This window comes from Dipodomys spectabilis, unplaced genomic scaffold, assembly GCF_019054845.1.
Source record: "Dipodomys spectabilis isolate Male_0828 unplaced genomic scaffold, ASM1905484v1 ptg000609l, whole genome shotgun sequence".
Lineage (NCBI taxonomy): Eukaryota > Metazoa > Chordata > Mammalia > Rodentia > Heteromyidae > Dipodomys > Dipodomys spectabilis.
Window position 1 is genome coordinate 246,730 of NW_024871286.1, and position 128,171 is coordinate 374,900.

General features: G+C 69.4%; 12 protein-coding genes and 1 non-coding gene across 19 annotated transcripts in view; 10 read left to right on the forward strand and 3 right to left on the reverse strand.

The window, feature by feature from the left end:
• Window positions 1–490: 490 nt before the first annotated feature.
• Map1s (microtubule associated protein 1S) lies at window positions 491–8,369 on the forward strand. Its single transcript, XM_042671298.1, has 7 exons — window positions 491–608; window positions 1,329–1,430; window positions 2,569–2,651; window positions 3,560–3,700; window positions 3,987–6,186; window positions 7,511–7,722; window positions 7,832–8,369. The coding sequence occupies exons 1-7, from the start codon at window positions 509–511 to the stop codon at window positions 7,985–7,987; spliced, it is 2,994 nt and encodes a 997-aa protein (XP_042527232.1). The 5' UTR covers window positions 491–508; the 3' UTR covers window positions 7,988–8,369.
• A 4,972-nt stretch (window positions 8,370–13,341) lies between these two features.
• Window positions 13,342–31,240, forward strand: Fcho1 (FCH and mu domain containing endocytic adaptor 1). 3 transcript variants are annotated; one of them, XM_042671275.1, is made up of 30 exons: window positions 15,778–15,863; window positions 16,573–16,665; window positions 17,003–17,061; window positions 17,206–17,408; window positions 17,562–17,651; window positions 21,333–21,424; window positions 21,987–22,061; window positions 22,404–22,545; window positions 23,062–23,214; window positions 23,333–23,437; window positions 24,123–24,221; window positions 24,341–24,437; window positions 25,172–25,216; window positions 25,328–25,406; window positions 25,727–25,751; window positions 26,270–26,327; window positions 26,577–26,755; window positions 26,839–26,863; window positions 27,086–27,137; window positions 27,524–27,618; window positions 27,693–27,959; window positions 28,448–28,536; window positions 28,607–28,691; window positions 28,774–28,882; window positions 28,994–29,149; window positions 29,222–29,354; window positions 30,044–30,243; window positions 30,324–30,379; window positions 30,664–30,828; window positions 31,069–31,240. In XM_042671275.1, the coding sequence occupies exons 5-30, from the start codon at window positions 17,625–17,627 to the stop codon at window positions 31,089–31,091; spliced, it is 2,631 nt and encodes an 876-aa protein (XP_042527209.1). In that variant the 5' UTR covers window positions 15,778–15,863; window positions 16,573–16,665; window positions 17,003–17,061; window positions 17,206–17,408; window positions 17,562–17,624; the 3' UTR covers window positions 31,092–31,240. The 3 variants fall into 3 exon arrangements, with proteins under 3 accessions (XP_042527210.1, XP_042527212.1, XP_042527209.1); XM_042671276.1 differs by lacking the exons at window positions 15,778–15,863; window positions 16,573–16,665 and adding an exon at window positions 13,342–13,423; XM_042671278.1 differs by lacking the exon at window positions 16,573–16,665 and having other exon boundaries at window positions 15,771–15,863.
• Window positions 31,241–37,225: 5,985 nt separating this feature from the next.
• On the forward strand, window positions 37,226–39,180 carry B3gnt3 (UDP-GlcNAc:betaGal beta-1,3-N-acetylglucosaminyltransferase 3). The gene is made up of 2 exons (XM_042671233.1): window positions 37,226–37,843; window positions 38,609–39,180. The coding sequence occupies exons 1-2, from the start codon at window positions 37,226–37,228 to the stop codon at window positions 39,158–39,160; spliced, it is 1,170 nt and encodes a 389-aa protein (XP_042527167.1). The 3' UTR covers window positions 39,161–39,180.
• Window positions 39,181–40,521: 1,341 nt separating this feature from the next.
• On the reverse strand, window positions 40,522–40,986 carry Insl3 (insulin like 3). Its single transcript, XM_042671234.1, has one exon. It carries the CDS (start codon window positions 40,900–40,902, stop codon window positions 40,522–40,524), a length of 381 nt encoding a protein of 126 aa, XP_042527168.1. The 5' UTR covers window positions 40,903–40,986.
• A 3,202-nt stretch (window positions 40,987–44,188) lies between these two features.
• On the reverse strand, window positions 44,189–56,275 carry Jak3 (Janus kinase 3). The gene is made up of 24 exons (XM_042671279.1): window positions 56,191–56,275; window positions 54,263–54,459; window positions 53,916–54,039; window positions 53,584–53,695; window positions 53,344–53,489; window positions 52,925–53,219; window positions 51,713–51,826; window positions 51,480–51,637; window positions 51,274–51,385; window positions 50,823–51,009; window positions 50,220–50,347; window positions 49,990–50,121; window positions 49,558–49,642; window positions 48,545–48,672; window positions 48,166–48,298; window positions 47,922–48,082; window positions 47,681–47,831; window positions 46,563–46,702; window positions 46,172–46,361; window positions 45,726–45,850; window positions 45,462–45,634; window positions 44,809–44,926; window positions 44,483–44,593; window positions 44,189–44,299 (listed from the first exon to the last, which is right to left on the reverse strand). The coding sequence occupies exons 2-24, from the start codon at window positions 54,444–54,446 to the stop codon at window positions 44,192–44,194; spliced, it is 3,315 nt and encodes a 1,104-aa protein (XP_042527213.1). The 5' UTR covers window positions 54,447–54,459; window positions 56,191–56,275; the 3' UTR covers window positions 44,189–44,191.
• Window positions 56,276–60,551: 4,276 nt separating this feature from the next.
• Window positions 60,552–62,228, forward strand: Rpl18a (ribosomal protein L18a). Its single transcript, XM_042671268.1, has 5 exons — window positions 60,552–60,658; window positions 61,247–61,426; window positions 61,505–61,634; window positions 61,890–61,999; window positions 62,104–62,228. The coding sequence occupies exons 1-5, from the start codon at window positions 60,641–60,643 to the stop codon at window positions 62,194–62,196; spliced, it is 531 nt and encodes a 176-aa protein (XP_042527202.1). The 5' UTR covers window positions 60,552–60,640; the 3' UTR covers window positions 62,197–62,228.
• On the forward strand, window positions 61,697–61,827 carry LOC122100904. The gene has a single exon (XR_006146268.1). It is a non-coding gene; the product is annotated as a small nucleolar RNA SNORA68 (small nucleolar RNA).
• Window positions 62,229–63,739: 1,511 nt separating the features above from the next.
• Window positions 63,740–70,079, forward strand: Slc5a5 (solute carrier family 5 member 5). The gene is made up of 15 exons (XM_042671237.1): window positions 63,740–64,096; window positions 64,893–64,958; window positions 65,135–65,186; window positions 65,310–65,377; window positions 65,966–66,120; window positions 66,657–66,797; window positions 66,871–67,000; window positions 67,406–67,494; window positions 67,588–67,700; window positions 67,765–67,835; window positions 67,972–68,058; window positions 68,334–68,524; window positions 68,709–68,833; window positions 69,160–69,272; window positions 69,903–70,079. The coding sequence occupies exons 1-15, from the start codon at window positions 63,740–63,742 to the stop codon at window positions 70,077–70,079; spliced, it is 1,935 nt and encodes a 644-aa protein (XP_042527171.1).
• A 5,321-nt stretch (window positions 70,080–75,400) lies between these two features.
• Ccdc124 (coiled-coil domain containing 124) lies at window positions 75,401–80,997 on the forward strand. Of its 4 annotated transcripts, none has more exons than XM_042671261.1 (5): window positions 75,401–75,462; window positions 77,439–77,607; window positions 79,309–79,504; window positions 79,603–79,717; window positions 80,573–80,997. In XM_042671261.1, the coding sequence occupies exons 2-5, from the start codon at window positions 77,449–77,451 to the stop codon at window positions 80,775–80,777; spliced, it is 675 nt and encodes a 224-aa protein (XP_042527195.1). In that variant the 5' UTR covers window positions 75,401–75,462; window positions 77,439–77,448; the 3' UTR covers window positions 80,778–80,997. The 4 variants fall into 4 exon arrangements, with proteins under 4 accessions (XP_042527195.1, XP_042527198.1, XP_042527197.1 ...); XM_042671264.1 differs by having other exon boundaries at window positions 75,432–75,454; XM_042671263.1 differs by lacking the exon at window positions 75,401–75,462 and adding an exon at window positions 75,814–75,836.
• Window positions 80,998–89,506: 8,509 nt separating this feature from the next.
• Window positions 89,507–96,907, forward strand: Kcnn1 (potassium calcium-activated channel subfamily N member 1). Its single transcript, XM_042671238.1, has 10 exons — window positions 89,507–89,822; window positions 90,160–90,255; window positions 90,972–91,390; window positions 91,632–91,640; window positions 92,427–92,568; window positions 93,637–93,747; window positions 94,288–94,415; window positions 96,026–96,034; window positions 96,272–96,341; window positions 96,683–96,907. Exons 1-10 carry the CDS (start codon window positions 89,511–89,513, stop codon window positions 96,905–96,907), a joined length of 1,521 nt encoding a protein of 506 aa, XP_042527172.1. The 5' UTR covers window positions 89,507–89,510.
• A 623-nt stretch (window positions 96,908–97,530) lies between these two features.
• On the forward strand, window positions 97,531–101,450 carry Arrdc2 (arrestin domain containing 2). 2 transcript variants are annotated; one of them, XM_042671256.1, is made up of 8 exons: window positions 97,531–97,819; window positions 99,022–99,088; window positions 99,263–99,410; window positions 99,504–99,606; window positions 99,676–99,932; window positions 100,026–100,188; window positions 100,478–100,629; window positions 100,699–101,450. In XM_042671256.1, exons 1-8 carry the CDS (start codon window positions 97,570–97,572, stop codon window positions 100,750–100,752), a joined length of 1,194 nt encoding a protein of 397 aa, XP_042527190.1. In that variant the 5' UTR covers window positions 97,531–97,569; the 3' UTR covers window positions 100,753–101,450. The 2 variants fall into 2 exon arrangements, with proteins under 2 accessions (XP_042527190.1, XP_042527189.1); XM_042671255.1 differs by having other exon boundaries at window positions 97,749–98,946.
• Window positions 101,451–103,861: 2,411 nt separating this feature from the next.
• Il12rb1 (interleukin 12 receptor subunit beta 1) lies at window positions 103,862–110,115 on the reverse strand. Its single transcript, XM_042671239.1, is given in 17 exon segments — window positions 103,862–104,490; window positions 104,680–104,761; window positions 104,893–104,989; window positions 105,223–105,357; window positions 105,438–105,590; window positions 105,667–105,848; window positions 105,932–106,149; window positions 106,151–106,342; window positions 106,619–106,701; window positions 106,819–106,947; window positions 107,033–107,066; window positions 107,357–107,499; window positions 107,747–107,931; window positions 108,765–108,891; window positions 109,264–109,329; window positions 109,493–109,560; window positions 109,847–110,115. Coding segments are annotated over 17 exon segments (2,322 nt in total). The 5' UTR covers window positions 110,005–110,115; the 3' UTR covers window positions 103,862–104,220.
• Window positions 110,116–116,732: 6,617 nt separating this feature from the next.
• Mast3 (microtubule associated serine/threonine kinase 3) overlaps window positions 116,733–128,171 on the forward strand; it is a 16,588-nt gene continuing 5,149 nt past the window's right edge. Inside the window, exons 1-15 of the mRNA XM_042671240.1 lie at window positions 116,733–116,779; window positions 116,948–117,037; window positions 122,631–122,719; window positions 122,801–122,864; window positions 123,344–123,425; window positions 123,705–123,862; window positions 123,962–124,037; window positions 124,370–124,582; window positions 124,876–124,977; window positions 125,105–125,237; window positions 126,085–126,152; window positions 126,408–126,493; window positions 127,114–127,322; window positions 127,414–127,552; window positions 127,939–128,071. Coding sequence (XP_042527174.1) covers window positions 116,733–116,779; window positions 116,948–117,037; window positions 122,631–122,719; window positions 122,801–122,864; window positions 123,344–123,425; window positions 123,705–123,862; window positions 123,962–124,037; window positions 124,370–124,582; window positions 124,876–124,977; window positions 125,105–125,237; window positions 126,085–126,152; window positions 126,408–126,493; window positions 127,114–127,322; window positions 127,414–127,552; window positions 127,939–128,071 — 1,689 coding nt within the window. The remainder of the gene's footprint in view (window positions 116,780–116,947; window positions 117,038–122,630; window positions 122,720–122,800; window positions 122,865–123,343; window positions 123,426–123,704; window positions 123,863–123,961; window positions 124,038–124,369; window positions 124,583–124,875; window positions 124,978–125,104; window positions 125,238–126,084; window positions 126,153–126,407; window positions 126,494–127,113; window positions 127,323–127,413; window positions 127,553–127,938; window positions 128,072–128,171) is intronic.

Genomic DNA, 128,171 nt, shown 5'->3' on the forward strand with positions numbered 1-128,171 from the left:
CGGGGACATTGCCCAGACCCACGGCTCCTTCCGGTCTCCCCAGCCCATGTGAAATGGCCCCCACAGTGCTCAAGGGGTCGTGAGCTGCACTGGCACATGCAGGTGCGGAGTGCCCACACCCGGCCCGGAGGGGTTGGGGCCTGCTGTGCAGGAGGTCCTCACTCTACCCCGTCTCCACCAGAAAAAGACCTTAAAACTTTAGGGCTGAAAGGGGCGCCTCATGCCTGGCAAACTCCTACACATCCCTCAATGCCCAAGCTGCCCTGCCTGGGGAAGCTGGGAGCATCCAAGGGTCCCTGGGCTGGCAGGAACCCGGTTCCAACCCGCAGGTCATGGGTGATGCAGGGGTGGATTGATGAAGGGACGGACGCGCGGACAGATGGGTGGGGAGTGGCGTGGGGGGGAAGGGCCGCAGGGAGGGGGCTTCCGGGAGGGTCCCCGCGCTTCCGGTGCGGCCCCTTAAGGGGCGGGGCCGGCGGGTGGCGCCGGGCGTCCGGGCGGCGCGAAGATGGCGGCGGCGGAGGCGCCGAGCTCGCTGCTGCTGGTGGTGGGCGGCGAGTGCGGGGGCCGGGGGCCGCTGGCCTACGTGCTGGAGGAGCTGGAGCGAGGTCGGCCGGGGCCGGGGGCCGGGCGCGGGGCCGGGCGCGGGGTCGGGGGCCGGGCGCGGGGCCGGGCGCGGGGTCGGGGGCCGGGGGCCGGGCGCGGGGCCGGGGGCCGGGCGCGGGGTCGGGGGCCGGGCGCGGGGTCGGGGGCCGGGCGCGGGGTCGGGGGCCGGGCGCGGGGTCGGGGGTCGGGCGCGGGGCCGGGGCCGGGCGCGGGGTCGGGGGTCGGGCGCGGGGCCGGGGCCGGGCGCGGGGTCGGGGGCCGGGCGCGGGGCCGGGGCCGGGCGCGGGGTCGGGGGCCGGGCGCGGGGTCGGGGGTCGGGGGCCGGGGCGCGGGGTCGGGGCGCGGGGCCGGGCGCGGGGGCGGGGGGCGGGCCGGGGTCGGGGCCCGGGGTCGGGGCCGGGGCCGGGCGCGGGGTCGGGGGCAGAGCGCGGGGTCGGGGCGCGGGGCCGGGCGCGGGGGCGGGGGGCGGGGGGCGGGCCGGGGTCGGGGCCCGGGGTCGGGGCCGGGGGCCGGGGCCGCGGGGAGGCGCAGTCCGCCGCCGGCCGCCCCCGCCGCACGCGCCGCCGCTAATTGGGCGCCCCGGGGCCTGGCAGCCCGTGAGTCACGGCACCTGCCGGCCCACCTGCTCCTTGGCACGGCGGGGCGGGCCGGCGCGGCGTCTCCAGGCCCCCGGGGCCCCGCGCTGGGCACCGGGCTGAAGCCCCGCGGCCTCTCCCGCCCAGGTGTTCGCTCCTGGGACGTGGAGCCCGGCGTCTGCAGCCTGGACGAGCAGCTCAAGGTCTTCGTGTCCCGACACTCGGCCACCTTCTCCAGCCTCGTGAAAGGTGCGCCCCGCGCCGGGCCCACCCGCGGCGCCCCACTCCGTGCGGGGCGCCAGCCCGGCGGGGCCCGCGCTCTTCTCCCGCGGTGTGGAGGAGCCGAGCCGGGGAAGGGCCGGGCGGGGCGGCTGCGGCTGGAAGCCTGCCGGGCCCCGCAGGCGGGTTGCGGGGGGAGGGCCCCGCCGGAGGTGGCCCGGCGCGGCTAGGCCGCACTCCCGCGGGTACAGCGGGCTGAGTCACTGCCGCCCCGGGGAAGGAAGTGTCGGGTCTCTGGTCGAAGCAGGGCTGTGGCTTCCTGAGGGAAGGGAAGACCTGGAAATCCGGTCCGAGTGACCTGCGGCCGCCCGCCCCGCCCTCGGTTTCCCCACTGACAGCCGGGCCGGTGCCGCCGCGCTGGCTAGCCGGCCTTTCCCGCCCCGCCCCGCCCCGGGCCTGCGCCCCGCCCAGGGCCTGCGCTCCGCCCCCCCCAGCCCCGGGCTCCGCCCCGCCCCCAGCCTGCGCCCCGCCCCGCCCCCAGCCTGCGCCCCGCCCCGCCCCCAGCCTGCGCCCCGCCCCGCCCCCAGCCTGCACTCCGCCCCCCCCAGCCCCGGGCTCCGCCCCGCCCCCAGCCTGTGCCTCGCCCCACCTGGCTGGACTGTGCCACTCACACGTAGCCCCGCCCCCGCGAGGACACCCCATCGCAGGCCACGCCCCTGTAGTTGCCCTCCCCTTGAACGCCCACCACCGCACACTGGCCACGCCCTCGTGTCAGCACCTCCGGGGTCAGGCCACACCCTCGGCCCCTTCCCCCCAGTCCAGGCTTCCCTACAGGCCCTTCCCAGGCGGGCGGCCCCACACGGCTAGCACACGCCCTCCCGGCTGTCCACCCTTGAGTGCCGTCGGCCCTTCTCGGACTCGGGTTCCTTGTCTGTAGGATGGAGGTGACAGTGGCCCCCTCAGGGCTCCTGCTGCAGATCAGGCCCAGCCTCTGCTTACTGGCGCTTCTGAGTGAGGCCTACAGGTCGTTCGGGTTTCCAGTTCTCACCCCCACCCGCTACACCTGGTGCCCAGTGACCCCTGGGTGGGTTTCCTGGGGGTGTGGTACCCAAGGGTCACACAGAAGACAGCGTGACCCTGAGCGGTGGCTTGGCCCGGTCACCCACAGGCCAGCGGAGCCTGCACCACCGTGGAGAGACTTTGGAGACCCTGGTCCTCCTAAACCCGTCGGACCGGTCCTTGTGCGATGAGGTAGGAAGCCCCCCAGAAGCCCAGGACCTGGGCCCATGGCCCCCACCATCTCAGTGGGGTGGTCTGGGAGGGAGGGGGTCGGTGTCTTGCTTAGTGGGAGGCTGGCCAGACCCTGTGATGCTATCTTGAGTTCCCTTCCTCAGAGTCTGACTTACCTGGGCCACTATAGCAGGTCTCCTAGCTTGTGCTCTTTTCTCTGAATTTCGCATCTGATGGGTGTACAGGACAGAGCCCCGGGACACCCTAATAGAGACCCTTATTTGTCAGTCAGGCTTGAGTTCAGGGCCTGACACTGTCCCTGAGGTTTTTTGCTCATGTGCTCTACCGTTTTGAGCTACAGCAACCATTTCTGATTTTCTGGTGGTTCATGGGAGGTAAGAGTCTCATGGACATTCTGGCCTGGTCTGGCTTTGAACTGTGATCTTCGTATCTCAATCTCCTGAGTAGCTAGGCATTAGCCACTGGCTTCTGGCCTGTAGAACCCTTCTTTACACATGGATTCCATAGGTCAGAGATGCTTTCTTTGGAGTGAGGCGTTGTAGTGTGATGACCTCTGTAGAGTGACCCCTTTAACCCAGCACTGGAAGGATGGAGGCAGGAGAATGGAAAGTGCCTATGAGACCGAGGAGAACCTAAACAGTGAAGTTTCTTTCCGGTGGGGTGGAGCTCTCGGGTGAGACCTGTGATGGGAGGGCTGGGCTCCAGAAAAAAGAGGACTTGGGAGGCCCGAAACCATCAAGAGGGCTTCCCGGAGAAGGAGGTGTTGGAGCAGGACAGGTAGGAGGAGAAAGACTCTGCCAAGGCACGGGGCCCTGCAGGGAGCCCAGGGCCGCCCTGCTGGCGGGGTGCAGGGGGCGTCACGGGATGGTGGGCTGGCGCCTTGTAGCAGAGGACTCTGCTGTCCCCAGCTCCGGAACCTCCTGCTGGACCCGGCTCCTCACAAGCTGCTGGTGCTGGCCGGACCCTGCCTGGAGGACACCGGGGACCTGCTGCTTCAGACGGGGGGCTTTTCCCCCCATCACTTTCTCCAGGTCCTGGGGGACAGAGAGGTAAGCTGGTGTCTTGCTGCCCTCCTCCAGTGAGTCCTGGTACCTCATGTCTGGCAGCGGGATGGGAGGCAGGTCCTTCCGACGTCACTGGGTCTGGGTGTGGGCAGCGGTGGAGGCACCGGCCTTGTCCCCTGTGGGAGCTCACAGGGGTGGAGGGAGGTGAGCCCCAAGCCCAGGGTCCTGGGGCACTGGGGGACAGAGGAGGAGGTGGGAACCTCGGCAGTGGCTTGTCCAAGGACTTCATGGCCAGGTCTGGTCAGGGTGCTGCCCACTCGCCGATCTGCAGGTCCTGGATGCCCTGGCGGCCTCCCCCACGACCTCAGGCGCGCCCTCCCTCACCATTACCTGCCCCACCTTCGGGGACTGGGCACAGCTGGCACCGGAGCTGCCGGGCCTGCGGCTCCGGCTGAACCCGCCGGCGCGGCTGCCGGCATCCGAGGGCCTGCGCGAGTTCCTGGAGTACCTGGCCGAGTCCCTGGAGCCGCCGTCCCCCTTCGACCTGCTGGAGCCCCCGTCCTTCGGGGGCTTCCTGCGGCTCACGGCGCCCTGCTGCTATGTCTTCCCTGGGGGGCTTGGGGACGCCGCCTTCTTCGCCGTCAACGGCTTCACCGTGCTGGTCAACGGCGGCTCGAACCCCAAGTCCAGCTTCTGGAAGCTGGTGAGGCACCTGGACCGAGTGGACGCCGTGCTGGTGACGCACGCGGGTGCCGACAGCCTCCCGGGGCTCAACAGCCTGCTGCGGCGCAAGGTGGCGGAGCGCGGGGAGGCGGCGGGCGCCGAGCCCGGGGAGCCCGCGGAGCCCGGGGAGCCGGGGGCCGCCTGGCGGGACCGGCTGCGCCGCCTGGTGTCGCCCGCGCTGGGCGTCGTCTTCCTCAACGCCCGGGAGGCGGCGTCGCGGCTGAAGCGCGGCCAGGACGAGGCGGCGCTGGCGCTCGGGCTGCTGGCCCAGCTGGGCATTGCGCCGCTGCCGCTGCGCCGCGGGCCACAGCCCGCCAAGCCCACCGTGCTCTTCCGCAAGATGGGCGTGGGCCGCCTGGACCTGTACGTGCTGCACCCGCCCGAGGCGGGCGACGCGGACGGCGCGGGCTCCGTGTGCGCCCTGCTCGTGTGGCTCCCCGCCGGCCCCACCGAGAAGGTGGTGCGGGTGCTGTTCCCAGGCCGCACGCCGCCCGCTCGCCTCCTGGACGGCCTGCTGGGCCTGCAGCACCTGGCCTTCCTGCGGGAGCCGGTGGTCACGCCGCGGGACCTGGAGGCCCCGGCGCGGGCCGACAGCAGGGAGAGCCTGGGCTCGCGCGACAAGCTGCGCCCTGCGGGCCCCGCACCCGCCAGGCCAGGCCCTGAGCGCCCCGCGCCCCCGCGGAAGGAGCCCGCCCGGGCCGAGGCCCCCCGCCGGACCGAGAAGGATGCCAGGCTGCTCCGGGAGGCGAAGAAGGACCCCAGGCCGAGCACGCCCCGCAGCCAGCCCCGCGCCCCCGCCGGCCCGCCCGGCCCCAAGAGGGCGGCCGCGGCCCCCAGACCCCTCCGGGCGTCAGGCGCGCCCCCGCCCCGGCCTGTGCAGAACGGGCCCCTCAGCCCCCCAGGCCCGGCGCACCAGGAGCCCGGGCTGCCCGGCGCCCGCAGTGCCTCCCCCACCTCGACCCCGCCGCCGCCGCACTCCGGCCCCGAGGGCTGCGCAGAGGCGCCGACCCCGGAGCGAGTCCCGGCCCCCGGCCCCGAGCGCCCGCGCTCGCCGCCCGGCGGCCGCCTGTCCCTGAGCCCCCTGCGCGGCGGGGACGCCTCGCCCACGGGCACCACGCCCTCGCTGCCCGCCGAGGTGGGCTCCCCGCACTCCACCGAGGTGGACGAGTCCCTGTCCGCCTCTTTCGAACAGGCGCTGCCGCCGGGTGACGCGGGCCCGGGCCTCACGCTGCGGCCCCGCGCCCGCCGCTCTGCGTCTCCGCACGATGTGGACCTGTGCCTGGTGTCGCCCTGCGAGTTCGAGCACCGCAGGGCCGCGCCAGCCGCCGCGCCCGCCTCCCCGGGCAGCTCGGATGGCAGCAGCCGCTCCCAGGAGCGCGCGGGCCCCGGGGAGACGCCGCCCACCTCGGTCAGCGAGTCGCTGCCCACGCTGTCCGACTCCGACCCGCCGCCCGCCGCGCCCGGGCCCGACTCGGACGACGACACCCGCGGCTGCGCAGGCCTGGGCCGCGACCCGCCGCCGGAGCCGCCGCGCGTGCCACTGCCGCTGGCCGGCCCCGCGGGCACCTGCATGGCTGACCCCGCGCAGCCCGCGCAGCCCCGCGCCCGCCGGGGCCAGGCGCGGCCCTCCACCGCCCCCGCCGCTCCCAGGGCCACCCCCTCCGCCGGCCCCAGAGCCAAGGCGCCCACCGGGGCCGACCGCGCCAGCCGGCCGCCCAGCGCTCGCGGCGAGCCTGGCGACAGAGCTGCGCGCGCGCCCCTGAGCAGGAAGCCCTCCGCCCCGAAGACAGCCTCCAGGGGCCCGGCGGGTGAGTACGGGCGGGCTGGGCGAGTGAGCTCCCAACGGGAGCCAAGTCCACAGCCCCGGGCTCTGGGTGTTCTTCAGGGGGACGCACGCTGGCGCGGCCTGCGCCCGCCCTGAGCCCCTCCCTCCCGGGTGTACCGGGCGCTGGGATGCAGGTGCCAACTGCCAGGCCCGGCTCTGGAGCCGAGCCTCCAACCGGACCTTCGCGCGCCCATACCTAGGAGGCAGGAAGTGGAGGATTAGCTCGGGCAGAAAGGCCCTGGGGCTCCCTCTCTAAGCAGCAAAAACGCCCACCAGAGGCATGTCTCAGGTGCACAGCACCAGCCTTGAGCTGGAGGCTTGGTGAGAGTCCAGGCCCTGAGCTCGACCTCAAGAACCTCACCTCCAGGGCTTTTCTCTGCTGGAGGAGTCTGTGTGCTGAACCTCCCTCCGCCTTCATCCCTCCTCTGCCCTGACCCCCACCCCTCCACCCCCACCCCCCTGCCCTCACCCCCCCCCTTTCTGGCCACCTCTACACGTTCATCTCTCCAGTACACGCAGGTCTGTGCATACTTCGTGTGTCTCCATGTGGCCTTAGACGTCCCTGCTCTAGAGCGTTCTTTGGCTGCAGGTCCTGGCCCTGCGCCCTCTGCTTCTGCGGCCGAGGGTGCTCGCACTGGAGCCAGGCCTCGAGCCTGGCGTTACCGGCTGGCTGGGCCAGCGTTGGTTCCCTCGTGGGCTGTGGGCGCGAGGCGACACGGCCCGCCTCCGGCTATCGGTCCGTCCGGGCCTGGCGGACTTCCTGCCTGGGCTGGCCTTCGGCTCGGGGCTGGGGTCCCATGCGTGGCCAGGGCTCCTGAAGGGAGCGGGGCCGGTGCTCTGTGCAGCCCCGCGCCGGGGTGGCCGGCAGGGGTCAAGCTGAGTTCGCGCACGGTGCGGGGCGCGCAGGACGGTGCACGCCCGGCCCGGCCCCGCCGGCAGGTGGGCAGGGTCATCGGTCTCGGATGGGCTGGGCGGGGGCTGAGGTGGTGCTGGGGTCCTCGCTCGGTTCTGCCCAGCCTCCATCAGCCCGATTCCTGCGGGACCACAGCCCGCTGACAGCTGGAACGGGTGTGTGGGGGAGGAACGGGACGCCACGCCCTCCGTTGACCACGCCCTCCACTGGCCACACCCCTGGCGGCCACGCCCTCCACTAGCCACACCCCTGGCGGCCACGCCCTCCACTGGCCACACCCCTGACGACCACGTCCCAGGGGTGGCAGCGAGCCTGGGGGGGGGTGGATTGGGATCCCCCCACGGCCCAGCCAGGCCCAGGCCCACTGGGTCTGACCCGCGCCTCCCTCCCGCAGGTGCCCCGCGGCCCGCGCCCACCCCGGTGTACCTGGACCTGGCCTACCTGCCGGGCGGTGCGGGCGCGTGCCAGGCAGACGCGGAGTTCTTCTTGCGCGTGCGCGCGCTCTGCTACGTCATCAGCGGCCAGGACCGGCGGCGCGAGGAGGGGCTGCGCGCCGTGCTGGACGCGCTGCTGGCCGGCAAGCAGCTCTGGGACCGCGACCTGCAGGTGCGCTGGGGGCGGGGCAGGGGGCGGGGCCCGGGGCGGAGGAGGGGGGAGCCCCCGCCCTGCCGGCCCTGCCGGGGCCGCTGCCCACCGCAGCCCGCTGTCTCCACAGGTGACCCTGATCCCCACCTTCGACTCCGCCACCATGCACCGGTGGTATGAGGAGACGCACGTCCGGCACCAGGCGCTGGGCGTCACGGTGCTGGGCAGCAACAGCATGGTGTCGATGCAGGACGAGGCCTTCCCCGCCTGCAAGGTGGAGTTCTAGCGGCCGCCCCAGAGCCGCAAAATAAACAGGCCCGCCCTGTGTCCCGCGTCCTCCGTGGATCTCTGCGCGGTGTGGAGCAGGTGCGGGCTGGGTGGCGGCCGCTGCCTCGCGGCCCGGCCTGTCTGGGAGCCCAGGGTCCCAGAGCCCAGACCGAGGCCCGGGCAGAGCGTCCTCCGTCAGGGCCTCTGCGCCTGCGTGGTTGGAGATGAGAATCTAAAGGACTTTTCTGTCCAGCCCGGCTTTGAACCTCAACTTCCTTAGTAGCTTCAGTCACAAGTGTGAGCCACCAGTGCCTGGCCCCAAATCCTCTTTAAGCAAGAGGCGCTCAGTGCTTTTCCAACCTAGTTTGTGGACAGATTTTCTGTAAATGCTTTACACTGTTGGTCTTTAAGTCCTTGTTTTTCTTTGGGGTCTGTCATTCCCTGTCCCCCAAGTGCTAGAATGGAGCCCAGGCTGCCCGTGCTCTGGGAAAGTTCGCCATCCAGCCTTTGATTGGTGAAAGAAAAAAACTGATAAATTCTCTGTGCCTTTCATGGGCAGATTCCCCCTTGGGGATTCCCAGGGTGAGGGCCTAGTAAGAAATGTCGCCAGTGTCAGGTCCAACTGCAGCTGGGACAGTCCTCCCGCCCTGTCCTCTGAGCGCATCTGCCTTGCTAGGGGGAGATCATCTGTCCCAGCGCAGGGCAGGGATGTGGTGGGAAAGCCTGGAGCCCCCAAGGGAACAGTCTAGACAGTGAAGTGTGGCACCTGGGGTCTGCACCATGGTGGCCAGGCTCTGCCACCTCTGGGCTGTGACAGCTGGGCTCCATGGCTGGGCTGTGACGGCCGGACTTTGTATCTGCACATGAATGGTTCTAGCCCGCAGCTGCACGAACCATGCATCCTTCAGTGGTGGATCAGATTTCTGTCAATGTGAGGACATACTTAGGGTGTGGGTGTTTTCATGGGTCAACCTGGCCTGCGTTGGGAGCTCAGCTGGCCTCGTGGCTTTGGGCCTGGGGTGAGACAGGACATTTGGCCAAGGAAGCATGAAAAAGCTGGGCACCAGTGGCTCATACCTATAATCCTCGCTACTCAGTTGAGCTCTGAGGATTGGAGTTCAAAGCCAGCCTAGACAAGAAAGTGTGAGACTCCAAGAAACTACTAAAAGCTGGAAGTGGAGCTGTGGTTCAAGTGGTCAAAATCTTGGACAGGGAAGTGGTGCTGTGGCTCAAGCAGTAGAGCGCTCGCCTTGAGCTGAAGAGCTACAGGAACAGCGCCCAGGCCCAGAGTTCAAGCCACATGACCGACAAAAAAAAAATCTTGGACAGCATCCAGGCCCTGATTTCAAGCCCCAGGACTACCAGGGCCTGCACTTTCCTCATAGCCATGCCCACAGTTATATCACTTTCCCATTGTGCCACAGGCCACTGCAAGAGCCTTCAAGCAGTCCCCAGCACCCTTGTCACTTCCAGTCACTTAAGGTGAGAGCGAGGCAGGATGGGGCAGGCTGGGTATGGTGGGCAAACCTGCAGCCGCTGCAGTGTCCGGGACCAGCTGCGACAGGAGAAGCTCACATTTGAGGCCATCCTGGGATATTTACCATGATCTTGTCTCAAAACAACCCAAAGGAAAACTAAGGGCTGAGATTTAAACACGGGATAGGTTTAACAAGGGACTTGGGAAAGCTGGACGGAAAACTGGTGCGTTACAAGATAAAGCTTCATAAGATTGCCCAAACATGGGGGGGGGGGGGAACCAGAAGAGGTAGAAAAGCATAGAAGTTCCAAGGCCAGCCTGAGTTACAGCAAGATAGCTCAGGGACAGCACAGGCCCTGAGTTCAACTGGTAAACACATGCAAAACACGCAAAGGAAATAAGGCAGTGCAGGATGGGAAATAGGAATAAAGATAGGACTACTGAAAGAAGATCGAATTGAAATTGCAGAAATGAAGAGCTCAGTGGCCCAAATTCAAACCTCTGGAAAGCCTACATCATAGAACAGGAGCAACTAAAGCCATGCACCTGTGGCTCACGCCTGTAATCCTAGCTATTCAGGAGGCTGAGATCTAAGGATCTCAGTTTAAAGCCAGCCCGGGCAGGAAAGTCCATGAAACTCATCTCCAATAAACCACCAGGAAAACTAGAAGTGGCACTGTAGCTCAAGTGGTAGAGTGCTTAGTCTTTAGCTGAAGAGCTCAGGGACAGTACCCAGGCCCAGAGTTCAAGCCTCACGACCGACAAAAAAAGAAAAGGAGCAACTGAAAGTGCATTGGAGGCTGCAGATAGATACAGCAGAGATGCAGCCTCACGGTGACACTGAAAAACACTAACGGAATTCACAAAACCTCTAGGACACCATCAAATAACTTAGTCCTGCAAACCTTGGGCTTAGAAGAAGACGGTATTGGGGCTGGGAAGGTGGCTCAGTGGTAGAGCGCTTGCCTTGCATGCCTGAGGCCCTGGGTTCGATTCCTCAGCACCACATGAGCAAAAATAAAAAAGCTGAGAGTGGTGCTGTGGCTCAAGTGGTAGAGCGCTAGCCTTGAGCTGAAGAGCTGAGGGACAGCGCCCAGGCCCAGAAGTTCAGGTCCCATGGCCGGACCCCAAAAAAAAAAAAAAAGACGCTATAAACAAAAAGAATAGGTAACTCAACAATAGAAAATGTCTCATCCCAGTGGAGGGAGCTATAACTGCACAAAACAAAATGCTCTAGGAGCTAGGAAGGTGGCTCAGTGGTAGAGTGCTTGCCTTGCATGCATGAGGCCCTGGGTTCGATTTCTCAGCACCACATACACAGAAAAAGCCAGAAGTGTCGCTGTGGCTCCAGTGGTAGAGTGCTAGCCTTGAGCTGAAGAGCTGAGGGACAGCACCCAGGCCCAGAGTTCAAACCCCAGGACTGGCAAGAAGAAATGCTCTAGTTCCATAGTGAACAGCACTACAGAATACAGAAAGAATCCTGCACACTGCACACACACACACGCCAGCAGCCTGGCGCTGCTCTCTAATGTGCTGTACTCCAGACACTGCCAGAGGCAGAGGGATTCCCGATTCCCAGGCCACCCTGGACTACACAGACCCTGTTAAAATTACATTCAAGAAGCCATGAGTGGGCCGGGCACCGGTAGCTCACGCTTGGCATCCCAGCGACTCAGGAGGCTGAGATCTGAAGATTGCGGTTCAAAGCCAGCCTGGGCAGCAAAGTCTGTGAGACTCTAATCTCCAGTAAACCACCAGAAAACCAGAAGTGGTGCTGTGGCTCAAGTGGTAGAGCTGAGGGACAGCGCCCAGGCCCAGAGTTCAAGCCCCACGACCGAAAGAAAAAAAAAAAAAAAGCCAGGAGTGGGGTTTGACCTGCCCCGATCAAGGCCATGAGCTGGGATTGCCCTGGCTCTGTCGGAGAGCTGTTTGGGTCTGCGTGCTCTGCTCTGCTTTCTCCATAGCTCCCTGCCTATCCCCCGGTTCCCAGACAAGGCTGGCCGAGGGGAGGAGCGGGACCAGCATGAGTATAAGAGACACACCGCGCCCTGGAGTCAGCACTCCTGCGTCCACTCTGGTGACGGCAGGTGGGCAGCCCTCCTTGAGCAGATCTGAGGTCAGGAGCAGCACCTGGGACTCGGCTCACACCGACCCTGCCTCCACACCTCCATGCAGGGCTGCAAATGGCCTGTGGTCCCCACTACCAGTGCCAGCCAGTGACTGGGGATTTTCAGCCTGCTTTTAAACTTATTCATATGTGCCAGGTTATGTTTTGATGTGTGTGCAAATAGTGTAATGTCTTCATATTTTCTGTGTGTGTGCATGTGTTGGCCCTGGGGCTTGAACTCAGGGCCTGGGCGCTGTCCCTGAGTTTTGGTGCTGGCTCTCCACAACTTGAGCCACAACTCAGTTTCCAAGATTTTGGTAATTCAACATTCTCAAGGGCTTTCCTGCCCAGGCCACCTTCAAACTGAGATCCTCAGTGCTTAGCCTCCTGAGTAACTGGGATTACAGGTATGAGCCACCTGATCTGTGTTTCTGTTCTTTCTGAGGCAGTGCCTGTGTGTGAGCAGGGACTGGCTCTGGGTCTTGCTGCAGCCTCCTGAGGCCTGGGCCCCAGCCAGCTTTGGTTTAACTGAGGCATCCCAGCATCTTCTCCACCAGGACCCGGGCCCTAGAAGCGACAGGACTCAGTGCTGTCCTTGCAGCAAGGAGAAGCCCGAGGTGGAGGCTGCCTCCTGCGAGGCCCTAGGACAGAGGAGAAACATGGGGGTGGGGGTGTGTGAATAAAGCGTAGGCTTCTCTTGGTGGTAAGGTCTCAATGGTGGCTCAGTAACATTGGCAAATGAGCCACACAGAGGATTTCTCCACAACTAGCAAAGAGGAAGTTGGGAGGAACAGATCTCAGGTTGGCCTGGGTAAAAAGCTAAAGAGACCCTAGCCCAACCAGCAAGTAAGGTGTGGTGAATCAGGTCTGTTATCCCAGTTAAATAGGATTTTTCTTGGCCTGAGCCAACGGTTGGACTCTAGTTAAAAGCAAAACACAGCACAAAGGGCTGGGGTCCAGCTTAGTGGTAGAGCTTACCAAGCACAAGGCCCCGAGTTCAAACCCTGGTATGCCTTCTCCCTCACATAGCCCTCTCTCCTAGGGATCCTCAGTGATTTTAAAGCTGAAGCTGGTCTAAAACACCGAAGTGTGCAGTTGTCATGGGTAACAAGGCCCCGCTGGCCTGCGGAGGCAGGAGGAAGGCAGCTGTCCAGGTGGACCGGTAGGCTAAGTCATTTAATGAGCACCTGGGAGGGGGGTCCCTCAAAACTGCCATGTAGAGTCGGGTGGAGCTCAATGATACAGCCCCAGCCCAGCGGAGCCGTCTGCAGCAACGACACCATGTCTGTGTCCATGGGACAGCAAGCCTGCTGTGTGACCCCAAAGTAGGGTCTTACCCCTCTGAGCTTCGCTCTTCCTGAGATCAATATCGTCCCCCCATAGCCCGTCGCTGGAGGATGGGGGGGAAGACCCAGTGAGCCTTCCTCAGTGACTGGGACACAGTAGGCACACAGTGAATGCTGGTTGACCCCTTCCCTGTAGGTCTCAGGTGACAGGAGCGGTGCCTGTCTCTTTAAATTATGCAAATTAATTGCAGGTGGCGGGGGGGGGGGGGGGGGGGAGGGTGGGCGATGGTGGAGTGAAAGAGCAGGATTATAAAAAGGTGGGGGGGGGCTTCTCCGGCTCAGCCAATCAGAGCACGAGATTGGTGAAGCGGCTGTCTAGATGGTCCAACGGTGGGCGGTGCCGACTCAGAGCCCGCCCTCGCAGCGTCGTCGCGGGGCGGGGCTTACTAGGCCACGCCTGGGGGCGGGCGGGCGGCGGCGGCCGAGGGAGGCGCGGGCGCGGGGCGCGGGGCGCGGGGCGCGGGCCGGGCTCGGTGTCAGCGTCGGAGCCGCAGGTGGCGGCGCGGGGCTCGGCCGGGCTTGGAGGTGAGTCGTCTCGGCGTCCCGCGGCCCCTGCGGCTCGCGCCCGCGCGGGTGCGCTCGGGGTCTGGCGGCGGGCGCGAGGCCGGGCGCGGCCTCCCCGGGGGACCGAGGGCCGCGGCGGGACCCGGCCCCCCACCCCCCGCCCGCCCGGGGCCCGCGGGGTCCGCGGCCTCCGCGCCGCTCCCGAGTCCTTCATCCTAAGGCGGAGCCGGCGGGTCGGGCCGCGGGGAAGCGCGCGACCCCCGCAGCAGGTGCACCAGGCCGGTGCGGCCGCGGAGCCCCGGTCCCTGGGCGGGGGGGGCGGGGGGGCCCGGGCGGGGGGGGGGGGAGGGGGGCGGGGGGCCCGGGCGGGAAGAGGGAGGGGAGGGGGGCGGGCGGCCCGGGCGGGGGGGGGGGAGGGGGGCGGGGGCCCGGGCGGGGGGGGGAGGGGGGCGGGGGCCCGGCGGGAAGAGGGAGGGGAGGGGGGGCGGGGGGGGAGGGCTGGGGGGGCGGGGGCCCGGGGCCGGGCCGGGGCGGCCGGGCAGCCCCCTCGGCGGAACAGAGCGCGGGTGGCATTTGCTCTTGGGATGAAAATAAACGGAGGCAAAATGGTGATCTTGGGAGGCCAGGAGTGGTGCGGAGGCCGTGGCGGGGAGGCCCCCGCCCCCTGCCCCGCCCCGCCCCCGGGGTCCCTCCCCGCCCCCCTCCCCCCGGGGTCCCTCCCCGCCCCCCCCCCGGGGCCACCCCGCCCCGCCCCCCCCTCCCCGGCCCCCCCTCCGCCCCCCCCGCCCCTCCCCGCCCCCCCCCGGGCCCCTCCCCGACCCCCGCCCCTCCCCGACCCCCGCCCCTCCCCGACCCCCGCCCCGACCCCCGCCCCTCCCCGGCCCCCCCCCCGGGGCCCCTCCCGCCCCCCCGCCCCTCCCCGCCCCCCCGCCCCCCGCCCCTCCCCGCCCCCCCCGCCCTCCTCGCCCCCCCCCCCCCCCCCCCCCGCCCCCGACCCCCGCCCGGCCTCCGGCCTCCCTGGTGACCTTGGGCCCCGATGGCCTCCGTTTCCTTGGGTGGGAACCGAGCCCTGCGTCCGGCAGCTCCTCAGCGCACGCGCGCACACTCGCTTCTTGCTGGATGGTGATCTGACTCTTGCTTCCGATGGGCATGTCTGTCTGGGGCCAAGAGGACGGTGGGCTTGGCGGCTCCTGCGTGAGCTCCCCCTGTCCGGAGCCTCAGTTTACCCAGTTGTGCTGCGGGCTCCCGGCCTCACCCGCCCTGCCGGGGTGAAACCTGGCCGGTGGCCCGGGTGGCCGGTCTCACCGGCGGGGCTGCAGGGCACACCCTGACCCGCATTCCACCACCCACGCGGGCCAGCCGGGCGCGGGGTGGGGGCCCTGGCAGGGGGGCGACACCCCTGGGTGGGGGTGGTTTTGCCCCCCCCCCCCCCCCCCGCCGGCCCCTCCCTGCTGTGGGCTGCACAGACGTGCTCATTACGGTATTAATTATAATATTGGTGCCCGTCACGGGGTCATGGCTGACCAGGGAGGGGGAGGACGGAGCCAATGCCACGTCTCCACCCCCTGGCAAGGCGGGAAGCAACTGGCCCGCCATGGGTGCTCACCGCAGAGTGCCAGGAAGACTGAGGAGCTCCCGAGGGCCCAGTCACCCTGTGACCCTGCCACGGGCCTCAGCTTCCCCACGCCAACTGGGGTGAGGGGCCTGCTCTGTTTTGTGGTAGCCTGGAGGCCCAGAGAGGTCAGAGGTCCCTCAAGGTCACCCAGCAAGACCTGGGGGCTCTGGACACCCCATTCCAGGTGGGGCCTGGGGCCCCTGCTGACTCAGTGCTGCCTGGCTCTGCGGCTCCCGGGCCCCAGGTTTTCTGGAACTGGTGCATGACCTCCTGCCCTGGGCTGACTGTTTCTGGGCTGGTCTCTGGGTGGTGGCAGGTCGCTCGCTGTGGGGTGGAAGGGAAGGGCCCACACTAATGTTCAAGGGCATCCAGGTACCAGTGTCACCTGGGAAAATTAGCATTTTGAGGTTCTCAGGGAGGGAGAACATGCAATGGTACAAAGCTGGCCCCTCTCGGCCTCAGTTTCCCCCATAGGGCGGGCATTTCTGGCCAGCTGGGGTGGGGTGGCGGGGAGGGTGGGGGCAGGGGATGTGCGTGGATGCAGGGCTGTCATTTATTTTACCACTGTAATCCTGATGATTACCTGTCTGCTGTGCCAGCCCCAGCAGGGCCTGGGGCCAGACCTCAGTTTCCCCTTGGCTTTCCTGTCAGCCTTGGCATTGCAGGAGCCGGCTGGGAGGGTGGGGAGGGAGGGGAGGTGGCGGTTGGTGGCAGCGGGCGGGGTGAGCTTCCTGTCCCCCACATACGCCGCTGTGCTCCTGGAGACGGAAGTTGCCAGGCCCAGTGGCTGTCTCTGAGCCTGCTCTCCCCAGAGCCCCAGCCCACGTGGTGTGTGCCGGCCAGCCGGTGAGTTCCAGCCCCGTCCAGGACGCCCTCCGGCCCCTCCAGGCCCTCAGACCAGAAAGCCACCCTGAGCTGGGCAGTGTGGGTTAGGACACAGAGCAGATGTGACTTCCTGGGTGGGGAGTGGCCCTGCCTGCGGCCTCAGGGCTGGCTCTCGGAGGTGGCCGCGTTAGGGACCCAGGGCCCACATGTGCTGGTGGCTCCAAATAGGTCACAGCAGCGAGGTCCTCATCCCCAGAGTCCGGGGGCTGATGGGCCTCATCTCCACCATGAGGTGGCCATGCAAGGTGGGGTGGTTGCAGCTGGTGCTCAGGGAAGGACCCTAGTGGGGACACGCAAGGGCACCCTGGCTGCTGGGATCCTGGCTCCCCGGTGGGAGGTTTTCCTATGCCACCCCCCTCCCCCGCCTTTCAGCACTGCAGCTGCCTGGCGGGGACCAGGGGCTCAGTTCCTCCATTTTACCTGGTTTAAAGTCGAGCTCTGTCCATAGTGTCCCCCCAGCGATGTGCAGAGTCCACCGCGCTGGGGCCCACCCAGGCTGTCAGCTAAGGGAACTTGAGCTCTGCTGTTCAGGCCTCACACTGGCACCCCACGGCTTCCTTGGGGGGCTTTGTGGAGGCCCCAGCATTGCCTGGCACTGGGGAATGGTTAGTTACGTTTTCCTGGTGAACTTCAATTCGTGCTTGAAAACCCCAGCTGCCACATCCTTCAGGCAGTGCTTCCGCAGCTTTTGAGTCTCCAATCTGCCCATCTCCGACTCCCCATTACCAGACAAAGGGTGGACCTCTGTCCAGCTCTCTCAAAAGTAGGTAAACTGAGGCTTGGAACCGCAGCCTGGCCCAAGCCCCCGCTCAGTCCTTTCTTCGTGGGGCCCAAGGGTGTCTTCATCCTGCGTCCCCAGCCCAGCTCCTACCCCTGCGGCTGCTGCCACCACCTCCACCGCCACCACTGCCATGGTCTATCAGGCAGCTGCTGTTGATCTGCTTAAGGCCATAAATGATGCATGAGCCGGCAGGCTCGGGTGACAGGCAGCCTCCTCCCCACGGTGGCCTGGCCCGGGGTTGCCCTCCGCCCTCCCCCCTCCCCAGGACCGCCCAGGGGGCCTGGGGACTCCAGCTCTGGGCTTCCGCCCTGTCTTGCAGATGGGGAAGGTGAAGTGCTGAGCTGAACACTGAGGCCCACCAGCTGAGCGTGGCTTAGGGTGAGGTTGGGGCCCCAGCCCAGGAAGGTACCTGTGGCAGGTCTTGGGGGGGGGTCAGGAGACAGGGGCGCCCTGGGGCATGGGACCCTCTCCCCGCACTGGCCCTGCCTGGCTAGCTTCTCTCACCAGATTGTCTGCCCACAGGAGCCATCTAGGGGGCTGGCTCAGCCGGCTCGGTGTGGTCTACACCTGTACGCTGCGGTGTGGTCAGCCAAGTAGCAGCGTCCCCCCTGAGCAGGAGACTCACCTGTGAACTGACCCGGCGCTTGTGCGGTCCTGCCCAGTAACTCCTACGTATGCCTAAGAACCCCTGTGCCAAGCCATCAGCCTAGCTGACCCCGGGAGCGGTCAGTATCCAATCCTGTCCCCTAGATGAGGACTCAGGACATGACTGGCCTCTCAGACGCTGGCGGGCCCCCAGGCAGGAACCTCTCAGCTCCTCCCACCCCGTCTGCCCAGCTGGACCGGTATAACTCATGATTCAACCTTACTCTTTCCAGACCGACACCGGGCAGGACCTGCAGGGACCCCCCACATCACCACAGACGTCAGACGTCACCAGGATGTCGTACTTTGGGGAGCATTTTTGGGTAAGACTTTCTACATTTATTTTGGCAGGGTCTTCTGACTTTTATGGAGGAGGGTGGACGGAGTGCCTGTGGGCAGGGTTCAGGCAGGGGGACAGTCTGAGGAGTGAACAGAACTCAGAGGCCTGGCGATGCTGGCAAGGGTGCCAGACGTCATGCACCTAGGACAGAAGCTGAGTGAGACTCCGTGATCTGCAGATTCCACAAAGGAAATAGAGTTAGAAGTCAAACCTGAGCCCAGCTGAGCCTTGGGGAACAGGGTCAAACCAGCTGTGGGTTTCCATCCCCACCTGGACAGCTGGGCCTTTCCTTGGTTTGACACATACAGCCCCTGTCACTCAGCAACACCCAAGCTAGGGATCCCCTGCTGCGACCCAGAGGGGCTGAGCAAGACACATGTGTTCCACCCACCTCTACCCACCTGTCCAACCAGCCACCCACCTATCCATCTGCCCACCTACCCATTCACCCAACCACCCATCCACCCACCTATCCATCTGCCCACCTACCCATTCACCCAACCACCCATCCACCCACCTATCCATCTGCCCACCTACCCATTCACCCATCCATCCACCCACCCACCCATCCATCCACTCATCTACCCATTCACCCATCCATCCACCCACCCAACCACCCATCCGCCCACCTATCCATCTGCACACTTACCCATTCACCCAACTACCGATCCACCCACCTATCCATCTGCCTACCTACCCATTCACCCATCCATCCACCCACCCAACCACTCATCCACCCCCCTATCCATCTGCCCACTCTCCCATCCATCCACTCATCCATCCACCTACCCACCTGTCCATCCATCCACCCACCCACCCACCTATCCATCCACTCACCTATCCATCCACCTACCCAACCATTCATTCACCCATCCACCTACCCACCCATCAACCCATCCACCTCTCCATCTACCCACCTATTCACTTACCCATCCATCTACCCAACCACCCATCCATCTATCCATCCTCCCATCCACCCAACCACCCATCCATCCATCTACCCATCCACCCACCTACCCATACATCCATCTATCCATCCACCCATCAATTCACCCATCCATGCATCCACCCATCCACCCAACCGTCATCCATCTGTCTACTCATCCATCCCCCCATTGGCCCTCTGACTCATTCATTCCCCGTCTTTGTCCAGTCCTCCCTGGTCACTGCCCAGCCCCTGCCCCTTTCTCTTGAAGCCCCCCCCCCCCAGCTTCTGGGCTTCTGGCCAGGGGGAGGGCCAGCCTGACCTCACCTGAGGAGCAGGTGGGCGTGAGGGTGTGGCTGGCCTCCCTGGCAGCTGTGCAGCACTGGATGTGGGGAGGGAGTTGCAGGGGAGGGCGAGGACACCTGCCCCAGGACCAGGCTGGTGAGAGTGGGTACCACATAGGGTTAGGGAAGGAGGGCTGAAAGCCCCTTCCTCAGCTGTAGGCCTGAGCGAGCACTGGAAAGAGGGAGCTCGTTGCTAGGTGACCCGTTGCCCCTAGCAACAAACCTGCTTCCCTCCCCAGCTGGAGAGAACTCCTCTCACTGGCATTTGTTTTCTTAAAGGGACCACATCCTCTTGCTACTTAGGGTGTCAGACCTCTGTTCCCATCCCGAGGGTCAGGCTCTCCAGCCCAACCTCCCAGTGGCCGTGACCCCCACCGAGGGGCTGGGTTTCTCCCAGGGGCTGCTAGCCCTGCTATGTAAGGTGTGGGCTGCTGGTGGATCAGCATCACCCCCGTGCCTACACACACTGTCAGTTATTTTTAATTGCACAAGGTACAAAAGCTGACTGTAGAAAACTGAGATGAGCAAGGAGAAAATAGAAACCACCTCTGACTCCCAGCAGAGACGCCCAGCCCAGGCGCTGAGCCCTGGCCGGGCTGCTGACGGCAGGGAGCCTTGTCTCCCTGAGCCTGGTCCCCACTGCTCTGGTCATGCCAGGGACATCCAGCCAGTGCTTTTAGCTGGCTGCTTGTTCCTGGTGCCTGTCAGACCCAGCCTGCCTGGCAGCCCTGCAGCCAGGGCAGGGGGGACTGGGGAGCCACGGAGAAGTGGACAGGGAAGCAGGTGGACCAGGCAGTGGGTAGCCTGGGGCCAGTCTGGAGTCCAGAGGCCCCTCCCATGGCCCTGGGCCGCCAATCAGCCCCAAGGAAGGCACACACACATATCAGGACTGGGAAATGGGCCAGGAGTTGACTCTGAGTCAAGCCAGATGCTGGCCTGGGCGGCCGTGCCTGGTGCGGCTCACCCGAGGATCCCCGTACCGCTGGCCCAGAGGCCGCTGTGTCCACGCTGTGCCCCAGACATCACCCTGGCGTCCGGGCACCAACGGCTGTCAGGTCCTGCCTGACACAAGGGAACTGCTCTGGAGAGGGAGTGGCACCAACCCAAGGCAGCTCTGTGGCTCTAAGGGACATTGTTGGGGTTTTGTTGTTGTTGTTGTTTGTCAGTCATGGGTCTTGAACTCTGGGTCTGGGCGATGTCCCTGAACTCTTCAGCTCAAGGCTGAAGCCACAGCACCACTTCTGGTTTTTGGGTCGTTAATTAGAAATCAGTCTCGTGGACTTTCTTTGCCCAGGCTGGCTTTGAACCACAATCCTCAGATCTCAGCCTCCTGAGTAGCTAGAATTACAGAGGTGAGCCACTGGCACCCAGCTGGGGGCAGCTTTTGAACAGAGCTTGGAGGGCGTAAGGTCCCACTAGCACTGGTAGAAATAAATGTTTGCTCATTTATTAACAAACTCAAAAGCTTTAGGATTCTGAACCCCATGCTGTGCTGGGTTTTGGTGGGTCCTGAGAGGATGTTTTCACATTGGAAAGAGCAGAAGCACACAACTCCAGTGGCTGACAGTAGTCAATGATTGTGGGGCATGTGGTTCTCAGGACACGTTTGATCCAGCAACCTGACTAAAAGTACATATCATTCAGATTTTTTTTTTTTTTGTTGGTCGTGGGGCTTGAACTCTGGGCCTGGGCGCTGTCCCTCAGCTCTTCAGCTTAAGGCGAGCGCTCTACCACTTGAGCTACAGCGCCACTTCCGGTTTTCTGGTGGTTTATTGGAGATAGGAGTCTCACGGTCTTTCCTGCCCGGGCTGGCTTTGAACCACGATCCTCAGATCTCAGCCTCCTGAGTAGCTAGGATGACAGGCGTGAGCCACCGGTGCCCTGCTTCATTCAGATTTTTGATTCAACATCTTTCCAAGCTTTGTAACTCACTCTCACAAGCATGCACACACACACACACACACACACACATGCCATGCTGGAAAGGAACCCAACGCCTGGAACATTCTAGACAAGCAGTCTGACTCACAGCTGTCACTTGGCATCTACTATCTCCACACAGTCCCTCCTCTCCGTGAAGAAGCCAGATAATCAGACAAGCAAATGGAGGCAGACACACAGACACAAAGAAAGGAGACACAGGGCAAATGAGACTTTTCTCCCTCAAGGTGGGATAAAAAAAAAACCCAAGCTTCTCTCTGATTGGACGCAGTTGAAACCCGTCAGCCAACCCGTCTTGACCACACAGGCAATGCGGCCTGTTGATTGGCTCAGGCCTGAGTCACTCCCAACAGCCAAGGAACAGACTTGTGCGGGTTGGCTCTGCCCTGGCTGTTGTTAGGCAACCTGGAGACTGTCCCTCCCCCTTCTTAGGCTGAACCCCGTTTTACTGCAGGGTGAGAAAAACCATGGCTTTGAAGTCCTGTATCACAGTGTGAAGCAGGGTCCCATCTCCACCAAAGAGCTGGCCGACTTCATCCGGGAGAGGTGAGGCCCCGAGCCCCGCCCTCCACGCGGCTCCTCCCACTCGAGACCACGCCCACAGCCTAGCCATACAAGGCCACGCATGCGCTTCGTGGCCACGCCCCAGGCCCTCGGGGCCACGCCCCCTCCGGCCCCGATTCCTGGACCTTCAGAAGTCCAAGGCGTTCTTGATCCTGCGGACACCCCTTATCCTCCCTTAAAGTCGCCTGGTTTGGGGGCCCCAGTCACGGGGGGCTCCCTGCCCCCAGCCCAAACACCTACATCTGGGGGATTTAAACCGCGCCTCCTCCGGGAGCCAGGCGCGTGGGCCGCCCCTGACCCGCAGCCCGCGGCCGAGCAGCCGGGCGGCGCGCCCAGGCCCGGCCTCAAGAACACGCAGGGATGATTGGCTTTTGTAACGGTCTCAAGAACATACACGGATTGGCTTTTGTAACGTGCAGCTGCTGCTGCGTGTACTACCTTTGTGGTAAAGCGTGTGAAGGGGAAATGGCATTGAAACCGGGAAACTGAGGCCCTGATGGCGCCTCTCACAGGGTGTCTGGAAAGTGCCCTATCCTCCCACCAGGGCCACCGTGGAGGAGGCCTACTCCAAGGCCATGGCGAAACTCTCCAAGCTGGCCAGCAATGGGACCCCCATGGGGTGAGTGCGGCCGGCCACCCAGGCGGCCGAGCCCCGGGGCCTTGGGAGTCCTCCCGGGAGGGACATGTCCTCGCCCCTCCGTGTGCCGGCCACCACCAGCCACCCCTGTGGCCTTCCCACCACGGGCTCAGACAGGAATGGAGCCCTTTCCTGGGCTGAGCCGTGCTGGAGGGGACACTAAGTGGCCAGAGGCGGCCCAGCTTCCTCGAACCCACACCTTAGGAAGAAGGAGCCCACCCTAGGGCTCCTGAGGGTTAGAAAGCTGGGCAGGGCTAGCGCAGAGTGTGTGTTTGAGGCGGAGGCTGGGGGCGGGAGTGGAGTTGGAAGAGTGACCGTCCACAGGACCTTTGCCCCACTCTGGGAGGTCTTCCGAGTCTCCTCCGACAAGCTGGCTCTGTGCCACCTGGAGCTCACGCGGAAGCTGCAGGACCTCATCAAGGATGTGCTCCGCTATGGCGAGGAGCAGCTCAAATCCCACAAGAAGGTGCGTGTCTGGGGCACCTAGCCCGCCGCCCGCTCCCCGGGCCCCAGGAAACCCTGCAGCAGGGACTCGGGTCCGGGGACCCCAGCGAAGGGGAGGCGGGGTACCCTCTGCTCCGCAGAAAAGGAGAAGCTCCAGCTGATATGCAAAGGCTTTCGCCTTTGTCTGAGCACTGCAGGAAAGCGTGGTTCTGTGAAGTGAGGCGGGGTGCTGTGATGAGGGGCTGGGCCTGAACCCCAGCCCCCTCCCACACGCCTGCACCCCAGTAGATGCAGAATCTTGGGGCGCCTTCCCAGTAGCCCCGCATTTGACCCACGTGTTTTGTATCTTTGTTTAAAACCTCCTGTTATGTTTGTTGACTTAGGTGCTTGGGTGAACTCAGGCCTGGGTGCGGGCAAGCGCCCGGCCCCGAGCTGCCCCCCGGGCCCTGAGTACTTCAGATGGGAGACATGCCCGGGGATGGGGGTAGCCGGGCACAGTGGTGTGGGGCATTCTGTGACGGCTGTGCTCGGTCTGCAGTGTAAGGAGGAGGTGCTGGGCACGCTGGACGCGGTGCATGTGCTGGCCGGCGTCAGCCAGCTGCTGCCCAAGTGCCGCGAGAACTACCTGAGCCGCTGCATGGACCAGGAGCGCCTGCGCCGGGAGAGCACCAGTCAGAAGGAGATGGACAAGGTGCTACCGCGTGCACATGCATGCAGGGGACACAGCCCGGGCCACCTGCCCGGCGGGGGCACGCAACAGAGCCGCCCAAGTGTCCTTTCCCAATGCCGCTCCTCTCGGACTCTCCCAGGCAGAAGCCAAAACCAAGAAAGCAGCCGAGGGCCTGCGGCGCTCAGTGGAGAAGTACAACTCGGCCCGGACAGACTTTGAGCACAAGATGCTGGACTCAGCCATGGTGAGAGCCAGGTTCCCTGTCCACCCACGTGTGCAAAAAGCAGATGAGGATCCATTCTGTGCGGAGGCAAGAGGTGGAAGTCTGTTTGAGCTGAGGTGTAGGGTCCATGGAAGACGGGGCAGAGGGGTGGTGGTGGGGAGGACTTCCTGCATGGTTGGATCTGGGCTTTCAGGGGGTGTGGGCAGGGGGCTGAGTCTGGGCCTCTCAAGTCTTTTCCTCCCTGGGATGCTGGAGTCCCTTTGTCTGGGACACCAGACACACCCTTGCGTGCTCACACAGAAAGTGGTCCAAGTGTCTACTTGCTTTATTTGGGGGGGGGGGCAGGGCCTCAGTCTTGATGCCCAGGGACCCTATGCCGAGCCACGCCCCCAGCCAGCTCCTCATTTGCATCCCGAACCACGCCCCCAGCCAGCTCTTCATTTGTATCCTGAGCCACGCCCCCGGCCAGCTCCTCATTTGTACCCCGAGCCACGTCCCCAGCCAGCTCCTCATTTGCATCCCGAACCACGCCCCCAGCCAGCTCCTCATTTGCATCCCGAGCCACGCCCCCAGCCAGCTTCTCATTTGCATCCCGCCCACTCTGGCTCAGGATTGAGCACATCCAAGGGCGTGCCTGGCCAGGTGTCCATCCACGTGTCCTGCTGTCTGTCCCCTTACCCCCCTCCCCACCCCCTCACCCCCACAGCGTTTCCAAGCCTTGGAAGAGACGCACCTGCGGCACATGAAGGCACTGCTGGGCTCCTACGCACACTCGGTGGAGGACACGCACGTGCAGATTGGGCAGGTGAGGACCTGGACTGGGAGCCGGCCAAGGGTGGCCACGGCTGGGAGCAGGTGAGAGCTCAGGCAGGGGCGGCCGGCGGGCCCTGCACGGTCCTCCCGACACTGGGCTGCCCCTTCCAGGTGCATGAGGAGTTCAAGCAGAACATTGAGAACGTCAGCGTGGAGATGCTGCTCCGGACGTTCGCTGAGAGCAAGGGCACCGGTCAGGAGAAGCCGGGTGAGCCCAGGGCGGCCCTGGCTGCCTGCCTCGCGTCTGTGCGGATGCTTGTGCTACTCAGACCCCGGTGGGGCCTTGATAGCCAGGCTCAGCGTGCACAGGCTCAGCGTGCACAGGCTCAGCGTGCACAGGCTCAGCGTGCACAGGTGCTGCGTGGCGGCCCCTGAGGAGTGGGGATCCTGAGCTCCCCACACGGACCCAGGGCAGGCGAGCCTTGAGCCAGGCCTGGGTCTGCCATCCCTTCCTCTCCCCCTGGATGACCTTGGACCAATCAGGGTCTTCACTTCTCCAAGCCTCCATTTTCTTGCCTGAAAAGTGGGATTGACAAAGAATAACATGCAGTAGTCAAACAATATGTGCTGGGCACTGCAGGCACTAAATGTGGGTGAATGGCCTGGACCCCAACTGTAAAAGCCAGGAAGGCCTGTCCCTCCTCTCACGGCCCTCATCGTCTGTGTCCCGGCCGCTTGGCTTGGCTCACAGGCCCAAACCCTCGCCAGCTCAGACCCAAGTCCGACCAGACCACCAAACCCTGGCCAGCTCAGACCCAAGGCCGACCAGATCGGGCCGCATGTGAGCTGTCTGGGCTTGCCACAGCTGGCCACTCATGACCCCATGGGCTTCTGCTCAGGACCTGACTGTGCTCGGATCTGTGTGCCCCGATGTGGCCTGGCCCCAGTGGCCTCGTGGCTCTGTCCAGCTTCAGGCATGTCTGTCTGTCTCTCCTATCTCAGGGCCTCTGGACTTCGAGGCGTATCGTGCAGCTGCACTACAGGAAGGCAAGTAGGCCTGGGCCGGGCGCCCAGGCGGGACTGTGGGGCGGGCGGCGGGAGGAGGCAGGCCTCACTCGGTGGAGGGGCTGGGTTCAGCCCCCGCTCATCTCCCCCCAGCAATGAAGCGGCTGCGGGGAGCCAAGGCCTTCCGCCTCCCTGGCCTCAGCCGGCGGGAGCGAGAGCTGCCTGCAGCTGTGTGAGGAGCCGCCCTGCGTCCCACCGCACCCCGGCCCCCAGGCCCCTTCCGACCCCTGCCCAGGCTGCCCCTGGACTGTGCCCTGCAGCATCTCTGCACGTGCTAATCTAGAACTGTCCCTCTGCCAGAGCTCAGCCAGGCTTCCCAGCCAGCAGAACCTGCTCACGTACCCAGCCTCCCGGGCATAGCCCCCCTCCATCCCCGCTCTGCCCCCTGCTCCATATTCAACCCCCATCCCCAAAGCCTCCCCCAGGTGACCCACTTTGAGACCCTGTGAGTCTGTGTGGCTCTGAACTGACCGATGTGCCTTCCTGTTCCAGAGACTTCCTGGAGCCCAACTCAGGGGTGAGTGCCGGGGGCGTGGCCTCTGGGTGGCACAGGGCAGGGATTTCAGATGTGGGTGTGGCCTATCATTTGGGGCATGGCCTCTGGGTGGCACAGGGTGGGACTTTCAGATGTGGGTGTGGCCCATCATTTGGGGCGGGGCATCTGGGTGGCACAGGGTGGGACTTTCAGATGTGGGTGTGGCCCATCATTTGGGGCGGGGCATCTGGGTGGCACAGGGTGGGGATTTCAGATGTGGGTGTGGCCTGTCATTTGGAGCGGGGGCACCTGAGTGCTGTGGGCGGGGCCTGATCAGAGTCAGGAGCTGGTGGGCATCAGGTAGCTGGAGCTTGGGGCTGGGTTCAAATCTCATGTTAGCTGTGGGCTTCCTGGCCCAAATGGAGGGACTGGTGATCCCTTGGAGCCTCAGTTTCCCCTGGAAGCAAGGGAAGCTGATTTCTGTTTTAAGGTCCAAACTAGGACCTGACAGTGAGGTGGAGAAGTTTTTACTGGGGAAACTGAGCCTCCATCTCCCCCAGATGTGTCCAGAGGTGGACGAAGAGGGGTTCACAGTCCGGCCTGATATGACCCAGAACAATATCCTCTGCAGGGCAGGGCCCGAGTGGGGCATCTGCCTTGTGCACATCTGGGTTGGGTCAGGGACAGGAAGAGAGGCCAGGGGAGAGGGCTGCCCCAGATGGAGAGCCAACTGCTTTCCTGAAGGACAGGCACCATGGTGGGGTTTAGCAGCTGAATAGGAGTGTGCCACGTAGCTGGGCACTGCGAGGGGGTGTGGGCCCGGGCAGGGTGCACTTGAGGTCTGCTGGCTCCTTGACCACCACCTACGCACGGCCGAGCCTTCTCGCTTCTCATCCAGCGACTCGGACTTTGATGATGAGGAGCCCCGGAAGTTCTATGTGCACATCAAGCCCGCTCCACCCCGGGCCCCGGCCTGCAGCTCTGAGGCCTCCGTGGCGCAACTCAGGGCCACAGCCGGCAGCCTCATCCTTCCTCCCGGCCCTGGGGTGAGGTGTGGGAGGGGAGCCTCGGGTGTGTGTGGGGAGCCAGCTGATGCAGCCCAGCCTGACCCTGTCTTGCCTGTCTGCAGGGCACTATGAAGCGCCACTCTTCCCGTGAGTGTCTTGCTCTGGGAAGGGCAAGGAGGGTGAACTGGGCTTGGGCAAGGGGATTAGTGGCCTTTGAACCCAGTTCAAAGGCTCCTGCTGCTCTCTGACCCTCCATCGTGGTGGGGGGGGGGTTGCTCAGTGGTCTTGGCCAGCCCAGCCTGGTCCCCACCTGAGCCGTGTGGAGTGTGGTGGGGGTGACATGGGCTCCAGGGGGGGTCTCTCCTGCAGGGGACACCGCTGGCAAGCCGCAGAGGCCTCGGTCAGCCCCGAGGGCCAGCAGGTGAGTTCCCGCTGTGCCCCTGCGCCTCACCCACCGCTCTCCCACCCTAGGCGCATTGAGACAGTGCAGGCTCTTTTTATTCAGGGCATGTAGCCTTTCTCTTGATGAGCGTTCCTTAAGTCTGGCTGTGTGCCTGTCCTGGGCTGGGCAGGGGGGTCTGGGACCAAGGCAGGTCTTCCTTCTGCTGGCTGGTGTTCAGAACTGTGGAGCCCCACAGAGCCTGATGCCGGCAGCCGGTGGAGGGGGACCCCTAGGAGGCCTCACCGAGGGGTGGCCTCCGGCTGACCCCTGAAGGGGTCAGAGGATCAGGACAGAGTGCCAGACAGGGAACAGCACTGTGGGGGCAGGGCAAGGCAGAGAGCCCATCCCTGTCCCCTGCTCCCCAGCTGCACGGAGAAGCCGCTGTCCTCCGATGAGCAGGTGTCCAAGAGCCTCTTTGGGCCACCTCTGGAGTCGGCCTTGGACCACGAAGACTTCACCGGTGACTGGGAGTAGGCTTGGGATGGGGTGGGGCGCCCTGGTCGGCATGGTCTAAGCAGGCCCCTCCCTCCCTAGGCTCCAGCAGCCTTGGCTTCACCTCCAGCCCCTCCCCATTCTCCTCCTCATCCCCCGAAAATGTGGAGGACTCTGGCCTGGACTCTCCCTCACACGCCGCACCCGGCCCCTCCCCAGAGCCCTGGGTCCCCCGCCCGGGCACCCCCCAGAGCCCACCCAGCTGCAGACCACAGCCCCCAGAACCCAGGGGGACCTGGAGTCTGCCGCGGCCAGACTCCCCACAGCCCCTCATGCCATCGCCAGGCGCCTGGGGGCTGGAGGCTGCAGGTGAGGCCTGTGGGGTGGGGGGGGGGCGGCGGGCTGGGCAGCCCCTGGGGTGTGGGCATGGGCCGGTGGTGGTTGGAGGATGAAGGGCCGCGGTGGGGCAGTGGGCAGCGGGGCAGTGGGCGGCGGGGCAGTGGGCAGCGGCAGCCCGGCAGGGGTTGGGAGTCGGGGAGGTGATTGTGTGCCTGGCCCCCTGGTGGGCTGGCGGTGGGGGGCAGGCTCGGGGCAGGTCCCACCCCCTCCAGAAGTGCAGTGGTCACGGGAGGGGCAGGGGGAAGGGAGGCAGGCAGAGGAGGAGGCCGGGCCAGGTGGAGGTCGCTGGGGGCAGTGGGAGGACACAAAGGTGGGCGCAGATGCGGGCTACAGGGGTGCAGGTGGTCCCCGGGGTCCCTGTGCCCACCCACCACCCCCGTGTGGGTAGGCAGGGCCCCAGGTCTTCTCTAGTTTGGGGTGCAGCCCTGAGCCCCAGCATCTCTGCCCCCCCCCCCCAGACCCGACGCCGGGCGACCCCACGGCCGCGCCCCGGAGAGCCCGCATGCGGAAGGTGGCCTGCCCCTTGGCCCGCAGCCACGGAGACCTGGTGGGTAGGGGGCGGCTGGGGTCCCCTCGGGCCGGGTCGCGTCACCGCCTCACCGCCGCCTCTCCCTCAGGCCCGGTCCCTCAGCCCCTCCCCAGCCCCGCTGGGCGCCGGCACCGCTCCGGAGCGGCCCTGCCTCGCCTCCCAGGCGGCACACGGTGCGTGGGGTGCGTGGGGTGCGGGGCCGACACGGTGGGGTCACTCGCGCCCTCCTGCCCTTCTGACCCCGCTCCCCCACAGGAGTCTCCCGGGGCCCCAGCCCGGTGGTGCTGGGCTCCCAGGACGCCCTGCCGGTGGCCACCGCCTTCACAGAGTACGTCCACGCCTACTTCTGCGGCCACAGCCCCAGGTGCGTGGCGCGGCGGGGGGGAGGGGGGAGGCCCGAGGCCGCGAGGGGCGGGCGGAGCCCCGGGGCCGGCCGGGCCCGCGGGACCCGGTGCCAGGCTCCGTCCCCCCCCAGCTGCCTGGCTCGCGTGACCGGGGAGCTGACCATGACCTTCCCCGCGGGCATCGTGCGAGTGTTCGGCGGGAGCCCGCCGCCGCCCGTGCTCAGCTTCCGGCTGGTGCACACGGCGCCCGTGGAGCAGTTCCAGCCCAACGCCGACCTGCTCTTCAGGTGGGCGCCGCGGCGGGCGGCGGGCGGGCGGGCGGGGTCCCGGGCTGGGGTCAGCGTCCGTGTCCCCCGCAGTGACCCCTCCCAGAGCGACCCGGAGACCAGAGACTTCTGGCTCAACATGGCGGCGCTGACCGAGGCTCTGCAGCGCCAGGCCGAGCAAAACCCGGCCGCCTCCTACTACAACGTGGTGCTGCTGCGCTACCAGGTGGGCCGCGGGGCGGGCCGGCCAATGAGGACTGAGGGGCGGGGCCGGGGCGGGGCTGGAGTGGAGTCTGACAGCCAGTGAGAGCTGGAGGAGTGCGGTGGGCGTGGCTGGAAGGGAGCCTGATAAAAAGTGAGCTCGGGTAGCAGGGTGGGCGTGGCTGGGACTGACAGCTCGAGGAACGTGGTGGGCGTGACCGGGAGCCTGATGGCCAGTGAGAGCTTGAGCAGCGGGGTGGGCGTGGCTGGGACTGACAGCTCGAGGAGTGGCCGGGAGCCTGATGGCCAGTGAGAGCTTGAGGAGCGCGGTGGGCGTGGCTGGGAGACTGCTGGCCAGAGCGCTAGAGGAGCGCGGTGGGCGTGGCTGGGAGACTGCTGGCCAGAGCGCTAGAGGAGCGCGGTGGGCGTGGCTGGGAGACTGCAGGCCGGAGGACTAGAGGAGCGCGGTGGGCGTGGCTGGGAGACTGCTGGCCGGAGGACTAGAGCGCGGTGGGCGTGGCTGGGAGACTGATGGCCGGTGCCGGTCAGTCCCGCCTCTAGTATGCAAACTGCGTTGGAGCCCCGCCCCATTGCCCGGAGGAGCGCATGACGCGCTCCTGCCCTCTGCTGGATGTGCGGGGCAGTCGGCCGCGGCCAAGGGGCTCCGTGCGGGGCGGGGGCGGGCATAGGCTGTGATAGTGTTTCCCCCTGCAGTTCTCCCGTCCCGGGCCGCAGTCGGTGCCCCTGCAGCTCAGCGCCCGCTGGCAGTGCGGGCCGGGCCTCACGCAGGTGCAGGTGGATTACGGCTACCGCGCGGGAGCCACGGCGGTGGCCACGCCGCTCACCAACGTCCAGATCCTGCTGCCCGTGGCGGAGCCCGTGACCAACGTACGCCTGCAGCCGGCCGCCACGTGGTGAGGCGGTGTGCGGGGCTCAGGTGGGGCCGGGGCGCGGGGTGCGGTTCCACCCGCCCTCACGGTCCGTCTCCCGCCAGGAGTCTGGAGGAGAAGCGTTTCGCCTGGAAGCTCCCGGACGTGTCGGAGGCGGGGGGTGAGCGGGGGGGGGGGGGCGGTGGGGAGTGGGGGGGGAGGTTGGACAGGGGGGCGGGTTGGGCAGGGGTGCGGGGGTGAGGGCTGGAGGCTTGCGGGGAAGGTGCCCTGCGCACAGACGTAGCACGGATTAAGCGCCCTGTGGCCAGGCCGCTCCGAGGCCCGGGGTGCGGAGCAGGCAGCTGATGCCACGGGCCACGCAGCCCGACGGTGGGGGCCGAGGGACGCCCGGACCCCCGCGCGGAGGCCGGTGTGCTCGCCACTGACCCCGGCCCCCTCCCCCAGGCTCCGGCCGCCTCTCTGCCAGCTGGGAGCCGCTGTCGGGGCCCAGCGCCCCCAGTCCCGTGGCCGCGCAGTTCACCAGCGAGGGTGCCACGCTGTCAGGTGTGGACGTGCAGCTGGTGGGCAGCGGCTACCGCATGTCGCTGGTGAAGAGAAGGTTCGCTACAGGTATCCGCCGTCCTCGACGGAGGGGGGGGGAAGAGGGGGGAGCATGGGGAGGGCAGCCGCAGGCTTGCTGGGGAAGGCGGGGCCCAGCGGGGAGGGCGGGGCCCAGCGGGGAGGGCGGGGCCGAGGAGGCGCTGGGCCCAGCAGGGAGGGCGGGGCCAGCGGGGAGGGCGGGGCCGAGGAGGCGCTGGGCTGGGGACTGCCTGGAGAAGAGGGTGCAGGAAACCGCCGATCCGCCCTCAGGCATGTACCTGGTGAGCTGCTGACCCCGCCGCTGCGCACCGCTGGTCCTGGTGCTCGTCCGCCGCCCGCTCCTGCCCGACCCAGGGCCTGCCGCCCGCTCTGGCCCAGCCCGGCTGAGCCGAGCCCACCCGGGGCCTGGTCTTTTTCACCCTCAATAAACCGTTCATTTTCATGCTGGGTCCGGTGGTGTTCTGTGGTGTCGACTCCGAGGGGGTCTGAGCTCCCCCTGCGCCGAGCCCCGAGCCCCACAGGTTCGGAGGACGCCGGCCGGGGCGCCAGCCCACAGGGGACTCTGGGTTTGGAAGAGCAGCTGAGGAGACGCTGGTAAAGCCAGAAGGGTTGTGAGGTTCGAGTAGGAGTTTACTAAGGGCAAGGCTTCTCCAGGCGGAGTTAGGAGCTCCGTGAAGCAGCTAGGTCTGGCTGTGCCGGAGAGAGGCCCTCCCCCCCCAGACGCCCCATCCCGGAGACCGCGACTCCCCAGTCCTGGTGCGGCTGGCGCTCCACGCCTCAGCCACGTCTCTGGGCCTTCATTTTGCTGACCCGTTGGAGGTGTCTGCTCAGACTTTTCGGCCCTGACCGGCACGAAGTCATGTCCCCAGTCTCGGCCTCTGGGTGGCCAGGGTCACGGGTAGGAGCCGGCCCGAGGCGGGAGGGGGTGGGGGGGAAACCAGAGCAAGGGGGGGGCCGGAGCCGAGGGCAGGGGGTGTAGGAGCTGGGGGGGTGTAGGAGCTGGGCGGGGGGGTGTAGGAGCTGGGCGGGGGGGGTGTAGGAGCTGGGCGGGGGGGGGGGGTGTAGGAGCTGGGGGGGGTGTAGGAGCTGGGGGGGTGTAGGAGCTGGGCGGGGGGGGGTGTAGGAGCTGGGCGGGGGGGGAGTGTAGGAGCTGGGCAGGGGGGTGTAGGAGCTGGGCGGGGGGGGTGTAGGAGCTGGGCAGGGGGGTGTAGGAGCTGGGGGGGTGTAGGAGCTGGGGGGGGTGTAGGAGCTGGGGGGGTGTAGGAGCTGGGGGGGTGTAGGAGCTGGGGGGGTGTAGGAGCTGGGGGGGTGTAGGAGCTGGGGGGGTGTAGGAGCTGGGCGGGGGGGGGTGTAGGAGCTGGGCGGGGGGGGGTGTAGGAGCTGGGCGGGGGGGTATAGGAGCTGGGGGGGTGTAGGAGCTGGGCGGGGGGGGGGTGTAGGAGCTGGGCGGGGGGGGGGTGTAGGAGCTGGGCAGGGGGGGTGTAGGAGCTGGGGGGGTGTAGGAGCTGGGGGGGTGTAGGAGCTGGGCGGGGGGGGTGTAGGAGCTGGGCGGGGGGGGTGTAGGAGCTGGGGGGGTGTAGGAGCTGGGCGGGGGGGGGGTGTAGGAGCTGGGCGGGGGGGGGTGTAGGAGCTGGGCGGGGGGGGGTATAGGAGCTGGGGGGGTGTAGGAGCTGGGCGGGGGGGGGTGTAGGAGCTGGGCGGGGGGGGGGGGTGTAGGAGCTGGGCGGGGGGGGGTGTAGGAGCTGGGCAGGGGGGTGTAGGAGCTGGGGGGGTGTAGGAGCTGGGGGGGTGTAGGAGCTGGGCAGGGGGGTGTAGGAGCTGGGGGGGTGTAGGAGCTGGGGGGAGTGTAGGAGCTGGGCGGGGGGGTGTAGGAGCTGGGCGGGGGGGTGTAGGAGCTGGGCGGGGGGGTGTAGGAGCTGGGCGGGGGGGGGGGGAGTGTAGGAGCTGGGGGGGTGTAGGAGCTGGGGGGGGGACCGGAGCCGAGGGCGGGGAGGGGGGGAGCCAGAGCCGGGTCGGGCCGCCAGAGCCCGGTTATCAGAGCCATCTTCAGAAGCTCTCCCGACTCCCTGGGGAGAGGTGGGGAGGCTCCCTCTCCCCCCGCCCTCCCCCCTCCCCCCCCCCCCCCGCAGCAGCTCTGCGGTCGCTCTGGTCCGGCTTATCGCTGCCCCGGAGCCTGGCGTCGCCCGGCGCTGCCCGGTGACGGCGGCCTCCCGAGGGCCCTCCCCTCCCCCGCCCGCCCCGGCGCGGGGCCCAGGGCGGGGTCACCTGCGGGGTCCGGGCGTTGGCGGGCGACCTCCTCTTTTAATGGTTTAATTGCAGGCAGCCCCGCCTCGGGCGGGAGTCTCCCCGCGCCTCGGCCTGCCTGGCTCGCCGCATCCTTTTCCCAGCAGCGCCTTGGCTGCCGCCCGCAGAGCTGCGGGGCGGTGGGCAGCGGGGCCGGGAGAGGCGCGGGTCCTGGCGCCTGTGAGGGGCGGGCTCCGTGGGTGGATGGGCTCCGAACAAAGTTCAAGACGCCCTGCACCGACCGAACCGGCCGCGTGCTCGGGCCCAGCGGGGCGCGGGGCAGCGAGGGGCAGCCAGCAGGTCAAGCTGGGCTGCGGGAGCGCCTGGGGCGCGGGGCGGGGCGCAGAGCCCGCACGCGCCCAGCCCGCACCCAGCGGGGCCGGGATGTAGGCAGGTTGGGGGCCGGGAATGCCTGCGGCCCTGTGGAGGAGGACCCGCCGGTCCCACCGGCCTCAGGCGCTCCGCACAGCCGGTACCTTGGGCGGGCAGGTGAGAGGCTCCGGCTCGCGCGGCAGACTGGCGAGGGAGGGGCGTGGCCGGGAGAGGGCGGGCCGAGGCTTGGATTGGGTACAGCCCCTGGGGGCGTGGCCTGGACGGCCAGTGGGCCGAGCTTACGAACCAGGGGTTGCCAGAAGATAGAGTGGGCGTGGCTGGGGGCGTGACGAGCGTGTCTAGGAGAGGGGCGGGACTTAAGGGCCAGGGCTGCGGGAAAACCACAGGGAGTGGTCGTTGTCGTGGGCGTGGCGCGGTGAGCGATTCGACCCGAGGAGCGGGGCTTATGGGCCAGGGCTGTAGGAAGACTGCATGGAGTGGGCGTGGCGCGGGGCGGGGCGCGGCGAGCAGGTCTAGGGAGATGGGCGGGGCTTATGGGCCAGGGCTGTAGGGAATCAGCAGGGAGTGGGGGTGTCCGGGGCGGGGCGCGGCGTGCGAGTCTATAAGGGGGCGGGGCGTTCAGGGCAGGGCCGTAGGGAGACAGCATGGAGTGGGTGGGCCGGGGGCGTGGCGCGGTGAGCCAGTCCGGGACTCGAGCTCCGCGGCGCGGCTGGAAGGAGGCCCGCGGGCGGCGAGGGCGGGCAGGAGGTGGGAGGGCTGCAGGAAGGAAGGAGCCGGTGGGAGGCGGGGGCTCGGTCCAGGTGAAAACTTTCTGACCGCTCCCGGGAGCCTCAGAGGCGGGACGTCGCGTGGTGAGTGGCCGCGGGTGGGAGCGGAGCCGGGGAGCGGGACTCGGGGGGCCGGCGCGGGGTTCGCCGCGCGGAGCGTCCCGGCCCGGGGCTTGGCGGGGCTCAGGGCGGGGTCTGCGGGCGGCGGTGCCGGCTTCGTCCCAACTGTGGTTGGGGGCAGGACGCGCATCTGTGCAGTCTCAGCCTCAGCTTCCCTCCAGGGCGCGCGGGCTGGTCAGTCGGGGCGCCGCCGGCGTCGCCTGTTCCCCGGGCACATCGTCCTTTCCTTCTTTTCTTCCTCGGGGCTGGGGCTCCCTGGGCTGGCCTCGAGCCCGGAACCTCCTGGCTCTGCCCCCCGGGTGGGCCGGGCCGACCTGGGGTCGCGCCCGGAGGTCAGGGCCACTTCCTGCGCCGGCTGTGACCCCGGCGCGGGCGGTGCAGTGAGGGGCAGAGGGCAGAGCTGCCCCCGCCCGGCCTCCCCCGCGCCCGTCATCCCCAGGAGGACCGGCCCCGCGACCCCGGGAGGTCGGCTCCGGCCCCGGCCCAAAGCAGCCGGGGCCCTGAGGCCCCGCGTAGGACGGGGACCTGCGGGCGCCCGGGGGTCGAGGGTCGGGGCCGAGGTCGAGTCTGGGGGCCGAGCGGGGAACCGGGGCCGGGGGCCGGGTCGGAGCCGGGGTCGTGGTCGGGGTCGGTTCCGAGGTCGGGGCCTGGGGCCGGGGCCGAGGCTGGGGGCCGGGTTGGAGCCGGGGCCGGGGCCGGGGCCGGGGCTGGGGTCGGGGCTGAGGTCGGGGCCGGGGCCGGGGCCGAGGCTGGGGTCGGGGCTGAGGTCGGGGTCGGGGCCGAGGCTGGGGGCCGGGTTGGAGCCGGGGCCGGGGCCGGGTCGGGGTCAGTTCCGAGGTCGGGGCCGGGGCCGAGGCTGGGGCCGGGTTGGAGCCGGAGCCGGGGCCGGGGCCGGGTTGGAGCCGGGGTCGGGGCCCAGGTCGGGGCCGCCCTGCGCCGCCTTCCCACCGGGAGTCTAGGGTCGCCTCTTGTGGGGAGCTCCTTACCAGGGGACAGCCTGAAGGACCCGCCGGGGGCGGTGGTGGCTGCGGCTCCTCCGCCCCCTGCAGGAGCTGGCCGCTGAGTGCCTCAGTTTCCCTCCGGGTAGAAATGGCTGGAGCCAGCTCCCGTGCTGGGTGGCGGTTGCAGGCGTGATCCGGTGTGTTTGCTCTTCCTGATTACACAGCTCGTTACATTACATTCCTGACATTAATCTTTCTTGACCGAATTTACTGGCCGCAGCGGCTGGACGGGGTGGGGACCCGGAAGTTCCGAGCCAGGGAGTGCACAGGGAAGGGCTTCGGGCGGCTGGGAAGCCCAGCTGCCTTCCCAGGCTCGGGGTCCCATCTGGCCAGGACGAGGGGTGGGGGCCCTGCTGACGGGGGGGGGGGGGGGAAGGGGGAGGTCGTGGAAGGGACGGGGAAGGAGGCCTGGGGACGCGGAGCCGGCAGAGGCCGGACCCCGCAGGCTGCGGTGGGACGTGTGGGGGCGCAGCTGTGGAGGGGGCGTGGCCCTGCCGGTGAGGGCGGGGCCTATCGACAGTCCAGCTGCCTGGGGGCGGGGCCTGTGATGGGGGCGGAGTGGGATCTGCTGACAGGCCAGGACCCTGGGGCGGGGCTTGCAGGTGGGGAGGGCGGGGCTTGCAGGTGGGGAGGGCGGGGCTTGCAGGAGGGGCGGGGCCTTGCTGGGGGCGGAGTGCGATCTGCTGACAGGCCAGGACCCTGGGCGGGGCCTTGCAGATGGGGCGGGGCTTGCAGATAGGGAGGGCGGGGCTTGCAGGAGGGGCGGAGCCGGCCCTCAGCATCCACGCGGAAATGCTGCCCAAGAACCAGGAAGCCGGTCTGCAGGGCGGGGCCGCGGCCCTCCCGTGCCTGGGCCCCTCGGCGGGTTTATGGAGCCCGCACGGCCCTCGGGCCCTCGTAAAGCGACCCACCCTGCAACCGACATGCAGCCCGCCCCGGAGCTGCCCCTCGAGGCCTGGACCCTGCCCTGTTCTCTCAAGGCTCCCGGCCGTCCGGAGACCCGGATGGGGCAGCGCCGGGTGAGCCCCTGACTTGGCAGAAGGTCGGATGGCTCCAGAATCTTCGGGGCTGAAGCCAGTGTCCCTGGGGCCCGTTGGGGCCCAGAAGGCGGCGGCCTTGGGTCATGAATATTCACAGGGTCATTAAGGGCCACCGAGGCAGGTCTAGAAGCGTGTTGCTGGCGTTCCTGTCGACGCCCGAACATCCCGTTCATCCCGCGGAGCCGCCTCGGCGCTGCCTGGGGTCCGGGCCGCAGCCCTGGGCCCGGATTTCCCCCACCGTCCTCAGCCGGCCGCAGGGGCCTCCCAACCTCAGGCCCCGCCCAGCGCCCCAGCGGGCGCGGCCCGGCGGGCTGGACAGGGGCCTGGAGCAGGGGCAGAATGGGGTGAGGGTCGGGGCCAGGGCGTCGCCACCTGCGGCCTGGGGAGGCTCCTGGGCCCCGGCCAGCAAAAGACAAGAGGCTTTTCCTGGAGGAAATCAACAGGTCGGGCAGCAGCGGACCTGAGGAAGGGTGGACAGCCCCGGGCAGCCCCGCCCGGCCGGCGGAGGGCCTGGGCCCCAGCCCGCACTGCAGCCAGGGGCCCCTGGACCCCACTGTACCCCCATTTCCCTGGGTGACCATGGGTCCACACTGGACTCACTGTCCATCCCCACAGCACGCTGGGTGCCGCGAGGGGACGGAGGACAGGCGGGACCCAGACCCCAGGTCGCCTGAGGTGAGTGGCCAGGCCGGTACCCCAACCTGACCCCCCCGGAACACCCACAGCAGTGGGACACGGCCCCTCCCCGACCTCCACTCCAGCCAGAAAATTCTGGGCCCGCCCATGCGAGGGGCATTGCAGCTGGGGCATTGAGGGTCGCGTAGGAGTTCCCTGGGGAGTGGGGATGGGCTTAGGGGGGCATAGGAGTTTGCCGAGAGACACCATGCGACAGGCACTGTTCTCCGCAGGACCCGCGGACCCAGGCCAGATGCGGTGCCCCCGGCTGCTGCGGCCCGGCGTGGGCCCGGGCCTAGCGCTGGCCCTGGCCCTGTGTGCCTGCGTGCTGCTGGCCCTGGCGCGGCTGCACACCGCGCGCCGCTGCGCCGCCCCAGAAGAGGCGCCGCCCGCACGCTCCGCGCCACCCCGCGCGCCCCGCGCGCCACCACCCGCGCCCTGCGCGCCCAACGCCTCGGTGGCGCGGCACCCGGACTTCGCGGCGCAGCCCGCGCACGTGCGCAACTTCCTGCTGTACCGGCACTGCCGCGACTTCACACTGCTGCAGGACGCGGCGCCCGGCAAGTGCGCGGGGCCCGTGTTCCTGCTGCTGGCCATCAAGTCCGCGCCCCGCAACTACGAGCGGCGCCAGCTCGTGCGGCAGACCTGGGGCCGCGAGCGCCAGGTGCGGGGCGCCGCCCTGCGCCGCCTCTTCCTCGTGGGCACCGAGCCCGACCCGCACCAGGCCCGCAAGGTGGACCGGCTGCTGGAGCTGGAGGCGCATGCGCACGGCGACGTGCTGCAGTGGGACTTCCACGACTCCTTCTTCAACCTCACGCTCAAGCAGGTGGGCGCAGCTGTGAGTGTCCCCGCGGAGGGCGGCCCTCCCTCCGGAGGCCGGCCCAGCCGGTCCCCACACTGAGGCTCGGGAGTCTGCCGCTTATTTGTTTTTGGAGAATCATGGCGCCCCAGGCTGGGATTCCTCTGGGGGCGTGGCCAGAGTTGGGCCAGGCAGGGCCAGAGCCAATAGGACAGGGATGGGGCGGAGCCAGGGGTAGGGAAGGTAGTAGCAGGGCCAGAGGCGGGGCGGGGCCAGGGGAAGGGAAGGCAGTAGCTGGGCCAGAGGCGGGGCGGGGCCAGGGGAAGGGAAGGCAGTAGCTGGGCCAGAGGCGGAGCCAATGGTTGGGCATAGTCAAATGAGTGAGAGTTGGGGCGGGGCGGAGGTGAAGCCAATCAATGGTAGGGCAGAGGAAAGCCAATGGCAAGGCAGAGCCAGATTGCGATGGGTGGGGCAAGATGTGGGGTAGGACAGAGGCAGAGGCGATGGGTGGGGTCGGAGGTGGAGCCAATGATAAGGCAAAGCAAGAGACAAGTATAAAGGGACCCGTGGTAGGGTTGAGTCAGAGGAGGAGCCCATGGTAGGGCAGACAGAGAAGATAGGCAGGGAAGGAGGTGGGCGGGGCAGAGGGGGAGCCAGACACCACGATGGGCGGGGTCGTGTGAGGGGCGGGGCCATGGGGAGCCAATCATTGCTGGGGCAGAGCCTGAGTTGGGGTGGGCGGGAACGAGGTGTGGCGGTGGGCGGGCCCGTCCTCAGCCCCGCCCTCCGCAGGTCCTGTTCCTGCGCTGGCAGGAGGCGCGGTGCACCAACGCCAGCTTCGTGCTCAACGGCGACGACGACGTGTTCGCGCACACGAACAACATGGTGGCCTACCTGCTTGGCCAGGACCCCGACCGCCACCTGTTCGTGGGCCACCTCATCCAGAACGTGGGCCCGGTCCGCGCGCCCTGGAGCAAGTACTTCGTGCCGCGGCTGCTGACGGCCGAGGAGCGCTACCCGCCCTACTGCGGCGGCGGCGGGCTGCTGCTGTCGCGGTTCACCGGCCGCGCGCTGCGCCGCGAGGCGCCCGCGCTGCCGCTCTTCCCCATCGACGACGTCTTCCTGGGCATGTGCCTGCAGCGCGCGGGGCTGCGGCCCGCGGCGCACGGCGGCGTGCGCATGGCCGGCCTGCGCGCCCCCGCCCCGCGCCTCTCCTCCTTCGACCCCTGCTTCTACCGCGAGCTGCTGCTGGTGCACCGCTTCCTGCCCTACGAGATGCTGCTCATGTGGGACGCGCTGAGCCGCCCCGACGTGGCCTGCGGCCGCCGGGCCCAAGTCTACTGAGGCCGCCCTCCCCGGCGGCGCCCCCCGCGGTGGTGCTCGTGGGGCCCCCTCCGCGTGGCAGCCCCATCCAGGCTCGCGCTGGAGGCCGGCGGGGTGAAGCCCCCGACCCCCCCCACGGCGGCCCCCGACACCCCCCCACGGCGGCCCCCGACCCCCCCCCCACGGCGGCCCCCGACCCCCCCCACGGCGGCCCCCGACCCCCCCCCACGGCGGCCCCCGACCCCCCCACGGCGGCCCCCGACCCCCCCCCCACGGCGGCCCCCGACCCCCCCACGGCGGCCCCCGACACCCCCCACGGCGGCCCCCGACCCCCCCACGGCGGCCCCCGACACCCCCCCCCCCCCACGGCAGCCTCCACACTCAGGGAGCGGCCGGGCCGGGTCCTGCATGCGCGTTCAATAAAAGCCATTGTCCTGTCTGCGTTAACAAAGGCCGTGCGGCCCACCGTCCAGAGGCGCGGGCTCGAGTCCTCCGCACACACAGCCGGAAGTGGAGCCGGGCTGCTGGGGTGGGACGCCCGCGGGGCGAAGAGGCTCCTACCGCCGGCCGCTCAGGAGGCCCAGGTTCGAAGCCAGCCTGGGCAGGAAAGGCCGTGAGACTCTCCAATGAGCCACCAGAAGCCGGAAGTGGGCCACGTGGTAGAGGCTGCCTGGAGCTGAGGAGCAGCGCCGGCCCCAAGTTCAAGACTACCACCGACAACGAAAATGAAACGGCCGCTTCCTGCACAAGTCCGGCCTGGGGGAGCCTGGGGGGAGGGCCCGGGGGGGCCGGGGCGGCCTGGGGGGGCCCGGGCGGCCTGGTGGGGGGGTCTGGGGCGCTGGCGGCTGGCTGGACCGGTGCAAGCTCCGTGGGGACCTTGGCCCCTCCCTGTGCCGCACCCCCCCCCTCCCGCCTCCCTGTGGGAGTCAGAAGCAGGCGGTGGGGGGCTGGGAAGCTGGCTCAGTGGTAGAGCGCTAGCCTTGAGCTGAAGAGCTGAGGGACAGCGCCCAGGCCCAGAGATCAGACCCCACGACCGGACCAAAAAAAAAAAAAAAAAAGCAGGCGGTGGGAAGAGAGACCAGGGCTGCGCGGCGAGGGGAGCCCGGGCAGCACAGGCAAAGGTCCTGGGGCAGGACGAGCTGGGGGTGGGAGGGCTGGGGCTCACCGGCGCTGAGGTCGCCTGCTGGCCGGCCCGGCCCGCTCCTTGCCTCAGTTTCCCCACTTGGTCTCATGGGGACTTAGCATCCAGCGGGGGGAGGGGCAGAACCATCCGGCAGAGGGGCTGCGGGTGCGGAACCTTCCAAAACACACACAGGAGCTGCTCTGCCACTTTATTTGGTGTTCGGGGCTAAGGGGCGGCGGGGGCCGGCGGGGTCGGGCGGTCAGCGCGGGCAGAACCCCGCGAGGTCCTCCGGGGCGCAGCCGAGGACGCAGCAGCGGTGCGGGAGGCCGGCGGCGGCGCGGCGGCGGCGGCGGCCGGGCTCGGGGACACCGGGCGCGCGGGGCTCCGGAAGCGGCTGCCCTGTGGATGCGGGGGTCAGCGGGGGCCGGGGACAGCCCGCCGCCCCGGCCCGCTCCTCCCCTCCCCCGCACTCACCGACGCCACCCGCCTCGGGGGACCAGCGCGGGGCCCCGCACACGCGCACGAGCTCGCGCACCAGGCGGTGCCCGCACAGCCGCTCCCGCGCCGCCGGCGCGCCCGCGCGTGCGGGTCGCGGGGCCGGGAGCAGTAGCAACAGCAGCAGCAGCAGCCCGCGGTGCATGGCGCCGGTCCGGGTGTGCGGTGCTCGGTGCCGAGTGCGGCCCGGCGCCCTTTATAGCGCCGAGGAGCGCGGGCCGCGGCCTTGGGGCGGGGAGGGCGGCGCCCGCGGCCGGGGCGGGGGTTCGGGGCCGGGCTCCGCGCGGGCAGCGGCGGGGGCGGACGGGGGCGGGGAGGGCGGCTCGCGGGTCCTTTGCCCAGCAGGGAAACTGAGGCTGCGTGGCGTGGCCCGGGATGCCCACGCGGGGATGCCCGCGCCGCCGCGCCCTCCCCTGCCTCAGTTTCCCTCTCCCTGCCGTGTCTGTTGTCCGTCTGTCCGACCCTCCCGGCCGTGTCCTCCGTCTCTCCACGTTTTCCCGGCTGGTCGCCCCGCCCCCCCCAGCCGGCTCCCCAAACCCGGCCTTGCCCTCTGACCCCCGCAGCGCGCGCTCCCTTCGCCGCCCCTGGGGCGCAGCCCGCGGCCAGGAGCCAAGGCCGGCAGCTGCGGCCCGAGAGGCCCGACCCTGACCCCCGACCCCAGCCCCGGCTCCGCCCCGCCCTCCCACGACTGCCCGGACCGCTCACGGGGAAGCCGCGCGCTCCCCCTCTCCACCCGGCTCATGGGGCCGCCCGGCCGGGAGGCCGCTCGCGGCGGAGCGCGCGCCAGGCACGCGTGAGGCCCGGGTTCGAGTCCTCCGCACCACTCACGCAGAGCGCGCGCCTCGGGCCAGCGCGGTCCCCGGCCGACAAGAAGCCCGAGAGCCCCCCGCGCCCCAGAGCCCCCCGCGCCCCAGAGCCCCCGAGTCCCAGAGCCCCCCGCGCCCCAGAGTCCCAGAGCCCCCGCGGCCCAGAGTCCCCCGCGGCCCAGAGCCCCCGCGCCCCAGAGTCCCCCGCGCCCCAGAGCCCCCCGCGCCCCAGAGCCCCCGCGCCCCAGAGCCCCCCGCGCCCCAGAGCCCCCCGCGGCCCAGAGTCCCCCGCGCCCCAGAGCCCCCGCGGCCCAGAGCCCCCCGCGCCCCAGAGCCCCCGCGGCCCAGAGCCCCCCGCGCCCCAGAGCCCCCGCGCCCCAGAGTCCCCCGCGCCCCAGAGCCCCCCCGCCCCAGAGCCCCCGCGCCCCAGAGTCCCCCGCGCCCCAGAGCCCCCCGCGCCCCAGAGCCCCCGCGGCCCAGAGTCCCCGCGGCCCAGAGTCCCCCGCGCCCCAGAGCCCCCCGCGCCCCAGAGCCCCCCGCGCCCCAGAGCCCCCGCGCCCCAGAGCTCCCGTGGCCCCAGAGTCCCAGAGCCCCCGAGTCCCCCGCGCCCCAGAGCCCCCGCGCCCCAGAGCCCCCGCGCCCCAGAGCCCCCGTGGCCCCAGAGCCCCCGCGCCCCCGAGTCCCCCGCGCCCCAGAGCCCCCGTGGCCCCAGAGCCCCCGTGGCCCCAGAGTCCCAGAGCCCCCGTGGCCCCAGAGCCCCCGCGCCCCCGAGTCCCCCGCGCCCCAGAGCCCCCGTGGCCCCAGAGCCCCCGCGGCCCGAGTCCCAGAGCCCCCCCCCCGCCCCAGAGCCCCCCCGCCCCACAGCCCCCGCGCCCCAGAGCCCCCCCCCCGCCCCAGAGCCCCCGCGCCCCAGAGCCCCCGCGCCCCAGAGCCCCCCCCCCCCCCCGCCCCAGAGCCCCCGCGCCCCAGAGCCCCCGCGGCCCCAGAGTCCCAGAGCGCCCGCGTCCCAGAGCCCCCGCGCCCCAGAGGCCCCCCCTGCATCTCCAGAGTCCCAGAGCCCACGTGCCCCCCCCCACCAGGCAGCAGCTCGCGCAGGCCCCGCCCCACGCGTCCCCGCAATCTGTCCACAGGTGCGGTCTTGTTTAGTGACCTCCTTGTTCCCGGTGACGCAGACCGGTGACCTCCCGCGGCTCGTGCCGCGCGTCTCCCCCGCCCCTCCGGCTCCCGCCCCGCATCTCCGCCCGCGAGTTCGCCGCCCTCCGTGTCCAGCCGGGCTCGGCGCCGAGCCCGCACGCTATCAGGGTTCTGCCCCGCCCCCCAGCAGCCTTCCCGCAGACGAGCGCGGGGTCGGGGTGACGATCCCGGGCCAGCAGAAAACGAAGACAGGCCGGAGAAGGCGCCTCGCTCCTGCCCCGCGGCGTCCGCCCGCGTTTCCCAGCCGCTCCGCGCTCTTCCCCGCGTCCGCCGTCCGCGCTCCTCGCGCTTCTTTGCTGGGTTTGTTGGTCGGAGGCGGGGTTTGAACTCTCGGCCCGGGCGCTGTCCCGGAGCCTCTCCGGCGCCAGGCAGGCGCTCTGCCGCTGCAGCCTCGGCGCCGCCTGTGGCTTGCTCTGCGTGGCTCACTGGAGATGAGCCTCACGGACGTTCACGCCCTGGCCGGCTTCGAACCGAGGTCCTCACATCGCCTCCGGAGGGGCCCCGATGCGGGCGGCAGCCGCGGGCGGGAGGGGGCGTGGCGCGGGGGAGCGGTGGTGGGAGGGGAGCGGGCGGGAGGGGGGCATCTCCCGACCCTCACCCCCCTCACCCCGCCCTCCACACCCCGCCCCCTCACCCCGCTCACCCCGCCCCTCCTCACCCCGCCCCTCCTCACCCCGCCCCTCCTCACCCCGCCCTCCTCACCCCGCCCCACCTCACCCCGCCCCTCCTCACCCCGCCCCCCTCCTCACCCCGCCCCCTCCTCACCCCGCCCCCCTCACCCCGCCCCCTCCTCACCCCGCCTCCTCACCCCGCCCCCTCACCCCGCCTTTTCACCCCGCCCCTCCTCACCCCGCCTCCTCACCCCGCCCCTCCTCACCCCGCCCCTCCTCACCCCGCCTCCTCACCCCGCCCCTCCTCACCCCGCCCCTCCTCACCCCGCCTCCTCGCCCCGCCCCTCCTCACCCCGCCCCCTCCTCACCCCGCCCCCTCCTCACCCCGCCTCCTCACCCCGCCTCCTCATCCCGCCTCCTCACCCCGCCCCCCTCACCCCGCCCTTCCTCACCCCGCCTCCTCACCCCGCCCCTCCTCACCCCGCCCCTCCTCACCCCGCCTCCTCGCCCCGCCCCTCCTCACCCCGCCCCCTCCTCACCCCGCCCCCTCCTCACCCCGCCTCCTCACCCCGCCTCCTCATCCCGCCTCCTCACCCCGCCCCCCTCACCCCGCCCTTCCTCACCCCGCCTCCTCACCCCGCCCCTCCTCACCCCGCCTCCTCACCCCGCCCCTCCTCACCCCGCCCCTCCTCACCCCGCCCCTCCTCACCCCGCCTCCTCACCCCGCCCCTCCTCACCCCGCCTCCTCACCCCGCCCCTCCTCACCCCGCCCCATCCTCACCCCGCCCCCTCCTCACCCCGCCCCCCTCACCCCGCCCTCTCCTCACCCCGGGGCCCCGCTCCACAGCGCGTCCAGCCGCGGGCGCAGGGCGCCGAAGCTTGGCCGCTCCTGCGGGGCGCGCGCCCAGCACAGCCGCATGAGCTCGTGGACCTGGGGACGGACACGGGTCTTGGCCGGGACGCCCGATGCCCCGCCGGGGCCCACCCGCCCCGAGGCGGAGCGGCCAGTCCCGCCCCTTCCGCCCTCCGCTTCCGCACCCCAGGGCCTGGACACACTGCGCGTCCGGGGCGGGGATCCCGGGGAAACTGAGGCCAGCCCGGCGGCATCGCTCACCTGGGAAGGGCAGGCAGGGGGCGCGGGCAGCCTGCGGCCCTCGGACAGCAGGTCCAGCAGGCGGCAGAGCGCCGGGGCGTCGCCCTCGCACCCCATCATGCGCAGGAACTCCTGGAGGAGGGGCTGGCGTCGGGGAGGGCCGTGGGCGGGGCCGGGGAGAGGGGCGGGGCCTGATGGCGGGGCGGGGCCAGGGAGAGGGGCGGGGGCCTGCGGACGGAGAGGGGGCGGGGCCGGGGAGAGGGTGTGGCCTGTGGGCGGGGCGGGGCCGGGGAGAGGGCGGGGCCGGCGGGGCGGGGCGCGCACGCGAGGGGCCCCTGCCCACTCACAGCCGAGGGGCTGCAGCTCTTGTCGCCGTAGGTGAACAGCTCGTACAGCAGGACCCCGAAGCTCCAGACGTCGGACTGGCGTGAGAAGATGCTGTCCGCCAGGGACTCGGGCGCGTACCTGGGCCGGGCGCAGCCATGGTCAGCACTGGGCTCAGTGTCCGGAGCGGCCAGGCTTCACCCTGAGCTGCCTCCGGGCCCAGCCTGAGCGGAGCGGGGACGTGGGCTATGCCTGGCATGAGAGGGGCAGGGCTGGAAGAGGGTTATGTGAAGGGGCGTGGCCACTTTCCAAGAGGGCGTGGTTATAGGGGCGGGGTCTGACAATGGGGCTTGCGTTGTGGGTGTGGCTTCTCAGGTCTTGGAGGGGCAGAACCAGTGTGGGCGGGGCTACCCTTGCAGCGTGGGCGTGACCAATGTGTTGTGGGCGTGGCCGCGCTAGGAGCGGGGCCTGAGCGGCAGGCTGTGAGGCAGTAGGGGAGGGGCTGGGGCGGGCTGGCAAGCAAAGGGAGCTCACTGGAGGAGGCGGGGTCAGCGCTGAAGGGCAGGATCGGAAGGGGGAGGACGGGGCTGGGACAAGAAGGCCGAGGAGCTGCGGAAGGGGCGGGGCTATGGCTGTGATGGGCGGTACTCTAAGCGGGCGCCCTATGGGTCCCTACCAGAAGATGGGGCTCTGGCCGGGCTCGCGGACCACGTAGTAGTCTTTGTCGAGCGGCAGTAGCTTGGCGAGGCCGAAGTCGGCGATCTTCACGTGCGCCTCGCTCTCCACCAGGATGTTGCGCGCAGCCAGGTCGCGGTGTACGCAGCGGCGGGAGCCCAGGTACTCCATGCCCTGGGGCGGGGCGTCGTGAGGTTCCGCAGGGCCGGGGACTCCTCGCCCCGCTTCCCCGCACCTCCCTCCGTCCCGTCCCCAGCGCCCGCACCTTGCAGATCTGCGAGGCATAGAGCAGGAGGCGCCCCGCGTCGAGGCGGGCGCGGTGGCGGCGCAGGAAGTCGCGCAGGCAGCCGCTGGGCAGGTACTCCATGACCAGACGCAGGCTCTGGCGGCCTGGGGATGGGGTGGGGTCAGTGCGCCCCCAAACCCGCTCGCTCCCTCACCCCCAGGGTCGCTCTCGGATGGCGCTGTCACTACCGCGGGAACAGCAGCACACACGCTGCTGTCCACAGCTGGACGCCCCCAGCCCGCGCAGCTCCTTCAGAGCAAGATCAACTGGGGAAACTGAGGCTCTGGTGCGGGTCCCGGCCGGAGCCGGGATCCGAGCCCGGGCCCCTCTGAGTCTTGACCGTGGAGCAGCACAGGCGGCCGGCGCGGGGCAGCCAGAGGTGCGCCTGCGAGGCCCTGGGCCCTGCGGCCTCCGGCCGCACCCACCTGGGCCATAGCTGACGCCGCGGTACTTGACGATGTAGTCGCTGTGCATGGCTTTAAGAATCTGGATCTCGCGCTGGAAGTCCCTCTGCTGGTCCGGGCCGCTGTGCTGCAGCTGCTTCACAGCCACCAGGGCGCCGGTGTTGTCTCCCAGCGGGTCGTAGCGGCACAGCTCCACGCTGCCGAAGTTGCCCTGCGGCAGAGCGCGGCTGGTGGGCTCCTGGGAGCCCCGCCCACCCGCGCACACCACGCCCGCCAATCCACAACTCCCGCCCACTTCCAGGCCACACCCACTACCCCACAAAGTTCCGCCCATCTTCCCAGCTCTACCAATAGCCTCCTCTCATCGTGCAGCAGGCCCCGCCCCCCCGCCCGGGGGCCGTCCCCACCTCACCTTGCCCAGCTGTGAGATGTATTTGAGGTGTCTCTCCTCGAAGATCGTGGGGTCCTGGCAGGCGTAGAGCCGGGCGCTGCTCCACAGCCCATCTCGAGGCTCCAGGCCGCCGGCTGTGGGGTCTGCGAGCAGCTCGTAGTCTGGGGGCGGGACGGCAGAGTCTCCTGAGGCAGGCCTGTGGGGCGGCCCCGTCCCAGCACCCTAAGTCGGGCCTCCCTGAGGGGGTGCCGCCCCAGCCGCCCACGGCATGGGGGAGCACGGAGAGCCGCTTGCGGGGAGCTGATCCTGGCGGGGACAGCAGGCCACGCGTGCTGGACGGGGCGGAGGGGGAGGCCGGCCGGCAGCCCCCGACTAGGAGGAGCTCCAACCGGGTCCACGCCTGCCGCCCCAGCTACTCAGGAGGCCGAGCGCGGAGGATCTCGGTTCAAAGCCAGCTCCGGCAGCAAAGTCGTGACCCTTATCTCCCATTAGCCACCCAAGAGCCCAAAGGACGCTGTGGCTCAAAGGAGCTCGGGGTCAGCGCCCAGGCCCCGAGTTCAAGCCCTGGTGTGGACACACAAGACCAACACTATATTCAGTGCGGGGCTTTGGGTACAGCGGCTGCCGCGGCCCATAGACCGGGAAGTCACGGCCGTCATCCTCCACGCGGGAGGCTTAGTCCTGCGGGGCCTCCCTGCGTGCCCCGCCCCCTGCCCGGAACCGCCCCTGCGCGCCCCGCCCTCCCGGGGTGCCCCGCCCCCTATCCCTCCGGGCCCTCCCTGCCCCGCCCCCTGCGCGCCCCGCCTCCCGGGGTGCCCCGCCCCCTACCCCTCCGGGCCCTCCTGTGCCCCGCCCCCTGCGCGCCCTGCCCCCTGCGCGCCCCGCCCTCCCGGGGTGCCCCGCCCCCTACCCTCCGGGGCCTCCCTGCGCGCCCCGCCCTCCCGTGCCCCGCCCCCTGCGCGCCCCGCCCCCTGCGCGCTCCGCCCTCCCGTGCCCCGCCCCCTGTGCGCCCCGCCCTTCCGAGTGCCCCGCCCCCTGTGCGCCCCGCCCACCCTGCGAGCCCCACCCTCGCGGAGTGCCCCGCCCCCTGCCCCACTGGGGCCTCCCTGCACGCCCCGCCCCCTGCGCGCCCCGCGGACCTGACGTGGTAAGGCTGTTTAGGTCCCGGATGACAGCCCGGAAGGAGGGCCGCCGGCCCGGCTCGTAGGCCATGCATTCCTGGATCAGCGAGGCCAGCTCTGTCCACTTGGGCGGCGGCAGCTGCTGCCGCTGCTCGTAGAACCTGAGTTTCTGCGGGAGGAGGGCGGTGGGCCCGGTGCGCCCTGGGAACCCCCGCCCGGCCCGCCCCGCCACGCGAAGGCTCCCGGCCTGGCCGCTGACCTCGGCGGGCTCCAGCGCGCTGACGGGCATCGGGGCGCCACTGAACACCTCCCAGGCCGTGGCGCCGAAGCCCCACTTGTCGGCTTCCAGGCCCAGGGCCTGCGGCTCCCGGGGGCACTGCAGGCACTCGGGGGCCACCCAGGGGATCCTGTCGGTGAGCACTGAGGGGAGGGCCGGGCCGGGCGGCTCAGGCGCGTGCTCCTCGGGTCGGCCCCCCGCCCCCCCCCCCGCCCCTGACACGTACTTTCCAGGCTGAGCACTGTGGGGCTGACCCCGGGGTCGCTCAGCTTGATGAAAGGGGGGCTCCCGTCCGCCCCTTCCCGAGCCAGCAGCACCTTCCGCGCGGACACGTTGCCGTGGGGCAGCTCTTTGTCCTCCTGAGTGGGCAGGACACGGGGTGCAGGGAAGAAGGCTGCTGGCAAACTCGTACACATCCTTCAGAGCCCAAGGGACAGTGCCCGAAGCTGCCCACACTCCGCCTTCCGAGCGGCCTGCTCTTCTCACGCGCTGCCTTTAGAGCAAAGTCCCGCAAGTCCCCGCGCCCGGGGCCTCCTTGGCGCTGCCCTCCTGCCCCGCGCCGGCCTCATGCAGGCGGACGCCGGATGGACGCGGCGGCGGCTCACCAGGTAGCTGAGGGCGTAGGCCAGCTGTTTGATGACCTGCAGCTTCCAGCTGGCCGGCACCTGCTGGCCACGCTTGAGCAGGTACGTGTCCACGGCTCCCAGGGGGACAAATTCCTGTACCATGGTGCCTGGGGGGGGGACCGAGCTGCGCTCCAGGAGCTGCGCCCCCCCCCCCCAGCTCCCCGATAAACAGCTGCTGATGGGAATCAACGAACTGGCGTTCAGAGAAGGTACGCATTCCCAAAAAGCTGCACAGTAAAGGGAGTCAGAAACCAGGGTCTGTGCAGCTTGAAAACATTCTAGGCTTGGACACCAAGGGGGACCCTGGAGCTGCCCCGCCCGGGGTGGAGGGCTGGGAGGCCGGGATGCCACGCGTGGGGTGGGGGTGAGGGCGAGCAGCGTTAAGCAACGCGGGTGAAGCAGGCTGTGGTGGCTGGGCGGGGCTTCCCAGGCGGGGCCTCGAGCTGTGCATTGTGGGCGGGGCCCCGGAAGGCGTTGAATTGAGGCGGTGCCTCAGGGCGGGGCCTCGGTGGGTTGTGTGACGTGGGTGGGCGGGGCTGGGACGGTGGGGGTATGGGCGGGGCCTCGGTAGGTTGTGTGATGTGGGTGGGCGGGGCTGGGACGGTGGGGTATGGGCGGGGCCTCGGTGGGTTGTGTGACGTGGGTGGGCGGGGCTGGACGGTGGGGTATGGGCGGGGCCTCGGTGGGTTGTGTGACGTGGGTGGGCGGCGCTGGGACGGTGGGGTGTGGGCGGGGCCTCGGTGGGTTGTGTGATGTGGGTGGGCGGGGCCGAGACGGTGGGTGTGGGCGGGGCCTCGGTGGGTTGTGTGACATGGTGGGCGGGGCTGGGAGGGTGGGGTATGGGCGGGGCCTCGGTGGGTTGTGTGACGGGGTGGGCGGGGCTTCGGTGGTTTGCGTGGCGTGGTAGGCGGGGATTCGGGTAACGGGTGAAGGAGGGGCCTCTGTGGCTGCCAGGCTGGGTGGGCGGGGTCCCAGCGGGGGCGGGGCCTCACTGTCGCCAGCCATGCACACGCCGTGCAGCAGCACCAGATGCGGGTAGGAGACCTGGCTCATCAGGCTGGCAGCTTCCAGGAAGGACTGCGGGGCCGGGAAAAGAAGGCACGATGACACCGATGGTTCCCAGCTCCGGGCTTGGGGAAAGAGCGGCCCTCAGCTCTCTCTGGAGTCCGGACTCACGTCCGAGCGGCCGCCTCCCCCCCGGGCTGGGCCCCGCCAACGTCTCCTCCACGCCTCCGGGTGTCCGCCTTGGCCGACCCCTCCCCGGCCAGCCGGCCTCACACTTCTTGATCACGCGGGCCCTGCTCTGCCGCAGGACCTTTGCACGGCCCGCACTCTTCCGGTGGCCCTGGTGCTGGGCGGCGACCGCGCCTCTGCCGGTCCTCTGCTCAGCTCCTCGCCCTCCCAGCGCCGCCCGCGGCCCTCACCTCCATGCAGTGCTTGTGCGTGGCGTCCATCACCTTCAGCAGCACCTCGGTCTCGCGGGCCTCCCCGTCCACGGCCTCGTGGCGGAGGCCCCGGTAGATCTTGGTGAAGGACCCGTGGCCCAGGTTCTCGTGCTGGCGCGGGGGGGGGGCGGTCGTGAGCGGTTGGCGGGGCGGGGGAGGGGGGCCTCCCGGGGGGAGCACGGGGGAGCGGTCCCGCGACGGCGGCTTACCCGCTGCAGGCTGTGGGCCGGGATGGTGTGGAAGGTCATGGGGCCCGGCTTGCGGGGGCCGCGGGGTGCGGCGCAGGCCGGCGGGGCCAGGCCGTACCCGCCCCGCACCACCACCAGGTTGGACTTCTCTACAGAGGAGGGAGGAGGTGGGAGACCGACGTGGGCGCAGGAGCTGCGGGCCGCTCCTGTGGAGACCGCGGGCCCTGGCCCCGCCCCCGTGGGAACGCGCAGACCCTGGCCCCGCCCCCGTGGGGGACCCGCAGGCCATGGCCCCGCCCCCGTGGGGAACGCGCAGACCCTGGCCCCGCCCCCGTGGGGGACCCGCAGGCCCCGCCCCCGTGTGGGACCCGCAGGCCATGGCCCCGCCCCCGTGGGGAATGCGCAGACCCTGCCCCCGCCCCCGTGGGGGACCCGCAGACCCTGGCCCCGCCCCCGTGGGGGACCCGCAGGCCCCGCCCCCGTGGGGAACGCGCAGACCCTGGCCCCGCCCCCGTGGGGGACCAGCACGCCATGGCCCCGCCCCCGTGGGGGACCCGCAGGCCCCGCCCCCGTGGGACGTGGCACCTCCCCCAGGCGCTCTGTTCCAGCGGGGCGGGGCCTCACCTTTGGGTCTAGGAGTGCAGCACGCGGTGAGGCGCAGCGCGACCCCGTCTATCCGCAGCCCCCCGTCCCTGCACGCTGCCACCAAGTCTGGAAGGTTCTTGTGAGGCCGCCCCAGGCCGACAAGGGAGAAGGCGCCGGAGCGGTCCCGCCGGATCAGGCAGCCCTTGAACGCGGGGCCCAGCGGAGTCTGCAGGGCAGAGGGGTCCTGAGGGGGAGGGGCTGGGGGAGGGGCACGTGGCGGGGTTCTGAGGGGGAGGGCACGGGGCGGGGTCCTGAGGGGGAGGGGTTGGGGGAGGGGCACGGGGCGGGGAGGGGCGCAGGGCGGGGTCCTGAGGGGGAGGGGCAGAGCTCTTCCCCCCCTCCCGCAGACCCACGGGCTGTGCTGGGAACTGCGCTTCCGCCGCCCCCCTCCGGCCCCTCCCCGGCCCGCAGCCCCGCGCCGCTGGCCGACCTGCACGCAGACCGTGAGCAGCACGCTGTGGAAGTCCTGGGGGCTGCGGCGGAGGACGAAGGAGCCGGGCAGGGCCCCCGCGGCCTTGAGTTTGTGGATGGCGAAGTCCAGCCTGCGGGACGGAAGGGCGGGGACGGAGCTGTCGTGCGGGTCGGGGCCGGCCGCGGGGCCTCCCGGGTCTCGCTCCGCACCCGCCGGGCGCTCACGTGATGGGCCCGCAGCAGCCCCACGCCGCCTCCTCCAGCAGCCGCGGCGGCGCCGCCTCCTTGCAGAAGAAGTGGTGCGGGTCGCAGGTGAGGCGGAAGTAGCCGTCCACCAGGGCCACGAAGGACAGCGCCTCGGGCAGCCCCGGGAACTCGGCCTCCTGCGGGCCATCAGGGCCGCGGTCAGGGCCCGGCCCGCGCCCCCGCGCCCGTCCCAGGGCTGGCCCGCGACCCACCAGCATCTGCTTGTCCGTCCTGGTGAGGGTCACCAGGCGGTGCTCTCCCGCCCCGGGCGCCTGCTTCACGCTGATGTCCACCACCTCGGGAAAGTCACAGAAGGGCTGGAAGTCCTGGGATGGGAAGGGCAGGGCCGGCGCTGGAGTCCCCCCGCTCAGCGCCCCGCGGCTGGGCCCGCCACCCCGCGCTTCAGCCACCGCCCTCATCCCTCCCGGCCCCGCCCATACCACGCCCATCCTCACCATGCCCCGCCCACGCCTGTCCCGTCCTCACCAGGCCCCGCCCATACCACGCCCATCCTCGCCAGGCCCCGCCCACACCGCTTCCGTCCTCGCCAGGCCCCGCCCATACCACGTCCATCCTTACTAGGCCCCGCCCACGCCACTCCCGCCCTCACCAGGCCCCGCCCACACCGCTCCCGTTCTCACCAAGCCCCACCCACACCGCTCCCGTTCTCACCAAGCCCCGCCCGTACCACGCCCATCCTCACTAGGCCCCGCCCACACCGCTCCCGTCCTCACCCGACACCGCCCCAGTCCTCTTCAGGCCCTGTCCAGCCTGAGGGGCTCCGGCCCAGCCCCTGGAGGTCCTGCCACTCACCTCCCAGAGACCCTCCCCTTCCCTGTTCTGCCTTCTTCCTGGACCTCCTGAGCCCCGGCCCCTCACGATCCCACCCATGAAGGACCCATCACCGCCCAACAACCCTCGGTGCTGCCCAACCCACTTTCGTTCCCACCCCCTTGCTCCGCCCCGCCCTCATTCGGCTTCCTCTGAGCCCCGCCCACTCTCCTTATGAGCGTTGGCCCAGCCCATTCACCACCCAGCTTTCTCCTGTCCTGCCCCTCTAGGGCCACGCCCCATCTGCAGGTCCCGAACCTGTGCGCCCCGTCCACTCTTGGTCCTGTCTTCTTATTGGACACCCCTAGTCTGTGGAGGCCCGCCCACCATCCAGTGCCCCCGCCCCTTTCGGGGTAAATCCTATTCTGTTCCTGCTCCTCCTCAGCTTTCTGCAGCCCAGCTCTCAACCGGCCCTCCATGATCCCTCCCATGAAGGACATCACTGCTTTCTTCCAATCATACACCCCCTATAGGGTCCCGCCCCTACATCGTCCTGCCCAATCGCTCGCTCCATTTCTTGAAGCTCCTCCACGCCCATTGGAGCCCCACCCGTCTTGGCGCCGCCCTCTTCCTGCGGCCCCGCCCCTCCGCACCTCAGCCTCTCCCGCGCTCCAGGCGATGCCGCTGCCGCCGGCCACGCGCAGCAGCCCCGGCGCGCCCTGGTCCCCCGCGGGCCCCGGGAGCCCCACGCGGAAGGTCTCGGCGTGCCGGGCCGGGTCCAGCCGCTCCAGGTCCATGACGTACTTGGCCAGGAGCGAGTGCCGGTCGGCCTGGCTGGCGGCCACGCGGCGCAGCGCGCGGCGCACGGTCCTGCGGATGCGCTTGCGGGTGACGAAGCTGAGGCCCTGGATGAGGCCGCGCAGGCCGGGCGGCAGGCAGGCCTTGTAGCTGCGGGAGATGAGGGCGGACCGACCGCGGGGGCGCTGGGCGTGGGGCGGCGCGGGCCCCGCGTCCCGCCCCCGGTCCCGCACCCCGCGTCCCGCCCGCGCCCCTCCCGGGCCCCGCCGCTCACCTCACCGTCCTCAGCAGCTCCCGGGGCCGCTGCGCCCGCTCGCGGCACAGCCGGGCCAGGTCCAGCACCGCCAGGCTGAGGCACTCCCCCTGGTCCCGGAGGCCCAGGCCGACGGCCAGGCGCCCGGCCACCAGGTCCCCGCGGTGCTGCGGACGGACGGGACGGACGCAGGCTCGCCGGGCCGCCCGCCCGCCCTCCGCCCCGGGCCCGCCCCGACCCCCTCCACCTGCCGAGCCGCACCTGGGCGAAGAGGTGTTCCAGGACCCGCAAGTCGAAGACGGCGCCAGCCAGGTCCTTGCGCAGCCCAAACCGGTGGCATTTCTCCAGCCCGAACCAGTTGGGGAAATGGAAGCTGCCGGGGAAGGGGAGGAGAGCCCGGTCAGGAACCCCTGGCCCCAGCAGGAACTGGGGTACAGGGCGGGCAGCATGCCCAGCGGAGCCGGTACTGTGTGTGCCGTGTGGCCTTGGGCAAGTGACCGACCCTCTCTGGGCTCAAGGACCCTCTCTGGCAGTGCCCTGCAGAGAGAGGCTAGGAGGCCGTTCGAGCCCTGGGGACTCAGGGTGCTTCCTACCGCAGCCTGTAGACCAAGACTTGGGTCCCCGCGTCCTCCACGGAGAAGATGTGGCTTGGGGGGAACCAGTAGGAGAGGTCCTCAGTGGCCAGAGCAAAGAGTGGGTGATACACGGGCAGGATGCCTGTGGACGTGAGCCCGTCAGCCCCTCCTCGGGTGCCCCATCCGCCCCTCAGCCAGGCTGCAGTGTCACCGTCCTCCCTCACCAGACTCCTACTCATCCTTCAAAGCCTCCCCCCTCCCCCCCCATTCTGATGCTGACTTCAACAGGTAACTATCTGCTCTCCATCTGGGCCCCACACAGCCTTGCCCTTCCCTCTGGCCCATCCCTTCAGGAACCCACTCACCGCTGGCCTTGGCAGCCTGCACACACAACTCCTCTGCAGATAGCTCCCCAAAGGAGAAGGAGAGGCGCTGAGGAGGCCCAGGGCCCAGAGCTGGGAGCAGCACGTCCAAGGCCCCGGCCTCTGAGGAAGATAGGCTGCAGGAGCGCTGGGAGATGAGGGGGGTCTCCTCGCTCAGGGGCGCCATGAGGACAAGCCACCTGCAACACAGAGACATCTGTACTTGTCTGCACCCAGGGCAGACATCTCCAATCAACCTGCAGCCTCTTGTCTCCCCCAGCAGGCCCAGCCCGTGACCCAACAGGCAGGAGCAGCCGATTGCAGAGGTACAGCGGATCGTAGAGGTGCAGCAAGCTGGGGGTGCTGGCTTGTTTTGGGGCCCCAGGAAGGTGTTCTCAGGGAGCGTCCGTCTGATCCGAGGCTGTGGCAAATGCTTCTGTCAGGACTGGGGTCCTGATGACAGGCAGTAGGGGGCCCTCCCCACCCACCCTTCATTCTGTTCTCATCCCAAAACAAAACACCTACCCTAGAGTGGGGACTCTGTTCTTACAGGGCTGGGCAAGGGCCCCAGGCTCTGGGTTTGAGTCCCAAACCCCACTCTGAGGCCTGTAAGGTCCACGTCGGAGCTTTCCTGGCTGTGTGGTGCCCGGCCCCAAAGCAGGCACCAAGGCTACTCCTAACCTGCAAGGCTGGGGTCCCCTGCCTGGAGGGGGGGCATGGGGAAGCGGGGTCCCAGAGGGGCAGGGTGAGCCTGGGACAGCCTGAACTGAGCTCGCTGACGCCCGCCTGGACCCCAGGGCCAAGCTCCCGCACTCCCTGACCTTTTCTTGCTGGTGCCTTCCCTTATCTGGCAGGCCTGGGGTTGGGACTCAAGGCCTCTTTCTTGCTTGTCTGTGCCCCACCACTTGAGCCCTGCCCCCTTTTGCTTCTGCATTATTCTAACAGGAGCTCACACGTTTGAGCCTGTGGAGGCCTCAAACCCTCCTGCCTACGATCCCCAGAGCTGGTATTACAGGTGTGCCCAACCACATTCAACCAGAAACCAGACACCCTTCAGAGAAATGGATGCTTGGTGTTAATGCATTTAGAGCAACTTGTAAGCACTTTACTTTTTTATTATTGAAAGTAAAAGAGGAAAGAAATAGGAAGGGCAATGGAGCCTAAAACATGTCTGTTTCTAAAACCCCCCAAAGAGCTGGGCACAGGTGGCTCATGCCTATTGTCCTAGCTACTCAGGAGACTGAGATCTGAGGCTCGCAGTTCAAAGGCAGCCCAGGCAGGAAAGGCCATGAGACTCTTTTTTTTTGGTCCGGTCATGGGGCCTGAACTCTGGGCCTGGGTGCTGTCCCTCAGCTCTTCAGCTCAAGGCTAGCACTCTACCACTTGGGCCACAGCGCCACTTCCGGCTTTTTTCATTTTGCTCATGTGGTGCTGAGGAATCGAACCCAGGGCCTCAGGCATGCAAGTCAAGCGCTCTACCACTGAGCCACCTTCCCAGCCCCCCATGAGACTCTTATCACCAGTGAACCACCAAAAAACTGGAAGTGGTGCTGTGGCTGAAGTGGTAGAGTGCCCGCCTTGAGCTGAAGAGCGGAGGGACAGCGCCCAGGCACAGAGTTTGAGCCCCAAAACCAACAAAAAATTAGATATAAAATCACACAAACACACGCACACACATGCATGCACACACAGCCCTATGTGGCTGGAGAGCTTCTCTGCGCCCCTCCCTCGGCGGGCACAGCAGCTGGGCTGGGAATGGGGGTACCGGATCTGCGGCACCCTGTGGGACCCGGAGTCCCCCCACATGGTCAGGCCTCCTCCGGGTGGGCCTCGGAGGCCCTGTGGCCGTGGCTCTTGCAGGACCCCTGGCCAACCCCGCGGCTAATCCCACCAGCCAGCCCCGCCTGGCCCCAGCCCAGTCCTGCTCTTACCTGGCGGGTGGGCGCAGTGATGGGGGGCAGGAAGACCAGGCGGCGGTGGGAAGTCCCTGGCTCTTCCTGTGCGGCCCAGGCTTCCTGAGCCGCTGTCAGCCCGGAAGTCACAGGCAGGCAGGCCCGGGAGGGGCTGAGCCTTCTGGGGCCTCTGTGGGGGCCTCCAGCCCCGCTGCGGGCGACCCCGCACGGGCTGGGACAGCACTCTGGGCCTCAGTGTGCCCACATGTGGACAGCATGGTGTGAATTCTGCCACTAAGGAAGGGAGCTGTGCCCAAGTGAAGTTCAAGGTCCCTTTGAGAAGTTTTCCTAGCCTGGGAAGCAGGTCTGGCCTGCTGTGATGGGGGAAACCGAGGCCCAGCCAGAGGGACAGCAGAGAAAGGCCAGGCAAGGAGAGGGCGGACTTGCAGCAGGACCAGTGGCTGGTGGGGCACAGTGGAGACAAAGGCTGGGGTGGGAGAGCAGGCTGTGTGGGGGGGGGTAGGCGGGGCTCCCCGGGGAGGGGGTGCACCCCTGCAGGGTTGGCGGGTCTCTGTGGCTGAACTGCTGCCCCTGTCCCTGGATGCATGGGGGCTGGTGGGGTGCAGGCCAGGGGTCAAGGCCTAGGCCACCATGCATGAGGACCAGTTTGGGGAAGGGCTTCCCAGAGGAGGTGGCCTTGGGACTGCAACCCAAGGACAAGTGAGGGTCAGGGCTGGAGCGGAGGCCAGGCCGGGAGGCGGGGAGCTGGAAGATGGGGCTGACCCCACGGGGGGGTGGGGGGGAGAGAGGGGTGTCAGGGACACGTTGAGTCTCTTGACTCAAGGGGTCCAGCAGGGTCCACGCAGATGGTCCTGGGTTGGGGCTTTGTGCGGGGAGAGCTGGCGGGTGCTCGTTGTTGGGCCAAGGCTGTGGCCGCAGCCGGCTGGGGGGGCCAGTCCCCGGAGGCAGCTGGAAACGGATGGAAGTGGCTTTCTGTGTCCCAGCCCTGTTGCTACCCCTAGACTCATCTGCCAGCCCATGGGGCCTGCTCAGACCGGCTTGAGCGACCCCTGCATGCTCCCGGGCCGGGAGCTCCTCAGGGCTGCGGGCTGAGGTGACCCATGAAGTGAGAGAGGAAATAAACCAATCCCACAGCTGGGCCCCGGCACTTCCTGCTGCCACCCGGGGCCCAGGCTCCGCCCACAGGGGGGCCTGGCCGGGCCACAAGGTGGCGGAGAGGAAAGCTCCCGCCACCCACCCTTGGCTGTGGGTTCCAAAGGCCTCCAGGGCCCCGAGAGGGACGGACTGGCCACCCACAGCCCTGACAAGGGACTGAGGCCGGTGCAGCGGCACTGCCCACTGAGCGAAAGGTGGAAAGCTCACAGAATACACAGCACTGAGGGAAACACTTGGTAACCTTGATATAGGCTAAGATTTTCTAGAACTGAGGTTTCTTAGTCTTAAGAAAACAAATTATGAAAATGAAAATACTGGGCTCAGAGCCAGCAGCCGCTCAGGCCTGCAATCCCAGCTGCTCAGGAGGCTGAGATCTGAGGATCGAGGTTCAAAGCCAGCCCGGGCAGAAACGACCATGAGATTCTTGTCTCCAGTGACACAGCAAAAAGCCGGAAGTCAAGCTGCAGCTCACGTGGTAGAGCGCCCCCCTCGAGCACAAAAGCTCAGGCCGGCGTCCAGGTCCTGAGTTCAAACCTCAGGACTGGCACTCACATACAAAAGGCAAACAACTCAGTGGGAAGACAGACAAAGGAGTCACAGAGCCATGTCACGGAGGGGCACCCAGGAGTGGCCCCTGGCATGGGAAGGAGGGTGCCCCGTCCTTGCCACAGGAGGGGCGGCAGATGTGGGCCAGCCCCACCTTAGCAGACGGGGACCCAAGCTTCCACGGCCACGGGAGCCCTGCTAGCTGTCTGGGGGAAGGCAAGTGAGCCTGTTGGGAAGGTCTGGGTAAGTAGAGGCAGAGGCAGGCAGGGCCTGGTGGCTTTGGCCTTGCAGGCAGGGAGGGCCTGCCCGCCCTGCAGGCTGCAGGTGATGTGTGCCTGGAGGCTGCTGGGCAGGTGCAGCCCAGCCCGGAACCACAAGGAAGCCAGAGTTCAGGGAGCCAGCGGCAGCCCAGGGGGGTGGCGTGGGGGGAGCAGATGGGACACAGGCTGGCCGCCAAGGTCAAGCTGGGACAGCCAGGGCCTGCTGGAAATCCGGGCAGCGGCCAGACCCAGCCTGTAGGGCTGGTTCCCCAGGACAGGGAGCGGCTGCTGCAGGAGGAAGCAGTGTCTAGTGAATGTTCACCCACACAGGGCCCCACTGGCCGCCACAGGGTCTCCACCCGCCCCAGCTGCAGGCCCCACCCAGGCCCAGCCTACTTCATGTCTTCATGTCCGCCTGTCCCCTGCCTCCTGCCCCTGTCCATTCAGTCCCAAGGGCTCCCCGCGTCCTTCCCCCTGTCCCCTCCTAGCCCTGTCAGGATCAACTTGCACTCTCCACTCTGCTCTGCATTTTTCAGAATCTCTTCCCATCCACTCAGCTACCAGGTAGGGGAAACTGAGGCACGGAGCTTTGAGCTCAGGCATAGGGAGCAAGCTGGGGCCGAGCCTGCCCCCACATTGACTGTGGGGAAACAGGCCAAAGAAAACTTGGTTGGGTGTCAAGCCCCGGGACCGAGGCCCAGGCTGCTCTTCTGGGTGGAAGACAAAGGAAAGTGCTTCCTCACCCCTGGCAGGCACCATTGGACACAGCCACCCACAGCCCGGTCCCCTCAGGGCCCAGGCCCATGGACACCAGGAAGGCAGCTCCGTGGGAAAGTGCTGGCCTCACCTGCAGGAAGCCCTGGCTTCGAGTCCTCAATACCACAGACATAGAAGTCAGAAGTGGCGCTGTGGCTCCAGTGGTAGAGCGCTGAAGAGCTGAGGGACAGCGCCCAGGCCCAGAGTTCAAGCCCCACCATCAACAAAAATAAATAACTGAAATAAATTGAGATTTCAAAGGTCTATCAACAGCTCATGCCGGTAATCCCAAATCCCAGCTACTCCTGAGGCTGCAGTTCAAAGCCAACTGGGGCAGGAAACGCCGTGAGACTGGCCTCCAATAAACCAGCAGAAACCTGGCAGTGGAGCAGTTGCTCAAGTGGTAGAGTGCCCACTTTGCGTGAACAAGCTCAGGGCAGCGGCCAGGCCCGGCATTCAGGCGGGGCCCGGCCCGTGGAAGTTAAGAGGACTGGTGAGAGGCCCAGCTGGTCACTGACGTCTGGGAAGCGGAGGCAAGGTCGGTGTGCAGCCGGCCGGCCCTGACCCGGGGGCCTCTGGCCGCCGCCTCCCCGGCAGAGTGCAAGCCAATCTAGCCATTATAACATTTATTTATTTATGTGTTTACTTATTGTCGGTCGTGGGGCTTGAACCCTGGGCCTGGGCCGTCCCTCAGCTCTTCGGCCCAAGAATGGCTCCACCGCTGGAGCCACAGCGCCACTTCCGGCTTTCTGGTGGTTTATTGCGGTTAAGAGTCTCACGGGGACTTTTCTTCTTTTCTTGCCCGTGCTGGCTGCGAACCGCCATCGTCTGCCGCCTGAGTAGCTGGGATGACAGGCGGGAGCCACCAGCGCCCGGCTCTGCGGCTCATTATTTCAAGATCACCAATTATCACCATCCCGCAGGCGGGATCCTGGCGCGCATGCTCCGTCAGCCGACAGCTGAAGGGGTGTCAATCATCGCCGGCCCCGCCCCCAGGCTCCCCGGGGACCGGAAGCTGGCGGGTGGGCTCGGCTCGATTTGCAGACAGGAGCCGTAGTGTGCGGCTCGAGGCCCCAGCGCGCACTCCCACAGCCAGCAGCTTCATCACGAGCGCGTGGCGAGAAGGCAGCAAGATACAAGCGAGTGCCGGGCGCCCGCCTGTCATCCTAGCTATTCAGGAGGCTGAGATCTGAGGGTCGCGGTTCAAAGCCGGCCCAGGCAGGAAAGTCCATGAAACTCTGATCTCCAATAAACCACCAGAAGACCGGAAGTGGCGCTGTGGCTCAAGTGTCTAGAGCACTCGCCTTGAGCTGAAGAGATGAGGGACAGCGCCCAGGCCCAGAGTTCAAGACCCACAACCGACAAAAGAAAAAAGACAGAGTCGAGTACGGCAGCCACCCAGCGTCTGGTGCCTTAAACATCTCAGGGAGGCTCTCGGGGGATCGGCACATAAGCGGGGCGACTACAACTCCCGACGTGCCTCGCGCCTGGCGCCCTTCCATGGCCCAGGAGGAACTAGTGCGTCCTCCGCATTGCCTCTTGGGAGATGTCGTTTCGCCGCGAAGGGAGGCGCTGTGAGAGTGGGCGGACCCGGAACCAATAAAGAAAAAGTCTTCTTTGAATGCTGATCTAGAACGCCAATGGGCGAGCGGGCGGGGAGGGCGGGACTTCCGCCCGCGAGCTGCTGGTGAACGGCTGCGCGGAAGAGGCCACTTCCTTTTGTGGGTGGCCGGGAGCGCGGAGAGGACGCCATGAAGGCCTCGGGCACGGTGAGCCGGGCGCGGCGGGGCTGGGGCGTGGGAGGGGGCCGGGCGGGGGGCGGCCTGGCGCCGGCCGGCGGCGTGAGCTCCGCTCGCGGCCTTCGCTCGGCAGCCGCCCCGCCTCGGCGCGGCCAACATGGCGGCCGCCGCGTGGAGCGCCGAGCCGCGGCCTCGCGGGGGGCCGACGCCGGCAGGCGCCGTCACGGCAGCCCGGGGCCCGGCCCGCCTGCCGCCCGGCAGCCGCCGTGTCCCCCCGGGAACGGTGCGAGGCCCCGCGCCCGCCCCGGGCGTCCCGCCGGTCGCTGCTCCGGGCTCCCGGCGGGGCTCGGCGCGGGGGCGCAGGCCTTGGCCCTCCCAAGCTCACGGCGCCGCTGCCGGGCTCGGGCGGACTCGGGATGGGGCTGAGTGCTCGCCCCAAGGACCCCGGCTCCACTCGGGAACCTTCCAGAGGAATGCGGGTGGCCAGCCCGCCCCGTGTCCCCCCACAGTGGGCCGTCGGGGCACAGCGCCCGGGCCCCTGCGAAGCCTGCATGCCGGCCTGTCCGGTGTCTGATCGGGAGCATCGGTTCCAGCTCAACATGGAGTCTCTCCTTTCAGCTACGGGAGTACAAGGTGGTGGGCCGCTGCCTGCCCACCCCCAAGTGCCACACGCCACCCCTGTACAGGATGCGCATTTTCGCCCCCAACCACGTGGTGGCCAAGTCCCGTTTCTGGTACTTCGTGTCACAGCTCAAGAAGATGAAAAAGTCCTCTGGGGAGATCGTGTATTGCGGTCAGGTACGGGCATGCAAGGTTGGGAAGGGGCCGTGCACTGCCTGCCTCACCTCACCCCTCTTACTCTCTCCTTCGCCACAGGTGTTCGAGAAGACGCCACTGCGCGTGAAGAACTTTGGTATCTGGCTGCGCTATGATTCCCGCAGCGGCACACACAACATGTACCGGGAGTACCGGGACCTGACCACTGCGGGCGCCGTCACCCAGTGCTGTGAGTCCCCAGTCCATCCCGCACCCTCCCGCAGGGCTTTGGGGAGTTCAACGCTCCCCCTCCTCGCACCCAAACCCAAGAGCTGCTGCTTGTGGTAGCCGCAGTTTAAACCGAGGTGCGCACAGCAAGGGGGCCTCGTCGCCTTTGGGGGCTGTGCTGTGCCCCTCGGAGTGAATGTTGAAGCCCTACACCCCACGACCAGGCCAGTTGGGCACAGCCCACAGGGCTGCCGGGCCTGACGCCCTCTTCCCACAGACCGCGACATGGGTGCCCGGCACCGCGCCCGTGCACACTCCATCCAGATCATGAAGGTGGAGGAGATCGCAGCCAGCAAGTGTCGCCGGCCTGCCGTGAAGCAGTTCCACGTGAGTGCCTGGGGTGGGGGACTGACGCAGGCGTCCACGGGGGCCGTCACAGCTGGCTGACCCAGGGGACAGGCCAGGCCCCTCACCCGCTCTCTTCCTCCCAGGACTCCAAGATCAAGTTTCCACTGCCCCACCGTGTCCTGCGGCGCCAGCACAAGCCTCGCTTCACCACCAAGAGGCCCAACACCTTCTTCTAGGCCGGCGCTGTCCAATAAACTTTCAGAACCTGCCTCCGCCTCTGCTGTTTTTCTACTCCCCACAGCTGGGGGCGGCCTGAGAAGGCCTCCTTCCAGAACCCTGGCTCACATAAACAGGCTGTCTTGCCCTCCACAAACCACCACCACGACTCCCTACTGTTCCCAAGCCTGGTCTCCAGGGAACTGCAGCGCGTCTGGGAATTCCAGGCATGAAGATAATCCTGCCCACACCAGGGGTCCAGCCAGGCTGATTGCCTTCTGGCCCCAGGTGTTTTCCGGCCTAACGCCAAGGCTAGCTTTTCTTTCCGAACGTTTCTTTGCTGGGTCAAAGGTCCTCTTCCTGTCCCTTCTGTGGACTGGTGGGCACTGATGCTGGCCTTAGGGCTCTGTGACCAGTCTGGTTTCTGGTAAGTGGCCCGGTGTGGGCCTTCCTTAGGGAAGCTTCCTGGTTTCACCATCCTGGCAAGAGCTTCCACCTTCAGTGCTGGCCTCAGGTCCTGGCATTGGTTCTGCCATTGCCAGGAACTGGCCGGTGGCCGGTGCGGGAGTTGTGGCAGTGGTGAGGGAAGCTGGCTAACTGAGACCCAGGGTTAGAGCCCCTGGAGTGTCCTTGAGCCCTCCAGAAGGGCCTGGCCCCCAGCCACCCAGACGACACACCCAGGGAGCCACTGCCAGCCCTGTCCTCCCCGCCTGGGCCTCCCTGAGGAGGAACCTGTACTAGCCAGCAAGGGCCCTCGGCTGGGACACAGCAAAGTGGGCATCAGATCAGAGCCAGCCCTGGCTTCCCGCCCACAGAACCAGATTGCCCTGGGTCTTCCGGGGCTATCCCACCCAGCACCCTGCAGGCTCCGGCTCCAGCCTCCTGGGGAGCAGGAGTGGGTTCCTGCCCTGCCCCCACCCCTCGTGTAGGCCTAGTTCTCTGAGGCTGCCGCGGTCCCCTGGGCACCCGTGGGGTGGGCTGCTTGGTCCCCCTGGCTGGAGTTCGTGGGTGGCCTTGGTGCCGCCGGAGACCCGTCCGGCCCGTCCCAGGGAGGAGCGCGGAGGGGGCTGTGTCTGGCCACCAGGGGCGTGTGTGCGGCTGACCGCGGGGCGCCCGACCCCCAGCCAGGCCGGCTCTGAGCGGCGCAGGCCGGGGTTGGAGTTCACGACCTCGCTCTTCCGCCCGGGACGGCAGCGCTGTGGGAGGGGCGGCGGCGGCGGGCCCCGACCCCAGCCCGGGCCCGGCCTCACAGAAGGGGCGCGGCCGACCGCCCTAGCGCAGACCTGGGGTCCCGGTCCCCTCCCCCCGGCGCTCAGTCCCGGAGACACGCAAGTGTCCCGCTCCCGACCGGAGCGGGAAGCCCGGGCTGGGGTCCCCCGCGCTGAGCCCCGGGGCGGGGGACGCGAGCGGCCGGAGCGGCGTCGGCGCCCGGCCTCAGTTTCCCCTCGCGGAGCCGGCCCCGCCCCGCCGCGCGCCGCCCTCCCCCGGGCGCCCACGGGGCGGAGCGGCGCCGACCCCGCGGTCCTTAAAGGGCAGCGCGCGGCGCGGGGCGCGGGGCCCGCGATGGCGGCCGTCGGGGCGCGCGCGGGCGCCGCCTTCGGGGCCTGGGACTACGGCGTGTTCGCGCTGCTGCTGCTGGCGGGCGCGGGCGCGGGGCTGCGCGCGGGGCTGGCGCGCGGCGGGCCGCGCAGCGCCGACGACTTCTTCACCGGCGGCCGGCGGCTGGCGGCCGCGCCCGTGGGGCTGTCGCTGGCCGCCAGCTTCATGTCGGCCGTGCAGGTGCTCGGCGTGCCGGCCGAGGCCGCGCGCTTCGGCCTCAAGTTCCTGTGGATGAGCCTGGGCCAGCTGCTCAGCTCGGCGCTCACCGCCGCGCTCTTCCTGCCGCTTTTCTACCGCCTGGGGCTCACCAGCACCTACCAGGTCCGGGGGCCGGGGCGGCGGGGTCCCGAGGGGCCCGGGGCCGGGGCGGCGGGGACCGGCGGGATCGGTACCGGGAACCGGGGTGGCGGGGACCGGGGAGGCGGAGGCCGGGAGACCGAGGGGCCGGGGGCCGGGAACCGGGGTGGCGGGGACCGGGACGTCGGGGGCTGGGGCGGCAGAGGCCAGGGGACCGAGGGCCCTGGGCGGCGGGGACCGGGGACCGGGGCCGGGGAGGGACCGGGGGATCGATGGGCCGGGGGCCGGGGCGGCGGGGGATCGATGGGCCGGGGACCGGGGCGGCGGAGACCGGGGCGGCAGGGACCGGGGGATCGGGGCGGCGGGGAGCTGGGGGCGTGGAGAGGCCAGGGCGGAGGGAGGGCGGGAGGCCGTGGCGCGAGGCCCGGGAAAGCGGGGAGGCTGGGGGCCGGAGACCGGGGCGGTGGGGGGCGGGGCGGCGGGGGCGTGGAAGCGGGGCGGCGGGGAGCCGGGGGACGGGGAGCCGGGGACCGGACGGACGGAAGGAGGAAGGGCGCGGCGGCCCCGCGGCGGCGCCTCGGAGGAGCCGGGCGTCGGGGCCGGGCGCGTCCCCCCGCCTCGCCGCCCACTGCTAGGGGACCCCCAAAGGCAGGCCGGGGTCTTTCCCCAAGGCGCCAACTCCGCGGGACACCTGGATGCGGAGCCCCGCGGACCATGCCGGGAGGGAGGAAGGGTTTGCGGGACGGGCGGGAACCAAGAGGGACTCCAGAGTCCGCGACTCATCCGCGGTGACCGCCAAGCCCTCGGCTGCTTCTTGCAGTATCTGGAGCTGCGCTTCAGCCGCCCGGTGAGGCTCTGCGGGACGGTGCAGTACCTGGTGGCCACGGTGAGTGACCAGCGCCCCGGCCAGGGCAGAACCCTGGTCCTCGGGCCCCGCCACAAACCTGATTTACATGACCACGCCCTCAGGCGGCCTGGCCACGCCCCCGACACGCCCTCATCCTCATTGTCCCGCCCTCCTAGCCCCACCCTGACACGCCCCTTATGGTTCCGCTCCCGCAGACTCTCTACACAGGCATCGTGATGTACGCACCAGCGCTCATCTTGAACCAAGGTCGGGCCGTGAGCGACTGGGGCAGGGGTGGGGAGGAGGCCCGGACTCAGGCAGGGCCGTGAGAGGAGGGTCTCAGACGGGAGCCGAGCTTGCAGCCTAACCGGGGCGTATGTTTCTGCACAGTGACTGGGCTGGACATCTGGGCGTCCCTCCTGTCCACCGGGTTCATCTGCACCTTCTACACAACAGTCGTGAGTGGCCTGCCACCCCCACGAAGGGTTCTGTGCACTGGGCCAGTTCTCTTCCCACGCAGGGCTGCCACAGCCCCCCCCCCCCCACGCAGAGGCTCCCTGTCCTCCCAGAGTCTAGGCCAAACATTCCAGGAGCTTTCAGGGGCTGGGGTGCACTGATTGGTTGTTCCAGAGGCAGAAGCGTGATCATCTTGCCCAATAGCTAAAAAGGGGCGTGGCCAGGCTCTGGGAATGTCCTGTGGGAGGGGCGTGGCTAATCCACAGGTTTCTTTCCTGCTGGGGTTGGTCCCTTTAGGGGGCGTGGCCAGCCTCTGGAAGGCAGGAAGGGGCGTGGTCAACCTCCAAGACAGACCTAGGGAGGGGGCGGGGTCAGCCTCCCCATGGCTTGAGGGGCGGGGCTTCTCCACGGTACCACCCCTGGCCTTGGCCGCGGTGCAGCCCCTGCGCATGCTCCGCCCGCACCCCCGGGTGGGGAGGGGGGCATTAGTCCTGGCGGCCTCCTGGCTACCACCTGTTCCTCTGAAGCGGAAACAGGCAGGTGACTGGGTAGCCAGGGCCGGGCCGACCGTGCTCTGTCCTGACCCGCAGGGCGGCATGAAGGCTGTGGTATGGACGGATGTGTTCCAAGTGGTCGTGATGCTGAGCGGGTTCTGGGTGGTGCTGGCCCGTGGCGCCGTGCTGCTGGGCGGGCCGCGGCGCGTGCTGCAGCTGGCGCGGACCCACGCCCGGATCAACCTGCTGGAGTGCGTGGGGGGATCAACCTGCTGGAGTGCGTGGGGGGATCAACCTGCTGGAGTGCGTGGGGGGCCGCTCCCGCCCCGCCCCCAGCCAGGGGTCGCTGATGGCTCTAAACCACGCGGACTGGCAGCGTTGCATGTCCCGCCGGGCGCCAAGGCTCACGCCGGTCATCCCAGCGACTCAGGAGGCTGAGAGCTGAGGATCGCGGTTCAAAGCCAGCCGGGGCAGGAAAGTCCAGGAGACTGATCTCCAAGGAACCACCAGAATGTAAAGCAAGAAGTGAGGCTGTGGCTTGGGCTCTAGTCCTGCGTGAAACAGTTCAGGGACAGCGTCCAAGTCCCAAATTCCAGTGACAGGACCAGAACAGGAAAGAGAAAGAAAAGCAGGAGGAGTTCAAGCTGTGAACCTCCTACACACACCTGGGAACCCACTCCAAATATCCCCTACGTACCTACGGGGCCAGAATGGCCGCCTGGAGCTGGGTGGGAGGGGCAGGTCCCTGTGAACGCCTCATGTCTCACTGCCCTCCCCCCGCCCCCAGCTTCGACCCCGATCCTCGCAGCCGCTATTCGTTCTGGACGTTAGTGGTGGGGGGCACGCTGGTGTGGCTGTCCATGTATGGGGTGAACCAGGCCCAGGTGCAGCGGTACGCGGCCTGCCGCTCAGAGAGGACAGCCAGGCTGTGAGTAGGGGGGGGAGCCCGGGCGGGGCGCGGGCTCCGCGGGAACCCCGACCTGAGGCCGCCCCCGCCCCAGGGCCCTCCTCATCAACCAGCTGGGCCTGCTGCTGATTGTGTCCAGCGCTGCCTGCTGTGGCATCGTCCTGTTTGTGTTCTACGAGGGCTGCGACCCTGTCCTCGCAGGGCGCATCTCTGCCCCAGACCAGGTGAGTCTCCTCCATGCTCCTGACAGGCTCTGGGCCCTGTCCCCCTTTCCATCTCTGAGGCATGGGCTAGAAAAGCTGGTTCTAGAAGGAGCAGCACGAGGTGGATAACAATGGCGAGGCACCGATTCCCTGGCGGGAGGAATCGTCCCAGCCCAGTCAGCTCTGGCCTTGCCGACCGGGACTTGGGTGGAGGGAGGAAGCGAGCAGCGAGCTTCTGCGGGCGGCAGGGGGCAGCTGGGGCTGCAGGGACACCGCTGCAAGTGCTGTCCTCCCCGGGGCCGGGGGCCTGACCCCGGTTCGCATGTGCGGGCGCCTCTCTGGGGAATGAGACACGTCCAGCGGGCTCTGTGCTGGTGCCGGGTGCCAGGCGGGGTGCTGCGGTCCGAGTGACCCCGGCCCCCGCAGTACATGCCCCTGTTGGTGCTGGACATCTTCCACGACCTCCCGGGGTTGCCCGGGCTCTTCCTGGCCTGCGCCTACAGCGGCACGCTCAGGTGAGCACCCGGGTGGGGCGGGGCCTCGGGCGCGGGGCGGGGCCTCCGGCTGGGGCTGGGCGGGGCCTCAGCCATCCCCGCACCCACCTGCAGCACCGCGTCCACCAGCATCAACGCCATGGCGGCCGTCACCGTGGAGGACCTCATCCGCCCCCGTGCGCCTGGCATGGCGCCCCGCAGGCTCGTCCTCATCTCCAAGGGGCTCTGTGAGTTGGGAGTCCCCGGGCGGGGCGGGCCGCCCTTCCACGCTGACCGCACCCCTCCCCGCAGCGCTCCTCTACGGCTTGGCCTGTCTCACCATGGCCGGCCTGTCCTCGCTGCTGGGCGGCGGCGTCCTCCAGGTGAGCCCGGGGCGCCGCGGGCCGGGCGGGGCGCGGGGTGGGCCCGGAGCTGGGGGGAGGGGGCCCCACGGCCAGCGCAGCCCACGGGAGAACGCGCGAGCCGAGACCCAGGAAAACGGAGGCACCCGCTCCGCAGGGCTCCTTCACCGTCATGGGCGTCCTCAGCGGCCCGCTGCTGGGCGCCTTCATCCTGGGCATGGGCCTGCCGGCCTGCAACACGCCGGTAAGGGGCGGGGCGGGGCGGGGCGGGGCGGGGCAGCGGGTGGAAGGCCAGGTCTGAGGGTGGGACATCCTGTGGGCGTGGCTCATAAGACCATATATGGAAGGGGCTGGGCAGGAGCGGAAGTTGCAGGGGCGTGGTGTGCGTGAGGCGGGGCTCCAAGAAGAGCGAGGTGTACGGAGGGGGTGTGGTCTGGGACGTCGCGGGCCTGGCTCTCGGGGGCGTGGTTAAGGGGCGGGGCTTCCGCGGGCCACGCCCTCACCCTCGGGCGCTGTCAGGGCGTCCTGGCCGGGCTGGGCGCGGGCTTGGCGCTCTCGCTGTGGGTGGCCGTGGGCGCCACGCTGTACCCGCCCAGCGCCGAGAGCATGGGCGTCCTGCCGTTCTCCGCCGCCCGCTGCCAGGCTCCTGCGGCCAACGCCTCTGTTCTGGACTGGCTGCTCGCCGTCAACAGCTCGGGCGGAGTCCTCAGGTGAGCTGACGGCGGGCAGTGGTGATGGGTGGCCCAGGGGCGGGGCCAGAGGGGCGGGGTCAGAATGGGCGTGTCCGGAGAGTGTCAGAGGGGGCGGGGCCCGAGATGATGGGAACGGGCGCGGGCCCTGGGGTGCGGGCGGCCCTCCCTCCCACCAGTGCCCCTCCCGCCGGTCCCCCTCCAGCTCCACAGCGGACCCCGCGCGCCCGGCCTTGGCCGACAGCTTCTACGCCATCTCCTACCTGTACTATGGGGCGCTAGGCACGCTGACCACCGTGCTGTGCGGAGCGGCGGCCAGCTTCCTGACCGGTGAGCGCGGCGCGCCGCCGCCCAGCCCGGGGAGCCGCTCCCCCCACCGAGTGCCCCCCGGGCCTGGCCGGATTCACAGAGGGTCCACTGGGGCACGGCCAGCCCCTGGGCTGTGAGATGGAGTCCTGGCTGTTGGTCAGGCCCTGGGGCGCTGTCCGAGGTGCTGAAGCACAGACCCTGGCTCTGGGGGCCCGGGCCGTCCTCCCTGGGGAGCTGGGCGGAGGCGCGGCAGGTGCCAAGGCCCTGAGGCCGCGGATCCCTAGGGCTGCAGCTGGAGGCAGGCCGGGGTGCGGCCCCCGACGCCCCCTCCTCTCTCCCACCCCCAGGCCCCACCCCGCGCAGCGCCCTGCGCCCTGGGCTGCTCTGGTGGGACCTCAGCCGGAGGACGGAGGAGGCCCCCAAGGAGGAAGCGGCCGCCCTGGATGGCAGCTTGGCACAGGTCGGTCCCAGGCGTGGGGTCGAAGGCGTCCCCGAATCCGCAGGTCCCCGGTGTGGCCTGACAGCGGCCCGGCCGCTTCTCACCACTCAGGGAGCCGCTGGGCCCCTGGGGTGCGGATCAAAAAAGCCGCTTCCTGGCGCTTACATAAGAAACCGGCCGCGGGCAGCTGGACCGCGGGCAGCTGGACGGCGGCGGAAGCCGGAGCCGCGGGTCGCTGAGCGAAGTCCCGGTCTGGGGGCGGGGAGGTCCGAGAGGAAAGAACAACAATCCCGCCCAGTCCCAGTCTCATGGGCTGTGGGTGGGAGGCCTGGTGGGGGCCGCTGCGTGTGCAAAGGCCCTGGGGCAGGGCCAGGAAAAGGTGCGCCTGCGGAGTGTTTGTTGTTTTGTGCGGGTCCTGGGGCTGGAGCCGGCCGGCGCCCTCCCCGAGCTTCAGCTCCAGGCTGGCGCTCTACCACCTGAGCCCCAGCGCCACTTCGCGCTGGCTCATGGGAGAGTGCGGTCTCGTGGGCCGTCCTGCCCAGTCTGGCCCGAACCGAGTAGTGGGGAGGACAGGCGCGAGCCCCGCCCCGCACGGCCCCGCACGACCTCCCCAGGGTCCTCACTGGGGCTCCCTTTGCCCCCACCCCGCAGGGCCCGGAAGAAATCCCCCCGGGAGCGAAGAAGCCCCCGGAGGCAGAGCAGCGGCCTCTGTGCCTGGCCCAGGCGGAGCCCGCACTCTGCACGCCCCGCGCGCGGCCGGACCCCGAGCCCGAGCCCGAGCCCGAGCCCGAGCCGGACCCGGCCTGCCAGCGCGAGAGCAGCCTCTGAGCTCCGGCCGCTCGGGGACCGCCCCCGGCCGAGGATGGGCCAATCCCGGGCCACCGGCCGCCGGCCTCAGGCGCCGATTGGCTGGGCCTCGTCATAGGCAAATCAGCGTGGCCCCGCCCGGAGGGGGAGGGGAGAGGCTAGGCCCCGCCTCCCGGAAGTCACCCCCAAACCGAGCGGCCTGGCTCTGACGCTCTGGTCCCAGCTCCTCGTGAGGCTGGGCGGTGAGGATCGCGGCTCGAACCCGGCCCAAGCGGGACTGTCCAACAGACGGTCCGCCCAAAAGCGCCAGCCTTGAGCCGAAGCGCCCGCTGGGCGCGCGCGCGCGCACGCACCTGAGGCCCAGAACGCCTTCGGAGTTTTCTGGAAAGTTCGATCGGTCCTTGCCGCGGCTCTGTCCCGGCCGGCGGGAACAGAACCTTGCAGGGGGCGAGGACCGAGGGCAAGAGGGGTCCGAGCGGGATCCGCGGCTGTGGACCCCGCCCCCCTCCTGCCCGCCCCCCTCCGCCCCCCTCCCACGGCTGCGTGCCCATCCGGGGTGTTCAGATCCTTTTCACTGCTGAGTAACACTCCCGCGGCGGCCTGCTCCTTCCCGGGACCTCTGGGTGATTTCCAGCTCTAGCTGATTACAAATAAAACCGCTGAGAAGTCACATGCCGATCTGTGGGGTCAGGGGGTCAGGGGGGGTCAATGAACTGCCGGCGGGAGTGTTCGGGGGGGGGGGGAAAGAAACAATCTCTGGAGTAGCGAGCAGAACATTCGCTCCCTGAAGTTTGCACTTCAGGTTCCCTGCAGGGGTGAGGCGCGAGGCATGCCCTTCCTGATACACTGTGGCAAACACAAGCCACCAATCATCTAGAGATGGATACAGTGTACAGGGACCCGGCAGGGGCTGTGCAAATGCCCAGGGGTTGTTCAGATGTGCGGGGCCTATGCAAAATGGGTGTGGCCTATGCAAATGAGCAGGGTCCCTGCAAATACACAGGGCCTATGGGGAAAATAGGTGGGGTCTATGCAGATACCAGCCCTATGCAAGTGGGCGTGCCTATGCAAATGCGCAGGCCCTATGCAAATGACGGTCCTGTGCGGCTGGGTGAGGCGCTCTCCGCAGGCACCGCAGCCCCACTGCGGGCTGATGCCCAGGCTGAGGTCCCACCCGATCCTCCGGGTTACAGGCGGCCACGGCCGGGCCTCCATGGCTTCCCTCTGCCCTGCCTGACTCCGGGCCTCCGCGCCATCGCTTCCTGTCCTGGGGGGCGCGGCGGGGTGCCCCCGCCTGGGACGGCTCCGGACCCGCGGCCTGGCCGCCGCTGATCGCCCACTGTGGACGGAGCCGGCCTCTCCCTGGCCTCCCTGGCCCTGCGGCTGACCACCCCAGGGAGCCCCGACCCCAGCAGGGGGGCCCGGCGCCCCGCCCCCCCCCGCCCCATCCCCCGGCGCCCCGACCCCCACCCCATCCCCCCGCGCCCCGCCTCCCGCCCCCTCCACCCCCGGGCGCCCCGCGCCCCACCCCATGCCCCGCGCCCCCACCCCCATCCCCTCGCGCCCCGCCTCCCGCCCCCCATTCCCCCGCCCCCCATCCCCCCGCGCCCCGCCTCCCGCCCCCCCCACCCCGGCGCCCCGCCCCCCACCCCATCCCCCGCGCCCCCACCCCCATCTCCCCCAGCGCCCCGCCCCCCACCCCATCCCCCGCGCCCCCACCCCCATCTCCCCCAGCGCCCCGCCCCCCACCCCATCCCCCCCCCGCGCCCCGCCTCCCCGCCCCCCATTCCCCCGCCCCCCATCCCCCTGCCCCCATCCCCCCGCGCCCCGCCTCCCGCCCCCCCCACCCCGGCGCCCCGCCCCCCACCCCATCCCCCGCGCCCCCACCCCCATCTCCCACAGCGCCCCGCCCCCCACCCCATCCCCCCCCCCGCGCCCCGCCTCCCGCCCCCCAACCTCCCCTGTCCCCCCCCCCCCCCCGCGCCCCGTTCCCCCCACCCCACTCCCCCGCCCCCGGCCCCCGCCCTTCCTGGGCCAGGCCTCTCGGCGGAGGCGGCGTCTCTCCCGCAGGCCGCATTCTGGTGGCAGCGGGAGCCGGTCCTCGGTCCTAGGTCCTTTCACTCCCCTGCCCAGGAGGCTGCAGGTGCGGGGCAGCCGCCGGGAAGGGGCTGCGGGTCTTCCGGGAGCACCGCCCGCCCGGCTCGGCCTCCCTCCGGGCTCCTCCCGCCTCCCACACCCGGGCCTTCGCTGCTCCCCAGACCCCAGACCCGGTGCCCCCAGCTGCCTGGGACCAGGACCTTTGATCCCTCCCTCCCTCCCTCCTCCCTCCCTCTCCCCCCCCCCTTTGTCAGTCCTGGACCTTGGGCTCCGCGCCTGAGAGGAGCACTTTGGGGTCTGGGAAGGAGGCTCAGTGGTACAGTGCTCCCCCAGCATGCATGAGGCCCGGGGTTCCATTCCTCAGCACCACACACAGAAAAGGCTGGAAGTGGCGCTGTGGCTCCAGTGGTAGAGCGCTCGCCTTGAGCAAAAGCAGCTCAGGGACAGCGCCCAGGCCCTGAGTTTAAGCCCCGGGACTGGCACAAACAAACAAATGGAGTAGCACTCTACCACTTGAACCATGGCACCACTTCTAGCTTTTCTGTGATCAATTGGAAATAATCTCATGGTTGGCTTTCCTGCCCCGCTGGCTTTGACCCGCGATCCTCAGATCTCAGCCTCCTGAGTAGCTCCGATGACAGGCGGGAGCCACCAGCACCAAGCAACACTATTTCTGTTGAGACCCCATCTTAACAGCAAAAGCTAGCTCTGGCAGTGCCAGCTAGGAGGAAGACACAGCCCAGGAATAAAGCAAGACACCATCAGGAAAAAGTAACCAAATCCGGATTCTCCAACAGGAGCCATGGAGGTCAAACTCCACAAAAGGAAATGTGTGCAAGCCAGGCACTGGGAGGCAGCTGAGGAGACAGGGGCTGGAGAATTGCTTGAGGCCGAGAATTCAGCCTGGACCACAATGGGAAACCCGAGATTTAAACAAACAAAAAGCAAAGACAAAACATAAATGGCAATTGGGGTGTGCGCCAGGGATGGGGCCACTGCTTCGGTGGGGTGAGCCTGCCTCCTGGGGCCTTCATGCTTGTGTTTGATGTGGGGAATTGGTCCCCTGATTGTCCCTATCAGCCAAAAGGAAAATCGCGGCCTTTCAGGGGCTGGACTGGTCTGGGTGGAGTGAGGTCAGCCCTGGGAACAAATGGGCCTGGGCAGCTTTGTGTCCCCAGGGCTGGGCCTCCAAGGGGCCCCCACTGGGTCCCAGGGTGGAGGCTGGATTCCACCAGAGCTCAAACATTTGCTTTTTCTTTGTGACAAGAGGGTGCAGGTGACTTAAGCTATCTGTGGTCCCGCAGGGAGAGGCCCAGGGCAGGAGGCTGGGTCCACACTGGAGGCCTCTGCAAACCCGGAAGCCCACCAGGACAGATGGGGGTTTTGAGACACTGAATGTGCACGACACCTGGAGTTGTGCCCTCTGGTCCATTGTCTAAACAAGAGCCAGAGCTGGGCACCGGTGCTCAAACCTGTCATCCCAGCTACTTACTCAGGAGGCTGAGATCTGAGAATCACAGTTCAAGGCCAGCCCAGGCAGTAAAGTCCATGAGAAGCTTTTTTCCAATGAATCACAGAAAAAGCCAGAAGTGGTTCTGTGGCTCAAGTGGTAGCGTGCTAACCTTGAACAAAAGAAGAAGCTCAGGGACAGTGCCAGGCCCTGAGTTCAAGCCCCAGGACTGGCAAGAAAAAAAGATGGCATTCATTGCCCAGTGCAGGCATAGTTTGCATTCCTTTTCCATCACAGGATGGGTTCTTTTTTTTTTTTTTTTTTAATGATTTTTGAAAGTTAATTTTTAAAATCTTAATTTTGAAACACCTTCACATAAACAGGTCAGTTTCGGTGAATCTGTTCCTTCCCAGACCCCGAGCCCCTTGTGAGTGACTGTAGCAGAGAACGGCTCAGATAGAAAGCTGGGCCCCAAATGTGTGAATGTGTTTACTCACAAGGCCTACTCACCCAGTCAACGCAGCTTATCAGCTTATTAGTTGCATTTCTAATTCCCCCTTTCCTTCTGTCTGAACTCGGAGGGAATGAAGGTTTACCTGGGAAGGGAAGAAATAGCTGAAATACATGAATTGAAAGTACTTGTTACTTAAGCCGCAAACTGGGAAAGTCATTCTAAAGCAGAGTAGAACAAGATATAAAAGGACCAGGAGCTGGTGGCTCACACCTGTAATCGTAGCTACTCAGGGGGCTGAGACCTGAGGGTTGCAGCTCAAAGCCAGCTCAGGCAGAAAGTCCGGGAGACTCTGATCTCCAAGTAACCTCCAGAAACCACAAGTGCAGCTGTAGCTCAGGGTGCAGAGGGCCGTGGACCAGGAGCGCCAGAGTTCCTTTGCCTCTCTTCCTATATGGAAATCTCTGAGTTGAGCAAATTCTGGAAAAACAAACTCGTTTCCAGCGGTCCTAACGTGCTGTGTGCAGAGTCCTGGGGCAGGTGTGTGAGCCCCATAGGAGCCCAAGTGCTGGGAAGATGACGGTCGGTGCCCTTTGACCTGTCACATCTGACCTTAAGAGGACACAATGGCCAGGAAAGCCTTGTCACTTCTGCTGTTGGTAACCAGCAACTTTTAACGTTGTTTTTAACCCTGTCTTTGGCAGTCCCGTTGTTTATTGCTTTATTTCTTTGTCGGTCGTGGGGCATGAATCCGGGGCCTGGCGCTGTCCCTGAGGGGTTGTGCACAAGCCTGGCGCTCTATCACCTGCGCCACGTCCGGCTTTTTCTGAGCATGTGGTGCTGAGGATTCGAACCCGGGCCTTCGCGCGCGCGTGGCCGGCACCCGACGGCCGCCTGGGAGTCCCCGGATGACAGGTGTAACGGCACCTTCACCAAGGCCTCACGGTGAAGGAGCCGGGCCGCGAGGGGCGCCTGCACCCGCCCCCCTCCGCGATGCCCCGGGAGGCCTCCGGACCCGGGCTCCGCGCGGACCTCGCGCGCGCCCTAGCGGCCGGGCAAGTCCTGGCATTGAAACTGGCGGACCTCCTGTGAGGCCGCGGCCGCCATCTTTCTTCCGGGCAGCGACATCTTGGTAAAGGCAATGCCGTGTACTTGGGCCTCTACGTGAAGCGCCACCACCGCCCCGGTGCCTCAACGTAGCGCTGAGCCCTGGGGATGCGAATGTGACGAAAGACTCTCTTTCAAAAGAGAAATGACTGGTGACTGCGTGGGCCCTAGGCCCGGCGAGCTCCCCTTCACCAAGATGGCGACAGAGCCTGACGTCATGACCCGCGCCGCCGGCGACCGGCGCGCAGGCCCCGCGGTGACGTCACGCAGAGCGACCGCGCCGGCGCCGGGGGAAGGAGGTAGGAGCGGCTGCGGCGCGGGCGGAGCTGGGGGGCGGGGGCGGGGGCGCCCGGCCCGCGGCCCCGGGGGCGGCCGCCGCGCGGACTCCGGTCCCCCCCGGCGGCGGAGCTGCCGGAGCGGCCTCCCCCCGGCCGCGCCCGCTTCCCGCTGCGGACCCCGACGTGCGGCCAGCAGCCCGCGTCGTCCCGCGCCGCGCCCGGTGTCGGGGCCGCCGGCGGGGTGGGGGTCCCGGCGGAGAGGCTGAGAGCGCGGCGCCGGTGGCGGGAGAGCGGGAGGCGCGGGGGCAGCCCGGGGCCGGGCGCGGGCGCCCCGGAGCCGGCGGCGCGCGGCCCCGCACCCCGTTCCCGCCGGAACACCTGGTCACGCGGCCTCCGTGAGTCTGGGCAGAATCGTTTGCGTGTGCCCGTCCCGGAGCCCGTGGTCCGCCTGCTCAGCCCCCCACGCCTCGGGTCGCCGGCGCCGGTGTACCCCGACAGCCGAGTGGGTCCGGCCCCGGCCCGGCCCGGCCCGCAGCCGCGTCCCGGGGTCGCTGGCCGCGGCGGTGTCTGGCTGCAGACAGACAGACGCCTTGCTCCCCGGCCGGGGACCACAGTGGCATCCCGGTGCCCGTCGCGGGAGACGGGGCGGGGGTGACGTGAGTCAGGAGTTTGAGACCAGCCCGGGATGCCGTGGGAGCCCCGCCCGCACCTGTGGCGTGGCGCGCGGTGGATTCCAGGCTGTGAGGCTCCGGGCCAGCCCAGGGCGCACACCCGGGAAGCCCCGGCCCTGGAAGGGCCCAGGTCAGCTGCTTGCTGTGAGCCCCGGAGCCGGGCGGATAGCCCCCCCCCGGAAGTGACCACACCCCCTCCCGGATGGTCACCCCACTTCTGTGCTCTCCCCAGAAGCCTGGGGGAGGGCTTGTTTGGGTCCTCTGAGCACTGGGCAGTGAACCCGAGGTTCAAGGGCCAGGGAAGGGCTAGGGGACCCCCAGTCAGGCTGCTGCATGCTGTGTGGTGCCCAGCGGGGAGGGGTGGGCATCAGACTTGTGTCTCAGCTGGGGAAACTAAGGCTCAGACTGCTCATGGCCCACCAAGCCGGCCAGGTATCTCCCTGGTACAGAGTTCCATGTTGTGTGGGCTGCAGGCTTGGCTGGCAGCCTGGTGCCACAGCCTCTCTCCCTGTACCAGTGTCCTTTGAAGGCCAGCTGGGGCCTAGGCAGGACAACAGAGCCAGAACTGGGCAGCATGAACTGGAGCTGTGCGAGTTAACATGGACGCACACCCGAAGCCTGGCCCGTGAGTGGCGCAGGACGCACTGTGAATTTCTTTTTTGTCAGTTGTGGGTCTTGAACTCTGGGCCTGGGCGCTGTCCCTCAGCTCTTCAGCTCAAGGCGAGCACTCTACCCCTTGAGCCACAGTGCCACTTCCAGCTTTTTCTGCTTCTGTGGTTCTGAGGAATCGAAGCCAGGGCCTCAGGCATGCGAGGCAAGCACTCTACTACTGAGCCACCTTCCCAGCCCTCCCTGGTGATTCTGAGTGGATGTGCTGGTGCTGTCTGCCCAATGTGCCCAGACCTAGGCCATAGGAGGCAGGAACCACTGGGAGCAGCCACACTGGGCAGATGCCCAGCCTGTCAGCAGCAAACAGGATGAGGACGGTGCATTCACCGAGGAATACTACCTGGCCAGGAAAAGGAACAGAGCACCTGATAGACTACAACATGGTTGACGCTTAAAGCACAAACCTGTGAAGGAAGCCAGGCAGAGGCCACACGGGGTGCCTGGATCCCCTGAAGGACAGGAAGCAGCCCCGTGGCTGGGGGGGGGGGGGGGGGCGACGGGCAGACTCGTGGTAAAGGCTGGGCAGCACCGACGCCCATGCTCTGTGTGGTGCAGGCTCCAGCGGCTCCCTGGCAAGGCCAGGGTTGGGTCCTGGCATGTGGTCCGGGCACCGTGGACCCCCCACCTCTCACTGCCACCGCCTGCTTGCTCCCACAGCTGCTAAGGAATGCCCAAGAAGTTCCAGGGAGAGAACACCAAGTCGGCAGCGGCCCGGGCGCGGAGGGCTGAGGCCAAGGCAGCGGCCGATGCGCGGAAGCAGAAGGAGCTGGAGGATGCCTACTGGAAGGACGAGGACAAACACGTCATGAGGAAGGAGCAGCGCAAGGTGAGGATCTGGGGCCTCACTGCCAGAGTGGATGAGAAGGACTGGGCCCTGGAGGCCCTGGTGGCTGTCACCGCGGGACATCTGGGTGGGAACTGGGGCCAACCTGCTGCGTCCAGTAGGTGGCGCCGCCTCTCCGTCCTGGCAGAGCCGGCCACACCTCGCTTTTGTTCTTTCCTTTGCCAGCCCTAGAGCTTGGGCTCAGGGTCTGGGTACTTTCCCTGCACTTTTGTCCTCAAGGCCAGCGCCCTGCTGCATGAGCCACAGTGACATCTCCAGCTTTCAGGTGGTTCATTGGAGATAAGTATCCTATGCACTTTGCTGCCCAGGCTGGCTTTGAACCCTGATTCTCAGATCTCAGCCTCCTGAGTAGCTGGGATTGCAGGTGTGAATGCTGGCGCCCACCCCCACACATGGCTCTTTATATCCAGTGTGACGTATGGGGAAAATCAGTGCAGCCAAGATCCCAAACACAGTTTTCAGTCCAGCCTCAGGAGTGGTGGCTCCGGCTGGAGCTCCCTCTCAGGGCCTGCATCTTCTGTGGGGAAACTGAGGCACAGAGGAGCAAGAGATTGGACAGCAGAGCCGAGAGGAAGGTTGTGCCTGCATGTCTGGGTGTGTGGCCCCAAGCTCTGTCTGTCTGTCATGGACAAGCTGTAGAGCAACAGTGACCCAGCGTTATGCCTGGACTTCGGGAAGAGGGAGTGAGTTGACTGCCTGGATTTCTGGCAGGGAGAGCCGATGCCTGGCTCAAGGCATGGGGTGTGGGGGGAGCAGAGGGTGGTCTCAGCACAGACCACAGCAGAGCCCGCAGAGCTGTGCTCTGAGCACCTCGGCTAACATCTGGGGGGAGCGCAGCACAGGACATTGACGTGGAAGGAGCAAGCGATTAAGGCCATGTAGGCGGTGCAGCTAGACCTTAAAAAACAGAAAAGCCCTTTTAAAGGAAACGTGTTATACTGCGCTATCTATTGGCTGGGCTGGGATTTGAACTCAGATGCTCTATCAGCCTTTTTGCCCTGTTTTCTTACCTGGGGCTGGCTTAGACAGGAATCCTCCTGTGCACTCTCCATGCTGGGGTGGGCCCAGCTCATTTTTTTTTTCTTTTCTTTTTTTGGGGGGGATGTCAGTCGTGGGGCTTGAACTCTGGGTCTGGGCACTGTCCCTCAGCTCTTCAGCTCAAGACTAGCACTCTACATCTGGCCTTTTCTACTTATGTGGTGCTGAGGAATCGAACCCAGGGCCTCATGCATGTGAAGCAAGCGCTCTACCACAGAGCCACTATCCCAGCTCTCAAGCCCAGCTCATTTTAAAAGACAGCCCCTCCCTAACTCTGCGGGACCTGAGTCTCCTGATCTCGGGCCGCTGCGCCCTGCTTTTCAGTTCTTTAAGATGGTAGACCTGCCAGGCCAAGGCTGGAGAAGCCCATGAAACCGGCCATCTGCTGGTCTCTGTCTAGAACATCCTGGCCCAGGGCTCCCCTGTACCAAGCAGACATGTCCCCCGGGACTTCTGTGCCCTCTGTCCTCATTGTGGGCCTCGCGGTGCTGCGGGTGAACAGGTCAGTTCCCTAAGTTGGGCACTGACAGAAGCCTCCGGTGGCCAGGCCCGGGCCTGAGCCCAAGGCAAACCTTGTGTCCGCGGGCGTGGGGACGGCGGTCACCGGGGCGGCCCGGTCCCGCTGCCAAGGGTTCTTCCGCGCAGGAGGAGAAGGAGAAGCGGCGGCTGGAGCAGCTGGAGCGTAAGAAGGAGACGCAGCGGCTGCTGCAGGAGGAGGACTCCAAGCTCAAGGGCGGCAAGGCCCCGCGCGCCCCTGCCGCGCCCGGCAAGGTCACGCGCGCCCAGATCGAGGACACGCTGCGCCGCGACCAGCAGCAGCAGCAGCACCGCGAGGAGCCAGGTGGGGCCTGCGGGGGGGGGGGGCCGCCCCTCGCCCAGGGCCCGACCTCCCCCCCCCCCCCCCCCCCCCGCTCACCGCCTTGTCCCCGCCCTCCCCAGCCGAGAAAGCCAAGAGCCACCTGGAGGTGCCCCTAGAGGAGAACCTGAACCGCCGCGCGTCGGAGGAGGGCCGCGTGGAGGCGCGCACCATCGAGGACGCCATCGCCGTGCTCAGGTGGGGGAGCGGGGAGCGGCGGGGGTGGGGGGGGCGAGGCGTGAGGGCGGGGCGGGGAGCTGGTGCTCTGGAGGCGTGGCCGGGGGGCTGGTGCTCTGGGGGCGGGGCCTGGGGAGGCTGGTGCTCTGGGGGCGGGGCCGGGGGGCGCTGGTGCTCTGGGGGCGTGGCCGGGGGGCTGGTGCTCTGGGGGCGTGGCCGGGGGGCTGGTGCTCTGGGGGCGTGGCCGGGGGCTGGTGCTCTGGGGGCGTGGCCGGGGGGCTGGTGCTCTGGGGGCGGGGCCTGGGGAGGCTGGTGCTCTGGGGGCGGGGCCGGGGGGCGCTGGTGCTCTGGAGGCGTGGCCGGGGGGGGCTGGTGCTCTGGGGGCGGGGCCTGGGGAGGCTGGTGCTCTGGGGGCGGGGCCGGGGGGGGCTGGTGCTCTGGAGGCGTGGCCGGGGGGGGCTGGTGCTCTGGGGGCGGGGCCTGGGGAGGCTGGTGCTCTGGGGGCGGGGCCGGGGGGCGCTGGTGCTCTGGGGGCGTGGCCGGGGGGGGCTGGTGCTCTGGAGGCGTGGCCGGGGGGCTGGTGCTCTGGAGGCGGGGCCGGGGGGCTGGTGCTCTGGGGGCTGGGTGCCCTGGGGGCGGGGCAGGCGCTCTGGGGGCGGGGCCTCCGGGAGGGGCAGCCTTGTGCCCGTACCATATCTCGGGGCAGAGCTGGACAAGGGGGGCTGAGGCCTGGGGACATAGCCTTGGGCGAGACCGCGTTGCTGGGGACTGTGCTGCAGCACGCACCACGATGGCCAGGCTGACGGGGTGTGGGGTGACTCCCGGGCGGGCTCGCGAGCCCCGCCCCACCCCCTGACGCCCCCTGCCCACTCGCAGCGTGGCGGAGGAGGCCGACCGGCACCCCGAGCGCCGCATGCGAGCGGCCTTCGCCGCCTTCGAAGAGGTCCAGCTGCCCCGACTGAAGCAGGAGAACCCCAACATGCGGCTGTCCCAGCTGAAGCAGCTGCTGAAAAAGGAATGGCTGCGCTCCCCGGACAACCCCATGAACCAGCGGGCGCTGCCCTTCAACGCCCCTAAGTGAGCGGAGCCGGGGCGCCGCCCCGCGGCCCAGCCTCCACCCCGCCCCGCGCCCTCCGGCCGGCCGGCTCCCAGGACTGTGGAGTTCGGGGCCCCTGGCCCCTTCCGGGGCCCGCGCCAGCACCACCGCCCCCTCCCGCCGGAGGGTCCGCTCCGTGACCCTGTCCCCGTGTGCACGCGCCTAGAGCCCCGGAGCCGAGCTCCCAATAAAGCGGTGGACAAGGCCTTGGGGCCGATGTGATGTCGCAGCCCGCGCTGGCCAGGGCCGGAAGACGGGTGGGACTTGAGCCTGGCTGTGCTCCTCCGGCCTCCACAGGAGCTGTGTGGGGTGAGGACGGGGCGCCGCGCCGCAGGAGACGCGGGCAGACATCTGCAGCCCCGACCCCGTGGGCCGCGGCAGGGTGGCACGGGCAGTGCCATCCAAAGAAGGCACGGGTGTGTGGCTTCCCGGTTGGGGAAACTGAGGCATGAGGGTGGGAGCGGGTGGAAGTACATACTGGGCCACGTAGGTCTGCTGCCAGGCGCCCCTGCACGCAGGAGCCCCGCGCCCGGCCCCACCCGCCTCCCCGGGAAAGGCTGCCCGTGTCCCGCGGGCCCGCGTCCTCCCAGCACGAGGCCTGGCCCGCCCCAGAGCAGGAGCTACCTGCAGCGGAGCAGGACCGGGAAGGGCGTGCGCAAAGCGCCCGCAGGCCTGGGTTCCGATCCCACCCGGGCCTAAAGGACCCCGCCCCGGGCAAAGCGGAGCGGGGAGGTGGGGAGGGCGGGAGCCGGGGGCACAAGGACAGCCACCACTTCCGGTTCCTCCCCCGAAAGTCGACGCGGCCTCGCCCCGTCGTGGGGGGGGGGAATTCCGGGCCGCGCCTGCGCGCAGACAGCTGGGAATCCCCGGCCGGGAGGGGGCGGGGAGTCCCGAGCCTTCCCAGCCCCCCTTGCACGCGTTGCCAGGACGACTGAGAGGGACCCGCGGCTGCCGGGCGCCCTCTGCGCTTGTGCTTGGGCTCAGGACGCGCACGCCGGGGCTTTCCCTTCGCGCTCAGGCTGGGGCAGAGCACCCTCTCTGTGCGCATGCGTGGATCTCTGGTTTTTTTTTTTCTCTCTCTCTCACACACACACACACACACACACACACACACACACAGAGCACCCTCTCTGTGCGCATGCGTGGATCTCTGGTTTTTTTCTCTCTCTCTCTCTCTCTCACACACACACACACACACACACACACACACACACACAGAGCACCCTCTCTGTGCGCATGCGTGGATCTCTGGTTTTTCTCACACACACACACAGCACCCTCTCTGTGCGCATGCGTGGGTCACACCCCCCCTCCAGGGGTCAGGGAATCCTTTCTCGGCGCAGTGCGCATGGGGGCGGGGCGGGGAAACCGGCTCAAACCAGAGTGAGGTTCGCCCGGGAGGCGGCGGGGCTGCCGCCAGCGCGGGGTCTTCCCGAGGTTCCCGCTCCCGCTCCCGCCCTCGCTGTCGCCTTGGCAGCGGCGCGCGCCATGTGGCCGCGGGGAGCCGGGGTTCCCCGCGTGCGTCCCCGGACGGCGCCGTGGGGAAGCCCGGGACCCGGGCTGGGGTGCGGTCTCCCCCCGTCTCCGGCGCCCCTCGGTCCGGCTGCGGGTTTCCGGATTCGGGGTTCAGGGAACAGATGGAGCGCGCGGAGCACCCTCCGCCGGGTGCGGGGCGCGGGCTCATTGTTCTCCGGCCCCGCCCGCGTTGCGGTCCAGATCCCCGGCCCTCGGGGCCCGCGCCCCGAGGCTCCAGGCCCCCACTCGGGGTCCGGCGTGCGGGGGCCGCTGCGTGACCCCGGGGCCGCTGCGCCCTCGCCCTTCGCCCTCCCCGAGCCCCGCGCCTCCCCTGCCACCCAGGGACGCGGGGAGCGGCCTGGCCCCGGGTGACCCCGAGCGCCCCCCCCCCCCCCCGTCCCCTCGCCCTGGGGGGAGGGGGTGGCAGGGGGAGGGGGAATGGGCGGGCGGCGGGGGGGAGGGAGGGGGAGGGGCGGGAGGGGGCGGGGAGGGAAGGGGCGGGCGGCAGGGGGGACGGGAGGGGGCAGGGGGAGGGGCACGGGGAGGGGCGGGACCTCCCTCCGCTCCAGGCCCGCGCGTGAGGCACCGCAGCGACCCGTCACCGGGTGAGGACGGGGCGGTGGGGAGCCGCCTTGGAACCGGGGCCCCGCGGCGGGGGATCCGCGGGGGGCGAAGAAGGGTAGGACAGAGAGGCCATTTCTAGGCTGCGGGGCGGGCGGGGGGAGGGCCGGGCTCCCCGCAGCGAGGCCTCGCGGGCTGCGCAGCTGCGGGACCCCGAGGTGGTTCCCGTGGGGGCGGGGCCCGGCGACCTTCACGGTCCTCCGCCGCGGGGTCCCGGGGTCCCCGTCCCCGCGGCCTGGGCAGCCAGCGCGGGGATCCCGGGCCGCGGCGCCCGCGCGGGGCGGAGCCTCGTCGCCCCCCGCCAGCGGCGGGCGGGGCCTCAGTTTCCCGGTTTATAAAGCGCGGCTGGAGCCACCGCAGCCCCGGTCCCCGGCGCTCTTCCCAGGCGAGCCCGGGAGAGACGGAGGGGCCGGGCCGGCGGGCTGCGGGCGCGCGCGGGGCTCCGGCGGCGCCGCCCAGGCCGGTGAGTGTGCGCGGGGTCCGGCCGGGGTGCGGGCGGCCCGGCCCCCCGGGACGCGGGGCGCGGCTCCCGGGGGCGGCGCCTCCCCCGCGTGGCCCGGAGCCGGGCGCCCCGAAGCGCGGGCGCGGGGACCCCGACCTCCCCCCGACGGGGCGCCCGCCAAGGTCACCCCCACCGAGGCCGCTGCCGGGGAGGCCTGGGGGACCCCGGAACCTGGAACTCGGGGCGCCTGAGGCCCAGTCCATCCAACAGCCGGGCCGCCGGCGGCTCCCAAGCTGGGCCCTGGGATCTGTCCCCCCTCGTCCCCTCTGCCCACGACCCCTTCCCGTCCCCATCCACTGTCCCGTCTTCCTCCTCTTCCCCCCTATCCCCCTCTTCCTCCCCCACCCCTCCTCCCGTTCCCCTCCTCTCCTCCCCTCTCCAACTTTGTCACAAAATCTGCCAGCTCAACAGTGTCTCTAAGACACAGTGGAAACCCCGCACCTGCCAGTGACCTTGGGGTGTCCCCCGCTCCCCTGGGCCGGGGTCAGCCCCAGGGCCCCCGCGGCTGGACCTAGAGAGGCCCAGAGCGCTTCGTGTGGCCGCTGCGTCCTCCGGGCCGCGGCCTCGAGGAGGCCGGGAAGAGCTGTGGGCTGACGGACAGACAGACAGGACCCACAGAACTGCCAGCCTGGGCAGGGACACCCGTCCAGGCCCCGTGGGCAAAGCCATCCCGTCGGTGCCCCCGTGGCGCCGCCCGGGCGCAGCCGCCTCCGCTCTGAGGTGACCAGGCTGCGGCGTAAGGCCGCGGTGGCCCCGCGTCCCCACGCGTCCGTCTCCTCGCAGGTCCCGAGTGGGGAGCCCTGCACCCCCTGAGTCCACGCGGGGGTCCCGTGGGCTCCAAGGAGGAAGCCAGTGGGCAGCAGGGGTGACCCCAAGGTGAGTTGGCGCGCGCCCAGGCTGCCGCTGGGCTGGGTGGGACATGGCGTTCGCCCCGCAGTGGGGAGGCCGGCTGCGGCCCGGACCCTGCGCCCCCGGCCCAGAACGGCCGGCCAGGTGGAGGCAGCGCCCTAACAGACGCCCATGTCCCTGGGGTTATGAGGCCTGGGGCGCCATCCAGAGGTGCAGGGGAACCCCAACACCAGGCAGAGTGGTGCAGCCCCAGCCCCGCACTTCCCTCAACTGTCCCTGCAGAACAGACACCCGGACGCCATCCCGCGGCCCCCACCCGACACCCCGACCCCCACACCCCAGCCCCCACCTGACACCCTGACCCCCACAACCAATACCCCAGCCCCCACACCTGACACCCCGACCCCCACCCGACACCCCAGGCTCCACACCCGACTTCCCAACCCCCACCCCTGGGTATCAGCAAACACTAAGCTGCCAAATGTGTGCCAGCACCCGGGGGGGACGGGCTCGCTGGAGCCAGCCAGGGAGGAGTTGCAGAGCGCCGGGCAGAATGGCTCAGTGGGGGCGGCAGAGCGCCCTGACTGCGAGCTGACCAGGCCAGAGCCTCGGGAACAGCATGTGCAAAAGCCCTGGGAGCACTTGGGGTGTTGGCGTCCCCTAGGAAGCTGGTGCTACTGGATCAGGAACAAAGGAGGAAGAGGAGGGTGGAGGGGCCAGGGCTAGGCTGGGGAGCTCAGGGCAGAGGTGGGGGTGGGCTGCAGGGCACGTGGCTACAGGGGGGGGGGCGGATTGCAGAGGCTTTGCCTGTGGCAGGACCGAATGGGGCCTGATTTGGGCAGGGGCTGGGCGTGGTCACTCTCAGGCTGGGGACAGCACAGGACCTGGGGGGACTGGGTGGGGTGGGGTGGGCTGCAGCACTGGGGGGTGTGAGACCAGGAAGCTATTTCCGGAAGATTGGAGTTGTAGTGAGACTGGAACTGACTCCAGTCACAGGGAAACAGTGGCCACATCCCTGACCCCAGCACTGGGGAGGTGGGGGCCAACCTGGAGAGCACACCGTATTTAAAACAAAGATCCAGTGGCTCACACCTGTCATCTCAGTTACTCAGGAGGCTGAGACCTGAGGGTCTTGGTTCAAAGCCAGCCTGAGCAGGAAAGGCCTTGAGACTCTTCATCTCCAATGAGCCACCAGAAACCCCGAAGTGGCGCTGTGGCTCAAACTGGTGGTGTGCCGGCCTTCAGCACTGGAGCTCGGGAACAGCGCCCAGGCCTGAGTTCAAGCTCCAGGACTGACTAATAAAACAAAAGCCACCGAAATGATGAGGGCCCTGGGCAGTGTGTGTACCCTCACCTCCATCTGCAGAAGCCCCAGGTTTGGGGGACCCCTGCCAGGGGCGCTGGGTAGATGTGTGAGACACAGCCGCCCCTGTTCTTCCTCCTTTTGTTGTTCTCTCCTTCCCTCCTGTCATGTACCCCTTGAAATCAGAGCCATCGGTCCTCTCCCTGAGCTTTTGTGCTCAAGGTGGTGCTCTGTCTTGAGCCACAGCTCCACTTCCCACAGTTGTGATGGTTCATTGGAGATGAGTCTCACAGACTTACCTGCCAGGGCTGGCTTTGAACTGCAGTCCTCAGATCTCAGCCTCCAAAATAGCAATGACTACAGGCGTGAGCCACCACTCCACTGTGTCCACCTTGACTCCAAGTCTTAATCCTCAGCTCTCAGCCTCCTGAGTAGTTAGCATTATAGGGGTGGCCACTGGCACCTGGCTTCACTGGGCACAGAGTTTTGCTGGCTTTATCTGGCTGCCTAGAACTTCAGGTACACATGGCTTCTGTACCCAGCATGGCTCTGGGGACAGAAATTGAACCTGGACAAGGGGAGGGGATGGGCTGTCCCTGCAGGCTGGCAAGGACTGTGTCTTGTCACATGTGTCCTGAGTGTCCTGCGTGACTCGGGGCTCACCTACAGGCCTCTTGTGTCCCTGTGTCCATCAGGGCTGTGGGAAGCTCCAGCTGGACCAGCACCACGGTGACCGCCACCAGCAGTCAGGGGAGCAGGGAGAGACCACCGAGGTGGGGGGGGGGCTGAGGCAGGCCTGTGGCAGGGACGACTTCCCCAAAGCTGCCTGGCTCATGGCACGGACGCTGTCCCCTGGGCAGGGTGGGCAGGATGGCTTGCGTGAGACTCTGGAGGGGGGGACCAGGCCTAGGCTCCACCGGAGAGCGCAGGGTTGGCCACAGTCAGCAGCCTGGACACCACTCACTGTCCACCCACTGGGCTGTCCTCCCAGGCCGCTGCCATCCATCCACACCACACTCTGTCCACCCGCCTCTCGGCGCGGAGGAGGTCCTCCTTATCCTGGACAGCGCCCACCGCCGCGGTGGGACATCTGCACAGGACAAGGTGTGGCTGAGAACTGCTGCCACCGGCCAGGGAGAGCGGGCCAGGGACCCTCAGGCTGGGGGGGAGGGGAATCTCAGGCTGGGGGGCCGGGGGACCTCAGGCTGGGGGGGTGGGACCTCAGGCTGGGGGGGAGGGGGAATCTCAGGCTGGGGGGGAGGGGGAATCTCAGGCTGGGGGGAGGGAATCTCAGGCTGGGGGGGGGTGGGAGGACCTCAGGCTGGGAGGGAGGGGACCTCGGACTGGGGGGGAGGGGGCCTCAGGCTGGGGGGGAGGGAAACCCCCAGGCCTGACCAGGGAGGGGGCTCCCTGTGTTCCTGGCCCCCAGCAGCTCCTGGGGTTGACGGATGTTCCCCAGACCAGCCTGGGCTCCCTGGGGCGAGCACTTCTGGGGAGCCCAGGCCTGGTGGGCCCCGTTTTCCTGGGGGTCCTGATGAGCGCAGGCGTCTCTGCGATCCCCTCCCTCCCGCATCGCTCTGCGGCCCCGCAAAGCAGCTCCGGGTCGCTTCTTCTCCGCGGTGCCCGGGGGGAGGGTGGCGGGGTGGGAGACTCAGTTTTGGGGCGCGGTGCTCTGGAGCCCCAGCGTTGTGGAATGCGGGCTTGGGGAAGGGCCTAGACCGCGCGGGGCGCCGGCCTGGCGCTGTCCGGGCGGCGGGCGCCGGGGAACGCGGGGGCTTTAAGTTGGGGCGGGGCCAGCCTCAGGCCGGCCAATCGGAGGCGTTGCTCACCCTGCCCCGCCCTCCTGCTCCTCCCCCTCCCGGCCCGGCCCCCAGCGGAGCCTCGCGGGGCCTCGCTCAGCTCCGGGTCCGCGCGGCGCCGCAGGTCAGAGCGGGGCCGAGGGGGGCCGGCGGGGTCCGAGGGGGGCCGGTGGGCCGAGGGGTCCGAGCGGGGCCGGCGGGGGGCCGAGGGGGGCCGGTGGGCCGAGCGGGGCCGGCGGGGGCCGAGGGGGGCCGGCGGGGGTCCGAGCGGGGCCGGCGGGCCGAGGGGTCCGAGCGGGGCCGGCGGGGGCCGAGGGGGGCCGGCGGGGGTCCGAGCGGGACCGGCGGGGGCCGAGGGGGGCCGGCGGGGGTCCGAGCGGGGCCGGCGGACCGAGGGGTCCGAGCGGGGCCGGCGGGGGCCGAGGGGGGCCGGCGGGGGCCGGCGGGGGTCCGAGCGGGGCCGGCGGGGGCCGAGGGGGGCCGGCGGGGGTCCGAGCGGGGCCGGCGGGGGCCGAGGGGGGCCGGCGGGCCGAGGGGTCCGAGCGGGGCCGGCGGGGGCCGAGGGGGGCCGGCGGAGGACCGGGGTGCCGAGGGTGGTCAGAGCGGGGCCGGCGGGGGTCCGAGGGGTCCGGCGGGCCGAGGGGTCCGAGCGGGGCCGGCGGGGATCGGGGGGTCCGAGCGGGGTCGGGGGCGTCAGAGCGGGGCCGGGGGGGTCTTAGGGGTCAGACCGGGGTCGGGGGGGTCAGACCGGGGTCGGGGAGGCGGGAGCGGGGTTTGGCCCGGGTCCTGTCTGGGGTTCTTGGCACCGTGACCTGTGACCTGGAGGACCGGGGTCAGCGCCCTGCGGGGCGGGCGGCGCGGGCGCTGCCGGGCCGCCCCCGTTTCCGGCGCGCTGCGGTGTCCGCCCCGAGTTCGAGCCCGGGCCGGCGCTGCGGTGGAACCGGGCGCTCTGCCCTGCGGGCCGCGCCCCCGGCCCGACTTCCCGACCCGGCTGGCTCTGAGCCGCGGTCCTGGCCCGCCGGCCTCCCGCGGGCGTCCCCGCGCCCCACGGAGCCGCGTGGGCTTCCGGGCCTCGGGAGGGGAGCGGGACAGACCGAGCCCCGGGCCCCGGTGTGGAGGAGCGGGCGCCGCACCGTCCGGCCCTTCCTTCCCGCGGTGCGGTGCGGAGCCGCCGCGCGGTGCTGGCCCCTCCGAGCTCAGTCGCTCGCCTGCCCGGCGGCCACATCTGCCCCTCCCCGCCCAGGGCACCCGGGACGTGGCTGCCAGGAAGCTCTCAGCGCTGACTCTGGCCCGTGTCGGGCGGCTGAGTCACGGCCCCGAGCTGCCACTTCTTCCCTGCCTTCTGGAAGGTCGCTCGCAGCAGCCTGAGCCAGTCCCGTTCTTGGTCTCGTGCACCTGCCTGTCTGCCGGCCTGCACCCCAGTCCCCGCCCCCCCAGCCGGCCTGCACCCCAGTCCCCGCCCCCCCAGCCGGCCTGCACCCCAGTCCCCGCCCCCCCCAGCCGGCCTGCACCCCAGTCCCCGCCCCCCCAGCCGGCCTGCACCCCAGTCCCCGCCCCCCCAGCCGGCCTGCACCCCAGTCCCCGCCCCCCCAGCCGGCCTGCACCCCAGCCCTCCCCCCTGCCTGCACCCCAGTCCCTGCACCAGCCTGCACCCCCTCCCCCCGGCTGGCCGGCAGGCCCCTCCTCTCCCAACCCTAGCAGAAGCAGGGCCAGGCAATCCACAGCCTCCACACAGTGGGGGGAGGTCTGGGTTCTTGCGTGGACAGAGCAAGACCAGGCAGGGCCGTGCCAGCCAGAGGTCTGGCCATGCCCAAGGGTGGCCCTGTGGCCCACCCCATCCCGTGGGACAGGGAGGGTCGCTCTTGGGCCAGGCGCGTTCAGGGCAGGGCTGGGAAGGCTGGGGGCTCCTGGCCAGGCTGGGCACTGGGGGCCCTTGGGCTCGTGGGAGCAGAGGGGGGGCGACCCACACGTCTGGTTCTGGGTTCAGAGTCTGCAATAGAGGTGGAGGTTCGCCCCACATTGCCTGACCAAGCTCCTCTGTCCCGCAGGTCGGCGTGGGGGTTGCTCCGCCGAGCCATGCCGGGCCCTGGGCGGCTGGCAGCAAGCCCAGGCCCAGCACCCGGCTGGCCATGAACGGCCACAGCCACAATGGCGGCCTGGGGCCTCTGGAGCCCGAGGCCAGCCGGCCTGCGCAGGGCCTGTGCGGCCCCCGGGGGCAGGCCCAGGAGGAGGTTGGGGACACAGAGGAGGAGGAGGAGGAGGAGGACACGGGAGGGCCCCGGGGGGCGGGGGCGCCCCCCACGGCGGGCCACCGGCTGGGCCGGCGGCGCGTGCTGTTGGAGAAGCGCAAGCGTCTGGGTGACTACGCGCTCATCTTCGGCATGTTTGGCATCGTGGTGATGGTGACGGAGACCGAGCTGTCCTGGGGCGTCTACACGAAGGTGGGGACCCCCATAGCTCCGTCCTGAGCCATGCCAGTGTGGACTGGGCCCTAGGATGGGGGGAACAGAGACAAGCGGGATCGAGGCCCCATGGGACTGGGAAGGGCCGGGCCAGGCCTCGGTGGTCAGTCATGGCTGAATTGGGGGGGAGCAGGGGGGAGCCTTTGCATTTCGGGCCGATGCCCCGACCTGCTGTCTGGCCCTGCAAGGCTGCCTCACCCAAGGCCTGGGTGGGGACACTGAGGCCTGGGGGAGGGGGCAGAAGCCAGCTGTGATGGCCTAGGGCTGGGGGGCAGGCCCGAACCCCCGTCAGCTCACTGCTGCCTCCTGTGTGCAGGAGTCTCTCTTCTCCCTGGCGATGAAATGCTTGATCAGCCTGTCCACGCTCATCCTGCTGGGCCTCATCATTCTCTACCATGCACGGGAGATCCAGGTACGTGCGCTCCCTCCAGCCAGCCCACCCCACTCCCCGCTAGATCCTCCTGATCTCCAGAAGGAAAATCAGACTCATGGGAACTCCCTGCCCCAGTTGGCGGTGTGCCAATGCCCAGGGCACAGCGTTGGTGCTGGCTGTCCAGCAGTTCCTGTTACAGTGGATGCTTGGTAGGATGGGGACCAGGACCCCATGGGGACCAAACTCTGTGGCTGTTTAGGTCCCTTAATATCACTGCGCTGGGTTTGGGTAGCCCAGAAAATTTGCACACACCCTGCACATTTGCATAGATCTGCATATTTGCACACTGCACATTTGCATATACCATGCACTTTTGCATATACCATGCACATTTGCATAGGCCCTAAGTACATAACCCTCTCTGGGTAACAAGGTAACAGTGTGAGTTGGCTCCCTGATCACCTATTCAAGGACAGGATCCTCTGCACTTAGTCCTCTGACACAATGTTGCTCCTGGTTGCTACACCTCATGGTCTCTGGAGGAAGAGACCAGAAGCCTGGTGCTCAGGGGAAGCACCACCATTCCCCTCAGCAGGGAAGAAACAAAGGCGCAGCCTCCTAGGGCTGAGCTCCATGTAGCACAATGTAGGTGGAATATTACTCAGCAGTAACAAAGAACCAAGCTCTGGGGATGCAGGGACTGAGGAGCCGTGGATCTGCGGTGGGCAGGCACCCACCCCAGCCTCCGTCCACAGCTGTTCATGGTGGACAACGGGGCGGACGACTGGAGGATCGCGCTGACCTGTGAGCGTGTGCTCCTCATCGCGCTGGAGCTGGCCGTGTGCGCTGTCCACCCGGTGCCTGGCCACTACCGCTTCACATGGACGGCGCGGCTGGCGTTCACCTATGCGCCGTTGGAGGCCCAGGCGGACGTGGATGTGCTGCTGTCTGTCCCCATGTTCCTGCGGCTCTACCTGCTGGGCCGGGCACTGCTGCTGCACAGCAAGGCCTTCACCGACGCCTCCAGCCGCAGCATCGGCGCTCTCAACAAGGTCACCTTCAACACCCGCTTCGTCACCAAGACCCTCATGACCGTCTGCCCCGGCACCGTGCTCCTGGTCTTCAGCATCTCCTCCTGGGTCATTGCAGCCTGGACCGTGCGCGTCTGCGAGAGGTAACAGCGCCCTGGCCCCTCTCCCCCGGTCCCCAGCCCCGACCCCGGCTCCAGGCCCCACCGTCCCCGCCTCCTCCCTGACCCCAGGACTTGGGGTAACCCAGTGCCGGCCGCCCTGGCTGTCTCCGAGGACCTTCTTCCGGCCAGCCCTCTGTCCTGGGCCACTGGCGTCCGGCCAGGGTGGCAGAGGCAGCCACGATTAACCAGCTTTCCTCTCCTCTGCCGCCCTGCCGGACCGAAGGGAAGACATGTGAGTCCCGGTGGGTCTCTGCCATGCTGCCCCCTGCCCTCCCCTCCCCATGACCCTCGTCCTGCTCTCCAGGAGTTTAAGACTTGCTGCCACGGGAGGGCGCAGCCAGGCCTCCCCCCGGAGTCCCCCTCAGCTGAGCCCGGGGACAGCGGCAGCCTCGTCGTGCACCAGGCCGGGCCCCGGAAGACCCGGTCCTCCCTGCCCCTGCACTGGGGGACCCTGTGCCCCCAGCCCAGCCCGGGCTCGCAGGGTGCAGCCGTCTCTGGCCGCCACAGCTGGGTGGCACAGCCATTCCCACGGTTCTATGCGGGGCACCGCCCCCCCTCCCACCGAGGCCAGCCAGGCAACAGGCAGCCAGTCCTAAACCCTGTGCGCGCCGCTTGTCCCCTGCATGTCCCCCCCCAGCTGCGTCCCCAGCTCTGTGGCGCCAGGGCAGGGGAGGGGGCTCTCTCTCGCTGTCCGTGGAAACCACTGCTGCCCCCACCTACGGCCCCCAGTGTGGCCCGGCCCTGGGGGTGGGATGGGGGGGCTCCCAGGCCCAGCTGCGCCTCCCGTACTTGGCCTGGCGCCCGCACTCCCTGCCATGAACCACTGCCCAGCCAGACCTGCGCTGGGCGCCCTTGGCACCTTCCGGAAGTCTCTCCTCATGTCTTCCCCCTGCCTACGGCGCCTCCAGTCCCTGGGCTCCACGTGTGGCCTGTGTGTTGGGGAGGGGCACTTGGCCGGGGCCGGGGGTCACGCTGCGCGCTGGGGTGCTGACTGCTGGCCCTGCCCGCCGCCCGGCAGGTACCATGACCAGCAGGAGGTGACCAGCAGCTTCCTGGGGGCCATGTGGCTGGTGTCCATCACCTTCTTGTCCATTGGCTACGGGGACATGGCACCCCACACCTACTGCGGCAAGGGCGTGTGCCTGCTCACCGGCATCATGGTAAGGCCGGCCGGTGCTGCGCAGTCCGGCTGGACAGGGCCCTGTGCTCCAGTGCCTCAATTTTCCCCGCCGTACCCACCTCCCCATCCTCAGCTTGCTGTTCCTTTAAGTGAGCAACTGCCCCTCGGTCTGTGTCTGACGCTCAGGTGTACAAGCTTCTCTGGTCCTGCTTCTGTCCCCCAAGCTGTCACTGTGTGCGTGTGTGTGCGTGCGCACATGTGCTACACACGCTTCAACTCAAAGTAGGCTCTGTCCCTGCACAAAGCTAGCCTTCTGTCACTGAGCCACAGCACCACTTCCAGTTTCTGGTGGTTCATTGGAGATCAGAGTCTCAGGGCTTTTGTGCTCAGGCTGCCTTTGAACCATGATCTTCACACCTCAGCCTCCTGAGCAGCTGGGATGACGGGCGTGAGCCATGAGCATCCAGCTTTTTTCCTTCCTTTCTCCTTTCTTTTCCTTCCTTCCTTCCCTTCCCCTCTTTTTCCTCTCTATTTATTGTAGTTTTGCTGCACTGCCCAGCGGGCTGGCCCTGAACCCTTGGCCTCACTCAATCCTTTACCTTCTGAGCAGTTGGGACCGCAGGCCTCACCCGGCTGCGGTGTTCCTCTCCTCCCTCTGGGCCAGCTCCCCTGTCCACTTGTCCCATGTGCAGGGGTGCAGGCCTGCCACTGCCAGCACATCCCCGTCTTGAGCACGGCGCCTCTGAGAGTGGTTGGCTGTTGGTCAGTGCACATATGTGCTGTGCGCTCTGCTTCTCTGTGGGCCCCTTGGCCGTTCTTTTTGCTGGCTGTGTAGTATTCTAGGTGTAGATGTGTAGCAAGTTGTTTGGGCCTGCTCAGCTGTACTTTTCCGGAGAAGCAGTTTCCCAAGCCTTTCTCTTGGTCAGGACTCTGCAGTCAGTAGGGCCCTCAGGCAGCCCTGCTCATGCCTGTGTCCACTTCACCTGGGCTGACCTCTGAACTCCACGGGGCAAGCGAGGTCGCTTGTGCTGCCCTGGGGCCCAGGGCGCTGCCTGACACCTGGGTCTCCTCACCGCCCCTCTCGGGGGTGTCACACGCCACCCTGCAGGGCGCAGGCTGCACGGCGCTGGTGGTGGCGGTGGTGGCGCGGAAGCTGGAGCTCACCAAGGCAGAGAAGCATGTGCACAACTTCATGATGGACACGCAGCTCACCAAGCGGGTGAGCGCCGCCCCCTCCGGCGCTCGGCCCCGCCCCCGGGCCGGCCACGCCCCTGGCTCCCACCACACCCTCCGACCCGGCCCCTCCCCTCCAGGCCTCGCCCCTGGCTCCCACCACGCCCTCTGGCCCGGCCACGCCCCTCCAGGCCACGCCCCTGGCTCCCGCCACGCCCTCCGGCCCGGCCACGCCCCTCCAGGCCACGCCCCTGGCTCCCACCACACCCTCCGACCCGGCCCCTCCCCTCCAGGCCTCGCCCCTGGCTCCCACCTCACCCTCCGACCCGGCCACTCCCCTCCAGGCCACGCCCCTGGCTCCCGCCACGCCCTCCGGCCCGGCCACGCCCCTCCCGGCCTCGCCCGCGCTGCCCTGCGCCAGGCCTCGGGCAATGCCCCGGACGTCTCCAGCCTGAGCGGGTTGGCCGCTCTGTGCCTCAGTGTCCCGCGTTAGGCCCAGGCGCAGTGCACGGGGGTGGGCGCTCCGGGGGCCCTGTCTGGCAGCCCCGGGTCCGTGCCCGCTCTCAGGACCCGCCTCGGCCCGCAGGTGAAGAACGCGGCGGCGAACGTGCTCCGGGAGACGTGGCTCATCTACAAACACACGCGGCTGGTGCGGAGGCCGGACCCGGCCCGCGTGCGCAAACACCAGCGTAAGTTCCTCCAGGCCATCAATCAGTAAGTGCGGGCCGGGTGGCGGCGGGACGCGGCGGCTCGGGCGGGCGGGGGGGGGGGGGGAGGAGGCGGGGCGCGGGCCGGCGCGGGGGGCGGGGCCGGGACGCGGCGGCTCGGGCGGGCGGGGGGGAGGAGGCGGGGCGCGGGCCGGCGCGGGGGGCGGGGCCGGGACGCGGCGGCTCGGGCGGGGCAGGGGGGAGGGGGCAGGGGCGGGCCGGCGCGGAGGGGGCGGGGCCGGGACGCGGCGGGGCGGAACGAGGCGGGGCGCGGGCCGGTGCGGGGGGGGGGGGTGAAGAGGCGGGGCGCGGGCCGGCGCCGAGGGGGCGAGGCCGGGACGCAGGCGGCGCGGGGCCGGGGCGCGCTCCGGAGCGGGCCTGCCCCCCGGGGTCCCCGGTCAAGTTCCACCCCCCTCCCTTAGACGTGGAAGCCGCTTGCCCTTGGGGCGCAGAGCGCTAGCCCTGAGCACCGAGAGGCTCAGAACAGCGCCCAGGCCCTGAGTTCAAGGCCCAGGACTGGCCAGGGGCAGGGAGGGGGCTGGCGCCAGGGGCTCCCGCCTGTAATCCCAGCTGCTCAGACAGCTGAGCTGGCTGTTGGAAGGCGGACCAGGCAGGGAAGGCCGGGCGTCTTACCTCCGGTCAACTAGCGAAAAAGCCAGCAGAGCTGTGGCTGAAGTGTCAGAGTACTAGTTTTGAGCACAAAAGCTCAGGGAGTGTCTTACAGTCAGTTCCTTCAGCCCTCAAGGCACACAGGTCCCAGCCTGGTCTCTTTTTTGTTTTTGGTCGGTCGCGGGTCTTGAACTCGGGGCCTGGGCGCTGTCCCTCAGCTCTTCAGCTCAAGGCTGGCGCTCTACCTCTTGAGCCAAAACGCCACTTCCGGTTTTCTGGTGGTTCATGGGAGATAAATGTCTCATGGACTTTCCTGCCTGGGCTGGCTTTGAACTCTGATCTTCAGATCTCAGCCTCCAGAGTATCTGGGGTGATAGGCCTGAGCCACTGGTGCCCTGGGAGACAGGACCCTTTAACGGCTCCAGGAGCAGCCGTGGGTCTGGCACTGTGACTCGGGGACCATGTCTGACCTCCCCCCACCAAGGTCTGTCTACACTGGCTTCTTCCACAGTGTATGTTGTTGTTGCGTGGGGGATACAGTCTCGCCCCAGCCTCCCAGGAGGAGGGGTCCCAGCCCCGCAGGTGGGGCGGTGGAGGGCGGGGCGGTGGAGCAATCAGGCAGGAGGAGGGGCAGGGTGGTAGGGGAGGAGAGGGGCGGGAATGTGGGGGGGGCCTGGGTTCCATGCTGGTGTCCACTCTGAGGACAGGTATGGCCCCAAGGAGGGCTGAGGAGCTGTGGGGAGGCTCCCCAATACCATGTCACCTACTGGCTGGTTCAAAGACCAATAGAACTCAGGGCCCCCCTGTGACGGGTCCCGTGACGGGCCCCCTCTGACAGGCTCCTCGTTGGCCACTGCTGTGTAGACCCTTGGGGGCGGAGGGGGGTGTCACGGGTGGAGGGCACCCCAGTACCTGATGTGAACCTGGGCGGGGCTCATAGAGTCATTGAACCCCGATGCTGACACTAAAATGTCTCTGGTTTTTCTCCTGCTTGGCTGTGTCTCACAGGGCTCAGAAGTAAGTGTTTCCCGTAGGCTCAGGAGGCCTGGTGTGTGGGGCGCAGATCTAGGGGTGCGGGTGAGGGCCTGGGAAGTCCAGACCGGGGCCCAGGGGGCCTGGTGTGCGGGGCGCAGATCCCGGGGTGCAGGTGAGGGCCTGGGAAGTCCGGGCCGGGGCCCAGGCCGCCCCTGGTTGGTCCCTGGGCCGGCAGCCCTCTGCCACTGACCCCCACACTGCTGGCCCCTCCGTGTCCAGGCTCCGCAGCGTGAAGATTGAGCAGGGGAAACTGAATGACCAGGCCAACTCGCTCAGTGACCTGGCCAAGGTGAGGGCGTGGTAGTGAAGGGGTGGGGTGATAGGTCAGAGAGGGAGCACGGGCTGGAGGGGGGGGCTCCCGGAGACTGGGCACCTACCTCTCCTCTGCCCATCAGCTCTTCCCTTTCCAGCCGTGGCCGCTTTGTTAACCACGCCCCGCAGACATGCGGACCAGTGCGTGGAGCGTTGGCCACGCCCCCGAGGCCTGCCAGACACGCCCACGCCACACCCCCACGTCTGGCGTTGGGCTGGCCGGAAGGTCCTCTCAGCCTCCCTCTGGCGACCCCAGGGCTGGGCCCCGCCGTCCGCTCCCGCGGCGGTCACGGCCCCGTCCGCGCTCTCCTCCCGCAGACGCAGAGCGTCATGTTGGACGTGGTGTCAGAACTGCAGGCCCAGCAGGAGGAGCTCGAAGCCCGCCTGGCCGCCCTCGAGAGCCGGCTGGACGCGCTGGCCACCTCGCTGCAGGCCCTGCCCGCGCTCGTCGCCCAAGCCATAGGCGGCTCCCCGCCGCGCGCGCCGCCCAGCCCGGGACCCGCGCGCCTCCCGCGCCCCTGGCCGCCCGCGGACTGTAGGTGACGGCCCGCCCGGCCGCCGCCGTCCCCTCTGCCGCCACCGTGTGGCCGCCGCCCGTCGCGCCGTGAGCCCGGGCTGGGCCGCGGATGAACTGGACGCCTGCGCCCGCCGACCGCCACTGGCGACCCGGGCGGAGAACCTCGCTTCCCACTGGGCACGCGTGGAGCGCCCACCTGCTGCGTGCGGGACACGTGGCGTGAACGACCGCAGAGACTGTGCTTAGACGGACGGGGCCCCCGAGGCCCCGCGGGGACGGGCCGCCGCGACACGGGCGGCTGGGCTGCGCGCCCCGCCCTCGGAGCGCCGTCCCGGAGCGCGGGCGGCCGTGGCAGAGCCCCGAGGAGGGTCGGGGCCCGTAGGTGCTCAATAAATGCTCCTCCCTCCCGGAGCGGCGTGGTGTCCGCGCCGGCCGCGCGCGCGGGGGATCCGGGGCGCGCCGCGCGGGAGGAGCGCGCAGCCCGCAGCTCCCGGAGCGGCCCCGGGGCCTGGAGTTGACGCAGGGCGGGGCTTGGGCTCGGCGCAGCGCCCGCCACATCCGTCCCCGCCCGGTTCTAAGTCACCAGGCGCCGCGGGGACCCGCCCCGCGCAGGGGACCCGAGAACCCGGAAGCCGCGGCGGTGCGGGGCGAGCCTGAGCGGCGGGGCCCGCGCCCATCCCGGGCGGTCATGCGCCTGCGCGGCTTCGCGCTGGAGCTGGCGCGGGGCCCGGGCGCGGCGTTCCGCGGCGGGGAGCGGCTCCGCGGCCGCGTGCTGCTGGACGCCGCGGCGCCGCTGCGCGTGCGCGCGCTCGTGGTGGCGGCGCGCGGCGGGGCGGCCGCGCGCTGGCTGGACGGCCGCAGCGTGGGGGTCCACGCCGTGTCCAGCGACTTCGCGGCCGCCGAGACCTACCTGCGACGACGACAGACGCTGCTGCGCGGTGAGGACGCGGGAGCCCGTCCCGGGGCGCCCACGCTGCGGACTCGGGGCGTCCCCGCGACGGGCCTCACAACCCCGCACATCCTTTATCGGGGCGTGGGTCGGTGCTGCCCCGGGCTGCGTCCCCTCGTGCCCGCAGCGGCGCGAGGACGGGTGCGGTGTGCGTGGCGGTGCGGGGACCTCGGGGCTCCTCACCCGGCTCGCGGCGTCCCCGGCGCAACGCATCCGGCCGCCGGCAGAGGGCGCCGGGCCCCCGCGGGCGGCACCAGCCGCTCCCCGCCGAGTTCTTTCAGGGGGAAACTGAGGTCCAGGGAAGCAGGAGGGAAGGTCGGGGGCGCCTGGTCGTTCGGAGTAAAGGTGTCGGGCTGGGGGTTCTCGGCGATCAGAGTCCCAGGCTGCTTTTCTCCCGTCTCTCCAGAAAGGGAAATTGAGGCACACCGCCCTTCCAAGGTGCAGGGAGTCCCGACCGCTCCTCTCCCAGCTTGGGCGAGCCGTCAGGTCGGTCAGCAGAGGCCGCTCCGTTGGTGACCTCAGGCTCCGGCCGGTGGCTTCGGCTCTGTTTCTCCTCTTTGTGCGCGGGGAACGGGCTCCGGCGCGGGCAGGGCCCCCGCAGTTTTGTTGTTTCGCTGCACGCCTTTGCGAGACCACGCCCCCTCCGCGCTATTGGTCCAACAGTTTCCCGGAGGCGGGTCTCTGGTGCGGGCCACGCCCCCGACCTGTCATATAAGCGCGGCCCGGCGGCGTTCCCGGGAATTTCCAGCCGCGCCTCCGCCGCGCAGCACGGGCGCTGGGCGCTGGGCGCTGGGCGAGCTCGTCTCCGCCGCTCACGGGTTCGAGGCCAGGGTGGGCGTGCCATGCTGTTCGACAAGGTGAAGGCGTTCGTGGTACAGCTGGACGGCGCGATGGCGGGCGCCGAGCCCGTGTTCCGCGGTGGCCAGGTGGTGGCGGGCCGCGTGCTGCTGGAGGTGGTGGGCGCGGCGCGCGTGGCCGCCCTGGCGCTGCGGGCGCGGGGTCGCGTGCACGCGCACTGGACCGAGTCCCGCAGCGCGGGCTCGAGCACCGCGTACACGCACAGCTACAGCGAGCGGGTGGAGCTTGTGGGCCACCGCGCCACGCTGCTAGCGCCAGGTACCCGGGGTCCCCGGCGTGGGGCGCCCCGCCCGCCGGCCCCGCGCCCGCGCTGAGCTGCTCCTCTGCCCCTAGACACCGGGGAGACCACAACGCTGCCCGCGGGCCGCCACGAATTCCCGTTTAGCTTCCAACTGCCAGTGTGAGTCTGGGGGCGGGGGTCACAGGGGGCGTGGTCGATGCGGGGTCCTCCGTGGGCGGGGCGGGGCCACAGGGGGCGTGGTCGATGCGGGGGTCTGTCGCGGATGGGGCGGGGCCTCGGCGGGGCGGGGCCAGCGGGCCCCGCTGAGCCCCGCCCCCGCCCGCCCCGCCCCAGCGCTCTGGTCACCTCGTTCGAGGGGAAGCACGGCAGCGTCCGCTACTGCGTCAAGGCCACGCTGCGCCGGCCCTGGGCGCCCGCGCGCCGCGCCCGCCGCGCCTTCACGGTCATCCAGCCGGTAGACATCAACTCACCCGCGCTGCTGGTGAGCCGGGCGCGGGCCGGGGTGCGGGGCAGGGCGCGCGGGCCGGGCCGGGCGGAGGTCCTCACGTGCTGGGTGCGGGCCCTGTCCCCCCAGGCCCCGCAGGCGGGCGTTCGTGAGAAGATGGCCCGGCCCTGGTGCGGCCCGCGCGGCCTGGTCTCGCTGGCAGCCAAGATCGAGCGCAAGGGCTTCACGCCAGGTACAGCGCGGGGCGCGGGGCGCGGGGCGGGACGCTGGGCGGGACACTGAGGCCGCGTCCCCCGCGCAGGAGAGGTCATTCCCATCGAGGCCGAAGTGGACAACGCGTGCGCCCGGCCCGTGCGGCCCCGCGCCGCCCTGGTGCAGACGCAGACGTTCCTGGCCTGTGGCGCGCGCAAGGAGAAGCGCACGGTGCTGGCGAGCGGCGCGGGCGCGCCGGTGGGGCCGGGGCGGCGGGCGCGGTGGCGGGGCCCCGCGCTGCGCATCCCGCCCGTGGCGCCGTCCATCCTGCAGTGCCGTGTGCTGCAGGTCTCCTACTCGCTCAAGGTGCGGAGGGGCGCGGGGTGGGGGCCCCGGAGGGGCGCGGGGTGGGGGTGAAGCCATGCAGGCGCCCATCCTTCCTCTAACACCCCCCCTCAGGTCTGCGTGGACATCCCCGGCACGTCCAAGCTGCTGCTGGAGTTACCCCTGGTCATCGGCACGGTCCCCCTCCATCCCTTCGGTAGCCGCTCGTCCAGCGTGGGCAGCCAGGCCAGCTTCCTCCTCGACTGGGTGCCGGGCGCCCTGCTGGGACCGCTGGAGGGTGAGGCGCCTGGGGGGTCCCCAGGTCCGGGCTGTGAGTGGCTCCCGTCGGGATCCCCAGCCGGGCAGAGCCTCAGGTCGGAGGATTGCAGCCCAAGGCCCATCTGGGCAAAAACTTGAAGCTGTCCCAGAGAAACACCTAAAGAAAGCGATTGTGTGGCTCAAGCGGTAGAGCAGTCGTCTGGCAGGACGAAAGCCCTGTGCGCACACCCCAGCGCTGCCTGGTTTAAAATGACGGGGTCCCCCCCCCCGTGGGGGCTGGACACCCCTCACCCGGCTGCCGCTTGCAGCTCCTCCTGCCTATGCCGACGTGGTGACGGAGGAGGTGGCGACGGCGCCCAGCCCCTTCCCGCTGCCCCCGGACCCGGGCCCGGGCCTGGACGGCCCCTACCTGGCCTACGTGCAGGCGTTCCGCCTCCGCCCGCCGCCGCTCTACTCGGAGGTGAGCTGCGGGTGTGGGAGAGCCGGGGCGGGCGGGGGGCTGCGGGGGGCTGACTGGCCTCCCTTTCAGGAGGACCCGAACCCACCCTCGGAGGCCAGCAGCGGGCACTGCAGGACCTGCTGAGCGGCCAGCAGAGGCCACAGGGCGAGGTTGCAGCGGCGGCCCAGCGCCGAGCACGCGGGCTGGGTTCGCGGTGGCAAGTCAGCGCCCAGGAGAGTCGACGGGCGTTTGCTCCCTGTGCCCGCCCCCGGGCAGTGTGGGCTCCCCAGGAAGGACAAAGCCGGTGTGGACACTTGGGGCTTCTTGGGGGGAAGGGCATTTTACCTGAGGCTTTGACATGGAGGCGGAGAAGGCGGAGCTTCCCCACCGCGTCTGCCCTGCTCAGGGGCGCCGGCTCCACCCCGGGGGTGGCCTTGAGGATGAGGGCCACAGGTCCTGCCAGTGGGGACTTCTGACACCGGAGCCCGGGGTAGTGCAGGGCCAGAGCCTGAGCGCCCAGCGAGCTTCTTCCGAAGCCAGGTCCTGGGTGGGCTGAGAATTTCAAGGTGGACTGGCACGCGGGGGCCGGGGCGGGAGGGGGGGACGTCCACCCGTGGGGGGGACTTCCAGGGTGGGGGGGCAGCCGCCCCAGGTCCACCCTCCCGGCCGCCTGGGCGGGGCGCGTGTGCCGCGGGCAGAGCCCAGACGGGAGGCCCAGGGCGGGACGGGAGCTGGGGTCAAGGCTGGGCAGCCCCGGGGTCCCAGGAAGGGCCCTGCAGAGTTTGGGGGCCATCGTTTTTATTGACTTAAACTTCACATAAAAAAGCAACCCTTTCAAAGCATCTGTAGCATTCGCATTTCATAATGCATCACAGCCTCTTCTGGAACATTCCATCCCCCCAGTGTTGGCTCTCCGTCCCCTCCCAGACCCAGCAAGACGCTGATCGGCTTCCTGCCCCCGGTTTTCTGCCCCCCCCCCCATGGCACGCAGGGCCGTTGGCTTGGCCGTCACCGGTGTCCTGGGTTCAGAGGTCACCCATGAGGCACCGGCGGCAGGCCACGTTTTTCCGTGGCCAGGTGACACATGGTTGTCATGGACGATCTCCTTTCTTTGGTCTCGGCTGGGCGCAGCAGGGCTTCTCCCGTTGCCCCCGAGCTTCTAGGCGGCAGGTGAGGAAAGCCCTGCCCAGCTCTGCCCTTTGGGCTGGGGCCGGCCGGGGACCCCGTGCCACAGACGAGCGCTGCATGTAGAGATGGGGTCCAGGCGGCGTCTCGGCCCCACTGAGAGAGGTCGTGGCCCCCGACCTCCAGTGTCCAGCTGCATCTCAGGTCCGCCGAGAGGTCACCGTCCCCAGCGTTCACGCTGGGACCTGGCTGGCCTCGGTCTCAGGTCCCAGGGGGATGACGTGCTGGGTCCCATCCCCCCACCTTGTGTCCTGTGGAGCCGCTCTCGCCCTGGTGCTCCTGGTTGGGGCTCAAAGCTCTGGCGGCCGGACCTCAGTTTCCCTAGCAGTGCTGCCCTGGTGGTGACCTGGCAGCCAGGGGGCCTCCATTGGGGTGGACGAGACCCAGGGCAGCCTCGATCCCAGGCAGGACAGCTGTGCCGGCCCCTCCCGCAGGGAAGGGGACGGGGCACTGCCAACCGGTCTCCAGAGAAGCCCCTGGGCGGGATGCGCCCTGCAGACCTGAGATCTGGGCCGCGGAGTCCCCGCCCTGCAGACCCAGGGCCGGAGCAGGCCGGGCGGCAGAGTGCAGCCTCAGCCCGCTGTCCCGCCAGCCTGTGTCTGCCCCTGCGGCCAGGGTGCAGCAGGCTGGGTGCGCTCCGGCTCCCTCCCGCTGGCCAGCGGCCATGGCCCGGCGCCCTCGCCACCGCCAGGCACATTGTGTCCCTGTGGCTGGCAGGCACGTCCCCGGCCAGCTCTGGTGACGGGGACACTGTCCCGGGCACACTCCCCCCTCCATGGCCTTCCCCCACCTCTGGCTTGGACCGCACCCGGCATCCTCTGGGCTGTCCAAGGACCACAGGCCCTTTGCACCTGCTCTCAGGCCCCAGCTTCCCCTAGGTTTCCTGGCCACATGTGCAGATCCTGCTGGCTGCTGCGGCCGTTCCTCAGGGTGACTGTGTGTGTGTATGTGTGTGAGAGAGAGACACAGAGAGTCCTGGGACTTGAACTCGGGCCAGGCCAGCGCTCTGCCGCTTGAGTCACAGCTTTCCTTTTCGGTGGATCATTGAGGACGAGAGTCTCGGGGACTTTTCTGCCCAGGCTGGCTTCGAACCGCGACCCCAGGCCTCGGCGCTGGGGCTGCGGGCGGGGTTAGACCGGTGGGGGGCGGCGGCACCGGGCCTGGGGGCCCCGGAACGGGAGGGGAAGCCGAGGCGGCATGCACCCCGCACCCGCAGGGTTGCCCACCTCCGCCTGCCCTGTTTTGGTTTCGGCGGGATGGAGCCGGCCGGGCCGGGTTCCTGTCGGGCAGGTCGGTCGGCCCGGGCCGGGGCGCGGGCAGAGGTGGGGAGCCCTGCCCCGCCCCCCCCCCGCCCCCCCCCCCCCCCCCCCCCCCCCGCGAACCACTCAAGAAGGGAGCCGAGGGAGGCGCGGCCGGGGCCGCCAGGGCCCGAGGCCGAGGTCGGAAGGGGCCACACGGAGGGAGGCCGCGGCGGCGGGACCCGGGGCGCAGGCCGCTTCCGCTTCGGGGCGGGGCTGCTGTCCGCCCCGCGCCCCTCACCCCTGCCCGGAGCCGCGGCCCTGGGCGCGGCTGCCCCCTGCCGGCCGGGGCGGGGCGGGGCGGGGCCTGGGCGGGGCGGGGCCCCGGGAGCCTGTGGCCCCGCCCCCTCCCCGGCTTTACGGTTCAGAGCTGACCCGGCCCCAAGTCCCGCGTTTCCTGGAGTTCCAAGGAGAGCGCGCGAGCAAACCGGCACAAAAGCGAATGAATGCACAAATGTGAATGAATGAATGTCCATGACGGGAGCGTGAGCCGATGCACTGACGCTGAAACCGCAGGGCAGGATCCGGGGCTCCGGAGCTCAGCCTGTCATCCCGGCTGAGCTCTGAGGATCGCGGTTCAAAGCCAGCCCGGGCAGCAAAGTCCGTGGAAAGAATAAACCACCAGAAAACCGGAGGGGCGCTGCGGTAGAGCGCGCGCCTGGAGCTGAGGGACATCGCCCAGGCCCAGGGTTCAAGACCCAGGGCCAGCGCACGGGCCCGCGGACAGACACTCGCGCACTCACAAAATGAAAGAATGCATGGACAAAGCGTGAGCCAATGAACGGATGAATGCGTGAACGGGTGGACAGTGTCTGCTGGCGGACGGGGCAGGGCCACCGGCGCCGCAGGTCAGTCCGCCCGCCGCCCAGCTCCGGGGCCGCGCTGGGGACCCGTCTCCCACCCGTGCAGGCCCCGCCCCTCCCTGGAGGACGCCAAGGCCACGCCCCGACCCGGAATGGGCCAATCACAGGGCTTGCCCCGCCCCTGCAGGCAGGTCCGGCTGGGGAACCGCCGTCTCCCGCGGTTTCCAGGGTTCCCATCACCGGAAGGAAGTGTGGCAACTGCTCGGAGGTAAGGGGGACGCGGCGGGCGGGGCCGCGGGGCTCCACCGGGCCCGACGCCCCAGCTGTCAGGGCCCCGCCCCGGGGCCCGAGGCGGACGGTGCCCGCCCGTCCTCCGCCGTCCGGGGCGGCCCCGGGCCGGCACCGTCGCGGGCGCCCTGCCGTCGGTCCGCGAGGAGCAGCGGGAGCCCGGCCACGCGGGCGGAGATCCGGGCCTCTGAGGCGCCCGTTCCCTCCGGAGCTTCGGTCGCATCCGCCTCATCCCAGGCCATCACCACCAGCGTCTGCACCGGGTGCGCCTCCTCCGGGAGGCCGCCGGGGTCCGCCCAGGGCCAGGCCTGGAAGGGCGCGTGGGCGTGGCCTCGGGGAGCCAATCAGAGCGCTCCTCCAATCCCCACCCCGCCCGGGCAGAGCACGCGGCCAGTCAGCGGCGGCCCCGAGACTTTGCTTTCCGCGGGAGGCCCCGCCCACAGAGAAAGCCGCACCCAGAGAGGCAGATTCCCGACCCCAGGAGCTGGGACCTTTACCTGCTTCCCTTGGCTGCCGGGGAACTCCACGGCAGTGCTGGCGTAGGGTGTGGGCAGCGGCGGGCACAGGTGCCACAGCGCCCTGGCACGAGGCAGGCGGGCGGGACGTGGGTAGGTTACCAGGGGTGTGGGTTCCAGCCCCCGCCGCCCCTCGGGGCCGCGCTGGGGAGACCCCGTTATTCCCGCCTTGGCCGGGACGGTTTGGGGCTTTACCTGTTCAGGCCCAGGTACCCGAGGGCGCCCAGGAGGAGGATGCCCACGAAGCTGCCCAGAGACGCCAGGATGATGGACGCGTGGGAGGTCTCGGGCTCTGGGGGGGAGGGCCGGGCCGGTATGGGGGCGGTGATCCTCAGCACCTCGGCGTCGGGCCTGGGGGGACCGGCGGTTTGCCTGGCTCCTGGAAGGAGGGCGCTTGTGGGGTGGGTTTTGAAGGGTGACTAGGAGTCCGACAAGGGAGTGCGCTGAGCCAGGGTGGGCGAGGGCTCCGGGCGGCGCTGGCCGGTCCGGGTGTCCTCTGGGGGTGCGGGGCGCGGCGGGACTCACCGAGGCGGAAGCGCTGGGGCGGGCTCCAGGCGCCCCGCATCCAGGCCGAGTCCGCGCGCACCTGCACGGTGTACAGCGCGCCCGCCCGCAGGCCGTGGAGGGTGACGCGGGTCTCGGGGGGCTTCACTTGCAGCTCTGTGGGGAGCGCAGCCGTGAGCTCCAGGCACGGGGCCTCCCCGCGCGCCCCACCGGGACTCCCCCCGCGCGCCCCGCACCTGTTGCGCTCCCCGCGTCGTCCCCGCAGCGCACCACGTAGCGGAGCAGAGCTCCGGGGCAGTCCGCGAGCGTGGAGTTCGTCCAGGACACGGCTGGCGCCGCGCCGTCCAGGCCGCTCACCCGCACTTGCTGCGGGGACCCCGCCGCCAGGTCTGCGGGAGGGCGGGGCGCGGTGAGCGGGGTCCCGCAGCCCGGGGCGGGCGGGCGGGCGGGACGGGCGGCGCTCACGGTTGCCCCAGAAGAAGTGGCGGGACGCCACCGAGGCCCAGGCGCTGGCGTTGTCCGGGCGCTCGGACGCGAAGACGGCGACGCGGTAGCACTGGGGCCCCGCCGGGGCCCAGCGGAGGCTCACTGCGGGACGGAGGCGGGCGCTGGGCGGGGGGCCGGCCGCGCCCTCCCCCGGAAAACTCCTACGCAAGCCGCGGGCCCAGGCGCGGGCCCCCGCCCGCGCCCCCGCCCCCGCCCGCGCCCGCGCAGGCCGGGCCCGCCGTACCCACGCCCGCCGGGCCGCCGTCCGGCGGGGGCCGTCAGCTCGCAGTGCGCGGGGGCCCCGGCCGGCCCGGCCCGCGCGTGCGGCCGCCACTCCAGGCAGTAGGTGGTGCCCGGGGCCCGCGCCGGCCACCGCAGGGCGGCGTCCCCGGCGCCCGCGGTCAGCTCCAAGCGCCCTGCGGGGTCCCGGGCCGGGAGCGCCCACTTCTGGGGGGGGTCCCGCGCCGAAGCGGCTGCGGGAGAAGACGTCCAGGTCGTAGGCGGCCCCCGAGAGGCGCAGGCCCCGCGCCAGGCGCTCCTCGCTCGCGGGCTGCGGCCGGCACCCGCAGGACCGCATGTGCACACGCACCCAGTGCGAGACCCGCGCGCCCGATGCGGCGTCCCGGCAGCCCTCGGGCTGCTCGGGCTCAGGCGGCTGCGGGGAGAGAGTGGAGACGGCCGGGGTCAGCTGGGGCCAGACGCCGTGGGATGGGCGGTGTCCGCCCGGGCCCGAGTTCAAGCCCCCGGGCTGCCCAAGGGCACAGCAAGGTCTGGACAGGGCCCCGCCCGGCAGCCCCGGCCCCGCCCCCGCAGCCTCCGGCCCCGCCTCCCGGCTCCGGCCCCGCCCTCACGGCCCCGCCGCCCCCTGCGGGTCCCCACTTTCCTTCCACACCCCCAGTCTCCGCCGTGCGGACCCCAGGCCCCGCTTCACCTGCTCCCGCACTGACACCAAGCGCGTCCCATCGAGGCCCAGCGGCTCCTCCACAAAGCTCACGTCGGGGGCCCGCAGGTCGCCTGCGGAGAAGCGCGGCTGTGCCACCTCGCCGGGCCACCGGGGCTAGGCGGCCTCGGTTTACCCTCCCTGGATTCCGCCCCCTCCTGTCTCCCGCGCCGGGCCGCGCGGCCTCTCACCGCGGGGCACGCACACCGGGCCGCTCCAGCTGCTCCACGGGCCTCCCGCGGCCCCCGACCGCTCCAGGCGCCGCCGCCGAACCTGGATCTCCTGGGCCGCGTCCGGGAGCAGAGGGCATGGGCAGGACTCTGGGGAGACGCGGGGGAGCCCCGTTCCTGGGCCGCCCGGCTACCGACCCCCATCCACGCGAGGCGCCTGCGCCCTGAGGCTCACCTGGGCCGGCCTCGTCCTGAGGGCCGCAGTCGGCCTGGAACGTGCGTGGGTCAGGCGGGACTGGGAGCGGCCCGCCCCGCCCCTCACTCCTGCCCCGCCCCTCTGCCCCGCCTGGCCCTCTGGTTGGCCCGCCTGGCCCAATTCGGCTCTCAGGGGCGGGGCCTGACAAGGTGGGCGGAGAAGGTTGGCTGGGGTGGAGCCGGCGGTGGGCGGGGCGGGACCGGCGGGCGGGGCGGGGCGGAGCCGGCGGCGGGCGGGGCCGGCGGGCGGGGCGGGGCGGAGTCCTGGGCCCACCGGCCTCGGTTCCACCCGGTCCGGGCTCACCTGTTGCCAGTCGCCACGGGGCGTCCGGCGCCGGAGCTGCGCCTGGACCGCGTCCGCCTCGACCTGGGCCTCCCACTCCAGCCTCAGCGTCTGCCCGGTGCGGCTCACCGCGATGGCCTCTCTGTCGGGCGGGTCGTACCTCACTGCAAGCAGAGGGCGGCATCTGGGAGGCCCGCGCCCTCCCCGCCGGGCCGGCCGGGTCTGGAATCCCTTCCTGAAGTGGAGCCCGGCCGGGCCGACCGGGCGGCGGTCCGCGCGCGTCCCGTGTGGCCTGCGGGGAGACCCCGCCCCCCGCTCCGGCCTCCTCGGTCCCGCCCCCCCGCCCCTGCTCGCCCCCCACCAGGAGCCCCGGGACGCAGGCCTCGCCGCCGCCGCCGTCCGCGAGCTCACCCCAGCGGTAGAGCCGCAGCCGGAGCTCGGGCGACCGCGCCGTCTGGTTCCCGACCCGCGACTCCACCCAGAGCGAGACGCTGGACAGCACGGACACGCCGTCCTGCTCCGAGAACTGCACCCGCGTGGCCCCGGCGGCCGCCTCGAAGTAGCAGCAGCACCGGCTGCCGCACGCGTCGTGCATGCTGCGGGGGGGGGGGGGCGACTGAGCCCCGGGGTCCCCGGCCAGGGACGGCGGACCCCAGCCTCCGGGGACAGTGCCCAGGACACCCCGAGAGGGACCAGCACCGGCCTCCCCGGGGAAGGAGACAGAAGGATGGCGGGTGGGTGGGTGGGGGATGGAGGAATGGACGGGGGATGGATGGATGGACGGGGGATGGATGGAGGATGGGTGGGTGGGTAGGGGATGGATGGGAGAATGAGGGATGGATGGATGGGTGGGGGGTGGGCGGGTGGGGGGTGGATGGGTGGGTGGGGGATGGGTGGGTGGGTGGGTAGGTGGTGTGTGGGTGGGTGGGTAGGTGGTGTGTGGGTGGGTGGGTAGGTGGATGGGTAGGTGGGGGATGGATGGGTGGGTGGGGGATGGGCGGGCGGGTGGGTAGGTGGTGTGTGGGTGTGTGGGTGGGTGGATGGGTAGGTGGGGGATGGATGGATGGGTGGGGGATGGGCGGGTGGGGGGTGGATGGGCGGGTGGGGGGTGGGTGGGCGGTGTGTGGGTGGGTGGTTGAGTAGGTGGTGTGTGGGTGGGTGGGTGGATGGGTAGGTGGGGGATGGATGGATGGATGGGTGGGGGATGGGCGGGTGGGGGGTGGGTGGGCGGGTGGGCGGTGTGTGGGTGGGTGGTTGAGTAGGTGGATGGGTGGGTGGGGGGTGGATGGGTGGGTGGGCGATGGGTGGGTGGGCGCTAGTCAGAGGAACTGGGATGGGGTGGGGTCAGGGGGACTGGCAGGACTTCGGAGGTCCTCTGGCTTTTGCTCCCACCCAGGGCCGCGCTCCCCGCGGTGGGCTGAGAACTCACCAGCACCTCAGGAAGTGGCGGAGCTGGGCCGTGGGCCCCTCGTAGCGCCAGGAGCACTGGTAGCCGCGGCCGGGTGTGCGGTAGCAGCTCAGGTCCCTGGGGCCCCAGTCAGGGCTTGCAGAGAGCCCTGGGGGCGGCGGGAAGCGCGAGAGGCCACCTGCGGCCCCAGGGCCTTGGCGCCTGCTGCACCCGGCCGCCCACTCCCCGTCCCGCGTCCCGGAGCGCGGAGGAGCCGGACTAGGCCAGAACACAGCTCTTCTAAAGGAAGAGAGGGGGAAGGCGCCTGCCTCCCACCCTCCCACCCAGGCACTTCCTGGCGCCAAAAGAGGAGATGAATGTTCTAGGCCTCGGGCCCAGCATGGGCAGTGTGCGCACGCCTCGGGCCTGGGCTTGAGCCCCAAAGAGGCGTGGGAAGCCCAGGACTCCACCCTCGGGGTCAGCAGGCGCGGGGGCCCTGGGCCGGGGGGGGGGGGGGGGGGGGGGGCGGGGAGGGCCGCACCTGGGTTCGGGGCCGCGGAGGGCGGGGGAAGCTCCTGGAAGCAGCACCCTCGGTCGGGGCAGGAGGCTGCGGGGTGACGGGAGATGGAGATCGGCAGGGGTGCGGGCGAGGGGCCGCCATGGCCTGCCCCTCTCAGCCTCAGCCCTGTGTCTGCCCATGTCCACCTGACCTCCATCCCCCCCCCCCAGCACCAGCCCCGACCATTCCAAAGATGGGGTGGAGGTCTTACCGCCCTGCTGGGACAGCACAAGGAGGGAGAGCAGGCGCAGGCCAGCCGCTGGCAGCCCCATTGGGCCCCTAAGGAATATGGCAGACTCCTACACCACCCTCAAAGCCCCAGGCACCCCGTCCCCTGTGTGGAACACGCTGGAACTAAGCATGTCCTGACCCAGAAATCAAACTGAAAGAGAAACCCAGGAAGTTGGGGCGGGGCCTCACCTGGACCCCTGTCAGGCCGGGCAGCCACCCCGGGCCTCCTCCTGCCCAGCTTCCGAAGGTAGCCAGGGTCCCCCTCGGGAGACTGTCCCCAGCGCTGGACACCTGTCCTCAGGGACCTCTTTCCCTCTCTGGTCCTCGAACTCACCCCTGGAGCAGCCTGGGCCCTGGGGCACTGGGAACACCGAGGCAGGGGACCCGAGAACCAGGACGGGCCTGCCAGGATGGATGTCTTCCAAGCAACGAAAAGCAGGGGCCAACATGGAAGGATGGCGGTTCAAAGCCAGCCTGGGCCAGAAAGTCCATGACTCAGAGCTGCCAGCAGAAAGCAGAGCAGAGGCCGGACGAGGCAGCTCAGCCTGGCATCCCGGCTACTCAGGAGGCTGAGATCTGAGGATCGTGGTTCAAAGCCAGCCTGGGCAGGAAAGGCTGTGAAACTCTGATCTCCAATGAACCACCAGAAAACCAGAAGTGGCGCTGTGGCTCAGGTGGTAGAGCGCAAGCCTTCAGCTGAAGAGCTGAGGGACAGCACCCAGGCCCAGAGTTCAAGCCCTGCAATCGACCAAAGAAAGGAAAGCCAGAGCGGAGCTGTGGCACCAACCTTGAGAGGAAAAAAAAAGCCTGGTCCTGAGTTCAAGCCCCAGGGGTGCATGGCGCAGCCCCCGGGAGGCGAGCACTGGGTCAGGGAAACTGAGGCTCAGCCTGGGGAGGTCCAGCCCCTGGCACTGGCCCCTCCTCCCTGCAGCCGGGTCCCAGGACAGCAGGCTAGCCGTGTCAGGCGACCAGAGGCCATGAGGTCAACGGCCAGAGGACAAAGCGCCAGTGTCTGGGCCTGGCATGGTGTGGCCGTCAGTGCCGGGCACGGAGGTGGGAGGGAGGACCTCCTCCCCCACACCCAAACGCCACCACCTACCACGCCTCACAAATGGGGAAACTGAGGCAGGCCCTGCGCAGGCTGAGTGTGAAGAGGGAGGGGCAGCCCCTGCCCAGGGCTCCCAGGCCTCAGTTTCTCCCCCTGCAGAGTACACTGCTGTGTCTGCCCACCGCAGGGGCTGCAGGGCAGCACAGACTGACAGATGGACAGAACTGCACCCAGGTGCCCGAGTCACACCGGAGCAGGCCTGGGCTGCCCCAGTTCCCAAGGCCCCCGCAGGCTGCGGGCGGGCAGCAGGAAGGAACGGGGCCCAGGGCCGGAAGGAAGAGAGGAACCGCAGGGCGTCCACCCCTCCGCCTCTGCTCCTGGAGTGGAGGAACCTGAAGTTCAAGTGAGCCCGCTTCCCTCCCCTAAGGAGCATCTGCAGAGGGTGTTGAAGGGTGGGTAGGAGTTCCTAAGGAAGACATCTGTGTGCTGGAAACACACTGGCAGGCAACATTCTGCCATAAAAACATGTTTCATGTGTATGTGTGTGTGTGTGTGTGTGTGTGTGTCTGTGTCAGAGCTTGAACTTGGGGCCTCAGGCTGGCTTTGGTGGGCACTTGACCACTGCGCCAGGTCCCCAGCCCAGGGCCTGAAGGCCTGGTTCGCAGCCTGGCGAGTCTGGGAGGAGGCGTGGTGACAGGCCCTGGTTGCCTTCTCTGTGCTGTGAGGGGTTCCGGGCCACACACACCCTCCAGGCCCGCTGCCCGCTGCCTCCCTCAGACACAGCTGCCAGCTCGCTGGCGTGTGGTCCAAGGAAAACTGCTAGAGACCCCAGGACCCGGCACCCACCCATGTCTGAGTCAGGAAACCTCTTTTTCTCAAGACTCCAAACTCAAGTCCCAAGGTGGCACTGATTCCTGCCAGGGAGAGAAGCAGGTGCAGCATTCTGGTCGCGGCTCTGGTCGCGTTCTGGGCAAGAGAGGCTCACCCAGCTCCCTAGAATTGTTTTTGTTTGTTGCTGTTTTTTTTGGTAGGTCGTGGGTCTTGAACCAGGGCCTGGGCGCTGTCCCTGAGCTCTTTGGCTCAAGGCTGGCGCTCTACTGCTTGAGCCACCGTGCCACTTGCAGCCTTTCCTGGGTAGTTGATTGGAGATCAGAGCCTTAGGAGCATTCCTGCTGGGCGGGCCTTGAACCGCAATCCTCAAACCTCAGCCTCCTGGTCAGCCAGGACTGTAGGCGTGGGCCACCCGCCAGCTCAGCTGGAGTCTGAGCCCAGGAGCTCCGAGCCTGGCCACCGCCCAGATGGGGCGTCTAAACAGCGTTGGTTGAGATTCCAGTTTCTGGGCCTCTGCTTTGGAACACAGCTTGTCAGCAATTTGAACAGAGGCAGCATATGGCCAGGAAAGTCTGCTTCTAGCACTTTCCCAAGAGAATAGCCATCGTGCGTCCCCAGGGCCTCCGGGGTGGCTTCAGACCCCCATCGAGCCCAGGACTGGGCCCGGGGCGCCCAGGCCCTCCACCCTGCGAACATCACTTGGCCACAAACAGGAACGCAGCTTGGCTTTTGCTCAGATGAGTCAGGGACACGCCGCTGAGTGACAGAAGCCGCAGTGCTGTGTGGGACCATGGGCTGGAAGCTTCCAGAACAGCAAACCTAGAGAGACAGAAGGCAGATCTGTGGGTGCCAGGGGCCGGGAGGGACAGGCATCCTCGAGGAGGGGGGGGGGATGTGCTGGAAGCTTCCAGAACAGCAAAACCACGGAGACAAGAGGCAGATCCGTGGGTGCCAGAGGCCTGGGAGCAGGGGGCACAGGGGTCTCCGATGGTGGGGTCCCCGAGGGAGGGAGTGGGGTCCCTGATAAGGGGACTGGGGTCCCCGGTGGGGAGCAGGAGTTCTCGATGGGAGGAGGGTTTCCCGATGGGGGGCACGGGTCCCCGATGGGATGGAATGTGCTGGAATCCTCCTCAGGGGCGTCTGTTCCTGAAGCCGACCGGGTGGTTCTCGCGGCGCCCCGCGGGGGTGGCCGCGGCCCCGTCGGGGACGTCTCGGTCCGCCGGTGTCTGCGCCCCCCCGCCCCGTCCCCGCGGGTCCCGCCGGCGCTCGGGGTCCCCGCCCCGCCCGCAGCCCCGCATCGGCCCGCACCCCGCCTGGGGGGGTTTGTTTATTGACTTGGCTGCGCGGGGCGGGGCCTGCCGCCGGGGAGGGCGGGGCCTGCCGCCGGCGCGGGGGCCGGCGCGCGTCAGCTGACCCAGCCTGGCCAATGACGGCGGGCGGCGGGCCGGCGCGGGGCCGGCGCGGGGCCGACGCGAGGCCGGCGCGGGGACTCGCTGGCCATGGACGAGCCGAGCCTCCTGCGGCGCCGCGGGCTCCAGGTGAGGCCGTCGCGCGCGGGCGTGCGGGGCCGGGGAAACTGAGGCAGGGGAGGGCGTGTCCGGGGGCGCCGGGCCGGCGCGCTCCGCTGAAGGGCGGATCGACGCGCCTGGTGGTGGCGGGTGTCCCCGGTGACATGCGGGAAACTGAGGCCCCAGGGACTGCGGGAGAAGGGGCAGCGTCCCCCTCCCGACCTGAGGACGAGCGGGGCCGCCCCGCACCTGCCCAGCCCCGCTCACGTCCGCAGCCACGCACGGGGCTCCGGGCTGGAGCTGTCGGATTGGGAAACTGAGGCCGGGCAGGGCTCGGGCTGCGCACCGGTCAGGCTGGGACGCCGAGGCCGGCCGGGACGCACCGCAGACGCTGCCCGGCGGGCACCGTGCCGGTCTCTGGGGTCAGACCTCAGGCCGGCTCCGCGGGGCCGAGGTCAGCTCGGGAGCTCGCGGGGGGGCGGGGGGCGTCCCCCTCCCAGCGCTCGGGCCGGCGGGGGGCGGGCGGGGACTGTTGCGGGGGGCGGGCGGGGGCTGTTGCGGGGTGGTTGGTGGGCCGGGGCTGTTGCGGGGTGGTTGGTGGGCCGGGGCTGTTGCGGGGGGAGGGCGGCGGGTCCGGGGCTGTTGCGGGGTCGGGCGGCGGGTCCGGGCTGTTGCGGGGTCGGGCGGCGGGTCCGGGGCTGTTGCGGGGTCGGGCGGCGGGTCCGGGGCTGTTGCGGGGTCGGGCGGCGGGTCCGGGGCTGTTGCGGGGTCGGGCGGCGGGTCCGGGGCTGTTGCGGGGGGCGGGCGGCGGGTCCGGGGCTGTTGCGGGGGGCGGGCGGGCGGGTCTGCCTGGAGCCCTGGTTAGAAGCGAGCCCCGCCTCGGCCTCTTAAAATAGAGAGCCGCCTCCGGCCGGTGGCGGGGCGCTGCCGACGTCAGCAGGCCGGTTCCCCGCGGGGGGCGCGGCCCGCCCGACGCCGAGTCCGCCCGACGGGAGAAACTGAGGCTCGGAAACGCAGCGGCTGGGGGCGGGGGCGGCGACCACAGGAGCGGGCTCCACCGCGGGCCGGCGTGCGGGCCCGGCGTGCGGAGGGCAGAGGCGCCCCGGAGGCCCGCCGGCTCCGCGGGGCTGAGGGAGCCCCTCGTTCGGGGGTCCGGCCCCGAGCCCGGGAGGGTCAGGAAGGGGAACAGGAAGGTCGGGCCGGAAGCCGGGCCGCCGCGCGGGAGGAGCGGGGCGGCGAGCGGGGCGCTGTGCGCGCGGCGGGGCCGGCGCCCGCCTGCCGCCCGCGGGGCGGGAGCGGCGCTCTGGGGCTCGGGGCACCCCGGAAGCACCGGGCCGCCCCTCCACGCCGCCAGGCGCGCGCGGCGCTCCCGGCCGGGCCCGCGGGGGGCCGGGCCCCCAGGGGGTGCCCCGCAGCCAATCGGGTGGCGGGCTGCCCGCGACAGCCAATCAGATCTCGTGCAGGCCGAGGAGCGTGATTGGAGGTCAGAGACTCGATTCATAAAACCGCGTGGTGATTGGCAGGTGCGCCCGCAGCCTCAGCCTGACCCGCGGGGGCGGGGCCTCCCGGGCGGGGGAGAGGCCGAACCCCCGCCTTCCCGGGGACACGGGGAGTGACCGCAGCCTCAGTGGAGCCCTTGTCCCCGAGAGGCCGTTCCCCCGCCGGGGGCGCGGGTCCGGCGGTCTCCTCCTCCAGGGAGCCCTCCCCGGCCCCCTCCCTGGGGGAGGTCCCTCCGTTGGGGGTGTCCTGCCCCGGGGTCGGCTCCAACGTGAGGGGAGCATTAGGGCGAGGCTGGGCCCACTGAGCGGAAGAAAGGTCAGATACGGGCGGAGAGTTCGAGACGCACCCGGGCGGCGGGACGGACGGCGGGGCTGCGCTGGGGAGGAGCCTCTCGCTGGCGGGAACAGCAGGCGTGGGGAGGCCGCGGGCGGAAGCAGATGGTGCGGGGAGCGGCGCGCGGGCGGCCCGGCGCGGAGCGGGCCCACTTCCGGCGGCCCCGCGGGGGGGCTCCCCCCGCTCCCCTCTTTCCGGTCCTTGGCGTCCTCGCCCCCTTGGGAAGTCCCGCTGTGACGCCAGGCCCGGAGCTGGCTCTTTCTGCCTGCTGCCCAACGGGGAAACTGAGGCACGGGGTGGCTGCAGCGGAGGTGGGGGCCGGCGAATGTGGGTGGAGGGGAGTGGCTGGGCCTCGGGCTCGGCGCCCTTGGGCCTCCGACCCCCGAAACGCCCGGACCCCACGGCCTGGGACCCCCACACCGGGCCCGGGACCCCAGGCCCCGCCCCCTTCACCCTGGGGCCTAGGCCCGGCGCGCGGCGTCACCGGTTGCCATGGCGACGGCCGGCCGTGGGCCGTCCCCCCTCCCCCATAAGGACAGCGCCGCCCCGCCCCCGACGGGCGCCGCCTCCCCCAGCCTCGGTCCCCCCCTCCCGCGCCCAGGCCCGACCGCGGGGCGCGGCCGCACGGGGTGCGGGGTCTTCTCCAGGGAGCCCGAAAACCTGGACGTGCAGCCTGGCTGGAGCGAGGCCGTGGGGGAACAGACAGACTGACAGACCGAGCGCCGGCGCTGGGCACCGCGGACCCGCTCCGCTGCCCCGGCGGAGGGGCGGCGCGGCGCGGCCCGCTCTGAGCCGGGGTCCTCCCCCCGACCTCCGCTTCCGGCGGGGCTCTCGGGGCCCGAGACCCCGGGCGCACGCTGAGGCCGGCGCTGTCGTTGGTTTTTAGCCACTTTATGAATAAAGTCATTTGTTATTTTCAGTGAACTGTCTGTCTGTCTGTCCCGGGCTGTCCCTCGGCGTTCTCACCCCGGGCTGGCGCTCCATCCCTTGAGCCCCAGCTCCACGTCCAGGTGACTTGGGGCTGCCTGAGGCCCCAGCCTCCCGGGGCCGGGCGCACGCGGGCCAGCGGCGCCCCCTCTTTGGTGTGACCTCTTCCCTTGGGTTCTAATACAAGCTGGTCCTTCAGAGCCTGAGGTGTGAGTCACTTTATCTGTGGGAGAGAGGTCAAAGGTCGTCATGTGGATGAAGTGGGTGCAAAGGCCCTGGGGTCGGTAGGAGCCGGGCAGGGGAGGGGCTGGCTTGGGGGTGCAGGGCGACGGCCCGGGGTCCGGGGCTGTCCTCGGGGCTGATCGCCCCTTTCTGTGTCTGTTTCAGAAGGAGCTGAGTCTGCCTCGCCGTGGCCGCGGGTGAGTGCCGGGGCCGGGGCCGGGGCGAAGGGGTGCGGACTGACCCAGGGGTCCCTGCGGGGCCGAGCCTGACATCAGAGAACCCACGGCCTAGAGCTGCGCGGGGCGCCCCGACACCCCCGGGAGCCGGAGGCGCGGGCGGGAGGGCGGAGATGTGAGGCCGCCCGGGGCTGGGCCGGGCTGAGCCAGCCAGGGTCACGCCGTGCTCCAGGTCGGGAGAGGGGAGGTGGAGGCTGGGGACCCGCCGGGGCCGGGGCCGCGCAGGACCGCGGACAGAGCCGCGCCGGGCCTCCTGCAGGCGTGGTGGGCGTGGTGAGGGCTGAGTGACAGGTGGGCGTGGCACTGTGGCGAGTGGGCGGAATAGGGAAGGAGGACGGTGCTGATAGGCCTGTCTGGCCTTGCTGGCTGGTGGGTGGGCGGGGCCGAGAGGCCGGTGGGTGGGGATCTCGAGCAAGTGGGCGTGGAAAAGCAGGCGGGGCGGGGCTGATTGGCCGCGGGGCGGGCGCGTGACCTCGGCGGGCGGGGCTGCTGGCGCTGCCTGCGCGCGCGGCGGTCTTTGCGGGCCGGGCCTGCGCAGGTGCAGCCGGAGCCCCGCCCCGGGGCGGAGACACCCTCAGCCCGGCCTGGCGCCCGGATCCCGTCCCCGGCCCCGGCATGCAGTCCCGCAGGGACCGGCTGCGCATCCCCGCGCTGACCCTCGAGTGAGTCGGGCGCCCGGGGGTGGCGGGGGCGGCGTCTCCCCGCTCCGCGTCCCCGCGCGCGCGCCGCCGCCGCCTCGGGGGAGCCCGCCGGGTCCTCCGCACCCGGGTCCCGCGCGGACCCGCACGCAGCGCGGCCGCGGGGTCACCGTCCGCGGCCTTCCTTTGCAGCCTGTCCCCGAGCAGCCAGAGCCCGGCCCTGCTGAGCCCGGGCTCCCCATGCAGCCCCGCCAGCCCGGGCCCGGGCCTGCGGCCCTGGAGGTGAGTGAGCGCGCGGGCCTCGCCCTCCGGCCTTAGTTTACCGCCGGGGGGGGGGGGAACCCGGCCTTCGGCCCGGCCCTGCGTGGAACAGGTGGCTGGGAGGCGGGGCGCCCGCACAGGTGCTGCGTTCCCAGGCGGCCGGCTTGGCGCGGGCGGGGCGGGCCGCGGGAGGCGCCCCGCCCCATCCAGCTTCCCAGAGGAGGAAACTGAGGCCCAGACCGGAGCAGCCTGTTCTGCTTTGGTGGTGTCGGAGCCCGCACGGGTGCGGGTCCCGGAGTCCCGCCATCTACCGGGGGAAAGACTGAAGACTCACCTGGTGTGTTTTGCAGTCATTTACACCATAGTGTAATAAGGTGTGGGGGTGCTGTGCATTGGACTGGAATGGGGCAAAAGCAGAGCAAGAATGGAACAGAGAGGGAGGGGAGGAAACATAGGACCCGCCCGCAGGAGTGTAGCCGGTGCCTGGGCTAGGTGGAGCTGCGGAGGGGAGGAGCAGAGTCTCCCTCTGGAGCTCTGGGGCTGAGCCAAGGTGTCACTGAAAGTATGAATGGATCAGCTAGATTCCTTCAAGCAGAGGTGGTGTTTGTGCCGCCCAGTGAGGCGGCAGGGGAAGATTGATGTCAAGATGTAGCCAAAGGGCTGGGAAGGTGGCTCAGTGGCAGAGCACTTGCCTTGCATGCATGAGCCCCTGGGTTCGATTCCTCAGCACCACATAAGCAAAAAGAAAAAAGCCGGAAGTGGCGCTGTGGCTCAAGTGGTAGTGTGTTAGCCTTGAGCTGAAGAGCTGAGGGACAGCACCCAGGCCCAGAGTTCAGGCCCCACGACCAGAACCGACCGGACCCCCCCCCCCAAAAAAAAGTAGCCACAGCCTGTACAAACGTCCTGAGGCCAGCCGGGCGCCAGTGGCTCCCACCTGTCATCCCAGCTGCTCAGGAGGCTGAGACCTGAGGGTCGTGGTTCAAAGCCAGCCCGGGCAGGAAAGTCCAGGAGACTCTTATCTCCAATAAACCACCAGAAAACCAGAAGTGGCGCTGTGGATCAAGTGGTAGAGTGCTCCCCTAGAGCTGAAGAGCTGAGGGACAGCACCCAGGCCCAGAGTTCAAGCCCCACGAGCGACCAAAAAAAGTCCCCAAACACCCTGAGGCGGGACAGAGACTTTCTCAGCCGGTGTGATCGCCCACGGGTGAGGGGGCAGCGGTCAGCGCCATCTGGGTGGGGGAAGAAGGACCCTCCTAGCTGCCGTCCTGGAGCAGCCTGGGAGCAAGGCCAGCCCGAGCAGACCCTTCCCAAGCCAGGCCCGAGGCCAGAGCGAGGCACCTGTGAGTGGGGGGCAGTGGAGGCAGCAGCCTGGGCCGCCGGGGGGCGGGGGGGGGGGACCAGGGCTGCACCCAGGAGGGACAGGCCGGTGGGGGGCCGCAGAGCCGCACACTGGAGGGGTCCCCCCTAGTTGAGTTTCTAACCGTCTGGAGTTTAATCCCTGCCCCCGGGCTGCCTCCTCACGGACCCGCGCTTGCCGGCCGCCTGGCTTCCGGGTGGACACCTGGTCTGGCTCTCTGCACGCAGCCGGTGGACGGGGAGCAGGGTGGAGTTGAACCTTCTACCCGGCACCCCGGGCGGGGTTCAGGGGGCCACAGAGGGCGTGTGGCTGCAGGGGGTCGTAGGTCAGCCTTCAGAACTGACCCCTGCTGGGCAGAGGCCTTCTGGGCTATCTGCAGTGCCTAGATGGGGAAACCGAGGCCAGCGGGAGGGGCTGTGGGCACAGCATAGGGGGTCCTGTCCTGTGCTGGGCTCTTCCCTCAGGGGCATGGCTGGTTCTCAAATCGGGCCTCATCGTCCCCTGGGCCTCTGCTCCCCCTTCCTATTACCCCCACAGCCCCCCAGCAGACTTGGGGGTCCAGGAAGGGCCATTCAGACCACAGCCCTCCCTGCACTGACTCCCCATGGCTCTGGCCCTGAGGCCTGTGGTCTGCCCGAGACAGGCCTCTGCGGCCCTGGAGGCCCACCGAGCCTCCTTGCCCAGGTCTCAGGGCAGATCACCGGCTGATAGGGGACCCCTCTTTTCCCTTCTTCATTAGGAAGTCTAGAACCATCTTCAGGCTAAAGGTGAGGCTCAAGCAGCCAGGCTGTAAGTTCAAACCTCCAGGACCACCAGACCAACATAAAACAAGAAGCAGGGCTGGAGGCCAGACCTTGTGGCTCAGGCCTGCGGACGGGAGGCAGCCTGGGCAGCAAAGCCCAAAAGGCTTTCTTTTTCCATCAGTCATAAAACTTGACCTCAGGGCCTGGGGTCTGGGGCCTCACACCTGTCATCCTGGAGGTTCAAAGCCAGCCTGCGCAGGAAGGTCCGTGAGACTCTAACCTCCAATGACCGCTCAGTCTCCTGGAAGTGGCGCGCGGCTCCAGTGGTGGAGCCTTGAGTTCAAGCCCCACGACTGACCAAAACAAACACAAAACATCAAGTCTCAAGGACGTGGCTGCCCAGGCTGGCCTTGAACCGGACCCCCAGATCTCAGGCCGCCGCGGGGCTCCCTGAGTTCTGTCGGGCGTGGGCCTTGAACTCGGGGCCTGGCGCCGTCCCTCGGCTCAAGGCTGGCGCCGAGGACTCGAACCCGGGGCCTCGTGCGTGCGAGGCTGGCCCTGCACGCGCCTCTCCGGTGCGGCCAGGCTGGCCGCGGCGTCGCCTCCTCCCGCAGGAAGCGGGGCCCAGGGCCCGGGGTTCGCCGGACCGCGCTCGCTGCGCCGGGAGATGGGGAAACTGAGGCCTAGGAGTGCGGGGGAGGGGCGGGTCCGCGTCTGACCCCGGGCGCGGGGCTGTGCGCCGCGACGGAGCCGGCGGAGGGGGGCGGTCCCCACCCCCGGGAGACAGGCGAGCCCTGCGCCGCGCTCGCGGGACTGCGGCGGGACCGGCGGCGCCCCGCCCTCGCCGCCCGGCCCTAGCAACGCCCCGCCCTCGCCGCCCGGCCCTAGCAACGCCCCGCCCTCGCCGCCCACCGTCTTAGCGACGCCCGCCCGGCCCTCGCAACGGCCCGCCCATACCACCCAGGCCCTAGCAACGGCCCGCCCATACCACCCGGGCCCTAGCGGCGCCCCGCCCACGCCGCGCGGACCCTCGCGGTGCCCGCCCTGTGCCGCCCGGGCCCCTCAGGATTACGGGCCCTCGCGACCCGCGGTGTTCGCGACGCGCCGCCCACGCCGCCTGGGCCCTTAGCGACGCCCCGCCCAGGCCGCCCGCCGTCTTGGCGACGCCCCTCCCTCCCGCCCTCAGCCTTAGCAACGCCCCACCCACTCCCCCCACACGCGGCTCGCGCTCTTCGCTTCCGCCCCGCTCGCCCCGCCCCACACAGGACCCGCCCCCGGCTCGACTGGGCGGGGCTCCCGGCCGCGCGCTTCCTCCTCTAGCACTCGGGGTCGGGCCGCGGAGCCCCCGGCGACCCCCGCCCGGCCCCGGTTCTACGAGACTCCCGGCCGGCCCCGCCGCCGCGACCCGCGTCCCGCCGCCGCCGGCTGCGCCCCCGCGCGTCCCGGGTCCCAGGCGGGGGCGGCGGCACAAAGGGACGCGGCATGTCGGATCCCAGCTACTGGACGGCGGTGGCGGCTCCGGGCCATCGCAGCCGCCTGGCCAAGGGCGCGCTGCTGCAGCGCTCCAAGAGGTAGGCCGGGCCGGCCGGGGTCCCCGCGGGGGAGGGCGGCCGGGGTCCCCGCGGGGTCGGAGTCGGCCCGGAAGCCCGTGGCTGGTCTGCCTTCCCCTCGCTGCCGTTAGAAGTGTGGGTCCGACGCCAACACCGGGGTTCGGTGGCAGAGGCTGCCCCCTCGCCCCGCCGGAGGCCTGGCTTCCTCCTCTGAGAGGCCCAGCCGGAGCTGGGCTCCTGCTGACCTAGGTTCAAATCCAGCTCAGCCCTGCCAGGCCGTGTGGCCCGTGCGGGCTTTGGTGTCTACCAGCTGGGGTTGAACTGGGGCCTGGATGCGGGGCCTTGACCCCCGGGCTCCCTGGGGTGCGGAGGTACGAGCCTGGCACTTGGGTCCAGGGTGTGTGCCTTGGGGTACGCGCATGGCACTCAGGTTTGGCGTGTGCGCCGCGGGGCGCGCAGGTACACGCCTGGCACGCGGGTCCGGAGCGCCTCGGGGTGCGCGGGTACGCGCCTGGCACTCGGGTCCGGGGCGCACATCTCAGGGTGCACGGGTACGCGCCTGGCACGCGGCTCCGGGGCGCACATCTCGGGGTGCGCGGGTATGCGCCTGGCACTCGGGTCTAGGGCGCACATCTCGGGGTGCGCGGGTACGCGCCTGGCACGCGGCTCCGGGGCGCACATCTCGGGGTGCGCGGGTACACGCCTGGCACTCGGGTCTAGGGCGCACATCTCGGGGTGCGCGGTTACGCGCCTGGCACGCAGCTCCGGGGCGCACATCTCGGGGTGCGCGGGTACGCGCCTGGCACTCGGGTCTAGGGCGCACATCTCGGGGTGCGCGGGTACGCGCCTGGCACTCGGGTCTAGGGCGCACATCTCGGGGTGCGCGGGTACGCGCCTGGCACGCGGGTCCGGGGCGCGTGCCGCGGCGCCTAGGCTGGGTGACAGCCCTGCTGGGAGGTGACGGACGGGCAGCATTGCCGGCCGGCCTGGTAGGAGGAGGGCGACTATAGTGGCCGGCGTGCGCGCGCACCGTGCCACCGTGCCCGGGCGCGGAGACCCCGCAGCACTTGCTGCGGACCACCGAGTCTCGCTTGTACTTCTGAGTCTCCACGCTGTGCTGTTGACAGTGGCGGCCTCAGTTTCCCAGCCTGAGACCTGGGTCGGGCGGGGGGTAGGACCGGAGACTTGGGCAGCCTGTGAGCCCAGGCGCGGGGCGCAGGCGCGGGACTGCCGTGGGGAGATGTACGGGTGTGTGGGACCCCACTCCACACCCCTGCCCTAGGCCACCTCGCCCGGGGCTGTGTCCCCGGCCCGGCCCCGCCCAGCCAGCGGAGCTCAGCAGCTGTGGGTGGCTGGGGCCGCGTGGGCCGCGCTTGTCACCCGCGGAGCCGTTGCCGGGCGACTGCTGGTGGGGGGGAGGCGACTTCCCCGGGCGGGGCGGGGCCAGGGGAGGCCAGGCAGGGCTAGGCCCCGGGGCGGCTGGGGGCCGGAGGGAGGGCTGGGCACCCGCAGAGAAGGAAAGGTGGCAGGCCTCACACCCAGTGTGTCCTAAGCCTGTGTGGCGCTCACAGTCCTCCGGATCTCAGGATCGTGTTTGGAAGCCAGCTCAGGGCAGACAAACCTGTGACACACTTTCCTGTCCGCAACGCCACCACAAACATCAGAAGTAGAGCCGGGCCTTAAGCGGTAGAGCACCGGCTTTGAGTGGACAAGCTAACGGACAGCGCCCAGGCCCTGACTTCAACTCCAGTGCCCACCCCCCGTACAATAAAGAGAGGGCCCCGTGGTGAAGCAGGCTGCCTTGCACGCGCTGGGGGCACCCAGCTGGCACTTTGGGGGCGAGCTAGGAAGGTGTGAAGTGCAAGACCGGCCCCGCCCGCCGCGGCGGCTCACAGCTGTCCACGGTGACAGCTGGCCGGGAGGGAGCCTGCAGGCCACCGGCCACCTCGTCTCCGTCTCCACAGCTGCCGCAGTGGAAACCGCAAAAGCCTGGTGGTAGGGACGCCGTCGCCCACCCTCTCCCGGCCCCTGTCTCCTCTGTCCGTCCCCACGGGTGAGTGTGCGAGCAGCGGGGACGGGGGCCATGCCTGCGGTCCATCTCCACCCCTGACTCAGTTTCTCCACCTCCCCCTAGCAGGCAGCAGCCCCCTGGACAGTCCACGGAACTTAGCTGCCCTCAGCTTCCCCTTCGCCCGGAGGTAAGTGGGGAAGGCCAGGGCAGGGCCCTCCACGTCCTCTCTCCTCCTCTTCTCTCCTCCACACCTCCACAGCCTGGCTTGCCTGCTGGTGGACCCTTAGTAGTTCCTGCCTCTGGAACACTCGCTGTGCATAGACAGGTAACTGCACACAATTGGGGGGCCAGGAGGAAGCTGGGGACACACCATCAACCCATGGCTGCGGGCTGCTGTGTGCCCACCTCTTTCTGGGCAAGGAGCTGGGTCTCTGCAGCCAGGGCTGGGACCAAGGCCGCCAGCCACACCTCACAGGCCTGCGCCAGGACCTGAGCTGTCCAGGAGGGCATCCTGGGGCGGGGAAACGCACACGCACACAGCGACGCCGGGCCTGAGCCGGGGAGGCGCTTGTGGAAGGACTTCTCGGGCCGGCTGGTGTCTACCATCGTTCCTCCGGAGCCCCGGCACCTGCTGGCTGTCCTTCCATCTCCTCTCCTCATCCACAGCAGGGCAGACGGCAGAAGATGGTCCCTCGCGTCTCTCCCATCCTCTGGCTATGGCACCAACACACCCAGTTCCACAGTCTCGGTACCACTGGCTCCGGGGTGGGCGGACTCACACATGGTGCCGTGTAGGGTGTTAGGTAGTTGCCCTGGCTGCCCCTCCCCCTGTCCCCAGGGTCCCCTTGACCCTGAGATCCTTCAATCTACAGGACACGGACGTCCTTAACTCCTGAAGCCGGAATTTGATAAAAGGAAGATCTGGGGCTGCAGGCAGGGAGGGGGCAAGCATGGGGCGCTGAGGAGCGCCCAGGAGACAGGCAGGAGTTGGGCACGGCTCCGGGCCCTGACCCGCCTCTCCCCGCAGTCGAGCTCGTCCTCCCGGGAGCGCCTCCACCAGCTCCCCTTCCAGCCCACCCCAGACGAGCTGCACTTCTTGTCCAAGCACTTCCGCAGCTCCGAGAGCGTGGTGGACGACGAGGGGGGCCGCTCCCCACGCATGCGCCCCCGCTCCCGCAGCCTGAGGTGCGCCTGCAGCCCCACCCCAGCCCGGCCCTTCCCAGGCCTCCCTCGGCTTCCGGCCCAGATCCTGGGTCCCAAGCCCGCCTTCCTGTCCCTTGGCAGCCCAGGACGCACGTCAGGAACCTTTGACAATGAGATCGCCATGATGAATCACGTGTACCGGGAGAGGTTCCCCAAGGTGAGCCGTGCTGGGGTGGCCAGGTGGCCGGAGGGCCGGCCTTCCCCCTGCCTCACCCTGCCCTGAGCAGGACTGCCATCCTGCCGCCCCGCCCCTCGCCCCGCCCTCTGAGTGAGACTCCGCCCTCTGAGCAAGACTGCAAGGGTCCACTCCTCCCAGCCCCGCCCCTCGCCCCGCCCTCTGAGCGAGACTCCGCCCTCAGCGAGACTGCATGGGACCAGCCCCGCCCCTCACCGTGCCCCGCCCTCTGCGCACCGGCCCCGGCCCGCGCCCACCCTTTGCGCATGACTCCTCCCAGTCTTGCCCCCGACACTGCCCTCTTACCCGCCCAGGCCACAGCCCAGATGGAGGGCCGCCTGCAGGACTTCTTGGCGGCCTATGCGCCGGACGACGCCCGTCTGGCCTTAGCGGATGGCGTCCTAGGCTTCATCCACCACCAGATCGTGGAGCTGGCCCGGGACTGCCTGGCCAAGTCTGCTGAGGCCCTAGTCACCTCCCGCTACTTCCTAGAGATGCAGGAGAAGCTGGAGCGGCTGCTGCAGGATGTGTGTGGTGGGCGGAGCCGTGGCGGGCGGGGCTCTGCAGATGCGTCTGGGGGGCGGGGCCTATGTTGGGCAGGGCTGTTTGGGCGGAGCCTTGGTGGGCGTGGCACGAACCACTTCCTGACTTGGAGTGGCCACACCCACTCCGGGATGGGCGGGGCCCCGTGCCTCCACACCCGCCTGGAGGCCGGGTCCGCTTGCCCTACTTGACAGGCTCAGGTCCACGGTGGCCGTTCATGATGAGGTTCGGGGCCGGCCGTGGGGTGCGGCCGTGGTGACGCCACGCCCCTCGGCAGGCTCACGAGCGCTCGGACAGCGAGGAGGTGGGCTTCATCGTGCAGCTGGTCCGGAAGCTGCTCATCATCATCTCCCGGCCGGCGCGGCTCCTGGAATGCCTGGTGAGGCCCAGGCGGCAGTTCCGCGCGTGCGCGGGTGCGTGCGGCGCGGGCGGGGGCCGGGGCCGGCCAGGGCCTTGCGCTGGGTCGGACCCTGAGCTCTGGGCCCGCTCTGGTCCTGTGCGTCCAGGAGTTTGATCCCGAGGAGTTCTACCACCTGCTGGAGGCGGCCGAGGGCCAAGCCCGGGACAGCCAGGGCATCAAGACGGACCTGCCGCGGTACATCATCGGACAGCTCGGCTTGGCCAAGGACCCCCTGGAGGGTGAGCCCGGGCAGGGGTGTCCTGCAGACCCAGTACTTGTCTAGCACCTGCCAGGCCCTGGGTTCCATCCCCAGCGCCTCAAGAAGAGGACGGAAGGGACTGGACTAGTTAGGTAAGCCAGGCTCGGTCGGAGCCCCCAGCGCAAGCGCAGCCCGGCCGCAGAGACTGGCTTCCAGGTCGGGTGTGAGTGAGCGGCTCCTGCGTGTTCCCCGGGGCTACTGGGGCAGCTCCGAGCCCTGGGCAAAAGGGACCTTTCGGGAAATGAAGCGAGCAGGGCTGGGGGCGTGACCCAAGTGGAAGAGTAGGGGACACAGTGCCCGCTCCGGTGGCCCGGCCTGGGGAGGCAGCCTCCACACAGCCCTGGAGCGAAGATACAAGAGCATGGAGAGAGGCTGGACTCGAACTCAGGCCCTTGCTCCTGGTGCCCGCCTCAGTTTGTGACCACAGGACCTGGTTGCGTTGTCATCAGGTGTCTGTGTTCACCATAACTCACCAGGAATTGGCCCTCTGCACGTCTGGGTCTCGGAAGTAAGGGGGTCCCCAGGTAGCGCCCTGCGGCTGGGCGAGGCCTCCGCGTTCAGGCCGTTTCAGGTGCTCAGATATGGGAAGCCCAAAGGACCTACAGCCTTCCAGAGTGTTCTGTGGTCCTCAGTTTGGCTGTCCAGCCCTAGGAACCTTGTCCCTAGACCAGGAGGGGCCAGGCTGGACACCCTGCCGAAGGCTGCTGGCCCAGGCTGGGTGCCGGGACCCCAGCCTACGGGAGGACTGTGAGTTCTAGGCCAGCTTGGGTCCGAAGGGAGGCCAGGTCCGGAGGCGATAGGAAAAAGGCTCTTCCTTCCGCCCGCAGAGATTGTGCCTCTGAGCGACCGGGACGAGGGCCCGCCCCCCGCGCCCGGGTCCCCCGGCTCCCCCCAGGTGAGCAGCCGCTTGCACCCCTCCCCCGGTGCTTTCTGGGGAGGTCGAGGAAAGCTGAGTGAATGTCAGAGAGGAGCGGGGCTGACTGTGCGGGGCTGACCCCGCCACGGGGGTCGGGGAGGATCGGGCTGGGAACAGGGTGTCGCAGTTGGCAGGAGCAGCTGGGAAAGGGGGGTGCCGAGTGCGGGGTCTGTGGCAGGCCAGCGTGGCGCGGCCCTGTCCTCGGGAGGCCTGAGCCCCGCCTCCCGCCCCCAGAACCGCGCCCTGGCCGGCCCCGCTCGGAGAAAGCCTCGGGAGAGCGACTTCGAGACCATTAAGCTCATCAGTAACGGGGCGTACGGGTGAGTCCTGGAGACCCCCGCTTCCGGCGGCCCAGGGTGCCTCGGCCTGCTGCACACCTCCACCTGCACCACCTGCACGTCTGACACTGGGCGGGCGAGGCGCTGTCCTGGGGAGATGGGGGAAGGGTGACCCGGCGTGGGGGGGGGGGTGGAGGGAGGGGAGGGTGACCCGGCGAGGGGGGGTGGAGAGAGGGGAGGGTGACCCGGCGTGGGGGGGGGTGGAGGGAGGGGAGGGTGACCCGGCAGGGGGGGTGGAGAGAGGGGAGGGTGACCCGGCGGGGGGGGGGGGTGGAGGGGAGGGTGACCCGGCGGGGGGGGTGGGGGTGGAGAGAGGGGAGGGTGACCCGGCAGGGGGGGGGTGGAGGGGAGGGTGACCCGGCAGGGGGGGGTGGAGGGGAGGGTGACCCGGCAGGGGGGGGTGGAGGGGAGGGTGACCCGGCAGGGGGGGGTGGAGGAGAGGGTGACCGGGCAGAGGGGGGTGGAGGGGAGGGTGACCGGCGGGGGGGGGTGGAGAGAGGGGAGGGTGACCCGGCGAGGGGGGGTGGAGGGGAGGGTGACCCTGGAGGGAGGGGGGCGCGGCGCGGCCCAGCCCCGACCCCCGCGCCCCTCCCGCCCCGCAGGGCCGTGTACCTGGTGCGGCACCGCGAGACCCGGCAGCGCTTCGCCATCAAGAAGATCAACAAGCAGAACCTGGTCCTGCGCAACCAGATCCAGCAGGTGTTCGTGGAGCGCGACATCCTCACCTTCGCCGAGAACCCCTTCGTGGTGGGCATGTTCTGCTCCTTCGAGACGCGGCGCCACCTCTGCATGGTCATGGAGTACGTGGAGGGTGAGTGGGGCGCGCGTTCCGGGGGCGGGGCGGGGCGCGGGCAGGGCTCCCGGGCACGGCTTCCACGCCGCCCCGTCCGCCCCTCCCGCAGGCGGCGACTGCGCCACGCTCCTGAAGAACATGGGCCCGCTGCCCGTGGACATGGCGCGCATGTACTTCGCGGAGACCGTGCTGGCGCTGGAGTACCTGCACAACTATGGCATTGTGCACCGCGACCTCAAGCCAGACAAGTAAGCGGGACAGGGGCGTGGCCAGGGCGTCGGGGCGGGGCCGGTGCGCTGGGGGCGGGGCCATGGCGCCGGGGCCATGGCGCCGGGGCAAGGCTGGTGAGCTGGGGGCGGGGCCATGGCGCCGGGGCGGGGCCGGTGTGCTGGGGGCGGGGCCAGGGCGCAGGGGCGGGGCCGGTGTGCTGGGGGCGGGGCCAGGGCGCAGGGGCAAGGCTGGTGAGCTGGGGGCGGGGCCAGGGCGCAGGGGCGGGGCTGTGTGCTGGGGGCGGGGCTTCACAGTGCAAGGCCTCTTGACAGGCCTGCAGCCAGCACTGGGCCTTGGTGCCCTGGGCCTGCCTGGCGCGGCCTGGCTCTGGGTGCTGACCCAGCGGCCCCGTCCCTGCCCGCAGCCTGCTGATCACGTCGCTGGGACATATCAAGCTGACTGACTTTGGCCTGTCTAAGATCGGGCTCATGAACATGGCCACCAACCTCTACGAAGGCCACATCGAGAAGGACGCTCGCGAGTTCATGGACAAGCAGGTGGGCAGCCCCGGTCCTGGGTGGAAGAGAGGGCGGGCGCGGCGGGGTGGGAGGGCCCGGAGGAGGGAAGCCCGCATGTCCCCGCCTCTCAGGAGCCTGT

What these genes read in the sequence shown, in the direction of transcription:
- Map1s (XM_042671298.1), top strand. Translation starts at nt 509, where the DNA reads ATGGCGGCGGCGGAGGCGCCGAGCTCGCTGCTGCTGGTGGTGGGCGGC. An exon ending in AGGTCCTGGGGGACAGAGAG is followed by an intron (nt 3,701 to 3,986) that starts GTAAGCTGGTGT and finishes GCCGATCTGCAG; the next exon opens with GTCCTGGATGCCCTGGCGGC. An exon ending in TCTGGGACCGCGACCTGCAG is followed by an intron (nt 7,723 to 7,831) that starts GTGCGCTGGGGG and finishes CTGTCTCCACAG; the next exon opens with GTGACCCTGATCCCCACCTT.
- Fcho1 (XM_042671276.1), top strand. Translation starts at nt 17,625, where the DNA reads ATGTCGTACTTTGGGGAGCATTTTTGG. An exon ending in GGACCACGAAGACTTCACCG is followed by an intron (nt 27,619 to 27,692) that starts GTGACTGGGAGT and finishes CTCCCTCCCTAG; the next exon opens with GCTCCAGCAGCCTTGGCTTC. An exon ending in GAAGAGAAGGTTCGCTACAG is followed by an intron (nt 30,829 to 31,068) that starts GTATCCGCCGTC and finishes ATCCGCCCTCAG; the next exon opens with GCATGTACCTGGTGAGCTGC.
- B3gnt3 (XM_042671233.1), top strand. Translation starts at nt 37,226, where the DNA reads ATGCGACAGGCACTGTTCTCCGCAGGACCCGCGGACCCAGGCCAGATG. An exon ending in TCAACCTCACGCTCAAGCAG is followed by an intron (nt 37,844 to 38,608) that starts GTGGGCGCAGCT and finishes CGCCCTCCGCAG; the next exon opens with GTCCTGTTCCTGCGCTGGCA.
- Insl3 (XM_042671234.1), bottom strand. Translation starts at nt 40,902, where the DNA reads ATGCACCGCGGGCTGCTGCTGCTGCTGTTGCTACTGCTCCCGGCCCCG.
- Jak3 (XM_042671279.1), bottom strand. Translation starts at nt 54,446, where the DNA reads ATGGCGCCCCTGAGCGAGGAGACCCCCCTCATCTCCCAGCGCTCCTGC. An exon ending in CCTACGCCCTCAGCTACCTG is followed by an intron (nt 48,299 to 48,544) that starts GTGAGCCGCCGC and finishes CTGCCCACTCAG; the next exon opens with GAGGACAAAGAGCTGCCCCA. An exon ending in CGGCGTCAGCTATGGCCCAG is followed by an intron (nt 45,851 to 46,171) that starts GTGGGTGCGGCC and finishes CCCCATCCCCAG; the next exon opens with GCCGCCAGAGCCTGCGTCTG.
- Rpl18a (XM_042671268.1), top strand. An exon ending in AGATCGTGTATTGCGGTCAG is followed by an intron (nt 61,427 to 61,504) that starts GTACGGGCATGC and finishes CCTTCGCCACAG; the next exon opens with GTGTTCGAGAAGACGCCACT. An exon ending in CTGCCGTGAAGCAGTTCCAC is followed by an intron (nt 62,000 to 62,103) that starts GTGAGTGCCTGG and finishes TCTTCCTCCCAG; the next exon opens with GACTCCAAGATCAAGTTTCC.
- Slc5a5 (XM_042671237.1), top strand. Translation starts at nt 63,740, where the DNA reads ATGGCGGCCGTCGGGGCGCGCGCGGGCGCCGCCTTCGGGGCCTGGGAC. An exon ending in GGCTCACCAGCACCTACCAG is followed by an intron (nt 64,097 to 64,892) that starts GTCCGGGGGCCG and finishes TGCTTCTTGCAG; the next exon opens with TATCTGGAGCTGCGCTTCAG. An exon ending in GGCGGCCAGCTTCCTGACCG is followed by an intron (nt 68,834 to 69,159) that starts GTGAGCGCGGCG and finishes TCCCACCCCCAG; the next exon opens with GCCCCACCCCGCGCAGCGCC.
- Ccdc124 (XM_042671261.1), top strand. Translation starts at nt 77,449, where the DNA reads ATGCCCAAGAAGTTCCAGGGAGAGAACACCAAGTCGGCAGCGGCCCGG. An exon ending in TGAGGAAGGAGCAGCGCAAG is followed by an intron (nt 77,608 to 79,308) that starts GTGAGGATCTGG and finishes TCTTCCGCGCAG; the next exon opens with GAGGAGAAGGAGAAGCGGCG. An exon ending in GCAGCACCGCGAGGAGCCAG is followed by an intron (nt 79,505 to 79,602) that starts GTGGGGCCTGCG and finishes CGCCCTCCCCAG; the next exon opens with CCGAGAAAGCCAAGAGCCAC.
- Kcnn1 (XM_042671238.1), top strand. Translation starts at nt 89,511, where the DNA reads ATGAACGGCCACAGCCACAATGGCGGCCTGGGGCCTCTGGAGCCCGAG. An exon ending in GCCTGCTCACCGGCATCATG is followed by an intron (nt 92,569 to 93,636) that starts GTAAGGCCGGCC and finishes GCCACCCTGCAG; the next exon opens with GGCGCAGGCTGCACGGCGCT. An exon ending in ACACGCAGCTCACCAAGCGG is followed by an intron (nt 93,748 to 94,287) that starts GTGAGCGCCGCC and finishes CTCGGCCCGCAG; the next exon opens with GTGAAGAACGCGGCGGCGAA.
- Arrdc2 (XM_042671255.1), top strand. Translation starts at nt 98,673, where the DNA reads ATGCTGTTCGACAAGGTGAAGGCGTTCGTGGTACAGCTGGACGGCGCG. An exon ending in CGCCACGCTGCTAGCGCCAG is followed by an intron (nt 98,947 to 99,021) that starts GTACCCGGGGTC and finishes CTCTGCCCCTAG; the next exon opens with ACACCGGGGAGACCACAACG. An exon ending in TTTAGCTTCCAACTGCCAGT is followed by an intron (nt 99,089 to 99,262) that starts GTGAGTCTGGGG and finishes GCCCCGCCCCAG; the next exon opens with CGCTCTGGTCACCTCGTTCG.